The sequence below is a fragment of the Pantherophis guttatus genome, chromosome 3 (assembly GCF_059756535.1).
Source record: "Pantherophis guttatus breed Tessera chromosome 3, ASM5975653v1, whole genome shotgun sequence".
NCBI classification, from domain to species: Eukaryota; Metazoa; Chordata; class Lepidosauria; order Squamata; family Colubridae; genus Pantherophis; species Pantherophis guttatus.
Genome location: NC_142065.1, coordinates 159812200 through 159956378, shown reverse-complemented (window position 1 = coordinate 159956378; position 144179 = coordinate 159812200). Strand labels below are relative to the sequence as shown.

General features: G+C 37.6%; 1 long non-coding RNA gene across 4 annotated transcripts; it reads left to right on the top strand.

The window, feature by feature from the left end:
- The first annotated feature begins 25421 nt into the window (after positions 1 to 25421).
- LOC117672372 (uncharacterized) lies at positions 25422 to 140423 on the top strand. Of its 4 annotated transcripts, none has more exons than XR_009620198.2 (6): positions 25422 to 25485; positions 76387 to 76497; positions 89037 to 89127; positions 133581 to 133712; positions 134162 to 134228; positions 139433 to 140423. It is a non-coding gene; the product is annotated as an uncharacterized LOC117672372 (long non-coding RNA). The 4 variants fall into 4 exon arrangements; XR_004593206.3 differs by having other exon boundaries at positions 139288 to 140423; XR_009620195.2 differs by lacking the exons at positions 89037 to 89127; positions 133581 to 133712; positions 134162 to 134228; positions 139433 to 140423 and adding exons at positions 81481 to 81627; positions 83116 to 83263.
- The last annotated feature ends 3756 nt before the right edge of the window (positions 140424 to 144179 follow it).

Below are 144179 nucleotides of genomic sequence, written 5' to 3'. Positions count from 1 at the left end.
GAGGAGGGCAGCGCCACCTTAAATGCTGGTAGGCAGAGGTAAAATACTTTTTTCCTTGTTTTCCTCCCCCAAAATTAAGGTGCGTCTTATACTCCGGTGCGTCTTATACACTAAAAAATACGGTATCTAAAATTGTATTTGTCTGTTTCTAGCCACATCATAGGAACATGGTGGCTCAGTGGCTAAGATGTTGAGCTTGTCAATCAGAACGTTGGCAGTTCAGCAGTTCGAATCCCTAGCGCCGCAAAATGGAGTAAGCTCCCATTACTTGTCCCAGCTTCTGCCAATCTTGTTGTTATTCTTGTTGTTAGTTGTGAAGTTGTGTCTGACCCATTGCGACCCCATGGACAATATTCCTCCAGGCCTTCCTGTCCTCTACCATCCTCTGGAGTCCATTTAAACTCACGCCTACTGCTTCAGTGACTACTTCATCCAGCCACCTCATTCTCTGTCGTCCCCTTCTTCTTTTGCCCTCAATCTTTCCCAGCATTAGGCTCTTCTCCAGTGACTCCTTCCTTCTCATTAGGTGGCCAAAATATTTGAGTTTCATCTTCAGGATAAAGTATTTGAGTTTCATCTTCTTCCAACCTAGCAGTTCGAAAATACATAAAAAATGCAAGTAGAAAAATAGGGACCACTTTGGTGGGAAGGTAACAGTGCTCCGTATGCCTTTGGTGTTTAGTCATGCCGGCCACATGACCACAGAGATGTCTTCGAACAGCGCTGGCTCTTCAGCTTTGAAATGGAGATGAGCACCATCCTAAAGCTGGAAATGACTAGCATGCTTGTGCGGGGAAACCTTTACCTTTACCTAGCCACATCATGCTGTCGATTCATATTTAGTTTGTAAGATGGAATTACTATAAAACCTTTGTCACACCTTTTGGGCCCATGTCAAAAGAAGGGGATTGTGCTAGCTAGGAATCAAGTTTCTGTTTTTTCTATTTTCTTCTCCCCTCAAGTGAAGATGATATCTGTGGTTTCCCAGTTAGCATACTGGTTTTCTGTATTAGGATTATGAGGAGAAATATGCTAGGCTAGATAGGGAATTTCTTAGAGTTTCATATAAGCTCAGTCATACCAATCTATGACACAATAAAATATATGATGAAATGAAAGAGAAAATCAGTTTGACTGATATGTTACAATTGATATAATGGATATCATGGAGGTTATGAATATGGATATATGTATATGAAAAATGGTACTTGAATTAGATTTTTTTTAGAGCACAAAATAGCAATGATAACTTTGGGTCTTTTTATTCATTTTTTAAAAGGAAAAGGAATGTTAGAGGAGTGTTTCTGCACTAGTGAAATTATACAGCATATATCTAGGAGCAAAAATGCTAAGCAGTGAAAGCATACCAGGTACGTAATCATCAGCACCTCATCAGATAAAATAGGAAAACTAAAAATATGTACCAGATTAATAATATATCTGGGAGACTAAACTACATGCTGTAGTTCCTGGCTCATAAACCTGTACAAAAGTTTTACTGTGTGCAAAAGGACCTCAGAACTCTGGAAGATAGTTTATGTTTTCCACCATCTATAATTTACAGATTTGTTATGCATTCTTAGCTCCATGAAAAACATAACTGAGCGGGCGCATAGAAACCAATCATTTTTTTTATGTGTGATCTAAACATAAGTAATTGCAGTGGAGGTGTGTTTTAATGTTTTAAAGTAAGCTGGCCGGCAAGAGAAATTTCTCAAACTTGTCACTTCTTAGTTGTATATATTTTTCTTTTTGCCAAAGCTAATCAGTTAATGCACTTTTTTTTTAGGACTCAAGAAATTCTTGTGTTAATTCCAAACTTGTAACTGAGTTCCAACTTCTTTTTCAATGGCTAAAGGAAAACTAGTTGTTACGAATGAAGACCAGCACACAGAAAGGCAGCTATGATTTAAAACTGTCATAGCTTTAGTAAATAAATACAAACCTCTATCTATGTCTGTCTGTCTGTCTGTCTGTCCGTCCGTCCGTCCATCCGTCCATCCACCCATCCATCCATCCATCCATCCATCCATCCATCCATCCATCCATCCATCCATCCATTTCAGTTACATTCCATACAATGCCGCAATTTTGAAATTCAATTTGAAATTGCTCACATCATCAGTGTAATACTCTGTGATACTGGTTTAATATGGAAAATAATATATAGTAACAATCATGAAAGGCCCCAACAAGTACATAAAACCGGAGAATTAAAAAGATGGTAGAATGCTTCCCCAAATAATTCCATTTAACATTCCCTCCTCACTCTTAAAAAAAAAGGCTATTGCATTCTGGACCAATTGCAGTTTTAATGATCATCAAAGGCAAGATTGCATTGCAGTAGTGTTGCAGAGTAGCAAATGAGAGCATGACTTGACATAGACAGGTCCTTCTGCACCAGATAAGTCTGCAACTGGTGCACCAGTTACAGCTGGGCAAAGCCATCCCTTTCTGGCTTCTATGGGGAGCTATGCAATGGCCTCTATCTGCTGTTTAAAGGTTGAAGGACATCTGCACAAGAAACTTGCCCCTTCATAGAAGATGCTCGCCTGTCCAATGATCACACTAGTATCAACAGTGAATGAATCCCAATCTACAAACAACAACTTCATCTGACTTGTGTTAAATTTAAGGCTGTTTTCTCCCACCCATCCCCAAGCACTGTGATAAGATATTAGAAGCATCTTCCCTACAACCCAGAGAGGTTAGTGTAGATAAGGAAGCATATTGTCAGCATACTTATGATAGGGCAGCTCAGATTGTCACATGATCTCTTCCCACAGATTTATATAGATGTCAAAGAACAGAAAAGGGCCCACCACTTATCATCATCCATGCAACAGCACCAACATTCAGAAGCATTAATACTCTTTCTATCCTACTTTTCAAACTCCGTAAGGCAGCTGATTCTCATATTCATATAGAAATAAAATCTCTGTCTGATCCTGGTGTGGGATGATGGAATGAACTGGCTAAAGGAGCATAATTCCTTACATCTTCAACTAGGTCCCCATAATATTTCAGATTTAGGTCTTGGTAGGCTCAGCAGCAACAGCATCAAGAATTACTGTCATATTTCTCCCTCATAAAGATTTTAAGGTAATAATGCTCCTTTTAAATCTAGCAAGGTTTTCATATTTTAAAAGCTAGCCCTAAGGGAACTTTTAGTAGAAATACAACAGCCAGATCCTATTTTAATCAAAATCATGACATAGGTAGGAATAATTTATATAGATTAAACTAAAGGTATTGCCCAATGGAAAAAAAAAACACCTCATTTTGTTTTAATATCTTTAAGACTAAAGAAGCTTTCTGTATTATGGAAGATTGCAGAGTTGAAAGATATAACTAGAGGAGATTTATAAAAATAAAGTGAGGCTATTGAGGCCTCTTTTTTCAAGGAAAGCTATGCTTCTTGATGAAAAATGAATTTTGGTTAGAAATTGGGTAGATCAGATTTTTATAAATGGATATCAAAAATTGCCCGAGGAATGGCACTATTAATAAAAAAAAATCTTCCAATCTGCTAAATTTGTGGTGAACCTAATGGCAAACTGATGTTCCTTTGAAAGAAAGAAACATATTATGGATGAAAAAACTCCTGATATCAAGAAAACTCCTGATGACTGAAAATTCTCTGGAGTTAAAGAGAGATCCTCAGATAACCACATGTGCTCCTTATAGCTGCATTTTTGTGAGCAGATGCTCAGAACTGTGTTTTTGTGTCCAGTTTGTGCTCACCTGAGAGTTGCAGCATTCTATCTTGCTTGTAGCCACTAATGTCACCTGATGGACTTCAACTGGTTCATCTCTTAATCACTCAAGATGTCTCAAAAATTGAAAAAGAAATACAACCAGATGAGTGACTTGGATTATTTCCTTATACTGAATTTACAAGAAGGATGAGTGAAATGTTGGCCTAGTGGTGGAGACACTTGCTTCCCATTCAGAAGGTTGAGAGTTCAAACCGTTGGCGGTTACGATGGCGTTCCCATGTAACACCCCTCCTGCGCGAGCTGCACTGGCTCCCGGTGGTCTTCCGGGTGCGCTTCAAGGTTCTGGTAACCACCTTTAAAGCGCTCCATGGCTTAGGACCCGGGTACTTGCGGGACCGCCTACTACCACCAATAGCCTCCCACCGGCCAGTACGCTCCCATAGAGAGGGGCTCCTCCGGGTGCCGTCAGCCAAACAATGCCGACTGGCGGCCCCCAGGGGGAGAGCCTTCTCTGTGGGGGCACCTACTATCTGGAATGAGCTCCCCCCAGAGATACGGAGGATCCTGGATCTGCGTACCTTCCGCCGCGCCTTAAAGACCTTACTATTTCACCAGGCCGGCCTGGCCTAATTTTCCCCCTCTTTTATAAAAGATTTTTAAAATTTTAAATATCTTTTAGTATTTTATATATTCAATTTTAAATTGGTTTTAAAAGTTTGGGGTTTTAAATTTGTCAGGGCCAAAATTATTTAATTTGATTTTATTCTATTTTTTAAATTTTGTATTGTATGTGTTCTTATTGTTTGGCTGTGCACCGCCCTGAGTCCTTCGGGAGTAGGGCGATATAGAAATCTAATAAAATAAATAAATGAAATAAATAAATAAATAAATAAACCTAGTTAGCGGCAGATGTTTCTCTCTTATGGAGGAATATATATATATATATCTGCTGTGAAATCCACATAGACTTCAGGAAGGGTATCCAGCCTTAATGCTCAGGTCCACCCATCACCCTGACTCTACCCCGAATTAAAGAATTAATAGGGAAAATGAAAAGGAAAAAGGAAAAAAAATGAATTTATAAGAGGGGTTTGCTGAAATTACTATTCTGGAAGCACAAAGAATGCTTGATACAGAAAAGAAATTTGAAGGAAGATTAAAAAGAGAGCATGAGAAAGCAGATGCTGGACCACTGATCTTTGAGGATTTAAAGATTTCTTCAGAAAGGGAAAAATAATATAAAATTAATCTATTTGACCAACATTTAAATAACGGCCTGTTATTTGGATGATAATGGTTTCTTTATTAGGACTGGATGCCAATGGTTATTTCTGATAATATTTATTTATAATGTGTCTGGATTATTTGAAAAAATGAAATAGCAATAGCACTTAGACTTACATACCACTTCATAGTACTTTACAGCCCTCTCTAAATGCGGAGTCAGCATATTGTCCCCAACAATCTGGGTCCTCATTTTACTGACCTCAGAAAGATGGAATGCTGAGTCAACCTTGAGCCAGTGAGAATTGAACTGCTGAACTACTGACAGTTAGCAGAATTAGCCTGCGATACTGCATTCTAACCACTGTGCCAGCATGGCTCCTAAATGGGGGCGGGGGGGATTTGTTTAAAGAGAATTGTCTCTATTGGACTTTTGCTGTGTAATAGGGAGGAATGAAGTTTTAGAGATGGATTTATAGAAACTGGGAGAAGATTTGGTTTTATTTTAAGAGATAGTGTTAAGTCCTTAATATGAGCCTCGGTGGTGCAGCGGATTAAGTGCTGTTAAGTGCTTGCACTTAGCTGCCAGCTGCCTGCTATTAGTGCGAGTTCAAATCTCACCAGGCTCAAGGTTGACTCAGCCTTCCATCCTTTCGAGGTAGGTAAATTGAGGACCCGGATTGTGGGGGCAATAAGCCAGCTTTGTATAGAACACCGCTGCTTGGGGGTGGCGAAAGCCCTAATAAGCAGATATATACATAAAAGTATGCAGGCTGTTGCTATAATACATTGTAAGCCGCCCTGAGTCTACGGAGAAGGGTGGCATATAAATTGAACTAATAAATAAATAAATAAATAAATAAATAAATAAATAAATAAATAGATAAATAAATAAATAAATAAATAAATAAATAAATAAATAAATAATGAATAAATAAATAAATAAATTGATTGTGCTTTCTTTTTCTTTTGTACTCTTTAATTTTTTTTGTTATGTATCTATTTTTTAATTGTATAAGTTTTACTTGTGTAATATAATCCCTAATAAAATTATTGAAAACTAATTATTAAATCTGAGCAAGAAATTCTAGATGCTGAGAGATATTGTATAATGTTGATGGTTAACTATGGGTAGAACCATATAGATAAATATTGTTAAAGATAACCTAAACATTTGAAATAATTGTTTCACACAACTTTTCAGCATGATCATTGGAGACTATAATTTAGTTTTTGATTAATTTTAGATCACCATAAAATTTCATAAAGACAGGGAAAAAAAGCAAATTCAACCGTAGAACTTATGCATTCTCTATTTGGCTGATATGTGGAGACAATTAAAACTAAGTGAATAGTACTATACATTTTTTTATCAACTCCACATGATGAATATTCACAAGGGGAACATTTTTAAAGTGTCTTAATCAACAGATAATTCTGTGCTTGCTGTTATAATAGTTCATTTATACCTGCTCTAATGATAATATTAATGGTTTTAGCTAGAAAGCTTCAAATTAATGAGAGATTGTATTTTGGTATGTCACTGTTAGCTGTTTCATTTGTTCTAAACAGGAAACCAGAGTTTATCAGATTTTCTTCTTGTTCCCAATATATTTCTTCTATATTCCATAATAAATAGTCTATAATCAATGTATATAACTGGTAAAGCTCAAGTTTTACAAATATAAAGGCTTGGTATAATTTCAGTGTATGGTTTGTAACATAAATATTCAAATGTCCTCAACATCCTTTTTTAATTTTTTTTTTTACAATATAATCTTTTCAGGGATTTGTTTCTGTAAAGAGGGGTAAGTTATTGTCTTTCTATGTATGAATGCTTAAAATGCATCCCACAAATCTCCCATTTGTGTTTGTCTGTATATGTATTTATGTGAATTTGTTGATCAACATTTAATTCACTAAATGTATATGTTTATGCATATATATGCACATAGTAACACTCAGAAGGAATCCCATCTGTCTGGAGATATTAAGATGTTACTGTTTCAATACTATCAAATAACTCCTTCAAAATTAAAGATGTGGCTGAAATCCTTTTAATTGGCTTCTGAAATCCAGGAAAGATTTATTTCATATATCATATATGTGTATATGCAATTATAAGATAATTCAGTGGGCATTGCTCTATTTTGAATAAGTAAATAAGAACGTGCAAACCAAGAAATATTTTTATTAATCTCTATAAATGTAGATATTATCTAAACATAGAATTTCTTATAGTTATAATTCCATTTTGTTTCATTTGTTTTAAACGTAATACCAGAGCTTGCCATATTTTCTTCCTCTTCCAATATATTTCCTCAATGTTCTGGTTATAATTGATTATAATATATATATTAAAATATATAGATATACACAGTTACTATATATTATGTGTGTGTTTATTGAATTATTACTCCAAGTGTCTAAAAAAAATATGTCTCCTTTGGTAATAGTGTTCTGCTTATCAATCTACAAGGCTTATAAATATGTTATCAAATGACTTCATAATGAAATTAAGTAATATTGTTACCTAATAAAAGATAGAGATAAAATGAGTTCAAGATACCCTGAAAAGTTGTTGATAAATTGAGAAGAGTTTCTTTTGGTCCTCAGCCACAAGATTACACAGCTGCAAGTGGTCATAACTTTGAACAATATTGCCAAGAACACCAACAGAAGGAAATTGAAAAGATGCTGTGAAGCAGTCATTTATAGTGTGCATGTCTAAAACCTTACTAAATAAGGCAAGCAACATTCCTGAAACAGAAACTCCAGCTCTATTAAACAAGTATAAAACTGTCCAAAATGATAGAACACCACTTTCACGACCATCCAATAACACAACTGGAATCCTCTTTGAAAGAAAATGAAGACAAAAGCTCCTGTACAAATAACGGAAAGATTGCAAACAAACAAAGCATTAAAACAAAATTGCCAGAAAAGAGAGCTGCAATGAGAATTTCTAACACCCTCAACAAACTTAAGGAGGCACTTAAGGAAGCAATAAGAACTAATGATGACATTAACACGATAAAGGAATTCACATCTCAGGAATCCCTAGAGCAATTTACACCCAGTAAGTATGACATCAGGGAAGTTGTATTTGAAAAAAAAAAAAAAAAAAACACTCCATTACAGTGGAATGAGAACATTGTGGGGGAGATTTATAAAAGTGAGACGCAAAACTGGATAATTAGGCTGGAAATGAAGGATTAGTCTGGATATGAGAGAGAGAAAGAGAAATGAAGAGAGTTAAGCAAAAGAGGCAAACTGGGTCTACATAATGGGACAACTGTCTATGGAGATTCTCAGTCATCCAGATCATGTTTTTCTCAAATGTTTTTTCTTTTCAAGAGGCAACTGGACTTTCTGTTTTTTCCTTGAAGATGTTTCACTTCTCACCCAAGAAGCTTCTTCAGCTCTGCGTGGATGGTGGGGAACAGAAGATATTTATACTCCTTGCAGGCAACCCATTTGCATTCTTTTAGAGCAGTGGTGTCAAACTCGCAGCCCACAGACCAGATGCGTCATATGCTGGCCACCCCCACCCCCATTTTAGCAAAGGGGGGAAAAGTCACAATACGTCATGTGACGACAACGTGATGCTGTGAGCTTGACACCCATTTTAGAGAATCAACAAGACCACCTGGTGGTTTATCTGTGTCATCAGAGTCACCTGAGTAGTACGTATGGGTGTGGAGCCTTCTCACCTGGGTGAGAAAAGAAATCTCTTCAAAGAAAAACCAGAAAGTCCAGTTGCCTCTTGAAAAAGCGCCTTCGAGAATGGGACAACTTTCCTAAAACACAATGCTGTGGATGATGAAACCACTTCAGCACAACAGAGTGCATTTTGTAAGTTGTAGATCATAAGTCTGCAGTGCCTAGCCTGAAAACTGTTGAAAGCTCCTGTTTGTTGTGGTCAGCCAGCAGCTTGCAGAACTGGCAGCAGAGTCGGACAGTGAGGAGGCTGGGGAGGAACATTGGCCAATCCTGGAGTCTGGGGAAGGCTCGGACAAGGGCTCTGCATCGGAGGCAGAGAAAGGGCCATCTGGGAGGTATGTGCTGCCTCTGGAGCCTAAGAGTCGGACCTCAGCAAGGCAGAGGAACAGAGGGAGCCTGTTCCCAGTGTGCGCATGTGCAGAGCTGCCAGAAGGCAAGAACAGTTAAAACAAAAGGACAACTCGGGAGTAGTGTTTGGAGATGATTGGCCCCTCCCATAAAACTTAAAAGAGCAAAGGCACGTGGGCCTTTGCAGGAAGCAACATTGTTAATTCTGTGCAGTTTAAAGTCTGAAGCTCTGTTTCATTCTGGACTCCATGTGGCTTTGCCAATTAGGTCTTTGGCAGCCTGTCAAGGGAGATAAAGGTGGGTAATTATCAGCCTTATCCGAAGGACTCTTTACAACTATTTGGGACTCATCTGTGAATGAACAGAATTCACAGCTGTTAAAATAAAAGAGGTTTTTGGAACTACTTGTCTGTTTTACTGACTCAGCAGGCCTAGGTCAGAACAGTGTTTTCGCCAAATAACTTTCCTTGCCCATTTGTAGTTATGAGAGTTCTAAATCTATTGACCCAACTGCATGATCATAGGCCATCCAGTATCACCCCTATGTTTCCATTTCCAAAGTGGGGATGAAATTAACTTCTCTTAATTTTGCCCTGAGAATAAATGAGAGTGGTGGTGGGGGGGTGGAGAGGTAATAAGCACTAGGCCATTGAACTCTGTTTTATCTTGTCCATTTGTAACCAATAATAACTGTAATAACTCTTATTATGTTGTGTGCTTGTAATGGAAGTAATTCAGCTCTTTCATATTTAATGCTGTGTACATGGGTTAAAGAAAAAGAAATGATTCTCGGAAGCATTTTGCACTTCATGTAGATGAATGCAAAATAGCTATGGCTGTGTATATTCTGATTGCATTTGTGTTCTTTCTCAAAGAAACATATTTCTGAAGGATCTGAGTGGACACCCTTTTTTGTACTGTAATGAAATAGGATACTAAAAAGTCCAGTATTATGTTTTTCTCTGGTTTCATTAAAGGAATTGAACAACATAGTAAAGTATTTACCAATGCAAGAAATATTGCTTCAGAGAAGAATCATCAATATTTCATCAACTTTCTGGCCACTCGGTTCTGAAATTATGGATTCTGAAAATATCTGATAATCACATAGAAGCTGAAAAGTAGCTTTGAAATAATTTTGGAAAAATGTTCACATCGTGGAACCTTTTGCCCCTCTTAATGTTTTGTTATGTTTGCTTATATTCACTTGTTAGACTTGTTTTTATCTCTAGCTTCTAATTATAGATCTGTATTAATTTCTGTAAGATTTTGGCTACAGAAAAATTTTGTGAATCTTTTTATAGCTCTACTCGTTAATCTTTTGCAGGAAGAACCTGGCAGTCAGATAATTCAGTGAAATACCTTGGTTTGTAACAATCAAGAAATATATCCAAACAGCTATGCTAAATTATGGCAAAAAAATATAAATCAAAATATCTTGAAAGGTGGAAGAATCTAAATCCATCTTGGTTAGACTCAATTGCAATTATTAAAATGAATGAATTCTCTACAATAAATTATTTGTTCCAAATTGTGCCAACTACAATCTCAGTGAGAACTTTACCAAAAAGGCAAGAAAATGTCAGCAAATTTATATGGCGTGCAAAGTGACTCAGAATTAAATTATTGGTTTTTTTACAAGATTCAAAAGACAGAGATGTTCTTTTGTTTGATTAAAGGGGGAAGTACAATTACTTTTATAAAAGACAGGAAACCTTTATAGATATTTTTTTTTTTGCTGAAAATGGATAAAAACGAACTGCTGATTTCAGGATTTATTGATTAAAAAGATTTGTTTATGGGGAGAAGGAAACTGTGATATGTAAAGGAGGGCAGAGGAGATGATAATTTCTATGTTTGTAACTGTCCTGAAAATAAGATCAGAAGTTGTTTCTTTAGGTATCATTCCTTTTCTTGCTATTTTCTTTTGCTCTTTTATAAACTTCTTTTTCTATTTCTTCTTTTGATTCTGTAGGATTTTTAAAAATCTTTGTAAAAACTTATTTTAATAAAATATTTTAAAGTGATAAAGCAAGTTACTTATCATGCATAACAGAGTAGATAAATTTCCTGAATAGTACAATGTCAATACTGAAAGGAACTAGTCTAGTTAATGCACTTTATAGATATTTATTGTACAGAGTCAGAAAGAATGATAACAATTTAACAGGACATATTATTAGCCAAATTTTAATAAAAACATGCAATTTTATAGGAAAATATAAGCCCAACAATTTCACAAATAGCCTTTCCTTCAAATGCCTTCCATCTTGAAGATAATTGCAGTGAAAAAACTGTAATTACATATGCAGATATGGTCCACTCAGATTCAGTGAACAGGTTAAAGAAATAACATGTATTATTCAGTAAAGGATAGAGTATATCATTGCTGATTAATTTACATATTGTTGGAAGGATAAAATCTGATTTTAAGAAGAAGAGCTGGACATTAAGGGGAAAAGTCAGAATTTGAAATGCTTGCCACATACAAAACTAATATACCATTTCTTAGGACACATATATAAACTCCAACTTAGAAAAGTTTGGAAATTAAATTTCAAATAAAATAAGAATTTGTCTGACTAAGCATAATCCTAGAACCCATCAACTCAAAATGTCATAATTTACTGAGATACATGCTCATGGCACAAAACTAATTTTTGCCCAATTACTTGGAGAAAAATACAATTCCAACTGACTGAGAATTTGGAGAATATGCAACAATGGCCAAATTAACAATATATTTCCACAACAGAAGTTTAAACAAATTTAAATAAGAATGGTTCCCGTATATACAATATATTACATAGTACAGTAAATATAAACATTTCTAGATTAGCTTCTAATGGGGTCTAAATATTTATAAAACACTGCAAATTACTAGAGGAAAAAAAGAAGAAAATGTAGAAGCCAAATTGCTTTTTTTCTCTTTTGTTTTTTAACTATTTTTCTTTTTTTATTATTGTTATTTTGTTAATGTGTTGTTTAAAAAACAATCTTATACTTATTAATATCCATATGTCAAATCATAACATAGTTATAATCATTTTTGTCTCTATCTCTTGAAGTTTGTATCTCAATATCAGAGTATTAATAATATCCACTTAATGCTGTATAAATAACACTGAATCAAGATATTATGCATTAACTTATCTCTCTCTCTCTCTCCCTCACACACACCTATTTCTTCTCCTTTTTATTAAATTAACTTTCTTCTTTCCTACCCTACTGTATAACAGTAATGAAATTAAAAATAGCTATTAATTTGTGAAGAGCAGTAGGAACATGCTGAGATGTTCATCATCAGTTGAATTATAGATTCTGTTTTTATTTTTATCAGTGTACCATTACTCTCTTTCCCATTTTTTCTATCTATAACTGAGGTAGTATTAGACATACTTTGACATGCCTAAGTAACAGAGCTACTCAGTGAGCTTCATGGCTCCTTGTAGGCTTCTGACTATAGTCCAAAGTGCAACAAAGCCCTTCATGGCACACGGCCAGGTTATTTGAAAGATTGCCTGTATCCACTTATTTCTTCTGTCCAATTAAATTGCCCTAGTGACACCATATTCCAGATCCCCTCTTTGAGGCAGCATTTCTAAACTTATCTGTTGCTACACCTGCTCTTTGGGCACTCCTCCCAAGGTTTGGGTGATCTATTAGTCTTTTTTTAGAGCTGTAAAAACCAGGTATTTCTACTGTCTATCTACTTTATTAGCTACTTTTTTTGGTTATTCATCCAACTATAGTGCCCCTAGCTCAGGTTGAATTTATGCATGGCCATCAAACCCCTGGCAGTATTGGATTTTTAATTGATGTTCTTGCTATAAGTTCAAATTGACAAGGCTCAATAGTTATAATTCCTTTGGATGATAAAAAACTCTTTGATTTTGTGTTTTGGCAATGTTCCAAGTGAATTTTGATTTATCTGGAGCTTGAGGGGTACTTTGTGCTCTCTGAGTCTAGTTGTTTTCTTTCAGATGTTTCATTATCCAACTAGGTAACATCATCAATAACGGAAAACAATCAAGCTCAGAAAGCACCAAGGAGCCACAGTTCAACCTTGAGTTACAAATATTCTTTTCTATTAGTATCTTGAGTTTCTTCAGAGTTTTAGATCATGGATTGATTTGATTTATTCAACACCTGAATTACATATTATTATTGAGTGCCTCCCCCTGGTAAAATATGCTTTGTACATATAATTAGAAGTTTTGAAAATATCAGCGGAATTTTATGAAGACGGCTAACAAAATATGTTGATATTTACCTTTTATAAAGATTTAAGAAATTTATAATCCAAATCTTGAGTTTAAATTCTGTATTCCAGGTTTGATGCTACTAGCTTTCTCTAACAATGAAAAGTATAAGAATTAGGGGTTTAGAATTGGAAATTTTAAAACTTACCTTGGCATAATGTTTTCCAAGAATCTTTCTCATTAGTAAAACTGAATTTATCCTGTTCTTATGCAGGAGGAGGAATATCTAGGCAGATGGTTTAAACATTTGGGCTAAAATTAATAGATGTAAAATTACTGCCAAATCTGATTAATATTTTGAAACACTTTTCTATCATCTATCTATCTATCTATCTATCTATCTATTCCATTACTTTATTTTCCGTTAATTTACGCATACATTTTTTTAGAAAGATTGGTCTGCAACTTTCATGGTATGAATTACAGATACCTGTAGATGAATTTAACTGCTTAAACGTTCAGATTCATCCTACCTTCAGTTATTACCTGGGAATTTCAAATTTTAGTGTGTTATTACTGGATCCCACTGAAATTCTGGCAGCTTTGATTTCTCTTCAAGGAACAGGACTTTTGTGCGGTTTCAACTAATGGAAGTGGGCACACTGCTTATAGTTATCTGTGCCTTTATCATCTCTTGAATGAATTACTGTAACATAATCTACATGGGGCTTCCCTTGAAGAAGATCTGGAAGTTTCAGCTGGTCCAGAATTCAGAGTTGTGGGCAGTTGGAGGTGCCCCATGTTATGCCCATGTTGCACCTCAGATCTGCAAACTGCACTGGTTCTTAGCATGCTTGAAGGTGCAATTCAAAGTGCTGGTTGTCACCTATAAAGCTTTCTATGTCACAGGGCTAGGTTATTTGTGGGACCCTGTCTCTCTGATTGTTTCAACATGCCTACTAGTTCCAAATGAAGTCCCGGGTGATTGAGAATATCATTTAATAGCACCCAGGAAAAAGGGATTTTCTATTGAAGTGCATATCCTCTGGAACAGATCACCTGACATTTGGCTGCTTCCAACTCTCCTAGCAGTATGGAAAGCCTTAAAAATGTGTCTCTTTCCCTGCACGATGAGTGAAGAGGTGAAGAGAGGCACTGAGAGGGTTGTTATGGTGCCATTTTCTTGGTTGCCATTATACTTTGGATCATGGTTGCATTATTTCATTGTACTTTTAATCCATTTCACACCTAGAGTTACTCTTTGCAAGAAAGACAGGGAGATTGACTCACTGACTGACTGACTGACTGACTGACTGATTGATTGATTATTGGATGATTATTAGAATATGGATAAATTGGAGGTCCTGAGATTTTACTCCTCAGGTTCAGCATTAATTCCAGGAGTGGTCTTGGATCTGAATGACTTTGTGTTGGAATCACTGTCACCATTACATTGTAATTCATTTAGTTTAAATAGTGTACCTTGATAATGACTTACCTTAATTTTCAAGATCCTTTGTACACGGACATAAAATATGAATTAAAATCTGAAAATGCAGGGCTTATTGATCATAGTCACAATGGAACTCGGAGAAATGTTATTTTGTTCTACTTCTACTAATATAATTTTCAGCAGTTGTTCCCCAATGTCTTTATTTGAGATGTGTTTTTATTTGTAGCAGACTTTAGCAACCGCATATTTATTGTATTATAAAATATGCATGCTTGTAAGTTTTGTTACATGCTTAATTAAAATATATGTTTGGAGAACACGTTCTCCTTAATATGAAGAGTGAGTAAAATATATTGCCATATTTTATAATTCTGTTATACCCTAGCTAATTTTTTTTTTCTCTTAGTTTTTCATTTAGTCTCAATTGTTTCTTGGTAGAAGTTTTCCTAATTTTATTTCTTTTAAATCAAATCTCAGAATGCAAGCATCTAAATATATAGCGCATTTCAAAATTCAGTCTGAGTTTGAGGGCCTGTTTTTTAACAATGTGTACAAATCAGTAAGTTCAAGAAGATTGTGTAGCACAAATAAACATTTTTATCTTTGCATGTAATTGCAGCAGATTATTTGGATTCTTACAGTTACTTAGGAGAACCCCAGGACTAGCTTCACACATGGACTGTTTCTTTTTAAAACTACAATATATAGCTTAGGCAACATGTACTCTTAGTATTATAATGTGAGAATGGACGTCAGTGACTACAGATATGATATATTCTACTTTTATTTAAACTTGGTCTGTGAATACAATACATTTTTAGAAAAATAACAAAATATGTCAACATAGAATGATGATATTCAGAATTCTAGCCATACCCTTTTGTATAATCTTCCTTCTTTTCTTTCCTCCTTCCTTCCTTTCTTTTTGTTGACTTTTCTATTGCTTGCCCATCCCAGAATTAGCATTTAGTCATCACTTTTACCTTTGAAGATGGATTAAGTTTACATATCAAATAAAATAAATAAGTAGAGTAAATTATCTTAGAAGTTGTTTTCATCCCTACTGTTTGTAAACTATTGGGGGGGGGGGTGCATTATTAGTTGCACCCACTTTCGGGTACATTTCTAAAAATTGCATTCAGCTTCATGTTGGAGAAATCCCATTTTTTGTTACCTGTATAAAATTATACCATTCAGAATTTCCCAAGCCACTGGTAGCAGTGAGCTCTCACATATTATTTCCACTTTAACTTTAAAACGCGACTGATAAATTATGCAGTATAAATATTTATTTATCCAATAAGCATATTTTGTGGGTATTCCTTTTGATTTCAAACAATGCTTTCGCTTCACAGATAACTAGCACAGCCTCCTGTGATTATAAGCATTATGGTTGCTACCAGGTACAATGGGCCATATCATTCTTTGGTTCCACTGCAAGCCTTTCATTATGATAGTTTCCCACTGTTTGAAAACAAGGATCTTGCTGATAAAGACTTCTTATGCACATTGCCCAACTGTGCATTTTATTGGGACCATTTAGCAACACCACCTTACATTCATACTAAAAACACTCCATTGATATACCACCTGAAGTAAAATAATCACATAATCCTTTTTACAATACATACTTTTAAACAGATTTATTCTGATCAGATTTCTCATCACTTTCCACAAGTATGTATGTATAAGTGTGTATGTATATACATGGTATATGTATATCCTGTTGAGCTATACAATGAGAATAAATGAAATGGGAAAAAAATACTTTTAGGGAAAGAATCTTGAGTAAGATCTGTTATCTTCAAGTGAAAGCATCTTCAAATCTCAGTGACTTCAAATGGGAGAGAAATTATTAACACCCTTCTTGTAAATAGCAGGATAAAGGAGCTCTTAACTTTCGAGTTGATCATGTGCTTTTTATATTTTTCAATATTTTCCCTTTTCCAAATCAGATGCTATAACTGCTCAGCAGTATAATATGAGCTTCTTACCTTAAGTGGTTTTCTTATGCTATGAAAATATGCTGCACAGTTGGCATGAAAACATATACTGCAATTTGATGGAAATAAAGACATAATTTAGCATTATTCTCTTACATGGGACACTGACCACTAACTGCAATAGGGAAGGGGTTTTTTTTCACTTATGAGATGAAAGGTTAGGAAGTTAAGAGTACAGAGAAGAGCAACAAAGATGATTATGTGAATAAAGAATGGTTGCTGGAATTGGGTATGTCTAGTTTGATGAAAAGAAGGACTAGGAGTGACATGATAGCAGTGTTCCAATGTCTAAGGGGTTGACATAAAGAACAGGAAATCCACCAATTCTCCAAAGCACCTGAAGGCAGGACAAGAAGCAATGGGTGGAAAGGAAATCAATCAAAAAGAGAAGTAACCTAGAACCAAGAAGAAATTGCCTGACAGAACAATTTGGAACAACTTGCTTCCAGAAGTTGTGGATGCTCCAATACTGGAAGATTTTAAGAAGAGATTGGGCAACCATTTGTCAGAAATGGTGTAGGGTTTCCTGCCTGAGCAGGGGCTTGGACTAGAAGACCTCCAAGGTCCCTTCCAACTCAGTTATTCTGTTATTTTATAAGTGGCAAAATGTGATATATTCTTAAGAAAGCATGCTTGAAGATAGAGGTTTAGCTTTACTAAGATTCTAGGTTATAAAAAAACCCATCTGAACTGTTTCTCTGTAGTTACTTTTTAGTTCTTGTTCTTACGATGGGGAACATCAGCAGAATACGTTGGGTTGCAGTCCAGCAATGACTTGATGCTAATAGGGACCACTCTGATATTGCTTTTATCTTTTCCCTTTTTCAGCCTTTGGCACTATCTCTGTATTGTTCAAGGACCCCTTGTTCAAAAACACAATGGTTTCATCAGGAATCAGAAGAACCGGCTAAGCTGCTAAAGCAACGGCATCACTGGAAACTCGCCTGAGGGGTTAATTCTAAAATGTCCGCTTCACCCCACTTCTTGTATTCAGGCACTTCCCTATCCCCATCCTATCCCCTCAGGCAAAAGGGGAAAGCCACACTTCATAGCTTTTAATAAAGTTAACTGTCTAATGTTGTTTGACATTTTTGGGGGGAGGGGGATGTTTGATCTGCAGTGTGCACACACAATTATGTAAATTAATAGTTTAGGCTTTGAATCTTAGAAATATTTTTCCCTTGATGCATGTTGATTCCTATCAAAGTCACCTTAAAAAAGCAGCTGCTGTTTCCTGTGAGTTCAGGTGTGTAATATTTGTGTTCCTCTGATTGGAAAGAAACTTCAGAGGAATACTAACGATTTTTTCTTGAAAAAACCCCTGTGAGAATAGCTTTCCACTAAAGCTTTAAAAATATACTTGAGGCAAGAGCTAAAAGAAAGTGTATGATGTTCTACTAGGACTAGAGGGATCATATACAAATCTCCACTGAATTCACACTGCATGATTTGGGACCAGTACCTACCAGAGAAGTTTGTTATGGGACAAAAAGAAGAGAACCATTTATATTATTTGAGCTGCTGGAGACAAGTTGAAATGATATGTGGGAACGACCTTGGGTTTTTATGATGTGAGCTCCACAAAGAGAAATAAGATCAGATACTTTACAATTGGCCCATTTGGAAGTTGAAAGCAGATGATGGATACTCTTGTAATATGTTTCCCATGGTGGCTGTGACCAATCACAAATCACCACGTGCCAGAGAGACAGAGGGAAAAAAGCACTGGGCTGGAGAAACTCACCACTTTATTTTCTAAGAAGGCTATTGAAAACTATGTGAAGTCTGAGGCATTGCTGGAAATGCAGACCGTGGGTTGACCGGTACATACAGAGAGATCTGGAGCCAGTGACATGGCTCATTTTATGCAAGACATCTGAATTATGTTGACAATCTAATAATGTGGCTAAGAGCTAAAAGGTGGAATTGGCTGCAGGAGACATACCATTTATGCTTGGTCAACATTTTATAATATTAAAGACATAAACAAGAGCAATGTAGTTTGAAAATGCTCATCTCCTTTGGTTTGAAAAAGACTCAGGTAGATAAATGAATATTATCTATGCAGTACATCTATCCATAAAAGGGAACATTTGGTTTAACATAATTTTTCCTACATAAAAAGTATTGAACTATGTCTTTTTACAAATATCACTATCATGCAAAGCCCAACATATAATTAGAAGTAATGGGGAGGGGAAAAGCAACATTTTCTATTGCTATCTGATCACAGTTATTATTTTATACAAAGCCACAAAAATGACATTATACAGCAAAAGTAATGGAGTGTGGGTGGAAAACCAGCTGCGTTGACATGCAGAATTAGAGACATTTCCTGGCAATGTATGATACAGTATGAAACATAATCAAAATATTGCTCTGTGCAGCATTTCAGAATACAAAAGATTTGTTTCATCTTGCTTCGAACAACAATATTTATTAAACTGGGCTGATTATATTACAAGTTGAATAGCAGCAGTTTTGCACTCTCCCCATCTTTGTGTTCATTTTTATAACACTTTTAAGAAAATGTTGGTTCACCTTATCAAACCTTCCATTTTACAGAACCATAGCAAAATTCAGTTTCATACTAACGTGTATGATGATTGTTTTAATAATTTGAATGTTATGGTGATGGGATTCCTTTAAAGCATTTCAGTTTATGCTTTCAGAAGCAAAATGATTCTATAAAAGTAAGAAAGGAAAAAGAAACACAATTAATCAGTTAAACACTATGGAAACATTGTAAGAAAAGCATGGGCACAAAAATAGACCTATCAAGGTATAAAATTATAAGAGAGAAAGGGGCTACTTAGAGCTCCATTTGATAGAGAGCCATTTGTCAGAATAAGTCACTTTTCCAGCCCCGATCCCATTCCACATTGAGAATGCTTCCTGGATATTTTCCCCACTGGCTGGCAAATCCACCAATTGCTTTCTTTAGTTTATCCTGCATGAAAAGATAAGGACAGCCCTTCTCTCTGATCTCATTAATGAGGCATAATAGGGCCTAGAAACGAAGGAGGAAATTGCACTGGCATACATTTATGTTGGTTCCAGGAAGAAGGAAATGCATGTTAACACAGCTGTGGGATGCTGTCAGAAAGGGGGACAGTAAAATGTCAGGTGATGAAATATAATAACTTGTCTGACCAATCTAATCAGTGAAGGTGTAGAATGACATTTTTTCTTTTTTTTTCACTCATTTTATTTATTTATTATTTACTTACGTACTTACATACTTACTTACGTACTTACTTACTTATTTACTTAAATGTGTGGGCCATCCAGTGGACTCTGGGTGCATACAAAATTACAAAAGAAAATACAAACACAGCTATAAATGTTAAATCAAACAGGCCAGGCTAAAATGCTCTAATAAACCACAAAATCAAATAAAAACAGGAGCCATTAAGCATATAATATAAACATCAGCCCCAGGCCTGGGATCAGGGCCAGGCTTTCAAAACTTTCTGGAACCCTAGGAGAGAGGATGCTATCTTTATCTTTGGAGAGATACTATCCCAGAGGGTGAGAGCTGCAATAGATAAGGCACGCTTGCTAAAGGTCACACAGGAAAACAAAATTTAATGGTGGGGATCTGGATTGCAACCACACTGCTAAAACATATGCTAAAACATATGATTAGGGACTCAGATATCTAGGTCCTATGCCATCAGTATGCAACCAATGAAAAAACCTGTTCTGACCCAGCTCCCCAAACACAACAATCCCTCTCAAGTTAAATCAATGGTTCCTTTATTAGGAGCGCCAGCAGCCCTGGCAAAAAGTTTCTCTCTCACTGCAGGCTAACAAGTCTGTCTGGCGGGGAGATGAATAGTTGTCTGCCACATCTATTCATCTCCCTCCCCCCCGCCTTTTATCCCCAGAGCTAGGGTGGGGCTTCACTAGCAGCAGTGGCTCTTTTATCCTAAGAATCGGCCCACAGATTTCCACTGCTCTCCTCTCCTCTGCCTTCTGCGCATCCGTGCATCAGGCACTGGACCCAGCTGTTCCTCCTCTTCCTCATCAGCCACCTCCAGACCTGAGGGCTGTTGACTCTCCATTTTGAAGGCTGACAGCTGACCCAGGCTCTGCCTCTGTCTCTTTCTCTGACAGCTCCATTCCCTCTTCCCCCTCGGAGCTCTCAGGTTGCCTTGATGCTGACCCTGACTCCCATGCCTCCTCCTCATCTGATTCGGATGCTGGATGGGCTGGCAGCTGACAGGCCACAACAAAACCATGTTTGGAAGTGTTTAAAAAATGTGTATGTGTGCGTATATGTAAAAAAAGTTGGCTGGATAATTTTAAATATATAGCAAGAGCAAGAGCACTTAGACTTATATACCACTTCACAGTGCTTTACAGCCCTCTCTAAACAGTATACAGATTCAGCATATTGCTCCCAACAATCTGGGTCCTCATTTTACTGACCTCAGAAGGATGGAAGGCTGAGTCAATCTTGAGCCTGGTGAGATTTGAACTGCCAAATCGCAGGTAGCTGGCAGAAGTAGTTGCAGTACTGCACTCTAACCACTGCACCACCACGGTTCATGTGTGTACACACACACACACACACACACACACCTTTCTCAGAATTCAACTGAAAACATCTTTAGGTTGATCATTATACACAGATATTTATAGATATAGATGTTATAGATACAGATATAGATTTTATATATGTAGTATGTGATAAGTGATATAAACACATACATGCAACAAATATTGAGGAACTGATAGACAATATGAGAATATAAAACCTCAAGGTAGGCAAAGAATAACACAGCTCATTGTTTCTTTTTTCCCCAGAAGCTAACTTGTGTATATATGTGGGTATATATAGCAAAATAAATAATGTCTTAAGTCAGAAAACAACAACCCACAGCCCCAAAGATATTCCAAATAGTTTTGCAAACCTTCTCATTTTTTCCAACCACAATTTCTGTCTCATTTCTGTATTAATTATGTGATTTTGGACTTTAAAATGCATATGAATATTAATTTTGTAGGTATATATCTAATGTACACATTTCACAAATCTTTCTTAATATTTGCACTTTTGGCAAGCAATTTTTCTCAAGGCAAAATCATTTTTTTTTTGTTTATATTCTTTAATACACACATTTTCTTATGTTTTCTAACAGGCACATGTATATTTTGGGGGTTGTGAAATATGTCACAAAATTCTGTCAAGCATGGATTTTGGCATTCACGCATTTCAATATATTTGGAAAGTCTAAAATCAGACCTTCCCTCTTTACCCCAAAAAACCCTTAATTTCTCATTGCTGCTAATTCCATTGAATAAAGCTTATGATCTCTAAGTGCTTTTTTTTCTATAGTAACACGTTAAGAAGAAGAAGTTATATGGTTAGATTTTAGGCATTAAATTGAACTTTAGGAGATTAGATATTAATGGCTTTCATAAGAAGCCCTTTGACCTTAAGAGTAGCATAAATATGATTCTCCCAGGCTGTCCAACACTCCCAGACCAACTCCAGAATTTAGTAAGATTCTTCTTATTGCTTGGTAAAACTCTTGACTGCAAATAATGTCTTAAAAGTATAAATGTGTACTTGTATATAGACAATATGTACGTGATGATGAACACACATAATTTATGGAAAGCAATTCCTGTCCATTATTCTGGACCTGATCCCAAAGGAGAAGCAATGAGTAATGATTCCATAACATTTACTTGAAGTTCTTTTCTTGGCTTCTTGAGCAACCTGCTCTTTTGCTGTATTATGACTCCACATGTAGACTCTTCAATATTAGGTAATTGAGTAAAATAATACAAAGCCATGAATGTTTTGTCTGCTATTTTTATTTTACTTTTATGCTCCATGAAAAAGCATTTGGCTTAAATGTGCCAATCTATATAATTTACACATTTAAATGCCTCCCGGTGATAGCATTGCTGCAAATATTGTTTGTTCACACACAGATGGAAAGCTTTGTCCCAAAAGACCGACTCCATTAGTGGAGAGCCTGTTAATATGATGTAAATTAAAATCAATCTGATAGCGATTCAAACTGAGCAGAAGTTATTTGGTTGTTTCTCTCTCTTTGACTTCTAGAGTTTATTGAATAAAGATCAGGGCTAGTTAGGTAGGATTCATATATTTCACTTCCTGAGATACAAGTAACGCCATCATATCTATTTCAAAATTGTACACACTCAGAGCCACATTTCATAAATAAATAAATTCTGTCCATGTTTTATATGTGTCTAAGAAGATTACCCAGAACAATTCAGTTCACAGAACCAATGTAATAGAATCCAAAGATTGAATTCAAACTGTTGTAGAAGATGAGATCAAGGCAGTTGTTGAATCTAATGTTGTTAGTTACTAGTTGATCAAGTTCCAGATTAGTTACAGTATTGTACAGGGTTGTATATATAAGTTCAGTTGTACATTCATTTAGGGTCCAATTAATAAGTGGTAAATTAAGGTCACCAAGAAAGATTATTGGGTGTGGGCAGGAGGCTGCCCAAGTTAGTAGTGAAGTTAACTTGTTCGCATGTTCAATGTCGTAATCTGGGGCTCTGTAACAAAGTAAGAATCAAAATGTGGTATTTAAGGACAGGTTGCAGATGATGGTCTCAGGAAGAGCAAGTTCCTGTGTAACTTGAATATTTTTTAGATGTAGGGACTTTTTGTAGAAGATAGCAAAACCACCTCCTCTACGGATTTCACGATCTGACCAGTAAACATGATAGTCTCTTACTGTAGTAATGGAGTCAGAGAGGGATGTATTCAGCCAAGTTTCATAGACAAATATAATATTGAATATAGCCTTATTTAGTAAGAGGACGAATTCAGGTATTTTATTTACAAGGCTTCTTGTATTAAGTAGCTTGCATTTAAGGTCGGTAGTAGTTGTTATAGAGAAAGTTAGGGGTGTGCGTGCCTAGTTTTGGATGATGGGGGGTTGGATGGAGGAGGATTGGGCGTTAGGATGTTTGTTGTGGGACTTTCTTTTGATACAGTTGGCACGGTAGTCAATGTATAAGTCAGTATGTCCTTGGTCTTGATGTCTTTTAAGTTCTGATCTGAGTTCACGGGAGCGGATTCTTTGCAATATGGATAAGTCAGGACGTGAGCGAAGTTTGTTATGGCTGATGTCGGTTTTGGCAATTGAATTTATTGTATGTATGAATATGCATTTGATCGACTCAATTTTTGCAAATAACTCTGCAAAATCGTGGAGCTACCAAGCCATCGTTGTATTTGAACTCAGGGCCATCTCTTGAAATTTTGATGATGTCATCAGGGGAGATGTTTGGTTTATGGGAGTTTCTTATAATGTTGCGAACCTTAGTGATATCATCAGATTCGTCGTTGTCATCCAGGCCAAATTAAAATAGCGTTTGGACATTTTTGTTCACGTTCAATGGCGTCTTTGATAAGTAAGAATATATTGTTTGGTGGGTTTGAATTATTTGCTGGGTGGATTGTTACTTGTGGTTGTGATTAAGGTGGTTATTGTTGAGTTGAGATAGTATTTTGAGGTAGTGGTTGTTGAATTGAGGTAGTATTTTGAGCATTTAGGTAAAATGACCAGAGACATTCTCCCTGGCAGCCTATACCAAGATAAGCATGGATTAACACAAGACAAACAATCAAGCAAAAAACAATACTCTAATCAAGAAACTACCAAATTGAAAACCACCACCCCAGCAACGCTGGCAGGGTAAACTACTGCATATAAACAATGCACAAACCCCAAACTCACTAGTATGGAGAATGTTATTTACTAGGGTAATGCAATCTCTGCAAGCGAACAACCAAGCTCAGAGAGCTCTAAGTATTCCTCAGTATAGATTTTTGTTGATGGTTGATTATGGACTTTTTAATTCTACTGAACAATTATTCAGAGTCTACTTTGGATATTGTGGAGCATTTATCATTTGACAATCCTTTTCAAAATAACTTTAGAGTTAGGAATGAAACTACTAATCTGGTACATTTTCTACACCAGAACAATTATAAGTACAACTCATTGATAAAGGCAAGAGGGACGGGAAAACAATTTGACAGATAATTCAACAGCAGAATATGTTTTAATGTCTACCACTGTACTGTATTCATAAATTTTAAAAGAGCTATTTATCATGGCAAGGACCATTACCAAAAACTGTAGGCTTTCCACCATTGTAGTAAGATGAATGATGGTTCAGGTGCAACACAGGCCTTCTTAATAATTTATTGGGTCATGAGTTATGGTTTTATTCAATTGAAAATTATTAGAGGGGCTTGCCCTGAGGCACCATGCATGCTCTATGAAGAGAGGAAAATATATTAAGCAAACACTCAATGAGCTTAATCATTTCAAATAAGGGCATTGGATAATGGCCTGGACAGATTTGCCATTAATTTCAAAGACATTTTTTACCTCTGCACATCATCATCATAGGATGGGAGTTGTGATGTTAATAATGAGTAGACAGAACTACTATTATTTTCACATGAATTATTTTTTACTTTCTGTATGAAGAGGGACAACAGAGACCGGTCAACATTTTTTCTAGAAAAGTTTACTTGGCAAGATATTTGAAGGCCATTTCCTATTGCCTTTTTCTTTTTGATGAGAGATAATGACTGGCTCATGGTCCCCCAGCTTGTGTTCCTGTTTCTAGCCTTACACCATTACATCAAATGGGTTGTCATGGGCAACTTTAGATGTCAGTGAAGTCATAAAGGAACTCTCCTTGCATCCATCTCCTGGTTGCCCAGATATCTACAGTCCAGTATTAGTGAGTCTTTAAGACAGAAGGAGATCAGACCAAGAAAAGGGAGTTAAAAGGTAAGCTAGAAATTAAGTGGAAGGAAGACAAACTTTTAAAAAATTGTGACTTTTTGACATAATTTCAGATATATGATTATTCTAGTAAGTATTTATCACTCCAAAGTCAAGTAATTCTACAAAGATATCCCCTAAAATGATGGCCGACACATGGAGCTATAATATGAATCTCTGCTCTGTTTTTGGCATGCGCTTGTATATATTATAAATATCTACTATCAAAGAAATATGTTCTGAAATATGTCTCAGTCAAAGCTATAATCAATCAGTTGTTACATTTGGAAAACACTTATTACTACTCTGTCTTGAAAAAATCCAGTACTAAATTCAGTTTTTTTAAAAAAATAGAAACAATTTAATCACCTAAATGCAGCTACAGTAAGAACAAGGCAATCAATCCAATTAGAAACACTTAAGTATCAAATAAAAATTGATCAGAGAGATAAATGCCTTAGGGCTTTCTTAAAGGCCACCAAATATGCTTGTAGTTTTCTTATCATGGTGGAAAGTATTGTATATCACAAAGCTCAGTTTAGTGTTAGAGAAGAGCTAGAAAAGAGTTTGTTCTGCAGTAAGTCACCAATCAATAAATTAGCAGGTCTGCAAATATTCTTAAACAGATAATCTTAATGAGCAATAAAAGTTGTGTAGATGAAGAAGCTACCTTTGCTACAGTATGTTTGGCTTGATGCATAATATGAATCCAGTCATTATGGTTTGTTAACTGTGGCTGTCACTGATTCATATCATTTATAGTCTGCACAACTCCCAATAACTCTTTTTTTTAAAAAAAAGTATTGAATTTTTATTGCATTTTTTCTCTTTACATATCTCTATTACATATTTAAGAGATCTGTGACATTATTCATACAACTAGAATCAGTATTCAATACATTATATACATTATATACATTCTATTTCTAAACGTTCTATTCCTTTATATATATTTCTGTTCCTTATTTCTATTATCTATCCACTCATACCAGGGGTGAAATGCTCCTGGTTCGGGCCGGATCGCCCGATCCGGTAGTGATGGATGTGGGTGGTTTGGAGAACCGGTAGCAAAAATCCCTGCCCCGCCCCGCATTGCCCAGCTGAGCCACACAATCATCAGAGGCTTTTTTTTTAATTTTTAAAAGCATTTTTTCTACAACCTCTTTGGCCGAAAAAATACTTTTAAAAGTAAAAAAAAAAAAAGAAAAAAGCCTCTGATGATCACACAGTTCAGCTGGGATCATCAGAGGCTTTTTCTAAAAAAAGAAAGCCTCTGCTGATCAGGCAAGTCAGCTGGGATCATCAGAGGCTTTTAAAAAAAGAAACAAAGCCTCTGCCGATCAGGCAAGTTAGCAGGGATCGTCAGAGGCTTTTTTTAAAAAAAGAAAGCCTCTGCCGATCAGGCAAATCAGCTGGGATCGTCAGAGGCTTTTTTAAAAAAAGAAAGCCTCTGCTGATCAGGCAAATCAGCTGGGATCGTCAGAGGCTTTAAAAGCATTTCTTTTACAACTTCTTCACCTGAAGAGTTGTAGAAAAAATGGTTTTAAAAGTAAAAAAAAAAAAAAAAGAGTTGGCCATGCCCACTCAGTCATATTACCCCCCCCCCAAGCCACATCCACAGAACCGGTAGTAACAAATTTTACATTTCACCACTGATTCATACCATTTCTCCCATACTGTATAATATTCTGAGACATCCTTTTCCTTTAGCTCTAATGTGAGTTTATCCATTTCCGCGCAATCAAATATTTTATCAATATCAAATATTTACTAATCCGTCTGGTGGTATAATATCTTTCTTCCAATACTGCGCAAAAGCAATCCTTGCCACCGTTAATATATGTAATATCAAATATTTTATCTTTCTATTATATTTTGCCCTAAATATCCTTAGGAGAAATAATTCCAGATTGAATTCTATTTGATATTTAATTAAATCCTGCAGCCATTCCTGTATGGCATGACCGCCATGAGTGAAAGAAGATACCTTGACCCTGCTTGCATTTCCAACATTTTGGATTTAAGTTTGGGTACATCTTGGCCAGCCTCACTGGCGCTAAATGCCAATGATAAAACATCTTATACTGGTTTTCCTTATAAGCCACTGATTTAGTTATTTTATAATTTTAACTCCCAATAACTCTGAATGGCTTACAATTAAAAGAAAACACACATAAACATACATTCATAAAACAGAAATTATAAGGAGTCCAAAGGCAAACATGTAAACTATATACGTTTACTCAGCCATCCCCTGTCCCAAAGCCTGGGAAGACATCTAGGCACTTAATAGCTTCCTGAATATCATTGGGGTGGGGGGGGAGCCATCCAAATAACTGGGGGCATATAATCCCTGAGGACCAGTACCACAACAGAAAAAGGTCCTATTGGATATTGTTCAGTCAATGGGACCCAAAGTGCATTTACTTTAGGCCCCAAACAAATGGTGGGTTAATCTGATACTGAAATTGTTTTCTGCCTCAAGTCGCTAGTCATTCTAAACAAGAATTGTTTACTTAAGCAAGTAGTCCTTGCTTAACTATGATAATTTGAAGAAACAATTCCATTGCTAAGTATCACATTGTAAAATGTGATATCATGTGTGTCAGTAATGACTTATGATGGCAGTTTGTGGGAATCCCAGCTGCTGCCATTAGGTAAATCCCATGTAGTCATAGCATCCCAGAGTCACATAATCAACATTTTTGACCTGCTGGTTTCACCACCATTGAATTTGAATTTGTCAGAAGCCTGCAGTGAAAGTTGCAAATGGCAATCATTGCAGGACACATGCAATGTCATAATTGTGAGCTGGTTATCAAGCTCCTAAATTCCCATGACATGATCATGCATATCTTCTGATGTCTGCGGATATGTCATAAATCCTCATCATTCAACACTGTCAAAACTTCAATTGAGTGGCTATCTATAGCATTTGTCCAGAATTCCTGTCAGGAGCTTTTCCTTTTCTTTTTAGAGTTGAAGTAGAATGTTCTAGAATAGCACAGAATGCAAGGTTCTAATGCTAGATGACAGAATAATAATTTAGACCAAAAAATGTCCTAGGCATGCAGAAAAATAATTAGTTGTGGATGATGATGATGATGATGATAATGATGATGATGATGATGTAATTACTTGCTCCTGAAAGTTTCTAAGCTAATTCAACTGGAATGTTTGAAGCAATTACTCTACCATGGCTATGAAGAACTACGTGGATAGAGTCCAGAGTTGATGCTTCTCTGTTACATAATTTCTCATTGTATTAAAATATGGGACATAAATTTGTGCTGTTAGCTGTTCATAGAGCCCCTTAGCAGGGGTGGTATTCACTTACCTTCGCTAAGTGGTTTGCAACTGTGAGTGTGCGCCTTCCACGGATGCGCAGAGCATAAAAACCTGGATAAATGGGATGTGATTACATCCGGTTGGGTGGGCGGAGCCTCCTGCAGCCACCGCTACCAGTTCTCCAGAATTGGATAGAACCGGCTGAATACCACCACTGCTCCTTAGAGAGTTCACTGTTGTTTTTTTCAGGATGTTGCTAGCATAAACTGAAAACACTGGACCAGCTAATTCAGTGTTTTCAAGTTAGGTGGACATGTTTTAATTCTATTCATGATCTGACATCATAGCATCCTCTTCCAGAACCCAATGGTTATATGATTCCCAGCTAGGATTTTTAGGCTGCATTATCAACCATTTTTCCAATACAATGATAAAAGAAGGCTTTATAGTGCCTATAGTGTCTTCAACCGCATAACCATAAACTTATATCCAATTAAACTGCAAATTAAAGCAGATACAATGGATAAGTGACTAGATGTTAAAAAGAGAGCTCTATTTGCAAATACCTTCAGAAGTAGCACTGTGTAAATAAATCATGAAGATAATCACAAGTCATTGCTTATACGAATATGTAAAATAAGATTGCCTGCTGTAAGCTGTAAGTACTATTATGCAGCTCTGTTTTTTGTTGCACTAATAGTTACAGTGACCTCAAGCCAATAACAAGCAATATTACATTTCAATAAAATGAAAGCTTTCATAAAAATAATGGGTACAAATCATTCAAGCATTACATTTAACTCCGAACCTGAGAGAAGTAACTTGTTACACTGAAGATGGTGAATCTTTGCTCCCCCTACATTTTGAATTACAATTCCAATCAGTCCTGATCAATTTTGTTGTTATGGCCAATAGGAAATGAGCTCCAAGTTATCTGAAAAGCTACATTATACTGCAATTAGAACATAAATATTACTGCAACCCAAGCCAGAAGACTTTTAGAAATCAATAGAATATTAGTATTCTATTGATTCTCCAATGAAGCAGTCAAGATGACAGGATAAGTAAATAGAGGCTACCATATCTAGGCAATACAAATTAGAATGGCCAATGGAATGTAGAAAAGAGAGTTTTGAGGGTGAAAGTTCATTCTCCAAACTTGTGGGTTGGTTTCTGAACATTTCATTACCAGGCTAGGTAACATCAATAGCGGAGTTTAGGGGATGTCAGTGTTCTTCTGTTTATAGGGGCTTTGTGACGGGTCAGTGTGTGTCAAGTGAGGCTCTTTTAATGGGCCTTGTGATGGGTCAGGTGTGAGTCATCAGTGTGAGTCTTGTGATGGGTCTTTTGAAAGGGAGGTTACATCAGGTGAAGGTCATTGGAAGCTGAAGTGGTGATTGGGGGGGTTGCATGGGTTGGTTGAGGATCGATGCTGTCTCTGGTTAGCTGCGTGGTTGATTTTGACTCTGAGGGGTTCATAGGCTGGTTATAGGTCAATTTGTCTGTTGATGGAATTGCATATGGAGGGCTAGGCTTTGATAAATTCTCAAACGTAGTGGCTAGTAGTATGGCTGATTATTTTTGTGTTGCTCCGATCAAACTGGTGCTGATTGGTATTAGTGTGAGTACAGATTAAGGATTTGGGATCATGGCATGTGACTGCCAGCCGGTGTTCATGGATACTGGTTTTTAATTGAAGTGATGTTTGTTAACATCATGGGACAATCCATGTGCATTTTGCAGGTCTTTCTATCTTGTTTTGTAATGCCGAGCATTTATCTTTCCATGGCTCTTTGCACCATTCATAGCTCTTGTATCGATTGTAAGTTTAGTGTCTGTGTTTCTCTGGCATATGTTAGAACAGATAGTACACTGGTCAAAAACTTTTCAGGCATGGGGGAGGTTGTTCTTGAAAATTACGCTTAGCATGCTGAATGTCTGCCAATAATAATAGTTTAGGAAATATGAATTCTAAAATTTTATAATTAGACTGGAGCAAAGCTTCCTCTCACCCTTGGATTAAAAGCAGGCCATGGTTTTATCCTGTTTTCTATCTACAAAGTACAACAGTATTACCATTTCTAATTATAGTGCTGCAGGAAACTTGCCTTCTAAAGTTCACCTGTAATTTATATTTTAATGGTCTCTGTCCTTTATTAACAGTTAAAGTTATTTTTGTCCATCACTTAAATATGTTGCTCAATTTTCTTCCTGAAATCATAATTTCAAGGCAGTGCAGTAATAGTGCTACCCTCAAGGTATTTTCATTAGCTTTTGCTAAATCCTGACTTAGTTACTTAAGCAATTTTAATGCACATTATATTTCTAACCTAATCAGTTTGCAGATCATTTTTCACCAGCAGCCAAGCTTAGCAAACAAAAATCTGTTACTTTAAGCACTGTTAGGTTTTCTATTACATACCTCATTAAAATAAAATTAAAATAGACACCATCTTAGATTTATGTTAATATTTTCAAAATAGTTTGTTTTATGTTGTCATTTGGTACACTTTCTGTACACCTAAAATTACTACTTGCTTAATCAGACCTTTGGTGTCATTTGCTGTCTAAAACCTCAGATGAGGTTGCTGTTTGACTGAACATAATTATAATGAGATTCTAGAAATAGATTCTTCTGCCAAGATTTGTGTTTGGTAATTAGAGTCCTCTTAACATTTGTTCCTATGCTGTCATTGAGTAATCACTCAAGGTGGACCACACTTCTGTGGTAGGGCAACATGACTGCTTTACATACCTGAATAAAGTGCAGCAGATGGTCCATTATTTATTTTATCATGGGAGATGAGATTTTAAAGACTTATCAATTTGCTTTACATCTGATAGGTTCATTGCTCCACAATACTCAAAATTGTTCATATTATGATTGTCAGATGCTATGTAGGATTGAAAAAAAGAGTTTTTACTTCAGTTGTACCCTGCAATATCAAGAATTGAAGATGAAACTTTCCACATACAAAATACATTTAATATCAATGCCATTTTCATTTATTTTACTGAGAAAATGTCACCTGGAGATGGTAGGATGGTTTTTGGCAGATGAATACTTAAATATCATTTGCCTAATTTTCCTCAGATATTTTTCCTCATACCTTTTTTTTTTAACCTTTTGGGGGCTTTTATTGGATGTAGATTTGGTAGATTTGTTAATGTAAAAGCACTTGTCAAATGGGACTTACATCTGCTTTATTTCAAAAGAAAATACACACATGCAGGTATGCTAATTCCGTATCTCAATGCCAAACTGAACCCTAATTCTATTAGAACAGAACCTGGCAATCAAAATGTTTGTTTAAATTCTATTAGAATCAAATGGCAATCAAAATGTTTGTTTAAATTAAAATCTTGTTCCAAAGTTATATAAATAATTTCCCTTTTCACATTTTATGTACAGATTAGCCAATGATAAATTTAGATAATATAAATTTAGATAATATAATATGAAGGGAGAGAGGATAGATTTAAGAATAGGAGGGAATGAAATAAGAAAAACAGTGCACTGGAATTCCTTACTTTTGTTTTCAGGGAATATTTAATAAGACTTCATCAGTTTTTAAAATGCAGAAGTTTAAAAGTGTAAGCAGTGAAAAGGTTTATGCATAAACGTTTGACCTAAAAGCACTATATTCCATTTACCCGGAATCGCTATTGTCTACAAACTCACATCTTCCATAAACATTGAGTTTAATTTCCTTTGAAGGTAATAACGTTGATCTCAAGTTATTATGAAGACCAAAATTAAACAGATAGGACCTGCCTTTAAACAGTTGATAGGAATGTGAAGAAAATGTAATTTCAAAGAGAAAATACTTCAAGATGTTACATTAAATTGAGCTTTTCTTTTCAAAAAGCTGAACAAAAGAGGCAAGGGTTGAGTCACAGGCATCTGTTCCTTCGGCATTTAAATCAACCAAAGGCTATAGAGAATATCCCAGTGCCAAAAGATTCCTGAAAGAACCGACATCATGTTTTGAAACCTTGCCATTGCTAGAAATAATTCAGGGTGACTAAAAAGGCTAGAACTGAGTGTCTAAAAAGACAGAGATTTTCAGGTTTGACAAATTGAAGAGGCATTGACTGAAATCGGAGGGGCACAAATGAGCTACAAAACTCAAATCCAAGCCAAAGGCAACAGGAAGTCTTGTTGGCAATTGCTTCTAAATTCAAGAAGAGAACCAAAGCCTGTCCTGAAGGAAGATATTTTGTATCAGTTGCAAAACACGACTTACTTCTAAAGGCTGAAGTGAGAAATAAGCAATTTAAAAGAAAAGCTTCATTCCTCCATTTCATATGTTGGACAAGGTCTCTGAACTGAGATGCAATAGTAAATCCCTTCAAAGATCTACCTAAACATTCCCTTAAACTGCATTCCAATTATTGTGCATGGTCTCTCTCTCTCTCTCTCTCTCTCTCTCTCTCTCTCTCTCTCTCTCTCTCTTTTCTTTTCTTTTTTTTGGCTTTTGTGCTCTATTGGCAAGTTCTTAGTCCCTAAGGGTCAAACAAAGCTGGGAAACCAAATGCAGGAAATGCCAAGCCCATTTGCCCAAATGCAGCCTTTTATCAAAGATAAAGAAGTGAAGCTGGCTAAAATTAACCAAATGCTTAAGAGCAAGTATAATGGTATAGACCAAATCCTCACACAGGCTTAGAAACATCTTAGCATAGCTAGTGTGAAGACATGATAGAAGATTTGGCTGAATAACCTTACCAGCTTTCACAAACTTTGTGCAAAGATTTTGGAAAGCAACCATGCGTGCAAAACCATGGGGGACTGGCTTGAAAGTGGCCTTATCCCTTATCACCAACTTATTTCAACCCAGAACAATGTTAAATAAGGTTTGGATATTCCTGAGATTGCTATGTTTTGAGTGTTGTGTTCCAAACATTAATTTTAAAATCAGAGAAAGAAGAGCACAAAGGTATGGAAGAGATCTAGGAGGCATTTTGTATATTGGGAATTCAGTAAATAGATATACACATATTAGATTCTACAGTGTATAGATGGATCCTGAAAGATGTATAAAGTGAATATTTTAACACATAAAAAATAGTACTGGAATTTGAGAAGGAGGAATAATGTAATTCTCCGCATAGGAGGGAAACGGCAGTCAGACTGGGTATGACTCCTCTATGCAGCATATGACCGAGTCTGCTAAATTTGCATACTTCCACCCTCCTGGCCCAGTGTTTCGACTCAGTCTATGCTGGACAGACGTGTCTTCCCAGCCTAGCCGAATTTAACGCTTACAGTTTAGTCTGAGAGGAAAATTGCTGGATTTCGTTTTTTTGCTAATTGGGATTACATCTATCTATTGCTAACAGCAGACCTGCCGAGCCGCACAGGTACCGCTATTGCACTCCCCAAGCCATCGAGGAGGCGCTACTGTGCTTTGACGGCTTTGTCCTAGCAGCTATATCATTTACCAGTCGAAGTGTGAGCAATTTTAGTCAGATGGCAATTTTAGCCGGATGGCTAGCAAACGCAGGCTTTCTCCTGACACTTGGAAGCACTCTAGATCGCCACATTTCACTGCCACGCTAACAGCCAGATGGCTGGCAGCCTTAATCTCTGCCAGAGCCTTTAGCGGTTGGCGGTTTTTTCCAGCAGATCCAGATCGCACTAATAGCCATAAGGCTAGCGATCATCTGAACAGCCCCAGGAACGTACTAGGGTGCCTGCACCGCCGGATCAATTTTGACAGTGCATCGGCGAGGTGAGGCCTCCTTGAATCTTTCCTTGTTATTCGGGCGCCCATTTTGCGCACCATCGGCCCCTTCTAAGATGGCGGACGCCATGCGGCCCAAGGCTACAGCGAGATCAGGCAGCTCTGGGAAGAGGCCTGCTCAAGAGGACCCTCTAGAGGGCTCGTCGGGCCTTCAACCTTGGCCTAAGTGCTCTAAATCCACCAAGGCCCATTCCGCCTCAGTGGCCACTTACTCTAAGGAAGAACAGCGCCGCCATAAAGCCATGGAAAAGGCTTTTCATAAGGCACAAGCTCAAGTGGTGAAGGGGGTCCCCTCCCCGATTCCAGATGCTCACTCTAGGGCAGTGATGGCTAACCTTTTTGCCGTTGCATGCCAAAAGCAGGGGGAGTGGGGTGGGTCATGGGTGTGGGTGCCCACATCCATAATTCAATGCGCCCCGCCCTCCCAACACTCGCATGCCCACCAATGCCACCTGTGGCACCCGTGCCATAGGTTCGCCATCACGGCTCTAGGGCAAGGTCTCCTGTCCCTTCACAGGCAGTAGCTCCATTAGAGAGCTTTCCCTGGATGTCCCAGCTTCAACGGGCCCTGGGCCCCTTCCAGGGACTGAACCCCTGTTTCAGACATTGCCGGCTCTGGAGGCTCAGCAGGAAAACTTGGCGGCTGCTCAGGCACCTTTGCCTCTGCCTGTGATCCCTCCATCTCAGGTTCCTGAGACCTTTGAAGTCATTCTGGCCAGGGCCATCAGACAGGGCCTGGCACAATGCTTGCAACAGGGCAATTTTGTGCCTGACACTCCTGATTTACCTCAACCTCAACAACATGCCTGCATGGAGGACTCCATGTCTGAGCAAGACTTTGATGATGCTCCAGTCTCAGTTGACCAAGCCTCTGTCTCTGACACCGATAAGATGCCGGACTCTGCTCTGTCGGATGATGAGGGACTGATCCCTGACCATGCCCCGTTTATTGGCCTTTTTCAGCCGCAACTTTTTCGTTCCTTGCTACACAAAGCTATTTCAACTACTCGTCTGGGCACGGCATCTGCGGCTCCTGCTTCAACTGCCACTTCTGATCCAGCTTCAGCCATGTTCACGGAGCCTACGGTGGACCCGGAAACCATTCTGGCTCCTAAATTATTTTTAGATGTCCTTCACCACCAGTGGTCTCTTCCGGGGGCTGGGCCCAGCCCCAACAGCCTCAATGAGCGCTTTTACAATTCCGTACCTGTTCTTTCGGAGGTCATACAACCACCATCCGAGGACCCACCCATTGTGGCTCTTTGCAACGCCTCCCACCTCACTGGTCCATCAGAGGACTCTCTATGCCCAGAAGACCAGAGAGACAAAAAGACTCTGCTTAAGGGTCACCAAGTGGCCGCCTGGTCCATCAGGGCCTCAACCTTGGCATCATTCTTTAACAGAGCCGCTCTTTTGTGGCTCAAACAACTTCAAGAGCGTCTTCCTCCATCTGACACTCGCTCCCGACAAGACTTGAACAAGATCTCGGCAGCCCTTGAATACTCGGCGGACGCCACTCTAAATGCAACTAGATTTGCGGCTAAAGCTCTTGGTTTGACCGTAACCTCCCGGCATCTTTTGTGGCTTTGGAACTGGAATGCTGACATGAAGAGTAAATGGCAGCTCGCTTCTACGCCATATACCACTGGCTCCTTGTTTGGCCGTTCTCTGGAACCCCTCCTCGTGGAAACCAGGGACTGTCATAAGATTCTCCCCTTGGTGACCAGATGATTGGATTTTCGCTTCTCTGCTCTGCCCCAGAACCAGTCCTTTCGAGTGCCTGAGTCTGGTACTTACCAGCACCGCTACCAATGCTCCTTCCCAGCTAGGTCTCAGCCCCAGGATTCCCAGGTCAGGCAGGGGGGCAGATTCTTTCCCAAACGTTCCTTCCAGGGGGAGGGAACGTTTGCCAAGACGATCCCGCTAGTTCTCTTCTGGACCCTCCCATTGGGGGACACCTCTCCCTCTTCTTCCACCAATGGGAGGCCTCCAGTTCTGATGCCTGGGTCTTGTCCACCATCAGATCCGGGCTTTATCTGGAATTCCACTCTCTTCCTCCTTCCGTTTTCATTCCTTGTCCTGTCTCCCAGGACAGGACTAAGAAGGAGTTGGTTACTTCGGCCAACGGGTGCCCCAGGATCAATGGGGCCAGGGGTTCTACTCCCGCCTATTCATCGTAAAAAAGGCCTCAGGGGGATGGCAGGCCATTCTTGACCTAAAGGCTTTGAACTGGCACGTAATCTATTGCCAGTTCAATATGCATTCTCTGTCTACCATCCTTGAGTGCATTCGGCCAGGGGACTTTCTTTCCTCCATAGATCTCAAAGAGGCCTATCTCCACATACGTATCACCCCTGCCCACCGTCAGTACCTCCGGTTCAGTTTCTTAGATGAGCACTATCAATATAGGGCCCTACCCTTTGGCCTCTCCTCAGCTCCTAGGGTATTTACAAAAGTCATGGCCACTCTTATAGGGCATATCTGGACCCTTTCTATCCAACTACAATTTTATTTAGATGACATCTTAGTGCTCTCTTCTTCCCTCCCGACTGCCCACCAGGATTTGTCTAGGGTACTTTCCCTCTTACAGGCTCATGGTTTCTCGGTTAATTGGGCCAAGAGTCACCTGGCTCCTAGCCCCTGCATTATTCATTTGGGGGCTGCTATTGACACTGAGTCTTCCATAGTTTCTCTCTCTCCGGATCGCCAAAATAGCCTTAGGTCTCTGGACACTCAATGTCTGTTGGAGGGTTCAGTCACAACCCTGAAACTGTCCCATTTGCTAGGAAAAATGATTTCCACATTTGGAATAGTTCCTTGGTTTCGATTGCATAGCAGACAGCTCCAGTGGTTCCTGATCCCTCATCAACGAGCTGGCCTCGGTTCGTTGCTGGTCCTCCTTCGGTTGATGCCCCAGGTCTTTTCTTCCCTTCGGTGGTGGACATCGCACGCCATAGCTCAGGGCAGCAATTTTCTTGACCCTTCTCGTCTCTCTCTGGTGACAGATGCCAGCCTTTCCGGCTGGGGTGCCCACCTTCTTCAGCACCTGGCTCAAGGTCGGTGGTCGGTTCACGAGCATCAGAACAACATCAATCTACTGGAGCTTCGGGCCATCAGACTAGCTCTCCTTCACTTCCAACATCTAGTGGAGGGCAAGGACATTCTTGTCCTTACAGACAACATTTCTACGAAGGCCCACATCAACAAACAGGGGGGCACGCGCTCCAAGATGCTCCTGGCGGAGTCCCTGCGACTGGGCTATTGGGCCGAACGTCATCTTCATTCCATCAAGGCGGACTACATCTCCGGGGCAATGAACATTCAGGCGGATGCCCTCAGCCGTCACTTTGTGGATCAGGGAGAGCGGAGCATCCCACAATCTCTTTTCCAAGAGATTGTAGTCCGATTCGGGACTCCTGTCGTCAACTTATTCGCCTCCTCATCCAACCGCCAGCTCCCACGATACTTCTCCCGGTACCCAAACGCTCAGGCAGAAGCCACGAACGCCTTGCGCAGTCCCTGGCTGGCCGACCTCCTCTACGCGTTCCCTCCCCTGCCACTGATCTCCAAATGGATTCAGAAACTGCTGGAGGAGGGTGAGGAACTCATTCTACTGGCCCCGCACTGGCCTCAGCAGCCGTGGTGCGCGGACCTTCAGTCTCTCTCTGTGACGGCCCATCGGCGCATTCTGGAGTCGAGGCTGATCCTCACTCAGGGCGCCCTCCGGCATCCGGATCCCTTGAGCTTCCAACTGACCACTTGGCGGTTGAGCGGCGCCTCCTAGCAGCCTGTATACCTTCTCATGTTATTTCCACCATCCAGGCTGCCCGCCGCAGGTCGACGAATCGTATCTATGAGGCCACATGGGCTTCCTTCTCAGCCTGGTGTGAACGAACCGGTATCAATCCTCTCTCTGCCTCTGTTGCTAATGTACTTACCTTTCTTCAGGAGGGTTTTGACGTGGGATTAGCCCCGGCCACCCTGCGCCATCAGGAAGCAGCCCTCTCGACGGTTTTATCATGCAGCACCGTGGATTCACTCGCCCGTCATCCATTTATCCACAACTTCATATGAGGGCCGACCAATTTGAGGCCTCCAGTCGTCCACCGCTTTCCAACCTGGAACCTGAACACCATCCTCTGAGCCCTCACTGAGGCTCCGTTTGAGCCCCTCCGTCAGGTTTCTTTGTGGTTTATGTCCTTCAAGGTGTTCTTCTTAATTGCAATCATCTCAGCGTGTTGTATTTCTGAACTGGCGGCTCTCTCCATCTGCCAGGACCTTTGTATCTTCCATAATGACAGAGTCGTCCTTCGTCTTGACCCGGCCTTTCTACCTAAAGTCAATTCCCTTTTCCACTGGGCGCAAGAGCTGGTCCTTCCAAATTTCTGCCCCCGGCCCATCCATCGACTTGAGCGCTCCTGGCACACACTCGACATATGCAGAGCCATCAGGATTTACATCTCCCATACGAGGCCCTTCCACAAAACGGAGGCGCTCTTTGTATCTTTCTAGACAGAATCTATTGGCACCCGAGTCACAGGCCCTACCCTGGGTCGCTGGGTATGGGCTACTATCGCAATGGCATACCAACATCTCCACCTCCCGGTGCCTCCTTGGATAACGGCTCACTCGACCCGGAGTGCGGCCATGTCAGCGGCCTGGGCCACCCGAGCTCCCTTGGAAGAGATTTGCCAGGCAGCCACTTGGACAACTCTCACCCCATTCATCCGCCACTATCGGGTGGATTCATTCGCCTCCTCGGATGCTGCCTTCGGCCATAGCGTCTTGCAGGTGGCACACCGCTCCTGACTGCTTCCGGGCTGGAGCTTTCCCTCCCTGGAGGACATTCAGCTTTGGTATGTCCCAAGTCTGACTGCCGTTTCTCTCCTATGCGAAGAATGGACGTTGGTCCTATCTGATACGTCCATTCTCGATATGGAGGAAATGGCAGTCAGCCCCACCCTTTTGGGTCTGGCCCGAATCGGTCTCCAGGGGGGTGGTGATTACTAATTCTCTATTGTTACAGGAAGACACATCAGTCTGTGACAGTGCCCTCGCCGAAACATTGGGCCAGGAGGTCAGAGCTATGCAAATTTAGCAGACTCGGTCATATGCTGCATAGAGGAGTCATACCCAGTCTGACTGCCATTTCCTCCATATTGAGAACGGACGTATCAGGTAGGACCAACGTCCATTCCACAAAACCACAAGAATGTCCTACCTGTCAATGACTACTTTAGCTTCAACCACAATAATACAAGAGCACACAATAGATACAAACTTAAGGTAAACCACTCCAAACTCGATTGCAGAAAATAAGACTTCAGAGACAGAGTGGTCAATTTATTTATTTATTTATTTATTTGTTTATTTATTTATTATTCATATTTCTATGCCGCCCAACTCTCCGAGGACTCTGGGCGGCTTACAACAAAGACAATATGAACAATATACAATAAGAGATGTTAAAAAAACCCCATACACACCACTCATGGCCGGATCTCACAAGATCGCAGCGGCGAGATCAATGGCCCCAAGCCTGCCGGAAAAGCCAGGTTTTCACCATTTTCCGGAAGGCCAGTAGGGTGGGAGCAGTCCGGGCCTCAGGAGGTAGCTGATTCCAGAGAGCTGGGGCAGCCACAGAGAAGGCCCTCCCCCGCGGACCCGCCAGCTGACATTGTTTAGTTGACGGGACCCGGAGGAGGCCAACTCTGTGGGATCTTACTGGTCACTGGGAGCTATGCGGTAGAAGACAGTCTTGAAGATAGCTTGGCCCTAAGCCATATAGGGCTTTAAAGGTAATAACCAACACCTTGAATTGTGACCGGAGACCGATAGGAAGCCAGTGCAGCTCACGGAGGATTGGTGTAATGTGGGAGTACCTAGGTGCACCCACGACCGCTTGAGCGGCTGCATTCTGGACCAACTGTAGTCTCCGAACACTTTTCAGGGGTAGTCCCATGTAGAGTGTGTTGCAATAATCCAACTGTGAGGTGACAAGGGCATGAGTGACTGTGAGAAGAGCCTCCGGATCCAGGTAGGGTCGCAATTGGTGTACAAGGCGAACCTGTAAAATACCTGGACTGCACTACCTGACTCTGTGGTTTCATCCCCAAACCCCCTAACTTTAACCTTAGACTATCTACTGTTGACCTCACCTCATTCCTAAGAGGCCTGTAAGGGGCGTGCATAAGCGTATCTATGTGCCTACTGTCCCTATCCTACTCTCCCCATTTTTTGTACCCATTTCCTGTATTCATAATCATGTTTATACTTATATCTATTATCTTATACATGCTTGACATAAATAAATAAATAAATAAATAAATAAATAAATAAATAAATAAATAAATAAATGTTCAAGGCGAATGCATTTTCATAGGCAAAATAGATGTTAATATTTGAATGATGGAAAGGTGTTCATTCCTTTTAAATAAATGCTTTCATCTATTTTCCTCCAAATGGTGACTGGAAAACTGATCTGTTTTCACAAATGTAATGACCATGAGAATCAACAAAATTCCTAGAAATGCACTGGCATGGTTAAAAAGGAAACAATGTTTGAGTTTATTTTCTTTGTTCTGCCACACACCCTATTTTGACCTTGAACAAATCTTCTTATGCCTTCTAGATATTTTCTGTTTCTGGAAAATAAGAATGAGTACAATCTCTCACCTTTTTATTTTTCTTCTATACTTTGTCAAAGCAAAAGTTATTCCATCCCATGCAGAATTAGTTTTCTGTAAGGTTCTCTTGAACTGACTTAGGCTATGAATCAACATAAAATGCTTCACTACTAGAAAGTTCCATTTGCTTTAATGGTCCCTTCTGTGCAAGTGTTTCCGAAGATAGCTTTCTAAGTCATGTTTTAAAGGGCAACAGGCTTCCCAATATCAATCTAAAGTTAGGAAGCTGTTACATGAATGAACTTTGTTTTTAACGAATGACATTGTCTATAACTGAGCTTTGTCATTGCAATCATTCTGTTGTCAGAGATATTGAGGTGTTAATTCATGATTCAGACAATTTTCTGGTTACTTTATGAGTTTTGGTCTTAGTAGGTAGCAAAATGTGGCTGAATTTGTCTGGCTCAATCAATATTTGGATGAGAAAGTTTTGTAGAAAATTGCTAGGGCAGGAAGGAAGGAAGGAAGGAAGGAAGGAAGGAAGGAAGGAAGGAAGGAAGGAAGGAAGGAGGGAAGGAAAAGAAATTTGATAAGGAGATATATTTCAAATCAATAAGAGTTGAATTCAGCATAAAGGGAATTTTATCTTTCCCTATGAATTTTAAAGTATTGACTGGGCTCACATTAAGATGTATCAAAATGTTATCTGTTTATTTGTAGTTTAAAGTGTGGTATGAAGCTAAGTTATTATGGTTTATAAATTTTGGCTGAACAGTTAGAATGATCTAGCAATCTAGCCAATAGTGACTTCTACAACAAATCATAGTCAAAAGCTCATGACAAAGTACACTGTATGATGCCATTCAATATGTATGCATTGTAGAGATTCTAGCTGTCTTATTTATCGTTTCCTGCTGGAACAAGCAGAACCCAAGTTACAGCATAAAGAAAGAAAAAGTGAGAGGTATATACTTTTTTTAAAAAAAACAAAACAAAACACTTTCTGTTAAAAAGTTTTCTAACCTTATTCACCAGAATTGTACTAAGCTGTATCTCCTTCCAGCTCTAAGTATTATAGTGAGATGTAAAGAATGAAAGTTACTTCACAACATATGGCCAAATTCAAGTTGGAATAGGCTAGTTTGGTTTAAATGTGCAAAAGCAAAGTGGTTTTTCTTTATAAGAAGTTATTTGCTTTATGGCAATTGCCAAACAAGAATAGCTTTTCAAAAAACCCTTTTCCTTTAACATTCTCATATAATGATCAAGCCTCTCCTTAGCCATCTTTCGTCTTCCATAAGCTGAATCTCCATTTCCAATATTGTGCTACCTACCATCCCTCCCCTTTAAACAATTGAACATATGGGCTCTATTATAAAAATGCTACATCTGCTAGCAGAATGCTAAAGACATTTGGCAGAAGCCTTAAGCTTCCTGCGGGAAAAGAAAAATAATTACTTCTATTTAAACAATAAACACATTTACAAGAATAACATAAAAGTTTCACAAATTTCTACATATAAGATAGACTGAATGAAAAGTGCCTTCTGTTCCTTTCTATCTACAGGAAACAAAGAAAACACCTGATTTGTTGTTGTGTTATAGTAAAACAGATTAATTATGCAAGGCCAAGCTGACACCAGTTGGAGGAAGGAAGGGAAAGTAAATGAGCCAACTTCTGAACTGATTTACATATAAAGCAATCAGGTTAATTCAAAATTCTTTCTACAGTGACATACCGCCTTCTGCTACCAATAGCCTCTCACCGACCAGTACGCTCCCATAGAGAGGGGCTTCTCAGGGTGCCATCAGCCAAACAGTGTCGACTGGGGGCCCCCAGGGGGAGAGCCTTCTCTGTGGGGGCACCTACTATCTTGAACGAGCTCCCCCCGGAGATACGGAGGATCCCGGATCTGTGCACGTTTCGTCGTGCTCTCAAAACATTTTTATTTCAGCAGGCTGGCCTGGCCTAACTCTCCCTTTTAAATTTTTAAATTGTTTAATCTGTTTTACAAATTGGGTGTTTTAAATTTGTTTTCGGCCAAAATATTTAATAATTTTAATGGAATTTTAATGTTTGTATTATCTGTATTTTATCTTGGCTGTTCACCGCCCTGAGTCCCCCGGGAGTAGGGCGGTATATAAATTTGATAAATAAATAAATAAATAAATAAATAAATAAATACATACATACATACATACATACATACATACATACATACAATGCTGCAAAACTTGTCGGACTGCTGCATTGTGAAGTTTCACCATAATCTGTGGTATACTGATACCTTGTACATAACTTATATTTTAACCATGATTTTTGTCTTAGGAAGCATTGCCTCTTTTCATCATTAAATGGTTCAAATATGTGTGAATTCTACCAGGCCTGGGTTGCATAGATCCAGACATTCACTAAATAAGATAAGGTGAGGTGAGGTGTGGTGTGGTGAGGCTAGGTACATAGATAACACACATATGTATGTATGTATATAGCATGTGTATATGTGTGTTATTTCATCTATGTATCTCATCTAATCTACATCCATATACAGTAGAACCTCTGGTCACAACCATAATTAGTTCCATAAATTTGGTCACAACCCAATTTGGTCATGACCTGAACCTAATTTTGGAAATTTGGTGCTTACAAAAAGAATGGTGTGGAAGGGGAAATTGGCCATGAAAAAAAAAACTAATTTTGGAAATTTGGTGCTTACAAAAAGAATGGTGTGGAAGGGGAAATTGGCCACGAAAAAAAAAACTGTGAATTTTTTGGTCAGAACCCGATTTGGTCATGGTCAGAAGTGTTCATGACCAGAGTTCTACTGTATATAAGTTGATGCTACATGGAACAAAACTGTGACTGAATCTGGATATTCTGCTTGGATATCACAAACCCTCTTCCCAAAAGGTAACAAGGAAATGCAAAGAAATATGAAGTTAAAGATCATATAGATCCTGTGGATTTTTACAGCCCATTTTTTGGCAGATCTTAAGTTCTAAAACAATAGTTTTATATTCACATGTCCTTAGTTTTGGAAGGTCATAGTTATGCTTTGTGATGGTTATGAATGCACAAGCCTTGCAGAAATAAATGACTGTAATAGTCTTTTGTATTCTAGGACTGATGTACCAAACAGTCTTGAGAAGTGCAGGGTTGTATTTATATCTGTGATAGAAAAATGTGGGCCTAAGATTGTTAGGAATGAGATGAGTCATTGAACAAACCACTCAGAAACTAACAATTTATCCATCATATGAAAGAGTCTTCAAGAAGTTTTGTTCCTTTTTCATTAAAGTATAAAACTCATCTTAAATAAAGATGTTTGTTTGCCAGTCAGAAGTTCATGCTGGGTAGATAAACACAATAATAGAAATACAAATCCAGCTAAAATTGAGAAATGAAAAATTACACACATACACACACACTGTAGACATCATAGTTCAGAACTTGTTCGAGATTAGCAATAGCTTTGATCATAAGACTTTACAAACTAATAAGAGAAAATAAACTTTAAATGATGGAAGTTAAAACATGTTTACTTTCATTTATTTATTTTCTCATTACTACAATTTTCTCTTATTACTACTTATGACTCAGGGCGTCTTACAATTCAAAAAATTATGTGTGTGTATATCTATGTGTGTATATATATATACACATACATGCATACATACATACATACTGTTAGTTTTGCCATTGCTACATATTCACTGCATTTAATTTCCCACTCAGATACTGACAGAATTGTATCTTTCTTCTAGCGTTGAGCAAAATTTATTCTTCTGTAAGCATAGATCTCACTGGTGTTTCTCTCCTCTCCCACTGAGATTATGTGTAATAGGAAGAGTTGTGGTTTCATTTCAAATTTAAGTCTCAAAATTTTCTACAGAATACAATGTATATATTTTTAGTATTTTGGATTGGTTTTTCCATGTCTACCACATATGATGATTTTGTGATATTTCAGACATTTTGTTGCACTATAGAAGAGATTCTTGATGCTATCACGTGAAATCATCCAATAATGCTCAACTACTCAAAAGGCTGATATTCCCTGGTATAACGTCTACAATTTTATACACAATTTCATTACTGCAAGAAGTCTTCGTTTTGCCCATCTGCAATCTCTTTCATTCCTATTTAAAGCCAATTTGAGGTTTTGATGATCTCAAGTATTTTTTAAACTTGATTGTAGAAGTTTCTAACTTTAGCAATAATTGCATCATGGACATACCTAAGGAAAACCCAGATAAGAATGATAGAATGTTGATTAGGCAAACTTGTGAGTATATAGGAAATATGGAAATGATCAGGTTCTAGTAAACTGTTACCTTGAATGAAGAGCCTTTGTGTTCTTGAAGTCCACAGATGCTAGTGGAGATATGCTTCTTCTATAAAAGGTTCCTTCTATCTTACAAGAAGGTTGTAATTTTTAAACTGCTTCTTCATATTACAGGGAAAATGAAAGACAAAATGAAAGGGACTTGTAAAGTGTTCAGAAATCTCAAAGGCCATCACTGAATGACATAGATAGATAGATAGATAGATAGATAGATAGATAGATAGATAGATAGAAGATGATAGAGATATTTATCTATCTATCTATCTATCTATCTATCTATCTATCTATCTATCTATCTATCTATCTATCTAATAGATTAAGGTGACCAGACGTCCCGCTTTTGAGCAATTTGTCCCGCGTCCCGCGGCGTTTTAAAAAAGTCCCGATTTTTCATTCTGCCTCCTGAATCCCCGCTGCTGGCTAGAGGGAAAAAACCTGTTTAAACTCTTGCCGCGGGGCTTCAAAGGGCCGCCCTACGTTGATTAGCTCGGCTTCCCCCTCTCAGCTGATTTGCGCAGGGCTCTGCTCTTCCTAAATTGCTCCAGCAGTTTTTTTTTTCTCTTTGTGCAAACCAAGCTCAAAACGAAAGTGAAACTGGCTGTTGGCTTTGGTGTTTGCTTGCAACGTTGGAAAATTAGGCAGCAGATTTATTTTCCTTTTCCTCACCAAAAAAGGTAGGTGTAAACAATGGGAAATTATTTAGGGCAAAAGAGGAGAGTTCAAGATTTTAAAACACAAAAGAAAAAAAAGCTCTTTTTAACTAGGGAATTGTAATAATTGAGATACTATTAATTGTATACTGTGTTGAAAGCAGAAATGGTTAAGTTGTGGTTTGGAGGAATATATGGGGGAAATTATTTGGTTTATTATTATTGGTAAGTATAATTAATTGATTTGTAAGAAATTGGATTGCATGGAAATAATTGGAATATTCATGTTCATATTGATTAATATACAAAAAAGATAGTTATATAACTAATTGATTTATATTAAAATGTTGAATTTGTATTAAACAACTGTATTACATAATTACATAATTAAACAATGTGAGGATGGATATAAAAATAGATGACAATGGGAAGGGGTATAAAATAGAATAGAAGGGAAAAATTGAATTTGATTAAGATTAGAGATGAGGATGAAGGGTAATATTGTTTTTTTAAAAAAGTAGATGAGGAATAAATATGGCAAAAAGGAAATATAGAAATTGTAAATTTAATTGAAATGACTAAACACTGTTTAAATTTGTGAACCAGCCAAATATTCTGTTCAAAGAAAATACATTGTATGTATGTGTGTTTCTAATTATTGCTATTTATTCATATTTGTTCTCTTTTATTCTTTAAAGTTTAACCATTCATTCTTTATCTTAATATCTTTATATTTGTTTGGGGTTGGCTTTCTTCCCTTTCATCTTTTTTATTGTACAGCAATCTTTCTCCTCAAACCTACCACCTCTCTTTTCTTTCCTTCTTACTTTCTCTTCCCCCCACCCTCTTCTTCTCCTCCCTACTTCCTCTTCCTTTCTCCTTCTCCTCCTCTCTTCCTCCCTCTCTTAACCGTCACTCCTACTCTAATTTCCCTTCCCTTCCTTCATCCCTCTCTATTACTGTATCCTTTTATGCATATGGACTACTCAGAGGGCTGAAAAAGTTATTTTTGACTGGTCCTCGCACTTTTGACCAGTCCTCAAACTTACGACTGTCCTCACATTTTACATTTTTGCCCTATCTTGTCATCATGGTGAAGAGAAGCAGTTGTGAAATGAGTGACATGGTTGTAAAGAATGCTGCACGGGCATAAATGTGAGGATGGTCATAAGTGTGAGGACCAGTCAAAAGTGCGAGGACCTGTCAGAAATGACTTTTTTCAGCCCTCTGGTTAGTCCTTTTGTGCATATGGACTACTCAGAGGGCTGAAAAAGTTATTTTTGACTGGTCCTCGCACTTTTGACCAGTCCTCGAACTTACGACTGTCCTCACATTTTATGTTTTTTGCCCTATCTTGTCACCATGGTGAAGAGAAGCAGTTGTGAAATGAGTGACATGGTTGTTAAGAATGCTGCACGGGCATAAATGTGAGGATGGTCATAAGTGTGAGGACCAGTCAAAAGTGCGAGGACCTGTCAGAAATGACTTTCCAGCCCTCTGAGTAGTCCCTATACACATAGCCATGGCCACCCGGTCACATGACCAGCTAGCCACGCCCACCCAGTCACATGGCCTCCAAGCCACACCCACACAATAACCACGCCCACAATGGTGTCCCTCTTACCAATGTTAAAATCTGTTCACCTTACCCTATACACATAGCCATGGCCACCCGGTCACATGACCAGCTAGCCACGCCCACCCAGTCACATGACCAGCTAGCCACGCCCACAAAATAAGCCACGCCCACAATGTCCCTCTTTACCAATGTTAAAATCTGGTCACCTTATAATAGATAGATAGATAGATAGATAGATAGATAGATAGATAGATAGATAGATAGATAATAGGTTTCTGCATCAGTATTTTCAGTCTTACTTTTTAACCACATGTAATAATGCAAATAATATATAGGAATCAGCTGTTGCCCTTCATTTCAGGCCGAGAAAGATGTATCTATCAAGAGCAGTGTGATAGTCCCAAAAGGATGAAATGTCACTCATCTTTAATCTGGCTCCAAAAATCTGAAAATTGAGAGGGACAGATGTCATGATCTTAGTTTTCTTAATGTTGAGTTATTTTGATTACATATAAATAAAGAACCCACACAGCAATGGCAAAGTTATCATTTTCCCCTAAACTATTGCTACCTGATATATTCTTGGGAAAAAGTATGTACAAAAATTAAAATAAATCTGTGCATGGAAGCCTGTTTCCACACAGCTTGATGTTACTGATTTGAGGTATCTGTTTTCATCCACTCTGTTTTATTCCAGAGAAAAAATGTATAAATGGAAGCAATGAAGATGAAACATCTGTAAGATTATAACTTGATTACACCACTGACCTTATAGCTGTGTCACAAGCAGGTGTTGCCTATGCATTTCAACATTCATTGCTATACCACTCCATACTGATGTTGGAGGAAATGGGTGGTCTAGTGGGGGAAGTGAGACTACATATTACAAAAAACCTCTTCCCTTTGTTGCACACTGTCTCTATTTCTGTTTGTTTTTTGTCTGGTAAAACTGGTCTAGAAACTAATTTGATTTGCCAAATTAACTCAGCATGGGTAGCTTTTCACAAAGCAAATTGCAGCTGAGATACTCACGGCTATCCCAAGGAGAAAACAGAAGAGTGGAGCTGCAATGAGAGGAAGGTTATGTGGGCTGGTCATGAAAAGGCGGACAGAAAAAAAACAGCACAAAGGAGATAGGTAATAGTGCTCAGAACATGACTGGTTCTACTTATTCTTTGTCTATTGAGATATGTGGAGGTAGTGAGAGCAGGTTGTTTTTCCATGGTGGATTAAAAATAAAGGGGCCGTTCTAGATCATATTACATTTTTACTACATGAACAAAAGAAGAATTGTCATCAAGAACAACAGGCTGGAAATTCCAAAGGCTAGTATAAATAAATGCCTCTTTTAAAATATTACTATTAAAAATCACTTAGTCAAAACTAGTCATAATCTATACTGCAAAATTAATTTGTTATCGTTATAATGTGAGAATCAAAAGGAAAACAGAGACAACACATGTCCAATATTTACTGTATCCTTAGTAAAAGATTAGGAGATCACATAAAAGCAGTGAATGTCAGACTGTTGTCCCAATTCCATTAGGCACAATAGTTCTTGGAATTGGTGTTTGGAAGAATTCCATAGCAAGGATTTTGAGCGTTAGGGTGGTTCTTTTTTCCATCAGAATTTTTGGTGGCCAACATTGAAATCAAGCAATCTTCTTCTGTCCGCAATGCTCTGAATCACAAAAAACTATGAACAGCCAAGTCAGAAGCTATGAAACCAGAACTAACCAGCAAAGTATAGTCCTCAAATATGAGAAATTATTTTTTTATTTCTGTTTGCAAAAGCAACCAGTCTCTGTCCTGCTACTAGTACAATTTCTCACGTTGAACTAGTGGCACAATAGTATATATACATAAAATTTTAATTTGTAAGCTGCCCAGAGCCACCTTGTGGTAATAGGGGAAAATAAATAAATAAATGAAAGTAAACTTCTAATCAAACTCATCCTTCCTCATTTCTGAATTCTGTCTTATTCCTAGTTATTTTCCCCTTAATTCTGTATGCCTGTAGATTTTAGTTTTTAATCAAACTTCTTTCATATTTTCCAACAACTTATGCTATTCATTCCTAATGTTTTCTGCTGATAAGTTTTTTATTTATTTATATTTATTTATTTTGTCAAGCACGTATTAGAAAATGTATATAAGTATAAACATGATTTGAATACATGAAATGGATATGAATAAAAGGGAACATTAGGACAGGGATGGTAGGTATGCTGGTGCGTTTATGCACGCCCCTTACAAACCTCTTAGGAATGGGTGAGGTCAACAGTAGACAGTCTAAGGTTAAAATTTTGGGGGTTTGGAGATGAAACCGCAGAGTCCGGTAGTGCATTCCAGGCACTGACCACTCTGTTGCTGAAGTTGTATTTTCTGCAATCGAGTTTGGAGCAGTATTTTAAGTTTGTATCTATTGTGTGCTCCTGTATTGTTGTGGTTGAAGCTAAAGTAGTCATTGACAGGTAGGACATTGTAGCAGATAATTTTATGAACTATTGTTAGGTCAGACTTAAGGCAGCGTAGTTCTAAGTTGTCTAAGCCCAAAATTTCAAGTCTGCTGGCATAAGGTATGCTGTTGTGAGCAGAGGAGTAGAGGATTCTTCTCGTGAAATATCTCTGGACACGCTCAATTGTATTAATTAATTAATTAATTAATTTGATTTGATTTATATGCTGCCCTATCTCCGTAGGACTCAGGGCGGCTCACAACAATAAAATATCTGAATAAAAGCGTGTTAAAATACATGTTAACCCCCCCCCCCAGTCCAGGCTGAACAACCATGTCTTTAAGTCACGGCAGAAGGTGTGGAGGTCAGGGGCCAACTGGAGCCCCAGAGGGAGTTGGTTCCAGAGGGTGGGAGCACCCACAGAGAAAGCTCTACCACTAGGGGTCGCCAGTTGACACTGTCTAGCCGACGGCACCCTGAGTAGGCCTTCCCATATTAATGTCTGATATGCAGAGTGGGTTCCAGACAGATGAGCTGTATTTGAGAATTGATCTAGCAAATGTTTTGTATGCTTTGGTTAGTAGTGTAATATTACCGGAAAATACTTATTTAAAATAAGTTCTGTTATATCTCTCTCATTTTATTGGTTTTTGTTTTTCATCTTTCAATGCCCATTCAATACCCAAGACTGGGCATTGAGTGGGCAATACATACATTTTAAAAAAATCAAAATACAGGTAATTTTTTCTGCAAGACTTCAGAATGGAAGATAGCTTTTTAGAAACACGAAAGTGCATCTAAGCATGTCTTTGCATAAATATGCCATCCTTCCACCCTTAAGAAGAACTAAAATTAAAAAGCAATTTTCTTTCCACTAAAGCAGAAAATGTTGTCTAACTTTAGATTTGCAAGTCAGATCAATTGAATTAATTGCCGTATATCATTTCCAGAGGGTGCTCTCAGAAATGATTCTGTTAACCAGATGAAGTCACTGAATAAAGGTATTCATTGATTGGTCTTCAAAAATTTCAACACATTTCATGTTCATGGAACAGAAATCGTTTATTTTCCTTTGAACCTGTGAGCAACTGGGCGAGGGGAAAGTCAAAAATTATTGGTATTGATGTGGTATTGTCAGTTACTTTTTAAAAAGGAGAAAAGTCAAAAGTATACTCTGAGAAAATTTATCATTTGTGAGTAAGGATGAGTAAGCAGGTTTAGAGAATTTAAGGAAGGTAACTAGAATTTTCTGTGCTTCGAAATTATTTGCATATTCCTTACCCCCATTTTTTTTCTTCAAAAGTATAACCCTATTTCACTAATTCCCAACAAGACAAGAAACTAACCAGATCAGACAAAGGCTAGATGTATTAATAATGCTATGCCATAATGTGTTTTTTGTTGCTGTTGTTGAACAATTGTGGCTTATCCCACAAAGCAGTAGTGGGTTGTTACTGGTTGTCCTTGGTTCTTGCGAACTGGTAGTGGAAATTTTGAGTAGTTTGGAGAACCAGTAAATACCACCTCTGCCTGGCCCCACTCCCAATCTATTCGCTGCCTCCTGAGTCCCAGCTGATTAGCTAGAAGGAAAAAACTGTTTAAACTCTTGCTGTGGTGCTTCACAGGGCCACCCTACAGCTGATCAGTCTTAAAAGGCAGTGTGGTGGTAGACCAGTGCGCTCCAAAAACAAATGGGTAGACCAAAATGCTCCAAAAACAAATGGGTAGACCGGTATGGCTCTGCAAGCAGTTAAAAGCCTAGTAGACCAGTACCTTTGCTAAATCCTAAAGAATTGTCACATGACCATCAAACCACGCCCACAAAATAAGCCATGCCCACAACCGGTAGTAAAAAAAATTAGAACCCACCCCTGCCACAAAGTATGACTTCTTATTGAAGTCCATGTCCAGGTACACATCCTAAAAGAGATCCCCCCAAATACGTTCAGTTTAGATTTGAAGTTCTCGGCTCTGAAAGTGTGCAATCAGACATTCTTTTCAATAGATAATAATAGGTTTTTCGATAGGTGATCATTATGTAGAAACAAAATAATCTGCTATAGATATAAAAGCAGTTTAAAAAACTGTGATGCAGAAGCATCCCATTTTGCAGCTGCTGTTCTGTAATCTTGCTAAATCTAGCCAGAATCTTCCTCTATACACAAGTAAAGAATAATTATATTAGTAAAAGGTGAAAGCAATATTGGCAAATAGATTACGTTATAAATATAGACTAATCTTTAAACAGAAGAAAATTAAATATCCCTGGACTAGAAATATTAATGTGATTGTCTGGGTCTTTAATAATCTGAGTAGAATAAACACGGTTAAACAAGGCCTATTGTATTGAGTACATGGAATATGGTACTGGTAAATAACTACTTAATACTACTAATAACTATTCTGGTAAATAACTACTTAATCCCAAACAATGCACTTATTTAGTAAAAGTTATCCTTGCTGTATCAATGCCTGGCCAGCTGCAAGAAGGTAAAACAGATTTTAGACTTCCATAGAAGAATTTGTAAAGTTGGATTGGGGAAAGAAAACACAGAGACAAATCTGAACTAAAATGTTGCTCCCTGTTTTAGCACTGATCATAAAGCTGTCCAAACGTGAAAGCAAATGCTACCGTCTATACCAATGGTTTTCAGTCTTTGGTCCATGGACCTTTGGGAGAGGGGGGTGGGGCTGATGTCATCACAGGAGGTCTGGAAGGTTTGAAGAAATGTTATGGTTTAAATCTTGAGTTTGTTGGTCCGTGGACATAGTCCACGGCCACAAAAGATATTTAAATGGGGTCCATAGCGAAGAAAAGGTTGAGAACCACTGGTCTATACTAGTGTTGAAATCTAAAATTTGTTACTACTGGTTCTGTGGGCATGGCTTGGTGAGGGGGGTAATGTGACTGGGTGGGCATGGCCAATTTTTTTTTACTTTTAAAAGCATTTTTTCTACAACCTCTTCAGCGAACAGGTTGTAAAAAAAATGCTTTCAAAAGGCTCTGATGATCCCATCTGAGTTGCCTGATCAGCAGAGGCTTTTTTTCTTTTAAATGCCTCTGACGATCAGGCAACTCAGCTTGGATCGTCAGAGGCTTTTAAAAGAAAAAAAAGCTTTTTTTCTTTTAAATGCCTCTGATGATCCAAGCTGAGTTGCTGAGTTGCTTTTAAAAAGCCTCTGCCGATTAGGCAACTCAGCTTGGATTGTCAGAGGCATTTAAAAGAAAAAAAGCCTCTGCCGATCAGGCAACTCAGCTGGGATCATCAGAGCCTTTTAAAAGCCTCTGACGATCCCAGCTGAGCCGCGCGATCATCAGAGCCTTTTTTTTTTACTTTTAAAAGCATTTTTTCGGCTGAAGAGGTTGTAGAAAAAATGCTTTTAAAAGTAAAAAAAAGCCTCTGATGATTGTGAGGCTCAGCTGGGCATGGAGGGGTGGGAGGCAGGGATTTTTGCTACCGGTTCTCTGAACCACCCGCCTCCATTGCTACCGGATCAGGCGATCCAGTCCGAACTGGGAGCATTTCACCCCTGGTCTATACAATATGCTGCACCATTAATTAAGTTTGAATATTCATCATTTTTTACTATGCTATTTTTATTTTATGATATATGACTATTTATTTTTTAAAAAAAATATTTAGAAGGGACGCGGTGGCTCAGTGGTTAAGATGCTGAGCTTGTCGATCGAAAGGTCGGCAGTTCAGTGGTTCGAATCCCTATTGCCCCATAACAGGGTGAGCTCCTATTACTTGTCCCAGCTTCTGCCAACCTAGCAGTTCTAAAGCATGTAAAAAATGCAAGTAGAAAAGTGGGAAGGTAACAGCATTCTGTGCACCTTTGGCATTTAGTCATGCCAGCCACATGACCACAGAGACGTCTTCAGAAAGTGCTGGCTCTTTGGCTTTGAAACAGAGACGAGTACCACGCCCTAGAGTCAGGAACGACTAGCACATATGTGCGGGGGGAACCTTTACCTTTATTTATTTTTAGATCTTATTTTATTTATTGTTTTTTTCTGTTTTACATAAAGAGGTGTATATAACAATTCTACTATTATACATTTTACCATATCTGGCCTTATGGCTGTAATTAATTGATTTGATTTTATATGAAATGATCCAACTTTGGACACATTATGTGAAGAGCCAACTCTCCGGAAAAGGCTGTAATGCTAAGTAAGGTGGAAAGAAAGAGAAGAAGAGGATGGTCAGTAGTAAGATAAATGGATTCATTTACAGTGGTGATGATGGCACCATTGGGAGACTTGAAAGAACAGGTTAGGGATAGATCTTATTTTATTATTTTATTTTATTTTATTAAATTTATATATCGCCCTACTCCCGAAGAACTCAGGGCGGTGAACAGCCAAAAAATAAAACACATAGATTACAACATTTAAAAGACAGTATAAAACCACATTAAATAATTTGGCCCAGGACAAATTAAAAACACCCCCAATGGTTAAGACAAATTTAAAATTTACAATTTAAAAAGGGAAAGTTAAGCCAGGCCAGCCTGTTGAAATAGAAAGGTCTTGAGAACTTCATAGAGAAGTTCTACCTATGTTGTCATTAGAAGTCAAAAATGACTTACTGGCATATAATCACCCATCAATCAATCAGTCAATATAAGCTTGGAGATGCAAAAAACACAAGGCTAAATTATGGTAGTTTTCTTTGAAGCCGTGCAGAACATGCCTATTACCATCGAGATTTATATTTTTGTAAATCAAGTCATAGAATATCTAAACAAAGATATAAAAAGCAAGCAAGAACAAGGTCCATAAGCAAGCAAGCTCAAAGTAAGCAATAATTAATTTCCTTGGGTCTCCCTGCCTCTCCCTTAGGATCCCTAAGTAAGAAAGATCTTATTCTATGTATAGTCAAAAAGAGCCACTAGCCCATGCAACAAACTCTGTGTTGTTTCCAAATCTCTGACAACTACTGTCAGCTCTTGCTGCCTATGGCAATTGTCGTGATGCCTTTGACAGTCTTGTCATGTACCGACTTGTCTGCTATGATAGAAGTTATATGGTCACCCACAGCTTCCCACTGAGTTTCCCCAGCTGTTCCAAGTGCTGCAAAGTGTATTTCATTGTTTTATTTACTTTTGTAGATTTTCGCTGGATTGATTTTAAGAGCCTTGGGCATTACTTCAATTATTATGATTTACAGGCTCATCAATTTCACAGTGGAGGGAGTGTGTTGGGTGGGATAGTATATTATAGACCAATGTTGATTTTTAAAAGGAGCATTCCCTGGTGGAAAATATTTGAAGTTTACGTTTATTATTACTGGAAAACCTCACTCTTCTATAAACAGAAAATTGCACAATGGAGCAAAAGTCCCAACTACTTACACACTTGGTTTGTAAGGAATAATATCCAAGTAGTTCTATAGATGCCCACTTGATTTTTCTTGCATATACATGGAAGTGAGGAGGAAGTCTATTCAGGAGCTGTTTTCAGGATCCGAGGACTCCTTGAGATTCTTGAAAATAAATCTCAAGAAGTAATGGAGAAACCACTGAACAATAATGATAACGTTTTGTGACAATTGCCATTCTTTTAATTGTTACTGCATCTAACCTGCTCAGATCATAAACATACTCCTTTCCCTTGTTTTAGGTTAAACTTAGTTTTCATAAGCAAAAAAGAGAGGAAGATACCTTTCTAAAGTCCATCTTTTTCCTATAACCCACACCAATATACTTGGATCATCTACCAGTTTTATGGGATTGGAGAAAGTATAGGCTACCTCTGGGGGAATGGGAATTATCTTCATCCTTCCACACATCTCTGAAAGCCTAGGGCTATCACATCTGGACTGCAAAAATCCAAATGACCATGAAATGCCAGGATATTTATTATAGCCGTTATTATATCTCTTTGCTTCACCTCCTGGGTCGTTCATATTTTTGTATCCTCAATATGGTAGCTATATAGAAGGCTGTGTCAGCCCAAAGATGAGATTTCACTTCCCCAACTTGTATAGTTTTGGATTATTTTTCCTCCTTTTGGAATTTGAGTGTTTTAATGAGTAGTTCTTGTAAATATCACAAAGTCTGGTAGAAAAGAAATGAACCTAAAGGAACTGGCTACCTTTATTTTAATATGTGGCTTTATTTTTTAATCATCTCAGTTTGATTGTTGACATGGGTATTGTTCGTTTACTGAACTATCTCTTCACAAAATCAATACATGTATGCTTTAAAACCTTTATTTCTTTAGTTAAGTGAGCCTGAAAACATTATTAAGAGCATAATATGGACGTCAACAGGCTGCTTCTTGTTAAATTAAAACCAAACTCAAAATCACACAACCTTGAAATGTTGACAGATTGTTGAGCTGAAACAGTTGGAACAATGGCTATGAAAGAAAGAGGCCTGCAACTGAACTAGCAATGCAGTCTTATGCATGTCTACTCAAAAGTAAATCCCATTAAGTTCAATCAAGCTTACTCTTTGGTAAATTGGTCAAGGCTTAAGGAAGACTGCAAAAGCAACTTTTCCAACTGATTTGGGTAATTACCTTCTTTCTCTTTTTGGGAGGGGATTTGCAACAGAGGAGAAATATAAAGTGAATGTTTAACTCTTCCTCTACCAGTTATTATTCAACCACATCCTCCAGACATAATTTCTCTACCTATGTTTTCATCTACAGTGGGGCTGTCTATAACCTTGGCAACTTTAAGACCTGTGGACTTCAGCTCCCAGAATTTCCTAGCCAGCCATGCTGGTTGAAGAATTCTGGTAGCTGAAGTTCCCAAGTCTTCAAGTTCCCAAGTTTAGACACCCTGATTTATAGGGTTCCATATCCATACATCTAGGATTCTGGAAGAGTTTTAATCAATTGGTTAGGGCATAGCCATAGTTCTGCTGAGCCCATCAACCATATCTACTGAAGTGTAGGAATATATGATTCCTCCCACTTCTGGCCCATTGCAAAAGCCATCCATATGGTTTGTTTCCAGAGTTGATATAAAGTGGTATTTTCCTGCACAAAGCACTTTAACCCTTGAGAATCCATTGTTCCATTTAGTTAAAATTGTTCCATTAATTTAGTTAACAGCTATAACTGTGATTAACTGCATGGCTTGCCTGTTCTGCCCCAGCTCCGGATTCCCAAGGATTGTGACACACACCAATGGTCCTTATCAAAGTTATAATGTACCAAGAATAAACAAAGTCCGGCAAAGGTTGGCAACCAGCACAGAAAACAAGATACGATAAGACACTCACTCTTCAAAAATGCTCTGTAATAATTACACATTTCCAGCAAGAAATTACTAACTGTGTGCGACTTAAATAGGCTAAGGGAGTGGCCAATTATCCTCAAACCTTACTCTCGAGGAGACCTCCTCCTCCTGAGTAGCCACTCCTGCCTTTTGGTAGCCCTGCGTGCTCGAGCATTGAGGAGAGGCTCCTCCACTTTGCTCTCTCCACTTGAAGGAGCCTCTGGAGGTTCTGAAGGCCCTGGATGAGTCTCTGCCTCTGGCACCACATCCTCTTCAGCCTCCTCGCTGTCCAATGTGAGCGCCGGCTGTGCAGGCTGCTGGCGCGACCCCACACCAGCCTCCTCGTCAGGATCAGCCACGATCCGCTCAGGCCGCTGGCGGGCCACAACACTTGCCATACCCCTTTCCCTCAATTGGAGATGTACAACCATTTCTTCCTGGCTGTTGAGTATTCAGATCTTCAATATCCCAGCCTCTCTCAAAATTTCTGCTAAACTTTGAAGAGTTTCTTCACAGACTATGTAAAGCTTGTTCCCTTCCTTTCATGCTTCTTGCTACTGAATACAATATCCCTTCATGTTTCTATGAATTTTAGTAACATTATTTCAAGCTCCTAAAGAAAGATGTGCTAGTGAGGAGGTGAAAAGAGGGGAGAGTCCAGCAAATTTGATTTCTATAAAGCAGGGGTGTCAAACTCATGTCATCACGGTGGAGTCATGTGATGTATCAGGAATTTTTTCCCCTTCACTAAACCGGGTGTGGACATGGCCAGCATGAGTTTGACAGTCCTGCTATAAAGGAAGGAGAATGTAAGTTCTGAGCAACACTGATACAATATTTAAATAGATATCTAAAAGAAATAAAAAAGGAAATGAAATGGCAGAGTGCAGGAAACAAATCCATGACAGAAAACAAACACGGGGGAGATTATTGAAGCAGGACCAATCTCTAAAAGAAAAAGTCAAGCGCAAAGAGAAGTGGCCATACCACAGCCACCCAATAATGTTTGATTTCCCTGCACAGATGGGAAGGCGGAAAAGTTGGGTAACAACTATCAGCTCCTGTGTTGGCCCTAGTCTGGACTGAGCACCAGCCTAATTGTGTTGCCAACCCACAGCAACCCAGATGAGCTTTCTGAACTTGGCTTACAAAAAAGGCTGGAAACAGGCAGCATGGGACAGAAGCAGCTTAGGCTGCCAAGTAGAAATGCTCAGAGCTTGGCAAAGTGACTTAAGCATTTCCCCGTGTATTTATAACATTGTCTCAGAAGAGTCTTGTAAGAACATAACATTGTTCAAAGACTTCAAGAGTTACATCAAGCCATTGTAATGTCCTTAAAGCAAGGATAAACAAATACAGACAGTAAAAAGAAGTCTTCAGCTTAAGCCTGGCCCTGCTGATCAATTTTGCATATCAAATGTGTGTACAAACTTGTCTATGTCAGGACATGAAAAACTTTGAAGCCATTTTTAATTTTAAAAGATGTTTTCTGCTATCTCAAAGCATTCTCTAAAATGTGAATAGCAAAAATATTTGCTCAGTTTCTATCCCAATGTGCTAATGACATCAGAAGACAAATATATAAGAAGCAAATGGATTTGGGAGGGCCACAAGGATAAAGGACAGATGCAAAACCCCTGAAACTATTATAAAAATAGTATGCAGATGTCAATTATCCCTCTCAAACACAAACCAACCCAGTCCTAATCTGCTAGAGGACATGGGGGCCCTTGGGCTATGCAAGCCTCACTGCATCCATCTCTCAGTTTATAGTTGACAGTTGTTGGATTTCTGTTCTATTATGTACCAGTAATATAACCAGTTTCTCAAAAAGGTGTGTCCTTGAATCTCTGTTTGATAGCCTTCAAGTCTGAATAGTAAGCTGGCTATTTTGATTACTATTGATGGCTAGTTTTCCTTGCAACATGCTATCTATTAAAGTTTCCACAGCAGATGGGATGGGAATGTCCCAACTGCATCTGTAAGTGTAACTGTATCTATATTATTTAATTGTTAAATTTTGTATCTTAATATGCTTCAAGAAAATCATCCCAATACATACTATCTATGCAGGAAAGTAGGATATGCTGGAATGAGTAACATATGAGGAGATAAGGACAACCTATGTCCTGGGGACAGTATGTCTTTCTTAAGCATTTTTTTTAACCTACCAAAGCCATATTTGTCCAGAATTGCCAAAAATTAGGGAGCAGAGTTATATGATATCTTTGAGTTGAGAACATATAAAACAATTATAATAGGTCATCACCAATGGTTTCTCATCAAATTGAAATAAGATATCAAGTGGGGTGCCAAAGCCTAGAAGGTTCAAAGTGCCAAAGGTTCACTCCAAGTATTTTTATTCCTTAATATTCCTTAATATTTTGTAGTAAAGACTTGGATGAAGAGGTGGAGGGATTTTTGTTTTCAAATCTGCAGATATAACGTTGGCTTTGATAGTTAATACTCTAGAAGACCCCAAAATAAAATTTAAAATGATCTTGACTGGTTAGTACATTAAACTGAAAAACAGCCAAATGAAATTTAATAGACTGCAACATGGTTCACTTAGAAAACAAAATTCAGATGTTTAGGAAGGCAGCATCTAACTCAACGTTGAAAAAAAGCTTCCTAACAGAACAGTTTGATGATGGGATTAATTTCAAAGAGTGTTAAGCTTATTGTATTTGAAGAATGCAAAGAGAATCAAACAGCTCTTTGTTGTAGATTATTTATGTTGGTCTCTATTGGGCAGGGGGACTCAGGGACCTCTGAAACCATGAGTCTATAATTCTAAGTCCTAAAGTAGAGTCAATACATTTTTAAAAGCAAAAGGAAAACCTACAACTCTCCATATTAATAGTCCCATCCATTTCCTTGCATTTCCTTCCAATTCTTAAATCCACTAAAAATGTTCTTTGTGGTTTTAGCCACCCAAAACATGCCCATTTTGGGGGACAAAATGTAGCAACAAAGTTTTGTGCTTCCTTAGAAGCTTCCTAGTTGAATGGAGAATAGAACTGAATGGTATGTGAATCTGGCACTGTAGCTTGGCTCTGAAGCCAATTTCATCTTGCAGATTTGTCTTTTAATTAAAAAGAAATCAACATTACTCTTTCATTTACCATTGACTTGCTGGTGAAGCATTTTCTTAAGCATCAAAGCATCAATACTCTGGCCAAATTCACATTAATTATTTTCACCTGGTTAGTCTCTTTAATTGTTGTTGATTTTTCAGCATGGCCAATACGTTATTAATTAATGTTTAATGAAATGTTCATTTTTACATTATCATTTGGGATTCGTCTCCCATAATTACTCTAGAGTTCCCAGAACAGCATACATTTTCATATCTTTTAGTAAACAATTAGGTTTGCATCACTTCTTTCTGTATATCTTTTTATATCTATATATCTTTCAAACTAACCTATAAATAAATTTGTGCTGGCAGGAAGGAGATTTCTGTAAAAAGTAGACAAAAGTTGCTTTGGTTTCCATTTTTAACAACATCTGAAAGGAAGAACTGCAAATATTTGGAAATATTGAGCAACTCTTCATATGGAGAATGCACCAAGCTCACTTTTCCCTCTGTAGTAATTAGACTAACCAATTATTTCTTTGATGGGATACATTTCTGTATGATAATGAGTATCATACTCGTGACTCATGATACTCATTATCATGAAAATCAAAAATGAGAAAGGGACTGAAAAGTCTATCGATATACATTTAAAAATAATTGCTAGTATTTAAGTAGAAAATAAAATTTACCTTATTATATAGTAAGATAGTGTGACCTTGTGATATCTCTTGTTCAATCTGTCATCCAAGTCCTAATCTTTGTTAGATGAATTAAAATGTTTTCTCTCTTTTTCTATTAGCATTCATTTTTGTGGGCTTGCCAATACACAGAGAAAATTAACTTTCCAACCTGACATAGTTTTGAGCTACAATTCCCAGAATTCTTACTCTATATAACCTATATAGTCTAAACCTATCTGGAGATTTTCAGATTGGGGAGGGCTGAAAGACAAAATATCTTCAAATCCAGATGTATCTTCTGTGCAGTGAAACTCAAGGCAATCTTAATTTCATGCTTTTTTTACTTGAGAGTGTTGTTTTATCATTTTATTTCTCTATATTTCTGTACATGAGCTGTGAATATCCTACATTGTCTTAACACCCTTTTTAAAAATAGTATATCAATAAAGAAGAATATTTGTAGCTCAGGATTGAAATGAGGGGTCTTTGGTACTATCTGAGTTTGATTGCCATAATGTCATTTTACTTATATCTACTCTAACATAAGTCTCATCGAGTTCAGTAAGAATTACTTCCAGATAAACAGGTAGCTTTTTCTTCCTGCAAATGTAGGTAAGTAATAGAAGCCATGATGACATCAAAATGAAGCTACATGCAGTCATTGCATAGTACTTGCCATACCCTAAATAAATAAATTACATAGTACTAATATTGAAGTATATAATAGTTAATATTTGCAGGATTACATTATAATACACACAATATCACTTCCTCCTCTTGCTCCTCTTACCTCTCCCAGGGATATCCGAGCATTCAAGGAGTAATATAAAAAGATAATTGGCAGTGGAATGCTTTGGAAACAGAATTATATGTTCTGCCAAAACACAGCATCATTCATGGACAAAAGTTTAGATAAATTACTCAACTTGTTAATTAAAGATGAGTTTAAAAAAGAACATAATCATAAAGATCATAACGTATTAAGTTTATATGCTACCTGTATCTCAGAATCTCTGCACATTTTACACATTTCTGAAATATACATATATAAATTGCACATTACGACACATTAAAAACTTGGCTTTGGAGAAAATTGCAATAAAAGGGTAAGAGTTTAGAGCAATCTCTTTCCTAAAAAATGGGAATTTATACTAAAATTTGCATATCTTAGGAGCTGTTTCTTACAAAAGTTCCATATGTCACAAAAATTGCAAAAGAAAATGGCTGTGGGGATTTATTTTTTAACAAACTAATTTTCCAGCAGAACAAAAAAAAAACTGTTTTATTTGTACTTATGGTCAAAGACTAGCAAATTAAAATGTTAGGTTACAAAAAGATACAAGGAAAAGAGCTGTGCTATAGTCAAGATAAAAACATTTTAAATAATGGAAGAGTACATTTTCTACCTTTGGGCAGCTCAACAAGGAATGGTAATTGCAGTAACAAAACAAATAAACAAAACATCTATCAAATCTGTCAGTAATGTTATCATCCTGATCCAAGAGAGAAAAGGTTACATTACATTTGTACATTTTGCTCTTCCATGTTTCTTGACCTGCTGCTTTGAATAAAAGTGTGACAATCCTTTGGTTTTTTTATGTATAGCGAGCTTTGAAAGAGCAGATGGCTTACTGCCTCAATCACTCAGGGTAAGTAGTGTCCCGGAAACAGGCTTATTTCATATTTTATATTTTATTTTATTTTATTTTATTTTATTTTATTTTATTGTTTTTTTATCTTATTATTTTATTATTTTATTTTATTTTATTTTATTTTATTTATTTTATTTTATTTTATTTTATTTTATTTTATTTTATTTTATTTTATTTTATTTTATTTTATTTTATTTTATTTTATTTTACTTGTCTTCCAAAAAAGCTAAAGACAAGTTCTCATCAAGGCATCTTAATCCTGTTGTAATATTCTTGGGTAACAAATTAGGTAGCTATCTTGATGATGTACAAGTTATTTAGTCTACATCCATCACTGAGCTCATATCTCTTTAGCTATTAGCATTCCAGATCCTTTGCTTTTGAGCTTGCTTATAAATCTATTGTCATGATGATGCTGAACACACCAATTTCCTCATTCACCAAGCCAATAAACCCAGAGGTCTTCAAAGTTGGCAGCTTTAAGACTTGTGGACTTCAACTCCCAGAATTCTCCAGCCAGCATAGCTATGCTGGAGAATTCTGGGAGTTGAAGTCCACAAGTCTTAAAGCTGCCAAGCTATGCTGGCTGGAAAATTCTCGGAGTTGAAATCCACAAGTCTTAAAGCTGCCATGTTTGAAGACCTCTGCAATAAACCTATCAATTCAAAACTGAAGAATCTAATGTCAATATCATACAGTGAGGGGGAAAGAGATGCAGATTGTATCCTACTTAGCCCTTGATATAGAAGATACCACGTAGAACTGGAGACAAGGTCTCTCAACCATCAAAAGATAACACAAAGAAAGAGAGTCTGCTTTCTTCAATTAGTTCCACTCTGCTAGCTGGAGCCCAGCAAAGCACTAGATTTAACCAGGAGTCTGCAACACCATGTAGATTTGTCCTGCAACAGAATATTCAATGCACTCTGAGACATAAAGTATATGTATCCTTTCCTCACCACATTGATGGTGTATTGCATGCAAGCCCATGATGAGCAGAGTTTGTGTCATGATATTGCAATGCATGTGTCATCACTTGCTCCTCTATATTTGCATAGATTGAGACACTAAATTAGCCCACCCTTAGGGCCATAGTTGACCAAAGCTATATGAAAATACAGTTTAATAAGAGAGGTTTACCTAGTTGTTTCTGATCCAATTGAGAACACAAAAGTGTTAACTAACTCAACAATATACATCTAAAGATCATTGTATATGTTTCAGGTAATCCTAATAAATTGGTACTTTTTATTCCCCTTGAGACTTACGTCCTATCTCAATTCTGAGAGTTTTCAAGCTGATTTTTTCTCTAGTGTCATACTTCAGTACCTTTTTCTATGCCTTCTTCATTGAGTTCACTCTATTTACAGCATTCACATTCTCCTCCTCTTCCTCCTCCTCCTCTTCCTCCTCCTCCTCTTCTTCTTCCTCCTCCTCCTCCTATCAGTGCCTCTTTTCAACTGCATGTCTCTGACGCTTGCCACCTTACCTTAATGTAGAACAACACAGGCATATGTGCATATCAAATGAAATATTAAGTATAAATAATGGGGAAGATAAGTAGGAAGGCTGAGGTTTAATTGATCCACCATGACTTTTAGCAATCTCAACTAGGCACTGTCAGCTAGGCAGTGTCGGCTGGCGACCCCCAGGGGGAGGGCCTTCTCTGTGGCAGCACCTGCCCTCTGGAACGATTTGCCCCCGGAGATACGGAGGATATCAGATCTCCAGGCTTTTCGCCGTGCCCTAAAAACTTTTCTCTTCCATCAAGCAGGGCTGGCATGAACCCCCCCCCCTGTTTTTGAGATATTAGATTTTTAATTGTTTAATAGGTTTTAGTCGTAAGGTTCTTAATTTTTGGCCAAGGGTATAATTCTTTTAAATTTTTAAATTTTGTATTGGATGTTTTTTACTTGGCTGTGCACTGCCCTGAGTCCACCAGGAGAAGGGTGGTATACAAATTTAAATAAAATAAATAAATAAATAAAACTAACTAAACAGTTGAGTAGATGATATCATTCTAAATCCATATATAATATTAAAGTTTCTGGCACTGATTGATATCATGAGGTAACAAAGAGATGAAGTTCAGGTCCAGATTTCTTTGAAGTTAGTTGACTTTAAAACCTTCCTTGCTAAAAAATATGACAAGGCTATAAGAAGTTTTGAATAATGCATATGACAAATAATTTTTTAACATTGCTTGCATACTGCCTGCAAAAATCACCAGCACAGGGAGTGTGCATACATTCAAACATATAATTGAAAAACTGATCCTTTTACCCTATATATTTCAATTAGTGTACCTAGTAGATGCACATTTTCTAGTTTTGGAGATTTATTTTAATCAGTTATAGTAAATCGATCCATGTTATTTTACTGACTGAGTTAGCTGCTAGAGATTGGCTGAAAGGAGCAGCACATAAGACAAAGAAAATGAAGAAATTAAGCATATAAAAGGTGTGCCTTTTAAATTACCTTCCAAGCAATTTTGTCATTGTAGTGTCACTTGTCAAAGCAATTTTTATTAGTCAACTGAGACAGAGAGAAACCTCCTTAATAAAATGAAGAGAAACAAATCTACTTTCAGTGTGAGAGCTGTTATCATAATTTAAAAGGGAGCATCAGCTCTGTACATTTAATTTGAAGTAGGAACAACTTGCCTTTCAGCACTGAAGGACCAATCTCATTGCTATAAAGCATAAACTTTTCCCCTGCTTTTTTATTCCCATCTTGACTCTATTTATTGAGGTTAGACAAAGACAGAAAACAACTTTTGAACACTTTAAAAAAACAGAAAAACTTGTATGTATACCCACACCAAAAAATAAAAGAATGAATTTAAATGTATTATCTATCATCCATATCTTATCCTCTCTCTCTCTCTCTCTCACTCTCTCTCTCACCTACCTACCTATCTACCTACCTATCTACCTACCTAATTATCTATCTATGTAATCTCCAAATGGTGTAACCTGTTATTGTATTGGCTGTGGCTGTTGCTTTTGTATGCTGTTTAGAATTGCCTTGATGGAAATGGTTTATAAATTTAATATAAATAAATGGCCAAATAAGCTAAATGATTTCCTCTCTGCAAGCTGATGTCATTAAATAAGTAAAAAGGATAAACAGAATCCCGAAGCAAGCATGCATTTTGTAAAGGCCAATTTGATTGTAGTGCTTAAGATGCTGATGTTGAAACCTGGAGTCTGTGAGTTTGAGGTCTTCATTAGGCATAAAAGCCAGCAGGGTGACTTTGAGGCAGTCACTCTGTCTCAGCTCAATCCACCTCATAGGAAGTGGGAGATTAGGTATGTATACTTCCCTGAGGTGATCAAAAATAAAAGTTCTAAGTTATAACCAACTTTAAACAAATGCCCATATCTATCTCTAAAACACGTGTTTTACATACAGAAAATGAAAAACATCATCTTAGCATCTCTGGTCATGTAATAATTATAATTTCCTGAGCAATTAACACTGAAAACAAGCAAATCTATAAATATCAGGCTCTCATTTTTCATCATTACACTCATTTCAGCCATTTGTGCATTAAAAAAACCTCCATATAAAACAAATGTGCACTTTTATTCAGATGCCGTGTGGCACAGTGGTTAGAATGCAGTATTGCAGGCTAATTTTTCTGACTGTCAACTGCCAGCAGTTCGGCAGCTCAAGTCTCACTAGCTGATTGTTGACGCAGCCTTCCATCCTTCCAAGGTCAGTAAAATGAGGATAGAGATTGTTGGGGCAATTGCTGACTCTGTAAACCGCTTAGAGAGAACTGTAAAGCACTGTGAAGCAATATATAAGTCTAAGTGCTATTGTTACATGTACCTCCCTTTCCAAATATACTCTTTTTGCGAATCCCTACTGGAATTTGTTTTCATACATATTTTTCTATTATATCTGTTCCTTTATGTATTTTTCTGTAGTATGCAGTTTTTAAATTGGGAATTGCATCAATGCGATTTGAAAAACATGGATTTAGGCATGCAACTGCTTTTCAAGGTGCATTTAGATTTCCATAATGTGAATTGGCTAAGTTGATATAAAAATTGCACTTGTTTCCCAACTAATCTCCAATTGTTGAGTTGCAAAATGCATTTCTACCTTGCAAGTATAATGGTAAACTATTATATTTGATGTATAATCACTGTATGACTTACTGTAACCAAGGCCTTATGTCTGAACAAAGTACAGGAAAGGTTAAAGAATGTAAAACCAAATGAGCTTCCTCCAATGTCTTTAACATGTCTAACTCTACCTCCAAGTACCTAGTGGGAGATCTGAAGGAGAGTTACAGTATAGTATTGACTGCTTGAACAGAAGTTTCTACAGGACTGGTAATTCCGTTTTATCAGAGCACATTAAAAAAAAGTAAGGCTACTTCATCTACCTCCACTCTGCATGCTGACATTCACAAACCAACAACATAAGCAGTTTACTTACATTCAAATACCAAGTTAGGATCATTTCAGTTGGTGCAACATATGAGGCTTGATAAAGGAACTTGAGATATTCTCCCTGGGAAAAAAATGATTGAAACATCTGTATCTCCTTGGACTATGTTCAAATACAGAAGATTTACTTGCAGAAAACTACTACATCACCTTCAGAACAGACAGACTGATATGCTCTGGGAGTGAAATGGAACATAAAGGCATTAGCCAGAAAATGACTTTTGCACACAATTAATATAAACATACTACTTTTCTTTCTTATCAAAGTAACGAATAAATCTGGGCTTGGAATATATTGACCAAAAGGGATCAAAACTCTCATATAGTGTTAATAGAGAATGCTAAATATGGCAAGATTATGACTAAGATACTAATCTACACATTTTCTAGAAACCATTATGGGAAAGCCTAAATCAATCAAATCCTTAAGGGTTATTGGAGATCAGTATCTGGGACTGAACTGGTAATGACTCATGCATAGGAAGATTGTGACTTGGAATATATGAGGAGTAAATAGTAAATACGATTTAGCAAGTAACTTAAAGAAAAAAAACCAGATATGGTATATGTAGACAAGTGTGGCACAGTATAACATATTTCAATGAAGGTGGCATGATATTGTGAAGTGGAATTGATAAATATATGGAATACATTCAAGAAAGTGAAGATGCAGTTCAATTATGAAAAACTAAAATCTAGTATATACTATATTTTACTGCAATATACTACTGCAGGTAAGAATCCCTCAGAAGAAATGGAATAGCCTTCATAGTCAATAAAAGAGTAGGAAAAGCAATATTGGGATACAATCCCCAAAATGACAGAATGATCTCAGTTCAAATCCAAGGCAAACTATTCAACATCTCAGTAGTCCAGGTCTATGCCCCAACTACTGGTGCTGAAGAGGATGAAGTTGACCGGTTCTATGAAGCCCTATAACACCTTCTAGAATTAACACCCCAAAAAATGATGTCCTTATCATCATGGGGGATTGGAATGCTAAAGTAGGAAGCCAAAAGATAACCGGAAAAACAATAAAAGTTGTGAATTAGGAAAATGTAGCAATCATAAAAGAATAATTGCTGCAAAAATTAAAAAAAAAACTATTCTATAATTTGTATAGAAAGAGAAAGATACATTAATGCTATCCTAGGATCCCACAGGTGGTAGTATTAAAATGATAAAAGATAGAAGTGCAGTCAAGATTTTAAAAATTGTAAGACTGCATCTGGTATAACTGAAGAAATGTTATAGTAAGGATGCTATTGCATATGCTGTGACTTGCTTAACATGGGCTGGCAAACTGCATCTGTTCCTGATGACCAGAAGAATGCTATTTTCGTTACCCTAGGCAAATGGAAAGCAAGCAAGATGATTACCCAGTTAAGGGTGATTGGGAATACATTTGGCGGAATTCTGATCAACATGGAAAAAGAGGTGACAGAAAACAAAATTGTGAATGTGTGAGCCGTATTTTTGCTCTTCAGCAGGTCATTGAGAAATTTATGAATATGAGAAAGTTTACTGTATTGCTTGAATAAAAGTAAGCATGTAAAAAAGTCATGCATTTTTGAAGCCCCCTTTTCTTTTCTTTTTTTCTTTATTCTGAATTGGATTAGTTATTTTCATGACCTTTGACCTTTCTTTATGCTGTTTTCCTGTTTTAAAGGTTTTTTTTAAATGTTTTGCAAATTGATGAGAGCCAGGTGGCATATAGATTAAATAAATTCATAAATATGGTTGAATTATAGGATGTTTTGTGCAAATAGGGAACTGAAAGCTGGTTACTGAATGTGTTATAAGTAATGTATGGTTATGTTAGAACACGTAGGAGAATAAAGGAAATGCTTAGTGATGTGTGGCTGAAGAGGAAGTGAGAAAGATTGTTTGTTTAATGGGATTATGGATAGTATTCATAAGCTTTTGCTGTTGACACATATGTAAAACTCAGATTGTAAGAGCATATATATATATGCTCTTACAATCCTTCTCAGGATTGCACAGGAGAGCAAGGGAAGGAGGAGGAGGAGGAGGTCCATTTTCCAGTTTTGATTTGTACTTAGTTCCTATGAAACATCCTGCGCTAACTTGAAAGTAGATCATTATAATACATTTTTTGTACAACTGACTTCGAAAAGGATTCAGAAACTTCAGTTAGTGCAGAATCCATAGCCAGAGTTATCTGCCTTTCGAAACAAGCTGACCACGTTTCTTTGCATACCGAAACATAACTTGGACAGGTTCCTTAAAGTAACTTGTACATTTTGGGTACATGTGAACTTAAAAGATCTAGAAAAATATGTAAGAAAGATTGACTGCCATGGCTCTATTACTGAACCATATTAGCATAGAAGAAAGCCTAGCCATTGAAATTACATCATCCCATTTATATGTATCTTTTATATTACAGCATCATCAGTCTGTCGAGGCATTAACATATTGAATCATTGGAGGGATGATTAGCAGCTGTGAAGATATGCTAGCTTAAATTATTGTTGAAGTAATCTTGTTGTAATGTTCCTAGTTTGATGGCTTGACTTAATATATTACAGGGGAAATATACTACTGATTACATGGCAGTATAATATATCATTATGTGGATGCCACTGTAACAATGCATAAGTGTAATTTAGAAGCATACAAGGAGAATCAGTGGCATGGCTGTCCTCCGAAGAGCCACAAGCAATTATTTTCTCTATATTGCATTTAAAAGATGCAACACATATAGGGGTAGGTGGGAGAACAACATCATAACTAGAATCTCTGTAATTAAGGGATCTAAAATTACTTATTTATAAATTTATAAGGCCAACTGATTTTGCAATGACACCGGATAATAAATAGTAAAACAGTTATTCATAAAGGAGGTTTGCTTGTTTGTTTAATTAAAATGCTAAAGAAAAGCAACAAATGAAAAACAACCAGGTTCACAAGATGTGTCACCTATTCAATCCCAACTTTAAGGCTTGGGAACCCAGTCAGGTTTTCATAGGACTTTGAAGCATGACAATGTGGACCCTGCTGTATCCTAGGAGCGATGCTGCTCTAGAGGGCAGGTGTCATAACATAAAAGGTTCACTTACCAAACTCCTTCAGATGACACTGCTTGATGGATGGGATCTGATACCTGCTAACTGCCTGATTTAACGGACTGAATGGAAGCCATGGAAGACAGATGTTTCTTTAGATAGGCAGGTCCTTTGCTATTATAGATAATAACTAACACAGTGGTGGGATTCAGCTGGTTCTGTTCCATCCGGGCGAACTGGTAGTGCTGACTGCGGTAGGCCCAACCCACCCGCCTGGATGTAATGCTGGCCTATTTAGTCACATTTGGAGGCTGTGCGCATGCGTGGAAGGCACGTGCACGAGCAAAGAACATGTGCAGAAGGTGGAGCATGCGTGGAAGGTGGTGCGCACAAGCGAAGCAAGTGTGCACGCATGCTCACATTTGCAAACCGGTAGGGAAGGTAAGTGAATCCCACCTCTAAACTAACATCTTGAACCACACCTGGAAACTTACTTGCAACTAACACACCTCACAAAACTGAAATGTTAAATGGCTCTGATGAGATACATCTACAATTGCCATTGCTGACTTATTCTGATCAGCTATAGTTTCTCAGCAGTTTCCAAATGTTTAGTACACTGTGCTAGTCTGGATGCAAGTTAATCAAAGCGAGATTGATCGTCCCAAGGAATCCTAGTCTGGACAAATTTGCAACTGGTTCATGAGACAGATTTGTTGCTGATGACTTAAATTATTTAAATTATGTGAATTTCCAATAACTTTGACTTCTCACTCTAACTTAAAGCTCATTAAAGTCCAACAGGAATGTCTTGTTTTACATGCAATTTTTAAAATCGATTTCTGAATTTTGTGTCTTAAGTTTCATAATAAATAGGATAAATTTCCTCTCACAATTAAAAGAACCATGGTTCAGCCTAACTAAACCACAATTCCCGCTTGAAGCTAGTTTTTTTATATGCTCGTAAAACAAACATCAGTATTTTCACTGTCAATCATAAATAGGATTCTAAATATGTTGCAGTCATTTTATATTTTTTTCAAGAAAATAAACATACAAAGTTCATTATTTTGAACCATCTGGTAATTGAAGCAATTTCAGGAGTGAAAATGAATCTCAACTGGGCTGGGGCAAAATAATAAAATGACAAACTTGAAGGGTAATGATTAAAATAAAACTATTCCTAATGAGTCAATATTTCATTTCCCCTCCACAAATGATTTTATTGGGTTGTCAGTAAAGATACAACCCCACACATAGACACAGACACAGACACAGACACTCACAGACAATATTTGCCCAAAGACCCTGATAGAGAACATTTTAAAAGATTAGAATTTATCTGCAGCTTTGATTTGTTGAATTAATTTCACCTTCTGAAGTAAATTTAAAACTGGGAAAAAGAGAAAGTGTTTGTTTTTGTCCAAATACAGCAGGGGTATCAAATTGGATTTTTTCGAGGGCCTGATCAGCATTGTAGTTCTCCTCTGTGGGCCGGCCAGGTGGAAGGGGGGAGACGCATTTTGTCTCACATTTTGCCAGCCAAAACAGGCAACGGGGGCCACGTACAGCCCCCTGTGGCTCGTTTTCAGCCTCCACAGCCTCCTACCACACTCTGCCGGCTGAAAACAGGTTGTGTGAGGCTCCATAGTGCCCCATTTTGGCCGTCAGAGGCCCCACAGGCTGGGCCTTTGATATTTCCAGGCTGGCCCCATGGACCTTGAGTTTGACACCCCTGAAATACAGCTTTATAATCCTTCTCTAGAATATATTTCCATGTTGTTCTACGAGTCCTCATTTTATAGTAAAATCAATTTTAAAAGAAAATATTTGCTTGGTGCAGAGCCAGCAGCATAAGAAAACTCATGTAGGAAACCCCTGGTGAGTCTTAATAAAATGTTCTGATATAGTGGGTTACAGGAAGCAATTCATTTACTGTAACTTTCTTCTTTTTCCTGATTAAGTTGCATGCTACAGCAACTAATAAAATAACAATGAAAGTAGAGTTTGATCCAGAATTCTAAACTAAAACAATCATACTGCAAGCTATAGAAAAGAAAAGGACTAGAAACAGGTCTGGCCCTTCCTTTAGAAAGAATATTACCTCAGACAGAAGATTTCAGATGAGGAGCAAATTGTTATTTATGTATTTTGATTATTTTAAATTGTTTTACTTTCAAGGGAAGAAAACATTGCTATGGTTCTTTCCTCTTACATGGCAGAAAAATCTGACTGGCTTTGAATATACAGATCAGAAGCTTAATACTGGAGGTCACAATTATATTTTCTAGTAAGGCTACTAGAATATATCTATAATAATTAATTTCCCAGGATCTGCTGGGAAAAGAGCCCAAAAGTGAAACATCACCCAGGAAAATCCAAGCTACTAACACCAATAAGTTTTCTTCTGTTTCATGCTGTTCTTGCCTCCATTTGTTTATGTTACTTTATAGGACTTGTAGACACAACCTGATACTTATTTTACCTATACAGCCTATTTTTCTCCTGTTGCCAGAAACACGATCTTCTTGCAACAGTTAAGGACAAAGCCGATCTGTTAATTATAGACTAACATTTACTGCTTCCTATCTGCAAATTAGACAGATTAGTCTATTTCCATGTAGGACCCCTGGAGGTTATCATTTGCTTGAATAATGGTTAGAAGCCGCACAGGGGATTTTTGTGAGTGAGCCAAACTAGCTTTGAAGTGTGTGCATCAGGAGACACAAATAGATCAAGACAAAACGCCAATTTGGAAAATTGATGAAATGGCATGATGGCCTCTTCAGACTCTCTCATATGCATCATAATGATAGCGATAGAATAACTTTTTCATTTTCATATAATAAATCATAAACTCCACAGAGAAGTGCTTTCCATAATGGTGTCAGGTATGCACATATGGTTGAATTTCTTTTTAAACAGTTTCTAAGTGTGACTTTTCACGCTATTTGTATGACATTCCCAAATTAGGAATTTCTTTATATATATATATTAAGTTTGTAATTTATAAATATAGAAGTCATGCCCCATCTCCCTGTTTATTGTGCTGCTTGGTCTAATCCACTGTCAGTCCTCCATAAAGAAGTCTATAACTCATGAGTCTAAAGTACTTAAGTACTTCCTTCTGTCTTCTACCTCCAGCTCAGAGGTAGCTGTTATCTCTTTGAGTGCATTAACTGCTAGCTGTCAAAAGTAGTAGTTCCTCAGCATGCCAATTGGGAAATTCTGGGAATTGAACTCCACATATTTTAAAATAGCCAAGTTTGAGAAACACTGTTCTAAAGGAAGTACATGATGAGTACATGCAGAATTTGTCTTCACAGAGAGGTGTTAAAGTAGCAGACTTTCCTTTGGTTTCTCTCCTCCATATTTTTTCCACAAAGCATCTGATAACCTCCATCTCACTAAATATATTGATTTGTATTTATGCTGACGATGTTTGCGTGGAAGAAACGTTGTGCAGCATATATACCCCCTGATAAAGGAATCTTAAGTGCTTCCTGTGGTATTCTTACCTACAAGTTATGAATGCTATCAGGGATCTTCACTATTGTGTTAATAGTTTATATTATTTGGAAACCATCAATATATTTGATGACCGATCAAGACAAAAATTAGTTCTGTAATACAGTGATCTTCAAAATGAGAGGCATGAACCTTGTAAGGGTACTGGACAATCCAGAGAAGTGCAAGAAAAAAATATTAGAATCTTTTTAAAATGCTTGAATAAAGTAAGGTAAAGGTTCCCCTCGCACATATGTGCTAGTCGTTCCCAACTCTAGGGGGCAGTGCTCATCTCCGTTTCAAAACTGAAGACCCAGTGCTGTCTGAAGACGTCTCTGTTGTCATGTGGCCGGCATGACTAAACACCAAAGGCGCACAGAATGCTGTTATCTTCCCATCAAAGGTGGTCCCTATTTTTCTACTTGCATTTTTTACATGCTTTAGAACGGCTAGGTTGGCAGAAGCTGGGACAAGTAATGGAAGCTCAACCCGTTATGTGTCACTAGGGATTCGAACCGCTGAACTGCCAATCTTTCGATCGACAAACTCAGCGTCTTAGCCATTGAACCACCAAGTTTACATTTAGCTATATTATATTTAGCTATATTAAAGCTTAATAAAAAGAATTCTATATTGCAAGTAGAATATACATAATATAGTAGCAAATTTTTATAATATACATAATATAGTCATAATATACATAATATAGTTTTATAATATACATAATATAGTAGCAAAATAACACACATATTGGTGTATATGATAATATTATGCATAAGGTATGTAATCAGCAACATTAGGAAAATATTATCATAGTACATTTTTTCTTTACATACCATCAGTAAAACTCTAGATGTATTTTCCAAGGCTTAACTTTCCATCTTTCTTTGGGGGATAGGCATTATGACATGGGGAATACTGATCTGTGTGTACTTTAAAATCAGATTTGTCTTTTGAGTATTATACAAAATGTTTCTATTAAATACAATAGACTCTTTTCATAGTTAAAGAAACAGTAGAAGACAACTTGGGATTTGAGTTAAATGATTCAGCTTGGACATCTTTAATGGCAAAGCATTCTCTTTAAATCTAAATTGACTAATTATCAAGAACTGAGTATAAAACTAATTCATACATGATGATATGCCATTTTAAAATTGAATTACATTCATTGAAGTATTTCTTGATTGTTTTCAAGGAATTGTAATCAAATTAGTATCACCATCTTTGATGGCAATCCTTGGTTAGCTTCTCATTTTGGTTGAAAATTGTTGATGAAATATGAAAAATTATAAAGTGTAGATTTCAATAGTTAATGCTTTATTGTTCATTTTTCCCACAGTATATAAAATTGTGCAGATTAAGAAATTAATGTATTTTTTCTTATCTGCTATATTTTCTAGAGCAAAACATTGGAACTAAAGTACTTTTTCTTTTTAATCAACAATATTTTAGAATGTGAGAAATAGCATTATTGGGATAATTAAGAGAGCAGCAAAATATACTGAAGAATTATTTCATTGAAGAATATTTTATCATTATTCACATCTGATGATCTTCTTCAGTTTCATCAAGAAAAAAATTCTTACTAGATTATCTTTGCCTAAACAAATGTCTTTTGGGTTACAAATTTAACTATCTATTTTAAATGTTTGTTTAAAATACTTATTATTATGTATTGTGCATGTGTGATATGTATTCCCAAGCTGCAGTTACATTTTGTTTTGCTTTTATGAATTCTCATTTTCCCATCTTCAAATGTCCAGATTTTTGAAGTTCAGTTATGGTAGTCCTACTTCTATTTTTGAGATTATGTTAATCACTATATACTTCCTTTTTTAAAAGATAAATGAGAAGGCTATTTATCCTACAAAACCACTTTGAGCTTAGTACATAAGCAGTTTGCTATTACTCAGCCAGGAGAAGTTTGCTGTTCAAATTGAAAGTTTTGCACTCAAGTATTTCAGATTGGGACAAGCCAGCAAGCTCTCTAGAGCTCCATGCAAGGGAAGATGTCGTCTCCATACTGAAGGCAGGGGTGGGATTCAGCCGGTTCAGACCAGTTCAGTCGAATCAGCTGGGAGCGAACTGGTTCACTCCGACAATCAGGTTGTTAAACCAGCAGGATCCCACCACTGACTGAAGGGTGTCCAGCCCATGCTGACTGGGGAATTCTGGGAGTTGAAGACCACAAATCTTAAACTGCCAAGGTTTGACACCCATGCTCTACATCTCCCTCTGCTTGGTCCTGATTTAGGTGAATAGAATTATTGCATCAAATGCAATTGTATTCTGCTGCCTGACATAACATCCACTTGATATTTAAGCCTCAATATCAAGTAATAACATTAAGTCTGTTCATTTTCTAATTAACACAATTCTTATCCTGTTTATTCAACATAAATATAAAGCAATTATGTCATTAAGTTAATAAAGCAGTGTTGTGGTGTTATTGTCAGGAATCACTGCAATGTGGCAACCCACTGAGTTGTAATATTTGTAAACAACAACAGCAAAAATTAAATAAACCTCTCTTTCTCTCTTCCTCCTTTTTGCATCCACAGTGGCTTACTATTTGGCTTTGCAACAATTGGAGTAAAGCCTTTTTTCCCCTGCAACAGTGGATATAGAAAAGAAAGAACTACAACAATCTCATTCAAGAAATATGTTAAAAAGTATGCTGTGCTGATAGAAGATCCTAGATTAATTAGAATAGAATAGAACTGTATATTTATTTTTTAGTTCCTGTTCACAAACATGAATATTTCTATAGCCTACAGAACTATCTAAATTATTTTGCTATCATTTGACACACTTCCATTCCTCAAGCAAGGCTCATTTATCAAAAAGATTTTCTGTGCTCCAAGCTTACATTATTTCATAATGTTGGCTTTGTGTAATGCTGATTTCCACTGCCATCTCTTTCAATAAAAACACTGATAGAGAGGCAGCAGTGATGCACATTCATTTATTTATGAAAATTGATATGCTATGCATTCTTTTAATGGGTCTGGGCACTAACAAAAATAAAATAAAATAATGATAAATGCATCATTAAAAATAAGAAACATAAATGTGTAATCCTTACTTCAAAATATGAAAACATTGAAAGATCGATGAATAAATATGAATTTAGCTATCACTTAAACTATAATAAAAAGGAATCCTTTTCCAATGCCTCCTTGCCACAAAGGAAGCAAAAGTAAGCTATGTTAACAAATAGAATAGAAGAGAAGAGAAGAGAAGAGAAGAGAAGAGAAGAGAAGAGAAGAGAAGAGAAGAGAATTTTTTATTGGCCAAATGTGACTGGACACACAAGGAATTTGTCTTGGTGCATATGCTTTCAGTGTACATAAAAGAAAAGATATGTTCATCAAGAATCATAAAGTACAACACTGAATGATAGTCATAGTGTACAAATAAGCAATCAGGAACAATATAAATATAAATCTTAAGGATACAAGCAACTAAGTTACAGTCATACAGTCATAAGTGGAAGGAGATGGGTGGTGGGAACGATGAGAAGATTAATAGTAGTGCAGACTTAGTAAACAGTTTGACAGTGTTGAGGGAATTATTTCTTTAGCAAATAATGTTCTTGTGTTTAGTTGTTCTGGTCTGCAGTGCTCTATAGCATCGGTTTGAGGGTAGGAGTTGAAAAAGTTTATGTCCAGGATGTGAGGGGTCTGTAAATATTTTCACAGCCCTCTTTTTGACTCGTGCAGTATACAGGTCCTCAATGGAAGGCAGGTTGGTAGCAATTGTTTTTTCTGCAGTTCTAATTATCCTCTGAAGTCTGTGTCTGTCTTGTTGGGTTGGAGAACCAAACCAGACAGTTATAGAGGTGCAGATGACAGACTCAATAATTCCTCTGTAGAACTGTATCAGCAGCTCCTTGGGCAGTTTTGAGCTTTCTGAGTTGGTGCAGAAAGAACATTCTTTGTTGTGCTTTTTTGATGGCATTTTTGATGTTAGCTGTCCATTTTAGATCTTGTGATATGGTAGAACCTAGAAATTTGAAGGTCTCTACTGTTGATACTGTGTTGTCTAGTATTGTGAGAGGTAGAAGTATGGAAGGGTTTCTCCTAAAGTCTACCACCATTTCTACAGTTTGAGTGTGTTCAATTCCAGATTGTTCCGGTCGCACCACGAGGCTAATTGTTCAACCTCCTATCTGTATACAGATTAATCATTGTCTCGAATGAGACTGATCACTGTTGTGTCATCTGTGAACCTGCGATATATAGCAATATATATAAATAGCAATAGTACTTAGACTTATATACCGCTTTACAGTGCTTTACAGCCCACTCAAAGCGGATTACAGAGTCAGCATATTTCCCCCAACAATCTGGGTCTTCCTTTTACCCACCTCGGAAGGATGGAAGGCTGAGTCAACCTTGAGCCTGGTGAGATTTGAACTGCCAAATTACAGGCAGCTGGCAGTCAGCAGAAGTAGCCTGCAGAACTGCACTCTAACACTGCGCCACCAAAGCCAATGCAACAGATGCCACAATAACCCAAGGTGGATAAGAGAACCGCATATAGTACATGGGAGTATGTGGTTCATTAACTAACCAGGGTCTTAGAATTGTTTTTATTGGTTGGGAGGGGGTGTTTCCATTTCAACATTGAATTATTTTACTTTAATTATAATTTCATACTTAAAATCTAATTTGTAATTTGGTTCCATTTTGTGAGGTGGCATAACATGTTATTGGGCCAGTGGAAATAGATTTAGTTTCTTAATTATTCTTATGCAAAGTTGCTTGGTCCAAAATAATATCTGCATGGTAACTATTGATATATAAAAAGAAAACAGAATTTTTTATGCTTAAGAATTTCACAGGGACATTTTGCACTGCTCCTAAGTATAGAGTATACTATCTTAAAAAAACCTATGTGCTTACAATTGTTATTTTTACACAGAGATATATCAGAATGGGACAATTCAAGAGTGGCCAGTTTGGTGCGGCCAGCTCACCTGCTGCCAAGTCACCTCTGCTAACTCATTACCAGCAAGTCATTATAGGTCAACTCAACAGGGCCAATTTGCCACAGGGACAACTTGGCATGGGCAACAAGAGGATTAACCATGCAGGCAGTTAAGTGAATGGGTGGGCAGAGTGCAGAGCAATTGCAATGGCTGAGGACTTCCCATTTTCACACATACAGCCACCACTATTCTTGAGCTCTGAGCTAAAGAGTGCTGGGATGGTGATGGCAGTGGTTGGCAAGGTGGGCAGTGGGGAGGCGGTGACTGGAGATGTTTCATTTACACATATTCCGTTGCTGTCACTGCCACTGCACTGGACTGTGGGAGCTCAGTGCAGTGTCATTGGCGAGGTGTGTGAAAATGGGACACACTGAGCTACTGTGTCCCGCCACCCACTCTGCTCGCTATTACTACCACCAAACAGCCTGAACTCCAAATGGTCTGGAGCTTGGCACAATAACAGTGGTGATGGCAAGAGATGTGAAAATGGGAAGACCCTGATTGCCAGTGCTGCTCTGCACTCTGCCCACCTGCTTGCTTGCCTGCCTACCCAGCTCTCCCTCCAGATGCTCATGGTGACTTGTCCCCCTGGTGAATGGGATGTGTTGAGTTGTCCTGCAGCAACTTGGTGGCCAAGTTGTCCTATCTCTCTCTCTCCCTCTCCCCACCCTCTCTCTCTCTCCCTCTCTCTCTCTCTCTCTCTCTCTCTCTCTCTCTCACACACACACACACACACACACACACACACACCCTATTATTTTCTTATGGATCAACAAGAGAAAAGACGAGGGAAGAATATGTACACTGTATCAAGCATAATAAAACTGTAATACAAGTATAAAAAATTAAATATGAAAGAGGGAAAAATTAAATATTTGCTAGAAAACATTAGGCATGAAAGTTACAGAAGAGTATTTATATGGGTTTGCCTGTCTCTATCTATCTATCTATCTATCTATCTATCTATCTATCTATCTATCTATCTATTATCACAAAACACATCTATTAAGCAATGCAACTGATGCTGAGAATGAGAGCAGAAGTGATGGAAAATAAACACCAATCAGAAATAGGGGGAGTCTAGCAAAGATATAGAATAATGAGTTACTTAAGGTGATTGGATGGAAAATCTATCAGTTTGACAAGAAAGTGTTTCTTCCCAATGGCTTGCTGTTTAAACTTGGCAGCCTATTTAGTATTAATTATGTATCAATGTGCCAACCATCAGAATAGTCTTTCTTTTTTCTAGCATTGAAATGTATATCCTCCAAATAAAAAGCAGATTTCATCCACAATAATAGATGCTGTTTTAATTTTATATCTTCCTTAGTAAAATAACATTAATTATGAATAAGGTTTTTTTTTGATATACTGATTCACATTTTTATAAAACCCTAAAATTGATAATGATAAACCTAACATTTTTCTTTAAATCTTACCATTTATATTCGCATCATATTTGATATATTAGTCAGTGAAAGGCTGCAGATAATGCTCCTATGAAATAGACGCTTTATTTGAAGTTCCTAGTGGTCCCATTTTCAAAGTTATTTTTTTCACTACTATTCGAGGCCGAACAGGTATCTGTTGTCAGAACAACATTCTTGGAATGGTAATTCCTCTTCCAAAGGATTCTAATTATTTAGATAATTAGCTAAATAGGATACAGAACTAACGAGGCCTTTGATCGCATCCATCTGATCTATCTATTATGCTGTATTTCAGTTTACCAGCTCCTGACACGATATCCATCAAAATTCTTTTAGATATCCTTTTTGTATTCCATCACAGTAATTTTAAAACTGCTATAAGAAATGCTATGTTCTGCTGCAATAAGATAAATTGAAAGTAGCATAGAGTAAACTATCTATTCATTTTGTTTGAAGACATAGTTAATAATTTCTTGGGTTGAATATATAGTACATGCAAAGGAACATTAATATGATCAGATTGATCCAAACTATTTAGCTCTTATGGTACATCATAAAATGGTTCTCCTGTGTTCAATATATGGAATCCAAAGTATTAAGGAAACCTGTTTGGACAGCGTTAAACAGCATTGTAAATGAAAACTACAGGATAATTTAAGAGATGAAGGGCAAGCTGCAAAACATCCATGGCAATCTGCCAAATGTTATGTTGTTGCCAATTAAGCTTACTGCTATCCCTTCTGGTTCTGTTACCTGAAATCAGGGGCGGGTTCCAAATCCCACTGTTACCGGTTCGTTCGCAGAAGCATCCAGGAAGGTGGGCGGAACCTCCCACTACCACCACTGGTTTGCCTGATCCGGTGGGAACCGGTAGCAACCTACCACTGCCTGAAATGTTTACATTAGACTAATGGTAGAGCCAGACCTGAAACACTATATAAAAAATATCTTGTTTGATGCTAAAAATAAATAATGTGGGTTTTCTATTTTTAGTGGCTAATGTGTAATATCTGTAGCTGTAGTAATGATCATTTTAGAAGATTTCCACTTGGCCTACTTTTATGGCAATTATTAGTATGCTGTGTTATAGATATTCCATTCCTTCATGTAAAAGATAGCTTCTTTTGAACTAAAGTGTCTATGTTTGCCCAAAACTTTGTTATATAGAGACACCTAGTGGTATGTATTATTAAAAATATAGTCATGGATTCTTACGGTCTTATTTTTACTAGCCTTATGTTTCATTTATGAGACTTGGAGGTAGTGTAGCAGAGCAGAGTGATAGAGAAATTCTCCATCCTTTCAATGATTCTAAAATGGCCTGGAAATTAAATATGCTGCTATCTGCATCTACCGTACCAGGAAACTATCAGCAGCAGGTAAGTAACACAAAAGAGCCTTGTTAGCTATTCAACCAGATGTGGAGAGGATGATTTCTTTCAAATTTATATAAAAGGAAATGTGTACAGTAACAAAAGAGATAGGCTATCACCCTCCAGTAATGTAGCTACATATAATGATGAAGATGGATGTGCTGAGTATGCATTTCCCCCCACCTACAGTATTTATCATATACAGAGAACCAGATGTTTCTTTGATGTGAGTTGTGTGACCATTGAGATGTAGGCTTGCATAACCTCAGAAGTGAAGTTTAATTGTGTGCTTAGTTCTATGTCTGTTCCTAGAATTACACTGTTTGTTTGTTTATATCCTACCTTTATTATTTTTAAAAATAACTCAAGGCAATAAACATATCTAATAGTCCTCGCTTCTCCTATTTTCCTCACAACAACAAGAGTGACTGGCTTAATGTCACCCAGGCAGCTTTCATGCCTAAAATGGGACTAAAATTCACCATCTCCCGGTTTCAAGCCTGGTGCCTTAAATACTAGGCCAAACTGATCAATCATAAAGTTCCAAAGTAAACAAAGCTCTAGAGTTTGTTGAGCCTCAGTTTCCAAATAAGGCCGCATAGGTTAAAAAAAGGAGGACAATTCAAGTTAGCAATTGGTGAGTATATAGGATTATTGTTGTTGTTGTTGTTTTTAATTTATTGATTTAGATCTGGGATGTACGTGTGTTTCATTTTACTGACTATGTTAAGAAACAGCATGTTAGGGTTCCAAGGAACACCCCCAACAAAATAAAGCTCTGAGGCCTGAGGTTCCTCAAAGTTCCAATTTATTAGAGATGTCATGTTAGCACATCTGGGAAAACCCGAATCTGAAAGCTTCCAGGTTTTCTCCACCCAGATAACAGTTCACAGCCTTGCCCCACATCCACAAGTTCATCACATTGTCCAATCAACTCTTCACACTCAGCTGGATACAATCTTCTGACAGTCTCCATCAGACGGAGGCAAAAGTCCTTGAATACGGAATGTTGTTATGACTAACTTTCTAGTGCTCCAACAACAACCCCCTCCCAACTTCCCTAGCTAAAATATGTGGCAGTTAAGAAGCAAAAAAGAAAATTGTCTTCCAAAACTAACACAGTAAGTATTTTGCATTTCACTCAGCATTTTACTTAACATTCAGTATTTTCATTGAACTTATGTAATTATTAAACTCCCTGAGAAATCATTTTAAAAAACATATATAAAACTGCCTTATGCCTACATACTTACATACATCCATTTCTACAGTATGCTGGTTTCAAAAATATATATTTGGTTCTTACAAAAATAAATGTGGAAGGGATTGTGTGGAATTATCACTGCAGAAAAATTATCAGATTCTGTTCAGTGTAGCCATCCACATTGTGCAAACTCTTATTTTGTAAAAACTCATAATTTTACTTCCATGAAAATATGCAGAGTAATTCTTTAATATTGCCATTCCAATGTTCCTTTGTTTTACTTTCTCCAGGGGAAGAGGTTGCCACATAAAGTAGAGAGTTCCTTCTGATAAACATCTTTAGAGGCTGGAGGTTCATTCATCAAGGATAATGAGAGATGGACTAAGTGACCACTAACATTCCTTCCAATACCATAATTATATGATAAATACTAAAATGTATTCATTCATGAATGGTTGCATCAAGCTGGGTTCAAAATTGGTTTTGGACAAACAGCATGACTCCCTCTATGGCCGTGATGGCGAACCTATGGCATGTGTGCCACAGCTGGCATGTGGAGTCCTTTCTGCGGGCACGCGAGCTGTCACCCAGCTCAGCTCCACTGCGCACCTCCCACCAGCCAGCTGATTTTTGGGATGTGTGGGGGGAGAGTGCATGCAGGAGACACGTGCACATTTTTGGGCCCAGGAGGCTTCAGGGAGGCATACTAGGCCCAAAACAGGGCATGGGTGTGTGTGACACCCCCCCACCCCCGTGGTCCGATTTTGGGCCTACGAGGCTGCAGGGAGGCCTAGAAGGCCCAAAATGGGGGGCGGGGGTCATGTGTTCATGCACTGGGGGTTGCATGGGGGGTTGCGTGCGCATGCACAGGGGGATGGGGGGCATGGGGGGCATGCACGGGGGGCGCATTGCATTATGGGTGCCAGCACACACGTGCACTGTCGTGCTCATGCTCTTTCAGCACACAATGAGAAAATGATTAGCCATTACTGCTCTATGGGATTCTTTGAGGTATTTTTGCTGGGAAAAGGAGAAGTGTTACTTTTGCTAGTTCTTTATCCCCATGATATCTCTTAACATTTGTTCTCCAAAGACACTCAACCAGGAGGAGGAGGAGGAGATTATTCATTTACTTAAAATAAAGTGAAGTGGCAGATGATTTTCTTTAGCTCAGATGAAAAGCTGTTTGATGTCATACACTTCAAGGACTGTAGTTTGTGAATGGAGTCTAGGACTAAAGAGAACCAGATAAAGTCCATCCTCAGCCATGGAAACTCCCTGAGTAACTGGGCCAGTTACTCTCTTTTAAGCTACCTCATTACACAGATTTTCTGTTGCATGACTGAAAATGAAGAAAGATTCCTATATAAAATGCTTTGAGCTTCTGTAGAAAAAATGGGATATTAATCAAATTAATAAATTAAGACCACTGGTTTAGAAAGTACCACTCTGCAGAAACTGGGATCCAGCCCGTTGTGCTTTTAAATGAGATGAATCAGTTCCTTGCCACATTTCAGAAAGTTCTTCGCGTGTATGGATGGTGTTCCCTTCGGTTATGTTTTCATTTCAACCTTGACAACTACGATGGCTATTCAAATATTTATTTACGATAAACTGCTTCAGCGTCCATTTTATCTGTTTAATATTTCGTTATCGCATTATCCTTATTTCCTGGTCTATAAATCATTTGTGTTCATGTTTGTGTTCAGAAGATGTTGATGAAAGCAAAAAAATAAATATATACAGCAGTTTCCTTTCTGCCCTTCTAACAAATGTTCCTCCTGTGACCTGGAACTTTTAAGTGGCAAATACAATCAGGTGATTGTACAACAATTTTTTGTTGTGGAAAGGCTGTTTTACATAAATACGCAGGTCAAATAACCTACTGCTTTAAGGACTGACAACTCTCTATTCAATTTACAATTCACAAAAAAATACCTACCATATTTTTTGGACTATAAGACGCACTGGTGTATAAGACGCACCAAGATTTCGAAAAGGTTTTTGCCCTCCCCGGCCCCCAGGAGCACTCTGCAGGCCTCCCAAACCCTCTGCGCACCCCATTTTTCAGGCCCATTTTTTGCAAAAATGGGATGGAACTTTTGGAGGCCAAAAATGGCTGAATTCGGTGTATAAGACGCACCAAAATTTCCACCCTCTTTTAGGGGGGAAAAAGTGCATTTTATACTCCGAAAAATATGGTAGTTTATGAACATGTTGGAAAAAAATGGGGGCACCCCAATCAGTAATCATTGTCTCTACTTCTGAAATACTAAAATGACTCAAAATATAGAAACTAATATATATTTTTTCATATATACAGTATTCATTTTATGAAGTTGTTTTTTCTCCCTTTTCCATCTTCATTCCATCATCTTCCATGTTATTTGCTTGATCTTATCACCCTACGGCAGAACAGTGGTTTTATGCACAGAGCTTTCTGTAAACCAGATTTATCTGGATCTGTACTACAGATATGCTGCTTTTATTGGAAAAAAGGGGAAGGAGATATTGCTCTTACAACTTGCACGGAATTCTTTATGGCCCACAGGACTGTAGCAGAGAAGTAGATAAGGAAGTAAGAAGCATCAATCTATTCATGAGCCAACTACTGTGGAACTTCTCAGGCTCCTTGCCCAGTTTGACTCTTCAGTATTGTTAACTATTTTTAATTTCGTTTACCTAGGCTTTAGAAATAGCTTGCCCCATTTGAGATATCATACATTCCAATATCATTTTTTCTGCCCTATTCTTTTTTATATTCTGAAAGCAATCCCCTAATGGAGAAAAGTACAAGGCTTTACTCGGTAAAGTAAGGCAGCAGTAGTAGTCAGGGCAAGCATGCATTTGCACAACACACACACAACACACACACACAACTTCAAGTGGTCCCAAATTACTTGGGAAATCTATAGATATTGCCTCAATAAGCAAAGTCCCAAAGAACAGTCAGAAGCATAGTCAGGGCAGAATCCAGAGGTCATAGAATCATTATGGATCTGGGTTTAAGGCATAGGGTTTTCCCAGGGAAGAGTTTAATGTGAGATTCCAGTAAATCCTAATAAAGGATTGCTTGCCAACACTGACTGTAAAATAGAGCCCCAGCAAGTATAAGCAAACATTGATGGGCATGGTCTTGCTTTGTAAGGAGCCATGAAGACTCTCTGTTCTACTCTTAAGTCTACTTGGTTTAGGGTTAGAGGGAGTTTTTGAATCAACTTCTGTTTCTGGTTTTCTCGGCAGTCAATTCAATTCCAGGTGTCTCCCAGCTGCTCTCTGAGGCAGGCTGCTCTTCCACATGACCTTCATTTTCTTCCTCTTCAGGGTGGGCCACAATAGCCACTATTTCTCTTTTTATTCCTTCTACTCCAAAATTCTCTGAAAGAACTCTGTATTGACCCAAATTATGCTATTTTGGATGTGATCTTCATTTCCAGTACAGTTGAGCAAAATGTCTGTTTGAGGAGGGAGGGAGGGAGGGAGTAAGGCAGGCAGACAGGCAGGCAGGAAGGAAGGAAGGAAGGGAAAGAAGGAATTCACCCCAAGCACTCCTTCTGGTAATAGCAGCCTGAATGAACTACATACCTAACTGATGGACACAGTCCATCAAAAGAATATTTTTTGGTGAGGAGTAAGGCAGGAAGTAGGAGGAGGCTTTTCAACCATAGCAATTGCTTAATCCATTTCTACATCTTTTCCATTGTTTGCACTTTTTTTTTTTTTGCACCTACATTTGCCTGAGTCCTATTTCTGCCCTGCTTCTCCTGGTTTTCTGATTGACTAGAGAAATTCATCTTCCAATGCCCTGATATCATTCCAGAAGGCTGCAATTGGAATGGTCAATGGTGATCAGTAGAATTAGCGTTGAAGGCAGATCTATTGATTATGCAATCCAGCCCTTCCTCCCTTCCTCCCTTCCTCCCTCCCTCCCTCCCTCCCTCCCTCCCTTCCTTCCTTCCTTCCTTCCTTCCTTCCTTCCTCTTAAAGGCATTTTACACAAAACAAGCACTGGAAATTTCCATTATGCCATCTTGGATCACAGCAGAGCTTGAAATGCCAATAGAAGAAAAGAACTTCAAATCAAAATTTAGATTCATTAAGAGATTTGAATAAGGACCGGGAGGATGAGAACTATTCAGCTTGCTTAAACTAAATAACCCTTAGTCCCAGATTGATGCCAACTACACTGAATTGGGCCTTTTCACCAACCTACAACCATAGTAGTTTATGACTCATGATATAGATTTTGTGAATAAGCAGTCCTTCATAGCATCCATTTTGTGAAAGTGCTGCAATAAAATTTCCAAAAAATACCCACCAATCCAAAAACCCAAATGGGAAAAGAAAGGATGAATTTCAGCCCAGCCTAGATATTAGCACAGGAAATGAAATAGAGTAATGTAAAGTGTATATATGTCACACTGTACTAGGGTAACTATGCAGATAATCCTTACTTAATGATTTGCTTTTTGACTATGGCAGAACTGAAGTCATAAATCCATTGTGGTCACATGATTAACTTAATTATCACAACAGGGATTGGCAACTCTAGTGTACTCATTAAGTAAGACAGTCATTAAGTGAAACATCATGTGACCACAATGGATTTATGACTTCAATTCTGCCATAGTCAATAAGTGAATCACCTTAGGCCATTTAGTGCAATAACACGTGATTACAATTCGTGATTTTACTGCTAGCTTCCCCCATTGATTTTGCTCCTTAGAAGTTGGTTGTGAAGGGTGCAAATGGCAATCACATGACTGTGAGATGCTATGACAATTGTAAATGCATCCAAATCTTGATCATGTCATAAGCCAGTGATTGAAAGATCAAGAGTTGGTCATAAAGATACTTTTTCAGAACCGTTGTAACATCAAATGGTTGTTGAAAAGGATACTTGTAAAGTAACAACTAGTTGTATATACATTTGGTTGCTTAGCTGGTTGGTTTATACTATCTGTTTTGATAGGTGGCTAAAAAATGAAAAGATACATTTAAAATTAAAACATTTAAATGGATAGTGTTATTCTATTATTCTCTGTTATTTTGTTATTCAGTGAAATTGTTTATAAATTAGTATCTAGCTCGGTGAAGGAGCATTCTGATATTTGTTTTAAAAATGTAGAATAGGGGCTAATAAACTACCTCATGGAATGGATTATATAACCCCATAGAAATAAGAAATAAGTTTGTCTCTTTTGGAAGAAAAATGGGCCTCTGACAGCATGGCATTTTCCTAAACTATTTAGGAATTAATTGCATCAGTACCTGGTAGTGTTTCTTTTCTTTTTCTTTTTTAAAAAATAGCCTATCTTTAGTATTTCCATTAAAAACTTGAAAAAGATTTTAAAAAATAAACATCACCTTTTGAAGTATCGGTGCAATTTGGCTCATCGGAAAAGTCTGTAACCTAAGTGAAAAGGGAGAAAATGTATGATATTTGACATAAATTAAACTTAACTTTAGAATTCAAAATTAATATTATTGTTCCAATAATTATCAATTTACTCCCCCAACTTACATTTGGTGCAGAAACCTATTATGTCCTTTGACATTTAGATTTAAAAGCAGCGCAACAGGCTTTTCCACCCCTTCTCATTTACAGGTATGCCACATATCTTCCCCAAATTATATGGAAAAGGCATTAGAATAAAATGTCAAGGTATCAGTGTTGATCACAAACTTAATATTAATTCAGAATTCTGAAAATACCAGTTCGGTTTTGTCACAAGGAAGAAAAAAGCGGCAAAGTTTCTTTCATCTATAATGAATCCGAAAGAGAATTTCAAAACACAGGAGGAGACGCTTCAAGTTCAAAGAAATCGAACCTTGAACTTTCATAGATTGGAAGGTTAATAGGAGCAAGCAAGAAAGCTCTTTTAAAATTCAAAATTATGCTGAATCCAAAATATTTCATCTTAACTTTTTCAAAGGCTGACTTATTACTATTGTATTTCCAGAGTTGAGTCAATTCAGAGAATACATTAGCAAATGCCAAATGCAATATAAGTGTTCGATTGGCAAGCAAGTTACAACTGCATCCAAAAATGCCTTTGGGAGCTATGCCGGCTTGATTTTAAATTGGGCCATTTTCAGAAATGTGACTCTTTTTTTTCCCCGGGTCACATTCATATCCTCTCATCAATTACATTAGAAACCGTGTGCCCTCACTTATTTGCTGGCTCTTGTGGCTTTTCCTCTTTTTTAGTGCCATCAGGGGACTCAGAAGGGTAGGTCAAATGGATCGTTTCAGCAGAGTCCCTGGCTCAGCCGAATTTTCTGTCTCCAGGCCAGGGAAGGTAAGCAGAATTATTGTCAATTGTTTGTTATTTTCTGAAAAGGTGAATTGCATAAAACTCCACACAGTAAAATGAAGACGTTGCCATTCCTCTCTTCATCTATTAGAAGAAAAGAAGGCTGGAGGAGCAATTAGGGCTAACAGACAATTAGAAAGAGAGTTAAAGGAGGCATATTATGTAACAAAAAAGAGAGTACGTGGCACCAAAATCGGATTAATTCAATAGTACTCTTGACCACAGTTACACATACATCAGTGGTGGGATTCAGCCGGTTCTGTCTGGATTGCGTGAACTGGTAGCAGCAACTGCGGGAGGCTCCACCCAACCGCTCGGACGTAATGTGCGACTACTGAGCATGTGCAGAAGGCCATGTGCATGCGCAGAGGTGGCATGTGCAAGCTCACATTTGTGAACCAGTAGGGAAGGTAAGTGAACCTCTGACACAAACACACACACACACACACAAAGAGAGAGAGAGAGTACTAGAGCTGCATTGTTGCTTCATTCTTTCTCTTTCCTATGTGCCTCTAGTTTAGAACATCTCCCATGAAGGAAAGAGGAGAATGAGACAAAACCTCTTTAGAAATATATGTGATGCAACATATGGTGAACTTGGATTGACCATGATAGATAGATATAGATATAGATATAGATATAGATATAGATATAGATATAGATATAGATATATGAAAATAAGAGGCTAGCATTAGGAAACATGAAAAGTTGGTTTTCAGAGCCACTACAATCTATCTCATCAATATCCACTAACTTTTGAATCTTTGTGAAAAAAGGAAAATTGTTTTATTGAAAACATAACCTTGTTGCTATCCTAGATTCCTTGGCTTGCACTTCAGGACTTTTAACAGGATAAATTGATATCTAACGGCCTTCAAAAGAATTCTTTATGTAGCAAAAGGTCCTCTCTCTCTTTCTTCAGTTAGTGATAATTAGAAACAGCCATGATCATTAACTTTCATGACTATTTTTAAAAGAACAAAGGAAAATAAGTCATGTCAAGTTTAGCTATCGCAACACATTAAATTTTGTCCAATCTATGACTTTTTCTGTATTTTTGTCATTATGACAGCAGTAGCTATAGCATTTATGATATTGCTGGCTGAGGAATTCTGGGAACTGAAGTCCACAAGTTTTAAAGTTGCCAAGGTTGGAGAACCCTGGCACTCTCTGGGCAGTTTACAATGTAAACATGATTTTGCACATTGCCACCAAAAATCTGGATCCTCATTTTACTGACCTCAGAAAAATGGAAGGCTGAATCAACCTTGAGCCCATCAGGATCAAACTCTAGGCTGTGGACAGAATTTACCTGCAATACTGCACTTTAACCACTGTGCTACCAGGGCTACTTAACAAGCATAGGAGAGGATGTACACCGCCTAATTTGGGAATGTAAGCCTTTTATTCAAGTTTCTTCCAGCCCTCTCATATCTGTAAACATGTATTCCAGCAACTCAGGTGTGCAAAAGACATACCACAGATTTTTATCTCATTTGACTAATATATTTCATGTAACCTGCATAATTATAATTCCATTAATAGACCCCTGAATTCTACATTTTCCTTTTGGGTTGAGGATGGGAGAAACAAACACTAGAAATATCAAAGCAACCTAAATGCAACAATGCCAAATAATTGAGCTTATTTCCTTAGAAAAGTAACAAATAGACAAATCCCCCCTCCCCCAAAAAATCCCAAGGAACTAAACACCAGTGTCAAAGAGAATGAGATACTCTGTATATAAAGTCTGAGAGAAGCCAGATGCTATTTCTGTATAGTTGTGGGTGAAATACCCACCTAAATACAGAACCAAAGAGTTTGGAGGTAGATGTTTCAAGTTATCTTTTACTAGCATCCTGACAATGGACTTGTTGGTGCCTATACATTCTGCAGTTCTACGGGCACCTCAAGTCTTCTACTGATATTAGGATTTTGTAATATAACCAATGTCTTTTATTGCACCCATATATTAATTTCTTTCTTAGAACACAAGAGATACTTGTTGTGGTCCATCGGCGGCCTGTGGAGCTGGCAGCACAGTCAGACAGTGAGGAGGCTGGGGAGGAACATGAGCCAGTCCTGGAGTCTGGGGAAGGCTCGGATGAGGGCTCTGCATCAGAGGCAGAGATGGGGCCAGGGCCATCTGGGAGTTATGTGCGGACTCCGGAGCCTTCAGAGTTGGACATCAGCAAGGCAGAGGAACAGGGGGAGCCTGTTCCCAATATGCACATGCACAGAGCTGCCAGAAGGCAAGAACAGTTAAAACAAAAGGGATGACATGAGAGTAAGGCTTGGAGATGATTGGACCCTCCCATAAGACATAAAGGAGGAGCAAAGGCACATGAGCCTTTGCAGGAAGCAATGATGTTTGTTCTGGTTGGTTTAAATTCTGCAGCTCCATTTTGACTCTGTGCTCCTTGCGGCCTTGCAAAGCTATTTGCCAATTAGGTCTTGGCAGCATGTCAAGGGAGATAAATGTGACAGTTGGTCTCCTAATGGTTACATATTTTTTTTTGCCTGAGCCTTTTGTGTTTTCTTTCCTATTTCTTTTTTTAAAAATAATTTTTATTAAACAGGTTTTTTAAAAAACAAATTTTTTTTTTTACAATTTTCTTCTTTTCAACATTTTCATATCAGTAAACATTTCTTACATATCCATTTTTCTCCCTTACATCAAATTACCATTTATACATATGATTCTAATATTGATTTATATACATAAAGATAACAATGTACTCAATTTTAATCATACATTCTGTGTCCATTCCATTTCCACTTGTTTGTTATTACATTTCAACTCCTATATCTTCCTCATTTACTCTTTCCTTGCCCTTTATACCTCTCTTCTAACCATTCATGCCATTTCTCCCATACCATGTAGTATTCTGTTTCCTCCTTTTCTTGTATTTCTTTTGTGAGCTTGTCCATCTCTGTGCACTCCAAAACTTTTCTAATCAAATTTTCTTTTGTTGGAGTATTATTATTTTTCCAATTTTTCCTTTCCTATTTCTATTCACACTTCTTCCTCCTCTACCTCCATCTACCTGACAACATCAGCACATTATCATAAAATAGCAATAATGTTGTGGTGTGTCTATTGACAGCAAGGTGTGCGATGATCCAAGTATTGTATGGTGATATTTATTAAAGAGAGCAACAATGGTAGAGGAAGAGAAGCAGTTCTCCTCAACAGACATGAATATCTGTTACAGTCACACTAAGTCCTGTTAAATGGACCATACACTACTTATCCCTTTGATAAGGATTAACTGAAACCATATACCCATGATGGCAAATCTATGGCACGCATGCCAGAGGTGGCACGCAGCGCCCTCTCTGTGGGCACAGGAACCGTCACCCCAGTTCAGCTCTACCGCGCATGCGCGCATGCCTCCCACCAGCCAGCTGGTCTTTGGAACTGCCACACATGCGTGGGGGGCATGCACATGCATGCATGGGGGGCACGTGCAGACATGTACACATGCATGCGCGCGCACGCATACACTTTGGCCACTTGTTCCAGAAAACGTTAGCCATCACAGCCATATACTGTACATAAAACATATAAAACAATTTTAAAAAACCTTAATGAGGCCAGAAGTAACCAGTGCTTAGACCATTGATGTGGGTGGTCTATACCACCAGTGATTATATTCAAATAATATGTCCCTTAGTTGCACTGATAAGACAACAGTTTTCCCATGAGATGTTACACATGTAGACAATTCAGCTGTAACAGAGCAATAGTCCCCCCCGCTTACTATTGTAGCACCTTCAGCACAATCTTAAAATCAGAATCATCTAACAAGGTGTCTTATGCCTCCAAGCCATGATCACTCTGCTCAAAATTTAATGATGAGTTTTCACCCATTCCATGTTCCTTGGGTATATGACGTCTGTTTTGCCAATCCTGTTATCAGGAGTCACAACAAGATACAGGTTTGCTGCTCACATTTGGGAGTAATTACAGCTAGCTGTCATCCTTAATCACTATTCATTTGCACATAATCTCCATTGTTATGAACCACCCAGAGTCATGGAAAGTTGGACAGCATACATTTAATTAATAACTATAACAATAAACAGAAGGAGAAGCACCAGGTGATACAGACCAATTATCTGCTTACCAACCACTTTCATATTGCTAATTGGTGTACTAATCGTCCAACAGCATCTAGTTGAAAACAAGTTCTTTCCTCCTAAGCACAAAGGAACCACCCAAACAACAGAGGAACAAAAGATCAGCTCCTATTTGACAAGATGATTTTGGAAAATTGCACGAGAAGGAATGTGAATATAGCATGGGCTTATTATAAGAAGGTATTTGACTCTCTGCCATAGGATTGCATAATCAAGTGCCTGGAAATAACAGAAGTCACTAGAAACATCAGAAGTTATGTGCAAAAATTGAGGACACATGCTGGTCAGTGGTGCTAGTCAATGGTGAGAGGTTAGACAGGTTAATATCAAGAGAGGAATCTTTCAAGGAGACTCACTATCACCACTACTGTTTGACATTGCACTGATTCCTCTGTCAACAATATTGAATAATTAAGCGAAGACTCCCAAAAATGGTGGGAAGCGAAGTGTCCAGAAAATGGCATGCTGAGCGATGGGTTGATTTTTTTTCTCTCACCAACAAACAGCTGACTTTGCTGCTAAAGCTGGCTCTTTGGCAGCATGCTTCCCAAGTTTTGAATGGGAGTAACTTGGAATAACCCACAATGACCCTCGGACAAACCACTGTGTACTTGCATGGGAAGAGAATCCAGTGGATGCCAATTCTCAATAAGCGCAGCTAAAAGATCTGATTTCTATTTTTTTCAGTTGTTTGCTTTTTTTAGGCGTCCCTCTATTTTAATATCACTTTTTGAAGTTTTATTTTGCTTTGATCTATATTTTTAATGGTTAAACATCTGGCTGAATGTGATGTCAGGGTTCAAAAAAACACCCCCGATGAAATAAAACTCCAAGGCAATAGATTCCTCAAAGTTCCACTTAATTAGAGATGTTATGTTGGCACATCTGGGAAAACCCAAATCTGAAAGCTTCCAGGTTTTCCCCACCCAGTTGAAAGTTCACAACCTTGCTCCACACCCACAAGTTCATCATATGGACCAATCCATCCTTCAGGCTCAACTGGAAACAATCCCCAGTCACTCCCATCCAGGTGCAGACAAATGTCCTTGACTCCCAGAGCAAGGAATGTTGTTATGGTTATTTTTCCACCACTCCAACAAAAAAAAAGTTTCCCATTTTCCCAGGCTAAAACAGGGATGGGTTCTACTTACCTTTCCTACTGGTTTGCAGCGGGACCATGCGTGCACGCTCACTTCGCTTGTCCATGTGCACACTCTTCTGTGCATGCGCAGAAGCGTTTTGATGACGTGGTCGGTGGGCGGAGCCTCCCACCAGTTTTACTGCAGGTTCTAAAGAACTGGTGTGAACCGTGGGCAACCCACCACTGGGCTAAAATATGTGGCAGTCAAGAAGCTAAAAGAAAAAAAATGGCTTCAAAAACTGACAGGCTTCCCCCCCTCAGGAAAGGAACGCATCCTGGAACGAGTTAGAAGTCAGGGGTTACATTTATCTTATATACCCAATTACAAAAGTGAAGTTTTCATCATGTTTTTTTTAAAAAAAATTGGAGTTAAAAAACACTTTGTCTTTTGCTAAAATGTATGACTATTGTTTGACATTTCACAATGCAACCTTACTAAGGGTTACCTTTGCTGCATTCTGGTCACATAGACAAAACTGTTTGGCCAGAGTTTCTGCTCATGGGGGTAAGAAATATTTTTGTTTGTCTAAAGATTCACAGTATTGGATGCTTGGGAGGGATGTGCCTGGGGCACATGGTTTTTAGATGTATTTAAACTTTTAAATATGCTGGCATTCGTGTTACAAGCATCCTTAAATCACCTGAAATATGGGGGGAAAATACTTTTATGCACAGGGTAAAATAGCTATATAAATATAAATGTTTCGGGGTTGACAGATGAACTTTGTGTCAAATCCATTTGTTTATTGTGTTGTCCTTCTTGTACACATATTGTACTTTTCTTGTAATGCAACGAATTGAATAGAAGTCTTAAGAAATTATTTTCTCAATATTTTTGGAACTGCAGGAAAATGAGGAACAAGGCTTAAAGGCGATTCAGTGAAAAATGTGGTAATAGAGCATTTCAAAGAGATTTTCTCTTAATTAACTAAGGCAGAGACTAGCATTATAGTTTTCAAGATTCTGCAGGACCCCAAAATAACCTTAGAATGCTTTCCTGAAGAACATGTGCCTGCTTTCTCTGTCTTATCAGCTGCACGGAGTTAACAATGTATGCAAGATGGCTGATATGAGAAGAGGTCAGTAGTGGGTTTCAAATCCCATTGCTACCGGTTCGTTCATGGGTGCTCATGCGCTTGCATGCTCGTGTGAAGCTTCTGCGCATGTACAGAACTGTTCGAGTAGGTGGATCCACCCGCCACCGCTGCTACTGGTTTGCCTGATCTAGGGTGAATCAGTAGCAACCCACCACTGAAAAAGGTATATCTACACCAGCCTTTTCTATTTGTTTTTACAGCTTTGAAATAGTTTCTTACTGGTAAAATTCACATTCCAGGTTCAGCCCTGAGCACCTAGAATTGGGAAAGTCTCCACCATAAAATCCTGGAGAACAAACAAATACAGATAATACTGAGCTGGATGAAATAATGGCTTGATAGGGTATAAGGTTATGCCAGGTAGAGAATTTTTTTTTCTGTATTTATCATCTCTCATTTGGTTGGATAACAGGAAACATGTTTTCTTTTATATTGATAGATGAAATGTTCTTGCATTCATTTAGTCATAAAAAATTGAGGAGCTTCCTGGCTTTCCATTTGTTAGTTAATTTCAAAAGGAAGGTATTGGTAGGGAACTTTTGTCAGAAATTTCTGCCCAATTTAATGGAAACTTTTCAAAGGCTGTACTAAACCCTAGAACAAAATCAATCTTGCCATCTTTCAATTATTATTTTTTTCAGACAGTATCTGCATTCAGAAATATTAGGAATTCAGGGTAGCAAATATATATAGTTTATAGGGTATCAAAATTAATGAGGTGGAGTTGAAATTCTAAGATCCAAGCATTTTAATGTTTATTCATGTTTTATTCTATCAATGCAGCAAAGCACAATCGAAGGGAAGAAAAGCTTCAAAGATTGAAATCATGTGGAAAGATTAAGAAAGTTGGACTTATTCGCATTGGAAAAGATGAAATTTCACATTGTGCTAATTAACGTTTTTAAGATTTGAAAGATGAACAACGTTCAGTTTGGAACAGGAATATTCAAACATTTATTTTCCTGATATTCTTAGTTCAATCTGAGCTGTAAAGATAGTATGAGCTAAAAGCAGGGTCACAATTCAGCCTGGTTCATGCAGTTGACAGAAAAGGCATTTATCTTTGGCCCTGCCTGCAATTACAGCTCCAGATCATCTGATTTATTTGCTGGGTCTAGGAGATTGGCAAAATTCATTGTGCTTGCCGGATGATCCAATAGTGTTTTTTGATAAATATATCTTATCATGAGCCAGACAAAGTAGCTCACTTGACAAAGGATGACACAAGGCTGAGCTCAAGTACCCCTGAGGAAAGCACGCAGGGAGGGATATGGAAGGCAGTAACACAAAATACAGGGAGTATGGCAGATCTAGCCAAAGAGCAGACAAAGATGATGGATAGTTTTAAAGTTGTGGGAGAAAAAAGGAACGTTGATATGTCTGCAGTGATATTTCAATGCACAACAGGGCTGTCTTTTTCTGTTCCTTTCATCAAGTGAGCATGAATAGTGTGTCTGCCCTATCCCTTTGTACGTAGACCTAAGTCTTTGTAGCATTCAGTCTTGTCATCTCACAAGGAGACATATTTTTTTATGGTTACCGCTGTAGTCAGACAATAGCTTTATGGGGATCCTCCAAAATATCACTAAGTCTTGAACTCGTTAATGCCTCATTGCACTTCCCTCCCCACTCTTACATGTATCCTTGGTAATTCCCAGTGCCCAAAGTGAAACATGTTGGCAATTTTTAAATGATGTAGACCAGGGGTCTCCAATCTTGGCAACTTTTAAGACTTATGGACTTCAACTCTCCAGAAAAATTGAAGAATTAAAGTACCAAATAATCTGAAAGTTAGAATAAAATATATCCTTATCCATCTATGAATATTTAGCAGTTCAAAGTTATAATTTATCTCATCACATTCTCTTTTGGAATCAATACACCATTTCATTAATTCCATTGATTTAGGGTATGTAAAATCTAACTCTGTTGCCCATAGCTCTAATTGTGACACTTGAAGATATTGATTAAGTATTTTATGTATCATTGAACTAATTCTTTCAGAAAGTCTCTGGAGTTATTCATTTTTTGTTTATGTCCTTTAAAAGAATGTTGAGCAGCTATCAGAGACAGACCCAAAGAGGAAGTTAGGAATCTGTCTTAAGAAAACAATATATTCCTGAATTTTTTACATTGCCTGAGAAAGGTTTTTATTTTGCTAAAAGATATGACAAGAATTTCATGATCATACCTATACCATTAAGCTGCAATCTCATGGTTCAATGATATTCTAGGACAGGTGTTGGCAACCTTAAACACTCAAAGAGCCACAAAGGTCCTAACTGGAAGCCCCCATTCAATTCTGGAGCTGACCGGAAGTCCGGTTCCCCCATCATAGTCTCCTCCTAGCATGGCACCTTTTTCCTCTGCTGACCAGAAGTCCGGTTCCCCCACCATAGAGTCTCTTCCTAGCACATCATCCTTTTTCCTCTACCTATCCTAATCGAAAGCCCTATTAATTGTGGAGCCGACCAGCAACAGGAAGCCGCAGCAGAGGGATGAAAGAGCCACATGTGGCTCCAGAGCCACGGGTTGCTGACCCCTGTTCTAGGACATAAGCTTTTACATGGCATCCAGCCATTTTATTTATTATTTTATTAGTCAGTTTCTGTAGCTGCCCATCTCAACAAATCATTCCAGGCAGTGAACAATATCAAGTAAAACACAATTACGGTACACCATTCATACAAAAATTAAAGTGTATAGAAACTGAGGGGAAAAAAATCACAATCAACATCACTAATATAGCCTGGAGACAGGTTCTTTCACGCATTCAGGGACTGAAGCCCTGACATACAGAGCCAGGTCTTTAGGGTCTTATAAAAGGCCAGTAGAGTTGGGGCATCCTAATCTCATCAAATATGCTATTTTCTTGACTCTTCAGTGGTGGGATTCTACCAGTTTGGACCAGTTCAGCTAAACTGTTAGTTCTGACTATCAGCCGTGAGCGAACCAGTTCGCTCGGCTTTTGAAGTGGGCCTGCCCCACTGGCCGCTGTGTTATACTCATTGGCATGGCAGAGTGGATTGCCATGCCTCAGCTGTTTTCCTTGCCGGCAGCAATGTGGAAGGTGAGTTTTCTCTGAACTGTGTCTGGTGTGCGCACTTAGCAAACCGGTTGTTAAACCAGTAGGATCCCACCCCTGCCTTGTACATAGCCCTTGTTCCCTATTCTACCTCATACACAATTACCTGAGCTGGGAGTATTTACATCTGAACTCAGTGAGATTTACTTCAGAATAGCTATGCATAGTACAAAGTAACATGCTAGTAAGATGAACCTGATATCTGGCTTCATGCAATCATACAGTTTTCTTAGCAGTATTGCAGAAGTGGATAATTGTTGTCTTCTTCCTGAGATTTTTTTTTCCAGTTTCCACTCTAGTCATGGTTATAATAACATCCTAAATAATGAAATAATAATAATAATAAATTTTTTTTCCAGCTAACAGTCAGTAAGGTCACTAACCAGTCCTCATCTACAGTAGTATGGAAAGCCTGAATCTTCTGACAATGCATCGTAGGCACCATTCTGCTAAATTAATGCCTTTGAACATGGAGTGGCATCGCTGGCCTTTGGAATGACCTCTTAGTGCAGAAATATGACTGTTAAAACTAAGAAAAAGGGGTGCATTATCATTGGTGCCTGATCTGGCATTAAAGTTGCCTGCTGATATAAGACCAGCTTCTGGATAAGTCCAAGTGAATTGTGACAGGTAGTTCTCTAGTTTATCCCAGTTTATTAAGAAAGGCAACCTTCAGGATGGAGACTAGATATTTATAATTAGAAAACCACATCTTGCTAAGTTGACCCCAGAGGCCATTGCCATTTGCACTGGAGAAATTCAATAGAGAAATTCATTCCATTAAAAAAAAATGCTAACTCAGGAAAATGGCTTCCATATTAACATCAGAGGAGCTTATGCTGATTGAGGTTGATGAAGCTCCAGATTCCTGTTCAATGGCACTGTTAGCAGTGAAGGCTCAGGAGCTGAAGAGATCAGCTTCCTTTTAACAGGCTAAATTTGCAAAATATATGGAATTAAAAGCATCTTCTTTCCAGGGATTCAGGCTAAATTATAGGGGCACAGCAGAATTTGAACTTTGGACTAATATTATCGTATTAATTCAAATCCATAAATCTGAACTTCTGGACTAATATTATCATCGTACAATTTTGCAGAAGCGAAGAAGATAATTTATGCTATGCCTTCAACTCCTTGTTTGAGGGAAGATTGTCTAAATGTGGGAACCAGCACCTAGAATTATTTAATAAAAAACAGCATAATATAGGAAATAATAGTATAGTAGTAAAGTATAATGTATCCTATCTATCTTATATCCTATAGGATTTAAAATAGTATAGGAAATAAATAATATAGGAAATAATATGTGTATGTATTTATATCTAAACGCAGAAGAAGCAAAACAAATAAAAATTGCAATACCACCTATTAATGGCACAAAGTAATCAGTAATCAATTTTAAAATATGGGCCTGTCCTTAAAAATCATTTGGAAGTTTCAAGTGGTCCAGGACATAGCAACATAAGCTGTTGTATGCCTTGTCTCAACAAGCCCACTGCTTATACCAACCCTATGTTTTTAAAAAAAGAAAATAAAGAAAAAGAAAGCATAATTTACTGTAGTGGATGTCATTCTAATGACCTGCTTTGGTTGTATTCTTTCACTTTTTCTCTCCCTTACTATTTCTTCTCCTCCATGGATCTTCTAATCTGCATGGATCTTCTCATCAGCCTTTAATTAAGGGAAAGCCAGGTGGAGAAGAAATTGACAGGAAGTTACTCAGAGAACTTCCAGCAGGAACCAATCAGTTGCTTTTTTTTCCTGACTTCCAAAGGTCTTTCCCTTCAGCCAGAAAGGCTGTCCAGCACCAGACTGCCTGCCATATGGGGACAGCATTGAAGTGCCAATCAGCTGTGCATCCAGACTGTCCAATGCATCCAAATGCTCCTCATAAGGCTGGGCTGAACATTAGTTCTATATTTTCCTCTAACCTTTCTTCTGTCTAATGGGAAAGAAAATCAATTTTATTCGTTTCTTCAAAGGAGAGAAAAATTGGGAATAATTCTCTCACATGAAATATGGTGTTCTTAGACTGACCTGTTACGAGATGTGCATAATTTCTCTGTTTTATTACACAATCATCTCTCCTGCCATATGCAGTTCTCCCAGGTCCCACATTTCAATTAAACTCTACAAGAGCTCCTGCCAGTAGGTGTTGTGGTCCGCCAGCAGCCTGTGGAGCTGGCAGCAGAGTTGGACAGTCAGGAGGCTGGGTAGGAACATGGGCCAGTCCTGGAGTCTGGGGAAGGCTCAGACGAGGGCTCTGTGTCGGAGGCAGAGATGGCCATGTGGGAGTTATGTGCGGACTCCAGAGCCTCCAGAGTCGGACATCAGAGAGGCAGAGGAACAGGCTCCTCCTGTTCCTACTGCGCACATGCACAGAGCTGCCAGAAGGCAAGAACAGTTAAAACTAAAGGGACGACTCGGGAGTAAGGCCTGGAGATGATTGGACCCTCCCATAAGGCTTAAAAGAGGAACAAAGGCACATGGACCTTTTGCAGGAAAGCATTGTTAATTCTGTTCCCAGTTGGCATCTCTGTTTGATTCTGGACTCCGTGTGGCTTTGCCAAGTAGGTCTTTGGCAGAGTGTCAAGGGAGATAAAGGTTGGTGATTATCCTGAAGGACTTCTCCCAAAGGACTTTTTGCAACTAACTGGGACTCAACTGAATGAATGTAATTCACAGCTGTTGCAATCGAAGAGGTTTTTGGGACTAGTCATGTGTTTTAATGACTCAGGAAGCCTTGGTCACAACAGAAGGGCTTTTTTCACTGTGACAAAAAGGGAGAGAATATATAGAACAAAACTTCTGCTTCTGCCAATTAGCAATAATAAACTAACCTCAAAACTAAAAGGAGTATTAAAACATCCTGAGTTGAATTACTTTTGCAAGGGAAGAAAAGTTTAGGGTTGCTAATCAGAGAAAGAGACCATTGGTTCTTCCATTCTGATGCTACTGCCTAATAATCCACTGATCCCCTTTAGCTGTCAAGTGCCAGGGAAATCAAGGCAGTTCAAATGGGTATAAAGATTTATTGCAAGCTTAAGCTCTGTACAAGAATCTGAACTAATAACTGCCAAAAGAAATTGGCATTAGTTAAGAGTAGAAGGAATTCAAGGTGGGCTGGACTTAGATCTGTTGTGCATGCAAAGGGACTCGTGACTGATGACACATTTGACCCCTCCGTCAGGCTCAGCCTGGTCATCTCCTGCAGTTGTGCCCCTAATAACTTTTCTGAATGGAAAAGGCTGGGCTGAAAGGAATGTGACAATTTTGTGAATCAGAGAATGTGAGTCTATCTGCAAGCTACAAGTATCCCCTTATTTTAAACATGCAAAAAAAGAGGGGGCTACAATATTGGAATTTTTAAAATCTCCTCTTTTCAACCTGTGTGAGAATGTCTTTATTAACTTCATTGTAAGCAAATACACAGTATCAAAGTCTCCAGCTCTTTATTTGCAGTTATATATTTTGCATGGAACATTCAAGTATACGTATACTTATCACATTCATGTATACTTGTATACTTATACTGAATACTTATCATATTCAGCACGTCAATCAATTCTGCAAGATAAATATGGGCATTTTGGATTAATTCTTGGCATTAATTCTTTCTTTGCGCAGTTTTGTGTTTAACCATCAGATGGCAGTATACCCTTACAACAGAAAAACATTTACTGTTATGAATGGAATCTCTGTGCTCTAGATTATATTTATAAGAATACAAATTTAGTAGATAGTCTCAGTTAAAACCAGGATAATCCGAGATCAGTAAAGATGCTTCAGAAAATGGAATCATTGTAAGTTATTTTGAATAGTAATATAATAATATAACCTTTGCACATCTCTTCCAGAAATGAGCTGCCTGCCTGCTTCTTCAGCTATAATTTTGTAATTGTTATTAAAACATCCCTATATCAGGGGTGAAATCCAGCTGGAGAACCAGTAGCGGAAATTTTGAGCAGTTCGGAGAACTGGTAGCGGAAATTTTGAGTAGTTAGGAGAACCGGCAAATACCATCTCTGGCTGGCCCCAGAGTAGGGTGGGAATGGAGAATTTGCAGTATCCTTCCCTTGGAGTGGGGTGGGAATGGAGATTTTGCAGTATCCTTCTCCTGCTACGCCCACCAAGCCATGCCCACCAAGTCACACCACGCCCACCAAGCCACGCCCACAGAACCGGTAGTAAAAAACTGGATTTCACCACTGCCCTGTATGTTAGCGAAAAGAAGAATACTACAACACCAGAATGGAGTGTTATTGTCATCCTTAAGTAGAGAGTCACCTTCCAACTAATAATAGCACAATAATTTATTACCAGTCAAGTCTTGATATAACTAAGGTTTAACAAAGCTAAAGCACAGTTAGTTTTTTACCGTAAACAGCATTGAATCACCTGTTTAGCAAACTGTGAATCATTCATGTATTTCTTTAAAATATGTATACCTCTAGCCAAAGAATCTTGCCAAATGAACTTGCTTCCCATCAATGTTTTATTGCCAGATTTCTCTCATATCTTCCTGATGGATTTCAGCATGCTATAAAAATGGGATTGTGGGTTGATAGCTCGCATTACATTTCCCTGCTAACTCTTTTGTTCGCCCCATCCTCAACATGGTGACTGAAGAATAAGCTGTATTCTTATCCAGTGAAGCCTGTGTGTATGGAGACCTGTATTTTCAGTCAAGTAGATACTTTCTTTAGACGTCCAAGATAAAACATCAGGATCTGATAGATAAGACACAGAATGGAATGGAAAGTCCAGTTGTTCAGTCTTAGTTCCTTTAGAACAGGGGTGTCAAACTCACATTGTCACGGCACCATCACACGAAGTATCAGGACTTCTTTCCCCTTCGCTAAATCTGGCGTGGGTGTGGCCAGCACGTGATGCAGGGTTTGACAGCCTTGCTTTAGAAATATCAATAGACAAAGTACACAATAAAGGGGTGGAACTCCTATCACATGATCACAGTGCCATTGTGCCGTCACAGTGCCATTTTGACCCCCCATGGACAACTCTGCTTGCTCCTACCTATTTTCCAACCTTTGTGATTGATATCTAAAGAAGCACTGTACTAATCCTATTCAAAGATATTGGCTTATATTCAAAGTAGAAAGTTGTAAAGCTATCTAGTGGAAAATCAATTTATTCAATCAATTTTCTTAATGTCGTTGTTTGCTGTCAATTATGCCTTGGAAACAATTACAGTATTTGTTTAAATCGCACTAGAGATTTTTCTCTACTTGCTCAAAGAACAAAGAAAATGAGCAAAGTATGTAGCAAAATGATCTGAGCAAATCTGAGCATGAATACAGACAACAATCTTAGAGAACTGTATTAAGCAACCAAGCATATAAAGATACTAAAAAACTTTATGGCAGAACAATTTGTTTTACAAAATATGAATCATGCTTTCCAGTTTTCAGATAGAAGAATTCAAAGGCTAAAAAGAAGCTCAATAATTAAAAAAAAAACATGTTATGGTTTCTTCTACATTCTAATGTAGTAGTTGCAAAAGTAAGCATTTCACCATAAAATAACCACATTTTACTTTTTTTTAAAAGCACTGTTATTGCAATAGTATATATTGTTTCCATGTTTCGTTAATCTGTCTGAAGCAACCTTAGGATATAAGAACATAATAAAGCTACTTTTGTGTCATAAAATGTATCATTTTGATACTGTTAGATATTTACATACATTACATTCTGAATTAATCTATCTCAAATGAGTACATTTCATCAAAAGGCTACGTCCTGTTAACTGGGACCTGAATATTCAAACATTTGCTGACATTTATGTAACCATCAGCCAATGCAGGAACTTAGTTCATAAATTATTTGTTGCCATCACAATATGGCAATAATTCTCTGTTTCACTCTGGCCAATAATCCTCACTAGTAAAAAGATAGTAATTCAGGATTTATAGTGAGAGTATATAGTGTATAATGTATAATGTACTTTTGGGGAGCTAGCAAGACTGGAGTAGAGGGAAATGAAGTTATTATATTGTTCCTTCCCAGCAAACATTTAAGGCATGCAACCTTTAATTCAATAGGTGACCCTGAGTTCTAACTTTCTGAGAAAAGCAGAGAAAACTTCTGTATCCACGTTATTCATTACTTAAGCCATTGGGAGCTTAAACAAGTTAAAGTGGTTTTTTTTTAGTTCTCTTAATGTTTTAAGTAATTCAACCTTAAAATAAAAATTTATATCAACCCCACTCATCTCATTGTTCTGTATTTGTGAACAAAAATGCCCCACATAATCAGCTTGATGAATAGCTTTGATAAGTACATCATCCTTGACTCAGTTTTATTTTCTTTCTAAGTGCCAACAATTGCAATCAATTCAATTTTCAAACCAGTGTTAGTAAATTCCTATATTAATTATCTATTACAGTATATGTATAAAAACTTGATTATGCCTATACTGAAAAGACTGTGAAATTATCTTTCTTGGTGACACCGCCTAGAATATGCACTGGCCTTTTCTTTTACCTACAGATACAGTAATGCAAACATATATTGGACTTAGAATTTGATTTAAATATAGGTTCTTACTGTACACATATCAATATCTATGTGAGTAGGTTACACAGAAACTAGAGATCTTCCCTTGTTGCTTTTTAAATACTTTTTAAAATGCCCCAAACAAAAATATATTGAATGTTAATGAATGTCAATGAGTCATAAAATGACAAAGAATGTCAATGAATCATAAAAGGAGATTCTGCTGTTGCAGTTGTTAATTAAACACTAGAAAGCTAACATTCAAGAATGTGGGGGGAAAAAATTTGAGAGGAAGGTGTACTTCTCAAAATTTCTGATGGAAGTCAACTATGAAATGGCAAGAAGACTTAAAGTCACATAGGCTGGAAGGAAAATTACAGATCTATTTACTGGTGGTGGTTGTGACATTTATATCAAAGAACAAAGGAAGCATTTGTTGCTTTAGAACTACTGACATGCTGGTTGATATGATCAGCCACGGGGAAGAAAATCAATAAAAAATAATTACAGAAGAGCAAGGATAAAAGGCATAGATAATGTGTCTTTTGGCTGCCGATGATATGGCTTTAAAGATTATAATATGAATATGAGTGAATGCATTTAGACAGAAATAATATTTTTCATCTATCTTAATCTCACTGTAAGTACAAGGAGTTACATTGTATTAACGGGTTAGGGTATTTAGATTCCTCCTCTTGTCTTCTTTTCATTCCTTAAATTTATCGTCTCAACCATTATCATAATTTAGGTTATCGGTTGCTCACAATTCTTAATAAAAGTTTTGAATCCTCAGAAACCATCCAGGATGGAAATTTGAATAACTAAGATGAAAGCTTTTAAAGCCTAGAAACCTTTATAAATTTTATAGAATGCCCTTTCTAGAGTTTTCTGTGACAACAAAACATCAAAGAATCTCACACTCTTAATGATTAAAATAATAATTCTGGTCTTGATAGAGATGTTAATGATCCCTGATTTTTTGAACTATAACCTCACAAGGCAATTTTAAAAATATGAAATGAAAATATTTAATTAAAACATCATTAATCCTCTTTTTTCTTTCCTTTGATTCCAGTAGGTGACCTCATTACATGTTGAATATCTGTGCATATATTTAACTTATTATTAGCACTTAATTATTGCAACCATCGGATATAACAATGTTATTTTTGTTATGTTACTTACTTATTGGTTATATGATAAAAAATGAAAATGTGATTAATGGGCAAATTCAACCTATAAGGATTAAAAAAGAACCTATTAAGAATAACTAAAAACAAGTTGCAATTAAAATCAAGTGAAGTTAGATTTACAGAGTGGATGAAATTGTTTATGTCACTCAGCTGCTTCATAGGCAAAGGCAACTAAATACCAGAGACTCTGTTTTTTCCATAAAAGTTCAATCTTACAGCTATCTGGCCATTGTGCTTTCATTAGAAGGAGAGGATCCAATTAGTTGGAGCAGGCCGTAGCTTAAGTTGGACAATGAAAAAGATAATGTGAAATATCTTTTAGATGTCAAAGGCAGAGACACCTGGATATAAGGAATTTTCTTGTAGCAGCCTTTGGATATAGCAGAGGCATCTGCTGCATCCCAAATTTTGTCAAGACTGATTGCAGAGAAGAGGTCGTGATATAGTTTAAATATTCCACTCGTATTCTAATTCTTTTTATGAGCTGTGGTGGTGCAGTGATTAGAATGCAGTACTGCAGGCTACTTCTGCTGACTGCCAGCTGACTGCAATTTGTCAGATCGAATCTCAACAGCCTCAAAATTGACTCAGCCTTCCATCCTTCCGAGGTCGGTAAAATGAGGACCCAGATTGTTGGGGACAATATGCTAACTCTGTAAAACCGCTTAGGGACGGCTGTAAAAGCACTGTGAAGCAGTATATAAGTCTAAGTGCTATTGCATACCAAGGGACATTTTTTCTTATTTCCAATGGTACTGAGATCAATTTGTGTAGAAACATCTGATATCCCTTTCTTAAACTAGAGAGCTATTGAATCAATGAATATTTGCATGCACAAATAAGTCCCCTCAGAAAAGCACTAGGGATGTTTTCTAAATATATGCTTCATTTGTTCAATCACATGAAGTTTGGGTAGTCAAAAATCTGGAAGGGAAATTACCCAATATTTTACAGCTCTAAGAATTTGTTGGTTAGTACCTTAACATCACCAACAGAAAACTATATTCCACGCATGGAATTCTGTTCAGTCTATGATTCCATAGGTCAAAACTAACAATGGCTCAAATTCAAAATATTAGGTATTGATATCAGGGTGTTGAATTTAGTAATGAGACTTCACATAAATATCATCTTTCAAATCAGATATTATATAAAAAGCCTTCTGACTCAATTATTTCTACAAAGGGTGTTAAATAGAGAAGCATTCTAGCTTTCCACTCTTATTCAATCTCTTCATTAACAGTATTATTTTCTTCTTGAAGGATGCCAAGTTCTTCCTGCTCAAAATCACTGACAGGGAACCTATCTGCTGTCTTCGGTGCCAATGATCTAATCTTACTTTCCACTACATCAGTTGTTCTGCACAGATTGCTGTCTTATTTAGCTGAAAAGTAAAAAGAAGATCATCTGAGCACTAAATCAAATACTATGGTCTTGGGCCAGAATCTCCCCAGACATTAAAAAGCAGGCCCTTACTCTATTGAGCAAGTACCTGTTTATTAATACTTTAGTCCCTTATTTATATTATTTTGCAGCTGGCTAATCCAACTTTGTGCTATAAAAAGGTAAGGCAGTTGTGCAACTAAATGTTCTACTCAAATGGTGGTACCCCTCTGTGGCAGTTACTTATGTCATACAGCACTGCATCTTCTTAAAATGCTCACCTTATTTTTCTTCACGGAGTGGAGTTATGAGGGAGTTCTCCAGTATTTCATCTAAATCATTTCAAAACAAATTTTTCAATCTTTTCAAAACAAATTCTATCTGGGCAGTCCTCAAAGGCATTCTGATAGCTTTCCTTAAGCCGAGACAGGCATCGATCCTTAGTCCCTTCAAATAATGTCAGAACTTTATTTCTTTTCAATTTTTTTGTCATTTCACATAAAATTCTTTAAAACTCTCACTCTTTTTTGAATCCAATATAGGAAAGTTACCCAGGTTTCTTTCTTGGTTTGTTGTTTGTATAACCCTTTTAATTATTAAGGCATCAGCGTAACGTCTTTTTCCATGTCATTCTTGTAGCTGTCATTTCTAAGCCCACTTCCAAGCCAGTCTCAATCTTCTCATGTAGGGTTTGATCCTCTTTCATAACAGCATTTAGACAAGTCTATCTATAGAGGCAGATGCTGTTAAGGTTTATTGTTCAAAAATATTCTTCAGTATGTCCAATGTTAAAATATTTTGCTTTATTCAGTATTAGTAAGTCATGTTTGATTTCTTATTTAATGTAATCTATAGTTCCCTTTGGTTCCAATTTTTAAAGTCTTATCTCATTATGATTTTTAAAATCAAATCAATTAATTCCAAAATCTTATTTCAATTTTTTTTAAATTAAATGTTTAATCACTCTTGGTGTTTCTTTAATAAAAAAAGGTTTTAAACTTGTAATTAAAAGTTCCTTAATGTCAGGACCCAAGAACCAAGAACAACACAGATAATTACTTCCTTTATTGTTCTTTACCTACAGACAGAATCTTGCCAGATTTAAGCAGCTATTTGCTTAGGCAATAAAGCCAACTGGGTGATCTTGAGCCAATCACACTCTCTCAGCCCAACCCACTTTACAGGGTTGTTGTTGGGGGGAAAGTAAGAGAAAGAAGTATTAGGTATGTTTGCTGCCTCAAGTTATTTTTACAAATAATGTAGAATAAAAAAAAAATTAAAGCTAGAAAACTAAATCTAGAAAAGTGGGGAAGATATTGGACTACATGATCATTTGTTTTCCAAATTCCACCTGTAAGAGTCATATTTCTGATAACAGAGCTTTTCACAGTTAAAGCTGAATCTCTTTTATGAGAAATAAAAACATGGATATTTAATTTTGGGGGAATGGTACTCAGCTTATAAAAGAGCAAATTGCATTTTTTCTTCTCAGGTTCTTCTTCTAGTTTACATTCCCAAATGAAGATGATTATCAACCAATGAAACTGAATTGTATATTAAAAGCATGCTATTTAATTGCTAGACTCTGATAGTGATGAAACCAGCTTTTTGTGGCTCATCTTGTAATTAGCTTAGTTTTTACAAATTCTCTCAGCAATGTTTCTGAAAAAATATACATTTTTTTAAAAAAAAAAGTCCTTCTGTGGCTCATGCACACGTGTAAACATCTTTCATCATATGCTAAATAATCTGTGCCCATGCATTATTATAAAACCCTGTGAATTTGATACACCCAGTCCATGCCACCTACTATGACTAAGAATGCCCTAGGAAATCACTTGATTCTTTTCAAAGAAACACAAGAAAACAGTCCAATTTGGGAAAGTCAACAACTTGGGATGGGAGGGAGGGGAGAAGAACTAAAAAGATCGAGAAAGCATCCATCTCCTTTTGCAAATAGATCAGAGGCAGATGGTATAGCCAATCTCTTTTACCCGCCCTTATGTCAAAGTGGAAAAAGATGTCTGCAGAATTTCTAATAAAAGTGGAAAATGTTCCCTTAATAATGCTTCCGTCGAGAGTGATAAAAACTCCTCTGAGAAGAAATCTATCTGAACATGTTGTCATACTATTGCTTTACTGCCAAAAATTGTGACTCCATTCCACCACCCCTGGTTTTATTTTTATTTTATTTTTATAAAAGATTTGGTATCTCTATCTACTCAAGTAAATTTTCTAAATCAGAAATAAGGAGATAGTCAAGAGTGTCTGTAAACTACTGTGACATTTATATCATGTTTTCAATATGACAAATTACTAGAATCATGTCTTCCCTGCATGCAGTTTAATTTGCCCTCCGTATTCCATTTCCACTGTCATTTCTCAACTGTTTATAGCTTTCCGTCTTTTTGATAAGGAACACAGAAGGAGTTTCACTGACTAAATAAGGCAGGGAACAGATAGATTTTTGGGAGACAGAAACCTCAAACAGTGATATAAGAAAATAATAGATGTAAAAAAGTTTTTCCCTTTCTCGAACAGAAAGAAATGCAGTAAACATACTGCAATGGATATAAATGGGACAGGCTAAATAATTTTGGTTTAAAATCTATTTGTCTTTCCAGACAATGGACTGGATTTAAATTTTGTCAAAGTTTTGTCAAACTAAAATCAGTGAGATCTGTTAGATTCAATCCTGTGGATTTCAATGGACAAATCTATTTCAAAGTCTAACCTAAACACAGTCAAGTCTGCTTCCAACCCGTGACTTTAGAAAGCAAAATTCAGCTTGCTCAGCGATGCTGAAGTGCTTAGTGGAACTTCTATAGCAAGAGGCAACCTACATCCAAAGACCAATGGTTTATGTGCAAAACATGAGATACAGGCAGCTTTAGTGATTGATTTGGGAGCTTCCTAAAGACCTTTGTGTGGCATAGTTGTAGATCAAAGAGGTAGAGGAGCAGGTGCCCTTTGAGGATAAGGGAGGTGGGTCATCTCCCTGGAAATTCTAGTGGCTTTATGACTTCATCCCTGCAGACTAAAGTGTCAGTTACTGTCAGTTATCAGAGTAAAGATGCCTTCTTAGAGGTAGGTTGCTCTTCAGTAGGACTCCTGGACTCTGAGGTACCTTCCCTCTTTTTGTATTGATTGGTTTGGTAGCTTCCTAGAGACATTTGTGTGGCATGGGTGTAAGTCAAAAAGGTGGAGGAGCAGGTGCCCTTTGATAGGAGGATAAGAGAGGAGGGTCATCTCCTTATGAATTCTAGTGGCTTTATGATTTCATGCCTGCCAGCTAAAGTGTCAGTTACTGTCAGTTATCAGTTATCAGAGTGAAGTTGCCTTCCTAGAGGTAAGATCCCCATTCCTGGGATCTGGGGAAGCCTCCACAGTGGCTCAGTGGGTAAGACGCTGAGCTTGTCGATCGAAAGGTTGGCAGTTCAGCAGTTTGAATCCCTAGTGCCGCGTAACAGGGTGAGCTCCCATTACTTGTCCCACTTTCTGCCAACCTAGCAGTTTGAAAGCATGTAAAAAATGCAAGTAGAAAAATAGGGACCACCTTTGGTGGGAAGGTAACAGTGTTCCGTGCGCCTTTAGCATTTAGTCATGCTAGCCGCATGATCACAGAGACGTCTTTGGACAGTACTGTCTCTTCAGCTTGAAACGGAGATGAGCTCTGCCCCCTAGAGTCAGGAATGACTAGCACATATGTGCAAGGGGAACCTTTACATTTAGAGATACAAATGAAATTGGGTGATTTTTAATATTTGAAAAGGACGTACAACTATCAAATCAGATTTGGATAGCTTTCTTTTACTGGATTTACAAAAGAGATCTGTTACAAGATCTGTACAAAGAAAAGATGAGAAGATAGGTTTGAGGATACCTTGTTAAGAGAGTAAAAGCCAAGAATATTAAAAATACAAGGAAGGAGTTGGCTTGTTTGAGAAAGATTAAAATAAATACATAGTCATCTCTGATAGCGCCTAATGGATTTTACTGACTAGGACGTTAAGAATTTATAGTTTATGGTTAAGAGATAAGCTATGGGAAGAAGAGAGTGCTGGATATATTTTAAGAGATGGTGATAAGTTAACAAAATTGTTTGAAATTGTCATCATAAAGCAGAAAGTTACTATTTTATATTTTTCTTTTTCTTCTCTTTTCTTCCTTTCTTCACTTTATATTTTTATATTTTTGTATCTTGTATTAGTTTTATTTTTTTTAGTTGTAATCTTTGATTAAAAATGTTTTTAAAAAGGAATGGCACTGTTTGACAAGAGAAGTAGCAATCCATACCCATATTGCCATTTGAATTATGTAGGGCATGGGTCTCCAAACTTGGCAACTTTAAGACTTGTGGACTTCAACTCCCAGAATTCCTCAGGAATTCTGGGAGCTGAAGTCCACAAGTCTTAAAGTTGCCAAGTTTGGAGACCCCTGAGTAGGGTTTCCTCATGTGTTACTCAATCCCTTTCTGTGATGGCATTTGGGACTGAGGATGTGAGAGAAAAGGGGCTGGGTGTATGAAAGTACTTAAGCAAAACTTACCTATTTCATAACAAGTAGAAAATGCCTGAAGGGAGATTGAAGCTTTCCTAACTGAAAAGGAGCTTCTGTCACAACAACTGATTGACTAAATTCAGGTCAGCTTCTGGAGATACTTGAAAGAAGTATCTCAAGAAGAATGTACTAAGGAATACAAAAGCAAACTATCCAGACAAATGCCTAAGAGACTTTGAGAAAGTTTTCATATAATTGAAACAAGTAACTTGTGCAAAGTGTCAACAAAACAAATATCCAGAAGGAAAAACTTTTAGCACAAAAAGAAATGCAGATTGCTTCTCTGGCCAGACACTGTGCTTCAGACAGTCAACCAGCTTCTTTTATTAATTACCAGGAGTCTTTCTTTTTATTCTTTCTGTGAAAGAGGAGATGCAGGAAACCACTCAATGTATTTGCTCCTACTAAAAGTGATCCCTCTGTAGAAAGACAATCTCTGTAGAGAGCAATCAGGACCCAAAATGCACACAAAAAACATTTGAGTGATTTTGCAAATAAAAAGAGACACAAGCATGTGTTTCCCAACAGGAAAGGCTACCAATGACAATATTTGCAGAAAGGTTTTTGGAAGTTTTAATTGAATTGTTTCAGAGGTTTCATGTGTGTAGGCCTGGGAACAGCAAAGCTCAGAGGAGAAAGGCAGAAGAGTAAAGTGAAAACTGTAAAGACTCTCAGGGGAAATTAGAAAATGAAAATGCAAGTATTTTATCTTTGTTAGGGAAGAAGTATGAGAAACTGTTTGGTGTAGTGGTTAAGATACCATGCTACAAACAGGAAGGGCATGAGTTTTACACCTGCCTTAGGTACAAAGCTAGCTAAGAGACCATGAGCCATTTTCTCTCTGCTTTAAGAAGCAGGCAATGGTAAACCATTTCTGGAAAAAAGTAAACCTTGGCCAAGAAAACTGCAGAGATTTGTCCAGGCAGTTGCCAGGAGTCAAGACTGACTTGAAAGCACAAGCAACACACACACACACACACACACACGCACACACACACACACACACACACACACACACACACACACCAGAGGTGGGTTTCAGCAGGTTCTGACCAGTTCTGGAGAACCGGTAGCGGAAATTTTGAGTAGTTCAGAGAGCCAGTAAATACCACCTCTGACTGGCCTCGCCCCCATCTATTCTCTGCCTCCTGAATCCCAGCTTATTGGGAGGAAATGGAGATTTTACAGTATCCTTCCCCTGGAGTGGGGAGGGAATGGAGATTTTATAGTATCCTTCCTCTGTCACGCCCACCAAGCCACACCCACCAAGCCATGCCATGCCCACAAAGCCACACCCACAGAATTGGTAGTAAAATGTTTTGAAACCCACCATTGACACACACACACACAAACCCCCAGCAAGAAACACAGTGTGTCCTTGGCATAATCCTCCATCTTTGCTAAGAGAATGTAAATTAGAAACTTACTTCGATCTCTATATTATATACTATATACATGTGTACTTAATTCACTTGGTTGATTTTGAAAACATGATATGAAGCCTGTTCTCATACTGTAATAGCTGCATAAAAATGGTTGAGTAACTCTAGATGTTGGATGGTCAGATGTCCCTAGAAGTAACTGGTGGAGGCAGGATATATATATATATATATTTTAAAAAATTAAGCTTTGAGGACAATTTGCCTAGACTAGTGATATCAGTATCTGTTAAGGTTTTTATGTGTGTGTGTGTGTGTGTGTGACAGAGGTGGGTTTCAGCAGGTTCTGACCAGTTCTGTAGAAACGGTAGTGGAAATTTTGAGTAGTTCGGAGAACCGGTAGTAAAAATTGTGACTCGCCTCGCCCCCATCTATTCTCTGCTTGCCAAGTCCCAGCTGATCGGGAGGAAATGGGGATTTTGCAGTAACCTTCCCCTGCCCACTCCCACAAAGCCATGCCATGCCCACAAAGCCACACCAACAGAACTGGTAGTAAAAAAATTTGAAACCCACCACTGGTGTGTGAGTGTGAGATAAAAGAGATTCACAGAAAATTAAGATCATGTAAAAAGAAAAAAAGAGTGTACAATTTAGAATTAAAATCAGCCAATAACCTTTTCTGAAACATTTAAATAATTTAGAGAGATTTCCTTTGCAAAAAAAAAAAAGAAAGAAACACCGTTATCCCTTTATCCCATGACTGCATGGGCTTCTGGAGGAATACAGTTTTTGTACTTGTTAAATTGTTATGGTTCAGTTCTACTTCTATGGAACTGATGAAAGAACCAGAGGTGGGCTGCACTTACTTTAACAAAGGGTTTGCTGGTTGTGAGCGTGCACGTGCCCCTTTGGGAGAGAAATGGAGCTTCAAACATGCTCTTAACTCAGGCAGCTCCGGTGAGTACAGCAGGGGCAGCATGGATCACAGCTAGGCCAGCCAACAAGCCAGAAAGTTAGTTATAAATGGAAAGCATAGCACAGGGGCGGGTGAGCAGGCCGAGAGCTAAGGGCTCACCCAAACCCTTGCGATCATGCAGCAGCCCACCAGTGGAAAGATCTATTATCATGTCATACATTTTCCAACCTCCAATACAACAGTAGCTCAATTAAAGTGTAGAACTTTTAGTTATGTGGCCCAGGATAAAAATTTATGCTAAATTTGTATACTGCCTACAGTCTCTTCAACCATGAGATGGCCAGCATATAAAAGTAATAAACAAATGAATAATAATAACCAATAAAATAAAATAAATAAAGCTCAGATTGTCTGGAAGCTGGTGGTGTCTTTTCAGCTCTACAGTTATTTTATTTTTGACTCAAAAGATAGGCAATTTTGGTTCATAGGTTCTGAAATAAAGTAAACATTGTGTTGCTTTAATAGCAATTTGAGCTGAGAATGGATCTTAAATCTTGGTAATGTACCCTATCAAAATGACCTACATTCTTTCTGAAGAGAATATAAGAAATAAAACTAGCTATCCATGCAACCAAAAGACAATACACTAATCAGTTTCATTTTCTTTCATTCTTGTTTCCCAAGGTTATGAACATATACTGTTCTTTTGCCTCGTATCCAATTTCATAGACTATCCATTCTGTTTTCTGGTCTGGTTGAAAGTTCATGGTATTTTAAATATGGATTTATGATCAAATGATCTAAAATTGAAAGAGGAATATAAAACCTTGCTAATATTACGAGGCAGGATTGGCTTCCAAAGATGCCATTATTATTTTTTATTTTTTATTTTTTTTAAAAAAAAACCTTCTTTCCACCTCAAATTTCATTTTTCAATTATTACTGAAGTGGAATTAATGGAGAGACACAATCTTTAGAAATATGTTGTATGGCAGTTAAATAGCTCTAGATGCCTTCTGGATGTGCCCATGCAGACAATTAAACACTAAAATGTGAGAGGAAAGAAAGTAGATGTAGTGTAACAAATTAAATTAGACATTATTGCATTATATTGTTCTTAAATTATGACACCATTAACAAGCTGTGATAAAAAGCATAGCTTGTGATGTATAAAATATGTTTTTTTAAAAAATGATTGTGGTTAGCAGGCATTTATTAACAACAATAATAAAGGACCTGAGTTGAAATACTACTTATAGTAAAAACCTCAATTAAGGTAGGGGCTGAAATAGCCATTTGTATGGACTATAGAAGGAAGAATCTCCATATATTGGAACATTAACCTCTATAAGTTCAGATCAATATACCCAAGGCTATTTCACCCATGTATAATATGCACTTCTTTGTACATTCTACAATGCTGACTGGAGATGTAAGGATTGGATTATAACACAATTTTCTTACCATTATTGTGTGACCCTTCCAACATGTGGCCTGTGGTATGGCTAATTTATACATTCCTTTGGCTTCCTCTACTTACCTATAGCAGTTATTCTGAAGGGCAGTTACCGAAAGAAACCTAGCATAGTAAATGCTAACTGGGAATATTCTGCATGCAATCAATAAGATGTTCCTTTGATAAAAAAAAAAAAAAGTTGATATAAAACCAGCTGTTAAACCAATAAACCAAAAGCTGGCTAAAAATAATATAAATGGCAAGTCAAAAGATGATCCTTGGGACCTTGCTTGTAGTTTGGGAGCAAAAAAACAACACAAAAAAATATCTCCCCCCCCCCATGTCTAGCAAGGTGACCCCTAATAGCGATCCCTCCTTCAGTAGCACTTTGTTTATAAATGAAAAAGTGGGGATAGGTTCCTAATGAAAAGAGTCCCTCTGTTCCCAAGATTCCTTATCAAAAGCAGAGCGTTGTGATCCCCTTGTATTTAATGATCATATAAATATTGGTCCCAGTTAAGGAATGAAGCAGGTCATCCGCTATTCTTAGTATAGTCCTCTCTAGGGCTGGGCTTCAAAAATTTTAGCAAGGGGTTCTCTGCCTGGTTGCTGGGTGGGCGTGGCCATGGTGGGCGTGGCCTAGCTAGCCTCCTGCACCACAATGTTGGGGGGGGCATTTTTGGCCTACCCGGGCTCCGGAGGCTTTCCTCGATTCTCTGGGAAGACAAAAATAGCCTACCCAGGCTCTGGAGGCCCTCTGGAGGCTGGAAACGGCCCATTTCCTGTCTTCCCAAACTTTCAGTAAGCCCGTTTTTCACCCTTCCTGAGCTTCCATGTGCACCCTGCACTTACCTGCATTAAAAATGGGCCGCATGGGGACTCCTGGGGAGGTGGGGCCAGCCAGGAGTGGGATTTGGGGGTTCTCCAAACTGCACAGAATCTTAGCTAGAGGTTCTCCTGAACCCCCAGCAGCCCAACCCAGCTCCTCTCTAAACAGTGATATTTCTCTGTTTCCTCATCTCTTCAAACATTAAATTGATTCAAATAAAACTCGTTTTTGTGGTAAGGCACTTTAACAAGCTGTTAATGATCTCTAATTCTTGGCCTTTCAAAGGTGGAAGATGAACACAATATTCATTTCTAAATAGAGTATGTAGCAACTAGAGGACACTAGGTGGCAAAGGAGAACTGTTTATCAAGCTACACATGTTTTGTACCTGTCTCCAGTAGTTTTTAGAAAATATTTCTATCTGAAATGCATTTGTTCTCTTGGGAGCCTTCCTTCCTTCCTTCCTTCCTTCCTTCCTTCCTTCCTTCCTTCCTTCCTTCCTTTCCTAAGTCTGTTTTGTTTTGGCCTTGCTCCATGACTTTAACAACAATGTCCTCTACAGATATTAAGTAGATAAAAAGATAATAGAAGTCCACTGATAAATTATTATACTTCCAACTGGCAAAGAAATAGGGGCAGGTGTGGCTAACAAAAACTCAAATTATAAAGTAAAGCAACGTAGCAGGAGATCTCTATTAAGAACAAGTTCATTTTGCTTACGTCATTGTGCATATTTAATATTTGGGTAATTCAGATGGAACTATTTCAGGAAGACAAAAAAAAAAAAGAAAAGAAATCCAAACACTGCTCATCAAAGGCTAATCAAATTATCTGTAGAAAAAAAGTACAAATTGAATTTTTTTTCACCAGCAATTAAGTTAGCTCTATAGCATTCCCACACTTTTCAAAAGTGTCTTCTATTCACTGTGTGAGACTTGTTTCTAAAACATGTTGATTTGAAAATATGTGCCCACTCTATAGATAGGGTTTCTCCCTGTGATCTGCATACATTAATTCAATCAATTGCAAATATTCAGGATAGCCTTCCTCAAACTGGATTCCCTCCAGATATATGGACTTTTATTTCCCAAATCGCCAAGTCGGTTGCTATTGCTGATTATTCTTGGAATTAAAGACCACACACATGATAGCCTAACTCTTCAAGTTCTCCACAGAATCTCAAGTTCTTCGGAAAGAAAATGGAAATCTGGATATTTAACATTGTATAGACAGTCCTCAAGTTGGGACTGTTCATTCGGCAACCATTCAAAGTCGCAACAGTGCTGAATAGTGCTGATTGAAGGGACTTACGACTGGCCTTGGAGTTCAGGCTTTTGTAATGTCCCTAGAGTTTAAACAGTTTTTTGCCGCTCTGCCACCACCGAGAGCATCAGAAACCTCTTTCAGGCAACTTGGCCTCAATTGCCAATCTACCACCACTGAACGGTTTACAAGGAGTGGAATGGTTCTAGCCAATCAGTTGGGACGCTTCTTGGCTTCTCAATTTAAAGCTAAGGTGTCTTGTTTTTTTTTCCCCTCTTCTTTGTCAAGTGAGCCCTGATTTTTTCCTTCTAGCCGATCAGCTGAACTCGGGAGGCAGCAATAGATTGGACGCAGGGCCAGGCAGAGGTGGTATTTACCGGTTCTCCGAACTACTTAAAATTTTCACTACCAGTTCGCAAGAACCAGGGAGAACCGGTAGCAACCCACCACTGAACATCATGCTTTACAACCACATTCCTTAGCAATGGTGATGGCAGTCATAAGTCGAGAATTGCCTATACTCAGCTTTCACCACAATAGTGCCTGACTCATGACTTTTCTTATAATATGATATTTTAACGAATGCCACCATCGTATTTCCTCTAACCTTTCTCTGCATTAATAATGCATTAATCAACTATAACAATAGCTTTTCCCTCTTAAAACTCCACTTTATAACCCAAATCTTATTATTGTGATGAATCATTTTCCTCCCACTGTTCTCCAGTTTAGTTTCCTCTGCTTGAATTCTCTTCTTCCTTCGCTAAGGTTTCTTATTTCCTTTTATAGTGTCTTATCTGTATCTTATTTTACTTATAATAATTCTTTCTTGTCAGGGAAGCAATCTATGAAGAGCTCAGAGTCCCATAATACCTTTTTTTGCTGGCTTTTATAGTTCCAGATTTTAGGAATGGAAATCAAAACTTTATGTATTTCCTCTACACACAGACACAAAACACCTTGCATGCAATTGTAAAATCAAAATGTTGATAGCCATACCTGATTAGGGTTCTATTGACTTAAACAATGATGGCTTTTAATGTGTGGACACATTTTGAAATTATAGAGTGTTAACAGCTGATCGCATGGCTTTGTTTGTCAATGTTTACAAGGTAGCATTCTACTTGCACATAAGATAGAAAAAGTCTGCCTAGTTTTATCTCTCAGGGTTTTTTTTTTCCCTTGATGGAAAGAATCACTTTCCATGATAAATGTTTTAACATCTGCTGACTAATCTGCCTGTGTGCAAGCTGCACTTTGCTTTGACAGGGTGCTGCAGCTACTAATATGCCACAAGAGGCCCCAGAAGAATAGAAGGCGCTGCTTGCTTTTGCTTTTTAGAAGTGGGGTACCAGGTTGCTTCCTGAAACAGCTTCAAAGGAATATTTCCCTTGAAGCATCATCAAAGCAAAGCGTCCCCTCAAAGCTTTGCACAGCCTCATGAAGATTTATTTCTCAAAAACATCACAGCTTGTTGGAATGCACTGTATAATGTATTTATTTTGCATTTCACTGAGCTGAGAGACCAGAATCTTGTCTAGGTCTTTTACACAGGGATCTACCCCATTCAGGAACTTAGATGTTTAAGAAGTTACAAGAATATCAAAGTTCATTCCTAGGACTGTGAGCCAGAAGGAGCTGACTTTTCCCTCCTTTATCTTCACTCAGAAGTGAAGGTATTGGTTGAATATCCAAGCTATATCTGTAGTAATCTTGCACAAAGTCACAGATTTCATTCAACCAAGTCATTTGTGCTGTGGAGGAGGATGTGATTCAGTGCCACAAAGCAAAAAAGCCACACAATTGACCTCCATTAAACAATTTTGTGGCCTAAAACCACTTCAGGCTTGTGCTGTGGCAGAAGGTTTCAGTTTCTTAGCCAGGGTGAGATTAAAATGTTTTCAGGATGGGTGGCTTTGTGATTTTTTGAACTGCACATCAAAGCTGCCCAGTTGGTAGCTTTTTTAATTTGGTGGTAATCTGAACAAGTCTGTTGTGCACTCCAGAACAACTTAAGAGCACATCAAAGTGATCCATGTTGCAAGTTATGGTAAAAATATTAGACTTTGACTAAGAAAGAAAAATTAATACTAGAGATTTCCCACTTGACCGTTAAACTAACTAGATGATTTTATGCCAGTCATTACAATATTTTCCAAACTATATATTTTGAATTTGGTCAGAATAGATGGTTGAACATGATTCTTAGTTCAATTTTAATGCATATAGATGACATCAGTTAGTTGACCAGGGTTGATTTTGCAACAATGAAGCACATTGGATCTGGTTAGGGTTTGGCTCGGGTGTCACCAGCAAATCCCAGGGTTTATGTAATATGGGAAGAAAACATATTTTTGAAGTACGTAGTGGCAAATCAACTCCTTATTATCATCAAGAAATGACCTGCCCATGGCTATAAATTCATGAGGAGTCAAAATCTTTATCTTTCTACCTCATTGGTGACAAGACTTAGAAATCCTTTCATTAAGAAGATAGAAAGGACATTATTTATGTTATAAATGCAGAGGAAACCAAACTGACTTCTATTATACCTTTCCCTCTGAAATTTATAAAGTAAAGCATGTGTAATAAAAAAACTATTAGTTTCAAAACGTCAGCATCAACTTAGACTAAAAGCATGCTACATCTTCTTCATTTCATTTGTTTTTTACTTGTGTAACTCTTTCTATCTTCCAAGTATTGCATTCATTAATATGCAGGTGTAAAAGCTAGAACCATTTTGTTAATTGACTAATCAATCAAAGAACTCTTATTTATTCCACATCCTTGTAAGATATATGGAGGTTATTTTAATGTTCAGCAAACATATTTAAGCAAAACTCAAGAGGCAACTGAGTCAAAATAAACATTTAATATCTGGAAGCTAATTATAATGGTTACTTTTCTTCAAATTTGGTCATTAAATACTGTTAAGTAAATGTATTTTTTTACCTTGGGTTGCAAACTATCAGTGGCATAAATGATGTGTGGACATGCATGCCATAATCACAGTTGTCCTTTAGCAGTGTTCATTTAGCTAATCTCAGCTATATTAAGTTTCCCATGTTATGCAATCATCTGTATATGATCTATGTACACCATTTTGTTCTTACATGTTGAGTCTAATATCTAATGTATGAATATAAAGGATTATGTTGCACCTCCTAAAATCTGCATTACAAGAAGCTATGAAATAATAACCAACTGCCAAACTGTAGTTGCTTTTCATCTTAATTTCACAATTTAAAATACTGCTGCAGTAGTCTGAAAACTGAGGGCTGTTCTACACAAGGGGATTTGGGATGGGGAAGTGAGGAAGAAAAGTTTAGCAGGAGTTCACATTTAAAGAGCTTTCCTTGGAGATATTGAGCAAGAAAGATAAGAGATTCAGAGCAGCTACTCTAATCAGAAATAGAAAAGATATATACATAAGGTGGTGAGATTCCAAAGGGCAAGTTGCACTACAAGTAGTCTAGATATTCTTTTTTTATTGCCTTGAGAAGGTTAAAAAAAAACACGGTGCCAGCAAATCTCTGAAAGAACGAGGGATCAGAGCTTTTAACAAGCAAGTGGAGGTTGTGTTAGCTATTGCTGTTGTGCACACAAGAAGACACTTCAGTGACATCTACTTCTTGAAGTGACAGACTATTAGGTTGCACTTGGCTACTAGAGTGACAGAGACATTGATCAGGGCAGTCTGACACTCAGGAAATGGAGCGAAAAAGGAAAACATATAAAACCTTCCCAATTGAAAACAGATATGGACAGGTGACAAAGTCATTGTAGCTCCTCTTTCTGACTAGCTGCACATAGTTGGAAAGGGTTATGGACCAATCATGTCCCTGTCTGCCTTGTCTCTGGCATCTTCACCTGTATCCCACTGTCCTGGAATAGACCCAAGAAGGAAATAATGATTGATCCAGGTTTTTCCCTCAGGAATATCAGATGTTTCTTCCAACCAAAAAACTGCTATTTTCTAGTATGTGTATATACAGTATACATACCCATACAAACATGTGTGTGTGTGTATGTGTATAGGCATAAAAAACATATGACTATACTAATGAAAAAGGCTTCTGTCTGTCTATCTATGTCTCTGTCTCTTTCTTTCTCTCTGTATGTGTCTGTGTGTTTTCTGCGTGTGTGTATACAGTATATACATACGGTACACACACACACACACACATACACACACATAAAAATATTGAAAAAATGATTGCTCCTTTTGTGCTGATTGCCAATTTGGTACACAATTCACAGTGCTATATCTCTTAACAGTTTTTATCTAAGGACTTTGTAGCAGAATAAATGAATTGGCACCTCTTCCCAATAGTCTATCCATAACGGAAGATTTTAGTAATCAAGCTTTAAAACTGTTCCAGAAATTTACAAATTGCAAGTACCACTGAAGCTGCTTGAGAAATGAAAGCTGACTCAGAAAGACTTTTATAAGCAAGAAACAGCAATGTTAGTATTTAAAGCTTTCGTTCTTTTATATGTTGCAATAATTCAGAAAAAAACATCCACAGATTCACTAAATCTGGATTATTCCCCCTCTCCATAGTGTGAACTGAATAGGCAAGAGAAAAAGGAGATTTCATCCTCAACTTCTGCCACCCCATACCAAGGCTTAAAATCTTCCTTCTTCTTTCCTTCCTTCCTTCCTCCTCCCTTCCTCCCTCCCTCCCTCCCGACACTCATGACCTCTTTCCTTATCTTTTCTTGGTTAAAAAACAGCTGCTGTTATTTCATCATTTTAATTGGTTTCTCTTTTAAAACTGCAAGCCACCCAGAATCTTGTGGTGCTTGGGGAGCTTCTAAATCAAATCAAATCAAAACATACAATCTGCACATATTCTCTTTTAAAGATGTCAGATCTTTGTGAAAAGCTAAATAATAAATACAATTTTTGGCAATAGTAATCTCACAGTAAATTATAATTTCAATAATTTCTGTCCAACCGGTGAAAGATTTATCCTTATTTAGCATATCACTGAAAGCTATAATGTCTTAGATATCAAGGCATACTCCCTCAAACTAATTCACCATTTGGCTACAGAAAAAAAAAATGTACATATTTTCCAGGAAAAAGCATGAAATATATTTCTGCCAAGCTTTCATTTGTCAATTACTTTCTGTCAGTGTTTGGTTTTCATTTGGATTTTAATGCCTGGATGCTGTTCTGTTTCACGTTTTGTATCCTCTTACACTGTTGTGAGCCACCTGTTTTATCAAATGGATACAATAGATGGCAATATGGGCTATTACTCCAATGATTACAAAAGTGTGACTAGTTAGAAAATATTCTGTTACTACCCTGCCACACCCTGCAGCACTATGTTGCAAGTCCAGCTGATTTTTGTCATTTTGAAGCACAATTCAATGATGAGCACTATTCAAAAAATAGACCTGAGCAGCTACCCAGCAGTTTTATTTTCTAAAAATGTCTTAAAGGCCTGTGTGAAGTCCAGAGGCATTCTTAAAAATAAAGATAGTGCCAGAAGGTGGTGATTCACTTTGCCAACTTCCATTTACTACACACCCACAGACACATACATACATATATATATACACACGCACATCTTTCTTAAAAGGAGGTTGGCAAAAGGACATTTTGAAGATTCCTAGATAATTTTTTTATATTTAAAGAGACATTAGTAAATGTATTCCCTAATTTGAGAAGGGTTTTCTTCTTTTTCTATGCTTCCTATACGAATCTGGAGAAACCAGTTTGCCCCTCTAAAAAATAAAATCTAATACATTTCTCTTGATGATTGATTGACTGGCAAAGCCTTTGAGACAATTGCATTAATAATGTAATACAACTGCGGGCATTATTACTGAAATCTTCAAAGTAGACATTTAAGGGGAAAAACTGCAACTTATTCATTTTATTTATTAATTTATTAAATCTGTACTCAACTTTCTGCTTGCATAATCATTTGAAGAAGCTTCAAACAGTTTAAACAATTATTTTATATTGTGCAAGATCTAAACATACTTCTAATGAAGAGTTTTCTGCCCACACTTGAATTAGCTATAGTAAGCTGCAAGTATGCAGTCATCTGTAAAGAAAACAACCCCATTGAACCCAATAAAATTTACTTCTAGGATCATGTTTTATTTTATTTTTTCTCTTCAAGAATTACTATTAAATCCAGAAGCAATTAAAAGCCCATCCAAAGACTTCTACATGTACATGTGTACTAGGTGGCTCAGTGGGTAAGACACTGAGCTTGTCAATCAGAAAGGTTGGCAGTTCGGCGGTTCGAATCCCTAGTACAGGTCTCCTACGTGAGCAGGGGGTTGGACTAGATGACCTCCAAGGTCCCTTCCAACTCTGTTACTATTACTAATATACAGTATGTCACTGTTAGCACTTAGGTATAGAGGGGGGAAAATGGTTGATATTTGAGCAAACACAATAAAGCAAAAAAGGCAGTAAGCTACCAAGGATGATTACTGAAAATGTCTAAACAGGTTCTAAAATGTGACATAGGTTTATATTGTGTCTTCAAAGAAAATGAAAAGGCCAAAAGGCAAGGGGAGAAAAGGCCAATTAACTGGTTTCCAAGAGGAGAGCCCTCCTACTGTCACCTTCAGCAAAAGGTATATAACAATGCCTGAAATTAGATGAAATGGATTAATGCGATACAAAAGAGACAGCAGGTGGCAGGCACATATCTCAGTGGCACACAGAGTAGACTGAATCAACAGGCATGAAATAATCAAATGGACGCAGGGTGTTTAGAAAAGAACTTCTCTCTTACATAGTAGGAAGAGCCTCAAAGTTGAAAACAATGGTTGGTTTTTCCAAAGCAATGCAATCAAGCAGGGTGAAAAAGGGAAGAATATGTCCTTGAATGACTTCATTAGGCATGTACTCCCAGCTAAGGGAAGCTTACTTCTATTTGCAATTGTCTATTGAAATATTTGTATGCTAATGGCTGATTAAATGGTCTTTAAAATACTCTGTAAATATCAGTCCAGAATAAATTAATGAGAGCTGCATAAACAGAGAAAGGAATTAATTGGAGTAAGCCGAGACGTCTTCATTGTGTTTGCCTGCAATCTGAAAACCACCAAGATACACTGTTTTGATGCCACATCAGATGAAATCATATTCATGCTCCCATATCCTGTTCAATCCTTAGGAAATAGATGACATCTTGTTGATGTCAACCAAATTTTTCAGCAAAGGTTAAATCACAACTATCAGCATGTCTTGAGATAACACAATTCATTACTGCTAACTGATCTTGAGAATATGCAAATGCAGAAAGTTCCTTAAATTCAAGAAGTTATAGTTAAAGGAAGAAAGAAAAAGATTATCTAAGGCAGGCCCGTGGGCTGGATGCTCAAACTCCCAGCCTGTGGGCTGGATGTGTCACACACTGGCCATGCCCACGCCTAGTTTGGCGAAGTCAAAAGTCGTGATACAATACATGATGCCATTGTGATGATGCGAGTTTAACACCCCTGATCTAAGGAGTAAAAGTAAATTAGTCTGGCAGCTGAGCTGGAACAGATTCAGTGTTTTGGAAAGTATTTGTAATATTATTAGGAGGCAAATTTAGATAGTATTTGTTAGGTTGTTCAAATATTCAGTCTAAACACACTTGTAAAAATAGGTTTTTGTGTAAGTGATGACAACCTTGCTTCTACTCACCTTGGAACTACGACCTCTGTGTCAATTAAATTTGTAGGGCTGATACATTTGCCCTATTTGTGTATATTTACATACATGACAAGAGACAGCTTGATGAAGTGGTTAAAAGCTCAGGCTAGAAACTGGGAATCTGTGAGTTCTTGTCCTGCCTTAGACACAAAGCCAGCTGGGTGACTGTTAGCCAGTCACTTTCTGTCAGCCCTGGGAAGTGGGCAATAGTAAAGCACTTCTGAAAAACCTTGACAAGAAAACTGCAGGGAGTTGTATGTAGTCTCCAAAAATCAAATAGGAAAAAGCAATTGGAAAAAAAATATATGTGACAGCCCTTTAGCACTTAGCACTAGTACTTACTTATATACCTCTTCATAGCGCTTTACATCCCCCTCTAAGTGGTTTACAAAGTCAGCATATTACCCCCAGCAATCTGGGTCCTTATTTTACCGACCTCAGAAGGATGGAAGGCTGAGTGAACCTTGAGCTGGTGAGAATTGAATTGCTGGCAGTCAGCAGAACTAGCTTGCAATACTGCATTCTGACCACTGTGCCACCACAGCTCTTTAACATGGGTAAAGTTAAGAAACAGACACAAAAGGGATTCCTGGAATGTTCTTTATTGTCGTAGGGAAGAATAATACCCTTGAAAGCCTTCTCTGCATACTATCTTGTGCTAAACTAAAACAAAGAGGTTATTTTGAGTTTCCTTCTCACAATTTCCTCTTTATCAGAGCCACATAATCTCTCTTTAAACTTTCCCTAAGTGGTTCACTGTTCACCCATCCCAAAGCCAGGTCTCCATTTTTACACAAAATATTTCAAGCCATCTGAAACATTTACACCCCGTAAGTAAGCATCATAAGTCAGGAACTGTGCACGCAGAGCAAGTAAACATGTGCCTACCATAGAAATGTTTAAAAGAAGGGAACCAAACTACTCAATAAGGTAGTCCAGTTTGAATGGGGAAATTCCATGGACATGCTTTGATGACTCCATTTTGACATTACTTGATTATATGAAGTACTCAGTAATTTCTACCACAATTTTCCACGAAAGAAGATATATATGTATTGTGACATTTCTAGCAAAATCTTTATGGTTCTTTCTCAGGCTGCAGAGATTCATCATTGATAACATAGGCAAATTATCCTATCCAGTGTCATTTTCCCCACTCTACAGCTCTTAGATGTTTATTATCTTTCTCTTGTAAAATTTGTCTTCCCACCCCCTGCTCCAGAGAAGAGCAGAAGCAAATAGATAGAAGGGGAAGGATGCAGCTTCGTAATTGAAGTCAATTATTTTGTGCTCAAGTCATCTGTGCTGTGAATGAGTTGAACAATGAAGCAGCCGAGTTGGTTTTTATGCCAGCAGTAAATGAGGAATAAAATGCTGAGCATGCCAATCACCAATTGGTAGACGGTTGGACCTGCTTATAAATATTATCTCCTGAACAGATGGTTGGCACCATATATCTGTCTCCAACCATTTTCTCTTTATCAGGCATTTGCATATTCCAGGTCATCTAGCCACAGGAAATGTATTCATAGCATCAATTCATATTATCCTTGCTGAATGAAGCAAAGTTTTTTTTTTTTAAAAAAAATAACCACGTTGCAATTCTTTGCTGTATAAAAAACAAAATGTAGTACAGTGGAAGCTCAGTTGATCAGGCCTCAATACAGCAGAGCTGTATACATGAGACAAATCCAATTTCTCTGCACTTTACATTATTTAAATAATTATATGAGTCTGCAATTGATATAAATTGCTGAAGGAATGTACATTTCAATTTATCCCTTTATTTATTTATATATTCATCAAAATTATATAGCCTTACATCTCACCAAAGGTGACCCTTGGCAGTGCACAGAAAAAAATGAGTAAAACCACATATAAAAATCATAGATATAAAAAAATATAAAAATATTAATAGTAAATTTTATAAAAACAGAGTTACAAATCCTAGGGAAAGAGAGAAATAGTCTGTTCAGCAATAGAACCATCAAAGCATGTCTCCAGTTCCTTGAGAGCCCCATGCCTGATAACTTGACCAGATTTTGAGGATTATATTGCACCTCCTAAAATTTGCATTACAAGAAGCTATGAAATAATAACCAACTGCCAAACTGTAGTTGCTTTTCATCTTAATTTCACAATTTAAAATACTGCTGCAGTAGTCTGAAAACTGAGGGCTGTTCTACACAGGGGGATTTGGGATGGGGAAGTGAGGAAGAAAAGTTTAGTAGGAGTTCACATTTAAAGAGCTTTCCTTGGAGATATTGAGCAAGAAAGAACATTCAAAGGAATGGTACTAATCTACTTTTGGGATTAACTTTTGGGGGAAAGAATGTTCCAGAAGGTGGGTACCATCACAGAAAGCACATCTCTTGGGACCCACCAATGGTATCCACAGCGTTTGTTCTATGGAATACTACATTTTGTTAATAATACTCATCATCCCAACTGATTTGTTCAAATATTGAATAAAATATAGACAAGCTGTTACTGATTAATGTTGTAATTTCATGAAGAAATGGCCTGCTTTTCAGAGTCCTGAGATAGCTCCTATACGCTAAATGTTAGGACAACAACTATTAGCCAAAGCCACCAGATCAACTGCTAACTCATCATTGTTACTTTAATCATTGTAGATTAAAAGGAGAGCAATATCTGGACCTTCCCTGTGTAACACCTGTGCTATGAGCAGCGTTCCCCCCAGAGATCAGAATGATCAACCCTTTTGACCTTCCATATGGTATTAAAGACCTGATTATTCCCCCAGGCTCTGGGACTAGGAGTTAAACCAATCTTATTAGTGGATTTGTTGTTCAATCGATATCAGTTAATATTGAATATGTTAGGGCCCAGCATATGTCATAGTAATAATATTGCTATTATTAATTTAAGTTCTTTTATTCGGTATCATGTTTCATTGCTTTTAATTTTCAGTGCACCACCCAGAGTCACTGTTGTGAAATGAGTGGTTTTTATAACTTGTTATGTATGTACGACTCTAAATAATTTGTACAGAGACAAAAAAGGAAATCGAATTTTTGTGGTTTATAAAGAGCAAGTCTGGGCAGAAGGTGCATAATGAATCAGAAACTTAGAAATGTTTTATGTTGACAACATTTTGCCTTACTGGGTGGGGGGGGGGGGAGAGGGGACTATATATTTAGGTTGCAGTTGCAACCAAATTCATCATTTCAAGCAGATTGCAGGAAGTGTTCAAACGGGTTTTTGAAAATTGGTTTATTCTTGTGCCTTATGATTAGATGGCATATTTCCATTTTTTTTTCTCCATCCTACAGCAGCAGAGACCAGCAGTGGAGCATATGTGTGGCTAGTTATAAGACTGCTTGAAGCTACATACCTGCTAAGCCTCCCAATAAATGACCACTAGGGGCCTTTTTTAACATTATTTATATCTGATCACATGTATATTGTGCTATGCTTTATTTTACGGGCTGGTCATGCAAAGATCTGGGTACTAAAATACTCTGCATACAGCTATGCATAAGCTAATATTAGCTATGGCTAATGTTGATATGCTATAAATGCAAAAGCTATAGATACAATTTTCTTATGCTTGAGTGAGTACTCAAGCTCTGGTTGCATGGGAATACTTGGCTTGTTTTGAAATTCAGCTTTCAAGATATATACAGGTAGATCTCAATTAATGACTGTCTTGTTTAGTGACTGCTCAAAGTTACAACAGCATCAAAAAAGTAATTTTTTTATGATCACTCCTTACATTTATGTCCATTGCAGCATCCCCACAGCTCCTGTTTGATATTCAGGCACTTTACAACTGGCAGGTATTTCCAAGTGTTGCACCGTCTTAAGTCCCATGATTGCCATTTGTACATGCCCGAACCATCTTCCAATATGCAGAATCAATTGAGAAGCTGGCACTAAAATTACATGTTACAATCACATGAAGTCTCACTTAATGAACTACTGTGATTTGCTTCACAACTGAATGGGATGTGATGTTACAAGCTGTTTGTGGTCATGTGATGTTTTGCTTAGCAACTACGTTGTTTAGTGATGGAGTTTCCCGATCCGAATTATGGTCATTAAAATGAGGACTACTTGTAATACATTTTCAAATGCAAAGGCGACATTAAATTGGACTAGTTTGTTGAGCTTTGGTGTATATATATGAATGTATATATGGATCTTGTGCATGCCTTTATATCTTGATGTTGCAATATTAATATTATTCTTACTGTTAGTAAACACGTTTTGAGGAGGGATTGTTTTGTCATTCACATCTAATAATTCCTATTCTTGTATTTTAAAAAAAAGTCAGCGAAGAGTAACACAGTTGCATAGATGAATTTGTATCTGACAGGCAGACTGATAAAAAATGGGGGGTGTTAATTTTTTCTAAATGGGTAGGTGAAAGTATTTATACAGAAATTGACAAAGGGTAGAAAAATTTTTTTTTTAATAATTGAGGATTTTGGAGGAGGGGAATGGGATGTGATGAATTACACAAATTACAATTAAGGTGCATTTGAAGATTTCCTGTTTTCATTGCTCCAGGATCTTTTTGGAATCTACCCATCAGTGAAATCATACCTCAGACCCCTGGTCTTCATCCAGGGTGGTTTGAATATACAGTAGCTGTCCCAGAAATTATAATAGATAGAATAGAATTCTTTATTGGCCAAGTGTGAATGGACACACGGGAAATTTGTCTTGGACACACACATAACCTTGCTATGGAACGACCACTACTTTGTGAAATGTGAAAAACTGCAGAAGTTTCAGTCTGTAAGGACCAAACTGGATACTCCAATTTTGGAAGATGACAGAATCTGTTGCACGGCAAACTATTCTAGAGATGTTTTTGTCAGTCTGAACAATCTTGCTATTTCATTTCATTTCATTTCATTTATTGGATTTGTATACTGCCCTACTCCCGAAGGACTCAGGGCGGTGAACAGCCACAGAATAAAACACATAAATACAAAATTTAAAAACAGAATAAAACCAAATTAAACAATTTGGCCGAGACAAATTTAAAACACCCAATAATTTTAAAAACAAATTAATATTTACATTTTAAAGGGGAAAGATTTAGGCCAGGCTGGCTTGATGGAATAAAAAAGTCTTGAGAGCACGACGGAAGGTGCGCAGATCCGGGATCCTCCATATCTCCGGGGGGAGCTCATTCCAGATAGTAGGTGCCCCCACAGAGAAGGCTCTCCCCCTGGGGCCCCCCAGTCAACATTGTTTGGCTGACGGCACCCGGAGGAGCCCCTCTCTATGAGAGCGTACCGGCCGGTGGGAGGCTATTGATGGTAGCAGGCGGTCCCGTAAATAACCAGGTCCTAAGCCATGGAGTGCTCTAAAAGTGATAACCAAAACCTTGAAGCGCACCCAGAAGACCACCAGGAGCCAGTGCAGCTTGCACAGGAGAGGTTTTACATGGGAATGCCACATCGCTCCCATAACCACCCGCGCGGCCACACTCTGCGCCAGTTGGGGCCTCCGAGTGCTCCTCAAGGGGAGCCCCATGTAGAGAACGTTGCAATAGTCCAGGCGGGAGGTGACGAGGGCATGAGTGACTGTGCATAAGGAGACCCAATCTAGAAAGGGACGCAACTAGCGAATCAGCGGACCTGATGAAAAATCCTCCTGGTCATGGCCATCAAATGCTCTTCTAAAGACAGCCGTGAATCCAGGAGGACACCCAAGTTGCAAGCCCTCTTCGTGGGGGCCAGTGATTCGCCCCCAATAGTCAGTGATGGTGCCAACTGATTATATCGGGATGTCGGAAACCACAGCCACTCGGTCTTGGATGGGTTGAGCCTGAGCCTGTTTCTTCCCTGATTAGCTATCAGCAACTGGGTTGACATATGGTACACAGGACAGTTTCAAGGGATGGACCACAATGACAGGTGAACCGAGTAACAATGACGTACGTGCTGCGATATCTCTGACTGATGCTGGAGGCATTGTCATAAGGCCTATGCTGTGGCAATCACAGAAGAGAAAGGCATTGGATTTCCTCTATAATTACATCCACAGAGAACCATCAAATAGAGATTTTCAGGGCTTCAAGCTATCTGAGTTCCATTATGAGCAGTTTGCACAGTTCTTCAGAGATAAAATGACTTGGATTCATGCTGAGTTTGATGTCACTTTGGGCAATGCTGTACCTAATATGTTCGCTGCACTGTCTACTAATACCTGTCTGAATCATTTCTATTGCTCGTCCCCTGAGGAATTAGATGAGGTTCTTCTTTCTCTTTGTGCCATTATTAGAAAATAATGGTTCCTTTTTATATGCTGACTATTTGCCTTAGGGTTTATTTAAAGAACAGAAAAGATTTCTGTATGAAGAGAGTTTTGCTTGCAGGTTCTAATCTAGACGTATTGATTCAGTTTAGTAAATCTAAACTAGTAGTTACTGTTACAATATTATTGTAAAGTATGTGGAGATTTTCTACAAAAGAAGATATGCAATGTTACAATAAATGAATAAAGAGTTTACCCGTTCAGCTTTAAAGAACTCTATGGAGTTCCAGGGACAGTAAGAAAAGAAAACTGTTCAACATTAAGAGAAAATTTTCATACAGACATTGTTTCTAATCACTAATAACACTACACAAAGCAATGTGTAGATGACTCATGGTTTCTGCATGCTGTGAACAAGAAGAAAAACTACAACACAATTTGCTGCTTTAGATCTTATCTTGGGGGGAGGGGGATAACTCCTTCACCCGACAAATCATGAAGGAGAAGGAAGAGGAGGAAGAGAAGGAGAAAGAAGAGTCAGTTTCAAACACACAGTGAGTCAGAAGTAAATTCGAAAACAGTCAACAGTGTGAGGCCAGAGATCAGCCATCACTAAGTCCTTAGTTGGAAGCAGTTGCATTTTCCCTTCTGTTTATTTTGTATTATTGTTTCCACATTAAAACCATTTTTTAAAAGTTGAATTAATAACTTTCTAAAGAGCCACAGATTCAGGCTGTAGTTCTAAGCACACTTGGGGGAGTTAATTCTACTGAGTTAATAAAACTTCTTTAGAATAATTCAGTCTGCTGGGTTGCTTATGTAGGCATGAGGTCAATATTTTAAATCATGCTAATTCAGCAGCACGAAATACCACAACACTTCTTCCATTTTCTGGGTTCAACAAGGGCTACTATTTTGCACACAGATTAGTTAAATACAGCTGAATTCAATGGAATGCAGCTGTAGATCTCTCTCTCTCTCTCTCTCTCGGATAGCATAGGGAGAGTACTTTGCTCTCATTTTTTAAAATACCTCCAGTCTAGTCATAAGAGGATCAATTTTCCCTTGATAAATTATGCTGCTTTGAGTTTAATTCCAAAAGATTCCAAAAATACCTACGTTAAGATGTCTAGCTAGGGAGTGTGCCAATTTGGAATGGAATAATGCTTAATGCTTACATTTACACATATAGAGCTTACAAGTATGCTCTTCAGTTTCTCCACCTCAAATTCTTAGTCTAAATTATTTCTTTTTATATATAAAATATTGTGAGACAAATCAGAATGCACACTTTTTTGGCTTCGTTTCAAGATAACTTACTTCTTTCTTGGATTGGGTAGAGTGGAAGATGAAACCACAGCAACCATACAATTGAGCTCCAAATTCATTTAGACTTTTTTTTTTGACCTAAAGAACTAATCAGATTAGTTTTTAGAGAATCTATATCAATGCAAAATATTGAAAAATCTTTTCTTCTAGAAATATACATTATGGATATAATTCTTGTATTCAGTAACTGTTTTTTTTGTATCCTTTTTAATGCTACTCTATTTTTCTTTCCAGATCCTGAAGATGAAACTCAAAAACTTTGGCCACCTAATGAGAAGGAAGGACTCACTGGAGAAGTGCCTAATGCTGGGAAACATTGAGGGCAAAAGAAGAAGGGGATGACAGAGAATGGATGGTAGAGGACAGGTAGGCCTGGAGGAACATTGTCCATGGGGTTGCGATGGGTCGGACACGACTTCGCAACTAACAACAACAATTTTTTCTTTCTTTTTATAAATAAAGATACTTGTGCCTTCAAATCATGTTAATACCTGGTAATTTTTCTGGACAATTCCCTATAGTTTTCTTTGAAACATTTTCTGAAATAGTTCATTATTGCCTCTTTCTTAGGGCTGAGAGAAAGTGGCTGTCTAAACATACCAGTTGGCTTCATGCCTAATGTGAGGCTCACTATTCTATTTCTATTAGTACTACTACTATTGTTTGCTATGATACTAGTACAATAAAAAAAAACTTCAAAGACAAAGGGATAAGTTGTAAAATTATGCATGACTTCATAGGCAAATGCTAAAATAATTCATTCTATTATTTAATGGATTTAATGGAGCATCATTTATTTATTCATTATTTAACAGATTCCCCATTTGACCTGATTTGGGATGCAACAATCAACATACATCCAGATGCTATTTCCTACTCAAAGTAAATAATCACAGTAATTCATACAAGGCATATAAAATATATGTTAAATTATTTAAGTAATATGCATTATTGAGACAAATGCTGTAATTCACAACTTTTGACTAATATCATTATGGAAATTATATAAATTACTGCCCATGTATTATTTTTGTGGTACAATGTCATATGGTCTTTCAGAAGGAACGGACCTTCCTTTTCTCAGTTCCAACATTCAGTTGAGAGTTCACCAGATTTCATTTTCAAAATCTCTAGCCTTATATTAGAGCACTTTATCTGTTTCCTAGAATGGGAGTTTTCTATATAAGCACCTATGATTTAGAACTCTTTTCTGAAAGAAGTCTGTTATCTTTTCAATTGCCTATTGCTTAATTTCTAGAAACAGATGTTCTGCTCTGGAGTGGGAATTGCATGACTTCCATAATTGGCTTCATTTCTGACATTTTCCTGTTTAGCTAAAGCTGCACAGACTCAATTGGGAAATGTGCAAAATGCCAGATGGAACCAGGTGGCAAGGTCATAATCCCTTAACACCCATTTAGTGTACATGGAAACATTGTCTACACAAAACGCCAGGTCCCAGCTACTAAGCTATGCAGAAATGAAGTGTTCAGGGTGGACTTCTCTCTTTTAAACTCTGTGCTTAAAGAAAAACAAAATAACTCTGAATAAGACCCAGTACAAGTACAATTTTGTCTTTTCTATTAATGTTTTGCCAAAATCTGTACTGTAACTAATACAAAAGTCTCTAGGTTAAAGGACTCTTTTTTTTTTCCAATTCATTCTGAAGGTTGTTTTTATATTTCTTAATGGGAATAGTTTTGAATTGGATGTAGGAAAGGGTGCTCCCCTTTTTTTCTCTTACACATCTTTCCATTATGCTGAAATCTCTTTGGCTGCCCACACTTTCCAACTTTCCTTTGGGCTTAATTGAAGAATGGAAGATCCAGGTAGGCTGTAGACTACTTAAGACAGGGATCTCCAATCCCCAGGCTGTGACAGACTACTGGGCTGCAGCCTGTTTGGAACCAGGCCAAACTAGGCTGCAGGTGAGTGCATGCGTGTGTGCGAAGTTCCCCTTGTTCGAGTGGTGGCCATCTTGTCCTCATGTGGAAGCTCCCCTCATCCGAGTAGCAACCATTTTGCCCTCGCACGCAAAGGTCCCTTTACATGAGCAGCAGGCACGTGCAACTGCTGCTCACACAAATGGTTCTACCACTCACAAGGAACTATCCCTTCTCCTCCCCTGCCTGGCCACCAAGCCAGAAAGGTTGGGGACTGCTGACTTAAGAGACAATTATATAGGGAAAGTCAGAATATTTCCTCACATCTCTTGCTTATCCCATGATATACAAGTAGAATAGATCCATGTGCACAAACATACCCCCCAGGTGAATTTTATCAAAATTCTCTACTCCTTTGAGGGGGGAAATGGAGGGAAAAATAATTTCTCTTTCATCAGATTGAAGAATCTGGTAGAAACAAAGCAGGAGAGGTTTTTCTGCTAGGCACTGCTTTTTATGTTTCAGAAAAGAGCAGCAGCATTAAAAATAAATACTGAGGCTTCATCCTCAGGGACTTTGGTGAAAACAAAAACAAGGCGCTGTTCATTGGGGAAAATAATCTGTTCAATAATCTGTTCATGAATTGAAGCTGCTGGTAGTTGTGATGTGAATGCTTATAGCTACCATTTATAATTTGAACTACAATGTTTATTATTTTAGTTTGTCACACAGTCAGTCAGATGTTCAGGCTGGATTTGACATTTTTATCCACCTATCAGGTCTTTCTCAAGAACCTGGGATAAGCAGATGTGGATGAGTTAAAGGTATCATTGCAGGATGCAAGCTGTTCTGAGTAAAGCTGCCTTTTGCAATTGATTGATGGTGATTTTGTCAATGCCAATGGTGTTCAGGTGGTGTCCAGTTGTTTATTAATAATTTGAATTTTCCCAGTTTTCACTACCGACATGGAAGGAAGATATGATAAGTTTAAAATGCAGGGAACAGAGTTGGGGTAATTTATCATATCTTCCTTCCATGTCTGTAGTGAAAACTGGGAAAATTCAAATTATTAATAAACACATAGGGCTACAAATTTCCCCTCCACCTTGAAGAGTGGATCCTTAAATAGCAGTCTTAAAGTCTTTGAGTCATTGTTCCACTAGAATTGAAAAACAGATTGCTTATCCAACTCTTCTCCTTCCATTTCTAAGTCACAGTAATGATATTAACAATGAATGAGAATTCTATTGCATTCAAATTTTTAAAAATAGTTTATCAAACATTGCATTTTTCCATGAACAATGTGGAATTAATCAGAGGCTTTAACTAGATGACTTGACAGATTTATTCACCCTTTTACCTATTAAAAAGAAAGACATTTCAACAACAAAAAACCATTCTGAGAGACAAATTAGCTTCTCTGCAAGCTTTGTACAAGAACTCATCTCATTTTTATATCAAGGTGGTACTTTTAGCTCTGAGTCCTTGCATTTCTCAAAAGTTCTCAGGATTAAATAAATCAACACAATAGATTTTTTTACTTTTCATGTTTCCTAAGAACATAATGTGAATTCCCTTCCTGGGTATGACAAGAAAAGATGGGCTAAGAGAGAATAACTGGCCCAAAGCTCAGTAGCAAAATGTAAAATTTGTTACTACCGGTTCTGTGGGCATGGCTTGGTGGTGGTGGGGTAATATGACTGAGTGGGCATGGCCAACTTTTTTTTTTAAACTTTTAAAAGCATTTTTTCTACAACCTCTTCGGCTGAAGAGATTGTTAAAAAAATGCTTTTAAAGCCTCTGATGATCCCAACTGACTTGCCTGATCAGCAGAGGCTTTTTTTCCTTTTAAAAACATTTTTTCTATAACCTCTTCGGCCAAAGAGGTTGTAGAAAAAATGCTTTTAAAAATTAAAAAAAAAGCCTCTGATGATTGCGTGGCTCAGCTGGGCAATGGGGGGGGGCAGGGATTTTTGCTACTGGTTCTCCGAACCACCCGCCTCTATTGCTACCGGATCGAGTGATCCGGTCCAAACCGGGAGCATTTCACCCCTGCCAAAGCTACCTAGTTAACTTTCATTAAAAGATTGTACTTGAAGTTGGATGTCTTCAGTCCTAGTCTATACTTACACTACATATTACACTACATATTTTACTATTTAAATCATTGAATTACATAATTTACGCTAAACTAAACTAAACTTTGTATCAAGGCTTCAGTAATGATTATGTATCATATTTCAGTTGTAGGGCCCTTTAATCCCAAGAATGGATTTCTTGCACTTCACTTAAAAAGCTAGACATGTTGTCATGCTACTTTCACAGACAGATACTTTAATGAGAAATGGGGTCCTTGACACTTTTGGCGAGTATTTGATTGATAGTGTTTGCCTAGCAATACATTACTGATTCTGAGAGAAAGGGCCTATCTTCATTTTAGGCTGATTAAAAAGTAAGAGCTTGTTGTCAGGTAAGAACTGTGCTGAAAGATTGAAACAACTAGAAGAAAATAGGAAACAAAGAAATTAAGAAGACAAATCCCTTTTTTGCACCCAAAAGAGTAAAGATCATCGCTATATATTAGGTTTTAACTGATAGTAATTCAAGCACTGGAATTCTTGCAAGTTTTAAGCCATTCATTCCCCCCTCCCAAAAGAGAGAGGGGGGGAGGGAGGGAGGGAGGGAGGGAGAGAGGGAGGAAGAGAGGGAGGAAGAGAGAGAGAATTCTATGAAATTTGAAAAAGTTGAGAGAACTAGGTATGTTTAGTCTAATGAAGAGAAAAACTAGATGGGACATGATAGTGCTAGTATTTGAGAGGCTCTTGCAGAAAAGAAGGAGTCGACCTATTCTTCAAAGTGCCTGTGGGCCTGACAAGAAATAATAGGTGGAAGATCATTAAAGAGAGATCCAATCTAAAACTAAGGAGAAATTTCCTGACAGTGAGAACAATTAATCACTGGAACAACTTGATTCCAGAAATTGTAGGTGCTCCATCACTGGAAGCATTTAAGAAGAGATTAGACAGCGATTTGTCTGAAATGGTATAAGATCTCCTGTCTGAGTTCCAAAGTCGTTTCCAACTCAGTTAGTCTATGTTCTACGGTCATATTTAGAAAAGCACCACTTTTGGTTTCTGGAAGCAGCCAAAGAGTTGACTTTGCAATTATAAAAAGATTGGCTCCTGAAAAAATAAATAAATCTGAAAACCATTATTTGGAAGTTGACCATAAATACTGTATATCATGCTCTACCATGGAATCTAAGCCAGTTTATCCAGTGTAGACTTCTACTCTTTACCAACTGTTGGGTGACATTCCAAACTTTCCAAATCCATTAAGAAGCCAGCCCCCAAAGTTAGATGTTATTATAATATTTCTTTCACATTAATCTATTCAAATGCTGGAAGCCCAGTAAGAACTGGTATAACATAATAATAAGTTTAACTAGTTACGACAGTGTTAAAAAAATAACATATGTTTTTAACAGGCATTATGTTAATAATGAGCAAAATTTTAATCAATGTGGCAGGAAATTACCAGGAAAAAGAAAGTTACTTTTTGGCTTTCTCTCAGATTTTTATTATCAGAAATTTGTGATTATTTTCTATGTATTACATCTTAAGAATCATAGTTGTTACATGAGAAACATAGTTGCATTGCAAATATATATCAGGATAGAAACAAATAGTCCAATAAGAGCCTTTAAAAGATATGTTAAGATGAAATGAAAGACACCCCTCCTCCTGCCTCTATATTTGTAGATGTATTTGTAAAGTTTCCAGATAAAACACATCCAAAGGGCTGAATTGCAATAAATCATGAGTGGAACAGAAATAGATAACCTTAAAAAGAATTTTTGTTTTGTTTTTCTTTTTAAAAGAAGAGATTTTGCATTTCTGTTGCCAGAACAAATTTTATTGTTAAGCTCTCAAGCTGTTTCAAACATTTTAGCTCCTTAAGTATACCAGATGGAGTGAATAAACAGATTCTTTATACAAGATAGAAATATATCTCACATGAATAAATATTTTTTTCTCTCTCTCTCTGCTGGAATACAGCCATTAATTGCCCCCATACTGAAGCAATGTACGAAGCCAGAGAGTGACAGAGAATTACTCCAGCAAATAAGAATCTCCAGCAAAACAGTAACTGGATAAATGCAACTCACTATATCATCAGCTAATAGGTTTTCTTCATCCTTAGGCACATTTGTCCTTGCTGTTAAATCAACATTCAAGCCAAGAATAATCTGCTTTGACTCTTCATATATAGCCAAAATTCAAAGGAAACATGAATAATGGTGACGGATACTCCATATGCTATTTATCAATATCTGAAGTTCCATAGGTAGCCTAACCATGAACTAAGTTATCTGATTTTATTTTGCACCTGCTGTGTCCATAGAAATGATCAAATCTTGAAAAGGAAGGGAAAAATTAAATAATAGTCGAAATAGGAGTTGAAGTATAATTGCTAATATGAGGAAACAAAAATTGTAGAAATGAAAGTGTGTACACTGGTATTGTTATGTATATATGTAAATAAATAAATAAATAAATATTAGAAGTATATGTATAAAAATATACTAGAAAAAAGGGAGAAAAAATGTATAAGTATGAAATTTTTGACTGATGCGAAACAGTTGAAACAGAAAAAGTGTTAAAGCTTTCTTTTTGTTTTTAGAAAAATGTTTAATAAAAATTATTTTAAAAAAAGAAAAAAATTATCAAATCTTGAAATCACCGCCACCTCAGAAATATTTGAGCAATTAGCCTACAAAATCATAAAATGGTCTTGTCCTATATCTTATTGAGCCAGGAATTGTGTGATAGGCATTGGGTGCCAATGACTTCAGCTATTGATAGCTAATCTTACTTACCAGGCTAACATATACATCATATATAATGCTGCCCATAATTGCAAGGCTATGAGGAGTCTCATGAAAGCTTGGTTAGAATGCAGTATTGTAGGCTAATTCTGCCCACAGCCTGGAGTTTGAACCTGACAGGGCTTGAGGTTAACTCAACCTTCCATCCTTCCAAGGTTGGTAAAATGAGGACACAGATTGTTGTAAGAGCAATATGCTGACATTGTAAACCACCAGAGAGTGTTGTAAAACACTATGGATCTGTATATAAGTCTAAATGTTATTGTTATTGCTACTAGCCCTTTAATAAAATGAGTTGAAAGAGTTGCTACCAAACTCCTTCTGATTTTTTTGTTTACCGACATCAATTAACACAACTCTCCTCCTACAAATTTACTGACCCAATGTACCAATCACTCCAGAAATCTGACAGTGATTTATATAGAAAATAAACTGAGCCAGAGTCCAGCAAAATATTCACACTCTGCCTGTATTAGACTTTACAGATGGAAAGGATGAGAGGAATATTATCACAATAGTTGGAAAAGATATTAGAAAGGAGGTGTGTCTCTTGTCTTTTAAGATGGAGAATCAACAGCAAGTGCACAGATATTGCCCAATAAATTTCCTAGGCATTATCCTGCTCATACAGAATGAAAAATCTCATCCATTTTGTTCTTTCTTAGTTATTTATTTCTTTATTTGATTTAAAAGCCACGCATCTAGTGACTCTGGATTGCACATAATGATTAAATATACACATATATACACGTAATATATAACTCTAATTGCCTGCCCCCCCTCTCTCTCTCACACACACAGAGAGAGAGAGAGAGAGAGAGAGACAGAGAGAGAGAGACAGAGAGCACATGAACAGCAGTTCATTTATTCCAATGATCCATATGCTTGTTCATAGAGACATGTTGAATCATAATTATCTATTGTCTATATAGAATTTTAAAATAAAATAACTTATGTTACTTCCTCCTCCTCCTCCACCTCATCATCATCATCATTATTATTATTATTATTTTATTCATTAAAAATGAAACTCCGTCAACTGGACATTTAAAAATGTGTCACAAATACCATTGACTGGTGTTAATGGTTGATACGGGTTGCTGCCAGAATCCTAGGTATCAACCAAGTACCTTCTTAAAATATATGATGTTCCAAGTAGCGCCGTTTTTTGCAGTTCCGCTGGTGTTATTGCAGGAAGCTGCAATTTCTTGAAGTGTTTTGTGAAATTCTTGGACATGGTACCAAGTGCCCCGATAACAATGGGTATCATTGTGACATGTTTCATCCATAGCCGTGTAGTTTCTATGGCCAGGTCACGATATTTCATGATTTTTTCCAGTTCTTTTTCTTCAACTCTGGCATCTCCTGGTACCCCGATGTCAATAAATTGTACGTTTCGGTTTTTGACAACTACTACTTATTCTTATTCTTCTTATTCTTATCATCATCATCATCATCATCATCATCATCATCATCTAGAAGTTGAATGGAAAAAAATAATTATATCTAATCTGTATCTCATCCCTATCATCTATTTATCTATCTATCTATCTATCTATCTATCTATCTATCTATCTATCTATCTCAAAATGGCTTGCAATTAGCCTTTTTAATTCATCCATGACTTCAGAAAATAAACATTTCTTATTATTTATTATTTAGAATATGGAGACTACTTGCCTATAAAGTCACCAAGAGTCAGACATGGTTAAAACAACAACATATAACCACCCATCTTATAACAAACTCTGAGCAGTTCCCAATTAAGATCAATGATCAATGATGTTCATTGTTGTTGTTGTTTTCTTGAGAAACAGGTGATAAATTTTTGTTTCTTATTTATTTCAGAGCGGCTTCCTTTTTAAAATTTACTCTGTGTTCTGTGTTTGTGTGTGTGTGCGTGTAAGTTTCTGATCTTTAGACTAAGAAGCTTGTGAACAATAGGGAACAAAGTAACACTGCTTCTGAACAATCAAACAGCGACACTAAAAGTAAAACTGAGATTTCATTTTCTTTGTCTGTTCCATTTTTTCTTCTTCCATTAAGTCTCATGATGGAAGCTGCAAGTGATGTTGGAAAGAGTGAAAAAGCAGCAATTTTTGAAGAAGGCAGAAACTTGTACTGTATGCATGACCTAATTCTCTACATACTTAGAAGAGTTCATTCCAGTTCAGCAATAGAAGAGAACTACAGCTAAACCCTATTCAAATCTTAGAGCAACTATGAGTACTTGCCACATATGGTCTAAGCTCGTCTTTCTATCTGCATCATTTAAATGTTTAAATTAAATCATTTAAACAAAGAGCCTTGATAGTACAGTGGTCTACGCACCCTGTTATTAACACAGCTGCCTGCAATTTACTGCTGGTTCGAATCTCTCCAAGGCTCAAGGTTTACTCAGCCTTCCATCCTTTCTAAGGTAGGTGAATTGAGGACCCAGTTTGTGGGGGCAATAAGCTGACTTTGTATAAATATACAAAAGTATGAAGGCTATTGCTTAACGCATTGTAAGCCACCCTGAGTCTCCGGAGAAGGGTGGCGTATAAATCAAATTAAAAAAAATAATAATAATATCAAGTGTTGTATATGTCCATGCTTCTGCAGGAAGAAAGCCTTTGTACACATGTTTGAATGTGCCTTGTTTTCATGAGAGTCATATTTCAATACCAATCAATCAGGAGGAAAATTTTACTATCACCACAGGCTTTTGCTATCACTCATATGAATAGAGATAGTGATTTGTGTTTTTGTAACCATCATTTTGACTTTTTGGACTATTGATGACCCTGCTCCAAGTGCAAAATGAGTGATGAAGCGCTATCCGAGATCTTCATATTTACAAACTTAAAAATAATAATACATTTAGAAGTATTGGCAAATGGAGTAGCTGATGGTGTGACAATATCTTTTGTCTATTCACACACACACACACACACACACACATTATAAATCTGTTTTTCTTTAATGCAGTCCAAGATTCCTTACTACTGTTGCTGCATTCCACTAATGTAACTCTGAAACTTGTAAATGTGTAGACAAGCATATCTTAACACTGATTTCCCCTTTTCCAATTGGTATTTTTATTTTTAAAATTAAACCATTCTCAGTATAGAAGAACATGAAAACCAAAAATACATAATATTCTAGCAGGGTGACATGACATGTGGGGGGTATTGTGGCATTTAAATTTTCAGAAAACTTTGAAAAGATTGACATTTAGGTTTCCTTTTGAGAAAAGCTAATATTATTTTTGCCTGCTGTCCATCAGTAGATAGCATGAATGCAAATGGAAATTGGAAAATACTGAAATAAATATTGGAATGGAATTAATGCAGTCATGTCCATTAAGACAGAAATGCAGACAAAGGGGGAAAAGGAGGGAAAAAGGTTTAACAAGTAATGAATCTAGACTAGATATGTCAGTCACTTTGAAGCAAATCAAAGATCTGCTTTTTATGACTTCTTATTTATTTGATAAATCCAGTAAATTAAAATTAGTTACAAGGACTGGATGGTGCAATATGCAAAATAAAGAAAGCTAGACGATAGGCGGGCAGGCAGGCAGGCAGGCAGACAAACAGACAGACAGACAGATGATGGACGGACGGACAGACAAGCAGACAGACAGACCATTCTTAATATACTAAATTTTGCTCTAAAAAGATTATCTGCAAGAAGAAAAATAGTGATGATATTTGAGTCTCTGTGATGGCATTACCTACTTAGCTCTTCTGGTGATGGAATATCATCCAACTGAAAAAGGTTTCAAAATAAAAGAAAGGCAGCAATACATTCTTCTGCATGGCTTCTATAAATGTGACTTATCAGAAATAAGATTTTGTTGAATTTTCAAAAAAAACCATTCCTTTATTTATGAAAATAAAGGTTCCTAATGTATGGCATTATTTATTTCTGGGGTTTAAGATGTGCTTGCTTTCATTCTTTATAAAAAGAGCTTGTGCAGCAGCTACAACTTAATACCTCCTGAGGTGACTGGAATACAGAAGAACCCTAAGACGAAATATCAAAACAAAGATTAACCTACAAGTCAATAACTCTGGC